General features: G+C 34.3%; 7 protein-coding genes across 8 annotated transcripts; 5 read left to right on the forward strand and 2 right to left on the reverse strand.

Moving 5' to 3' along the window:
* The first annotated feature begins 22,716 nt into the window (after positions 1–22,716).
* Positions 22,717–54,138, forward strand: LOC140449834 (uncharacterized). Of its 2 annotated transcripts, XM_072543198.1 has the most exons (7): positions 22,717–22,857; positions 33,507–33,569; positions 38,559–38,723; positions 44,450–44,497; positions 47,654–47,731; positions 47,790–47,876; positions 53,857–54,137. In XM_072543198.1, exons 1-7 carry the CDS (start codon positions 22,816–22,818, stop codon positions 53,950–53,952), a joined length of 579 nt encoding a protein of 192 aa, XP_072399299.1. In that variant the 5' UTR covers positions 22,717–22,815; the 3' UTR covers positions 53,953–54,137. The 2 variants fall into 2 exon arrangements, with proteins under 2 accessions (XP_072399299.1, XP_072399300.1); XM_072543199.1 differs by lacking the exon at positions 33,507–33,569 and having other exon boundaries at positions 22,745–22,857; positions 53,857–54,138.
* Positions 54,139–57,332: 3,194 nt separating this feature from the next.
* LOC140451272 (uncharacterized) lies at positions 57,333–60,184 on the forward strand. The gene is made up of 4 exons (XM_072545014.1): positions 57,333–57,924; positions 58,165–58,501; positions 58,561–59,043; positions 59,473–60,184. Exons 1-4 carry the CDS (start codon positions 57,333–57,335, stop codon positions 60,182–60,184), a joined length of 2,124 nt encoding a protein of 707 aa, XP_072401115.1.
* A 473-nt stretch (positions 60,185–60,657) lies between these two features.
* Positions 60,658–68,027, forward strand: wrm1 (wurmchen 1 transmembrane protein). The gene is made up of 3 exons (XM_072543951.1): positions 60,658–60,725; positions 61,017–61,245; positions 67,825–68,027. The coding sequence occupies exons 2-3, from the start codon at positions 61,053–61,055 to the stop codon at positions 68,025–68,027; spliced, it is 396 nt and encodes a 131-aa protein (XP_072400052.1). The 5' UTR covers positions 60,658–60,725; positions 61,017–61,052.
* A 39-nt stretch (positions 68,028–68,066) lies between these two features.
* On the forward strand, positions 68,067–69,423 carry wrm2 (wurmchen 2 transmembrane micropeptide). Its single transcript, XM_072543952.1, has one exon. It carries the CDS (start codon positions 68,067–68,069, stop codon positions 68,238–68,240), a length of 174 nt encoding a protein of 57 aa, XP_072400053.1. The 3' UTR covers positions 68,241–69,423.
* Positions 69,424–71,334: 1,911 nt separating this feature from the next.
* On the reverse strand, positions 71,335–72,135 carry LOC140451273 (uncharacterized). The gene has a single exon (XM_072545015.1). The coding sequence runs from the start codon at positions 72,133–72,135 to the stop codon at positions 71,335–71,337; it is 801 nt and encodes a 266-aa protein (XP_072401116.1).
* Positions 72,136–86,548: 14,413 nt separating this feature from the next.
* On the reverse strand, positions 86,549–93,830 carry LOC140450361 (cold shock domain-containing protein CG9705). The gene is made up of 3 exons (XM_072543953.1): positions 93,636–93,830; positions 93,459–93,581; positions 86,549–87,036 (listed from the first exon to the last, which is right to left on the reverse strand). The coding sequence occupies exons 1-3, from the start codon at positions 93,716–93,718 to the stop codon at positions 86,889–86,891; spliced, it is 354 nt and encodes a 117-aa protein (XP_072400054.1). The 5' UTR covers positions 93,719–93,830; the 3' UTR covers positions 86,549–86,888.
* A 291-nt stretch (positions 93,831–94,121) lies between these two features.
* Positions 94,122–116,818, forward strand: eIF2beta (eukaryotic translation initiation factor 2 subunit beta). Its single transcript, XM_072543954.1, has 5 exons — positions 94,122–94,281; positions 100,837–101,260; positions 106,610–106,949; positions 110,362–110,500; positions 116,533–116,818. Exons 1-5 carry the CDS (start codon positions 94,264–94,266, stop codon positions 116,575–116,577), a joined length of 966 nt encoding a protein of 321 aa, XP_072400055.1. The 5' UTR covers positions 94,122–94,263; the 3' UTR covers positions 116,578–116,818.
* The last annotated feature ends 5,078 nt before the right edge of the window (positions 116,819–121,896 follow it).

Here is a 121,896-nt window from a genome sequence, read left to right on the forward strand (position 1 = left end):
GTCTCTAGTAGCATACTCTGGTAATTATTTTTTCTATAATTGCCAGAGTAGTCGGTGCGTTTTGGTTTAGTTTAAGTTTTCTTACAAGCTCTCTCTGATGACGGGAAGACCCAGAAACACGTGTCAGGGAGTGGTAAGAAGCTCAAATTAAATCGAAACGCAACCATTTTCGTATATTTATCGTCCTTACTCGACGCAATGAGTACAAGAAAGATAGTAATTTATATGGGTAAATTGTTGATGCATAGTGGAATATAAATATTCCCAGCATCGCTCTTAATGGCTTGATTAAGCGTGAGTATACAATTTACTTTAATTGCTATCGACACATTTAACTTCGTAAAGTTATTTATCGTGGTTATTTTGAAATAAATTTGACTCCCTCATAATATGTTAAAATTAATGGTAAATATTTTCTTTTTCTTTTTTTTTTAATTAAATAATGTTCTAATCTGTTTTAGGTTTTAAAACTAGCGTTCTCTCTGTTTACTGTTTTAAATACAGTTTTGAAGTAGTAAAAAACATGGATTGGACTTTTCAAACCACTCAAACAAATGAATTAATGACCGACATTACTGTTTTGTGCTATATTAAATATCAAAATCATTTAAACTTCTCATTTATTTTCTTCCAAAGTAAGTTGCTAATATCCCGGCAATGAAAACAAAAAAAATAGAACTGGCAATAAATATAAATAAAACCAAATAAGTAAAAGAAACCCCTTGCCTTTGTCAAGATTCTAAAATGTATAAGATTAGGAACAAAACGTAATATAGCTAAATAACATATTTTTCGAGTATTTTACCTTAACATAAAGAAACTACTCAATCACCTATAAGATTTTTAGGTAGATCTTAGCCATCCTAGTAAGCTGCTTTAAACTGCAGTGAAATATATCGCAGTAAGCACATAAGGAATTATAATAGTTGCACATAAGAAATAGAGGAGAATTTAACATAAAATTAGTTCTAGCTTATGTATTTCTGAACGTAATCGAATTTCTTACTGGATAAGATGGAACGTTAAAATTTATTTCTCGAAGAATATCAGGGCAGTCAATGAGATTATATAGTAGCTTGTACAGGAATATTAGGGAAGCATTAATTCGTCTAGAGTCTAATAATACTACGTCCAAACCGCTACACAACTCACTATTGCTGATGCCCCTCTTGGGATATATGCCGTTAATTTTGAAAGAAAAATTTTAAAAATTTACGCTGCACCTGCTCTTTAATTTGGATATGTACATCATAAAAAGGTGACAGAGGCATATTCCAGTTTACAGCGTACAAAAGTGTAATAAAGTAATTTAATTGCCTTAGTATTAGTGAGATTTCGACTATTTCTAATTATGAATCCATAAGATTTAAGTGCTTCTTTAACCTTTAAATTAACATGTTCAACAAAGGTGAGTTTATAATCAAATGTAACTCCAAGGTTTTTAATTTTATTCAAAAGTTCAAGTTCATTGCCGTCGATAATATAAGGATGGTATATATTAGACTGTTTCCTAGAATAACTAACTACTTTGCACTTATTTAGCATTAAGATTCAAATGATTTGCATTACACCATTCATGTACACGATTCAGTTCACTCTGCAGAAAATGACAATCATTAAGGTCGCTTATCAATGAATAAATCTTTAAATCATCGGCATAACATAAACATGGTGCAGAAATTGATTCACACAGATTATTAATAAATAACAAGAACAATAATGGATCTAGATTAGAACCTTGTGGAACCCCTGAAGAAGCTAGGTACTTTTCCGATTTGTAACCATTATAAGCAATAAACTGCGTTCTATTTGACAAGTAAGACCTCATAAAAGTCTCGGCATCCTCAGAAAGACCAAAGAGACACAATTTAGAAAGTAATTCGCGGTGGTGAATTATGTCGAACGCCTTAGTAAAGTCAGTATATATGACGTCAACTTGACTTCTATTATCTAGGGCCGCTGAGATATATTGTGTGACCATTAATAAGTTTGTCACAGTGGACCGATTGGAGACAAAACCATGTTGATATTAAGACAGCTGATTACGAGTGCGTGAGTAAATACGATTATACAAAACTATTTCAAAGACTTTCGATAGATTCCAAATAATGGAAATTGGTCTGTAGTTTTCTACCTGACCCTTTCCACCAGTTTTGAATATTGGGCACACTTTTGACTCCTTCCAGAGACTCGGATATTCCTTGTTAAGAAGACATAAATTAAAAATTTTTAATAGTGGCACAGTTAACGCACCTATGCAATCCTTAACCAAAAAGGATGGAATATTATCAGGTCCACACGTCATTTTGTCTTTCAATTTCGTACTAGCCAAAATTATCTCAGACTCTAAAATAGGATAAAAATTTAAGTAATCTGCGTTAACTGAGGAAGAGTTAGCCTTGAAATTAATATCTGATGACAGAAAAACACTCTTGAAAAATTCTGCAAACACATTCACAATATTTTGTAGGTAGAAGGTAGTAATGCCATTAAATTTCATCACACCAGGAATTCTTGAACTATTATTTTTCGAATTTACGTACGACCAAAACTTATTGGGGTTGATGGATAAAGCAATTTGGATATTCTCGACATATACATTGTATGCCAAACTGATTTTTGATTTGACAAGGTATCTTAACCGTTGAAACTCAAGCAAATCACAATGTTTTTTGAATCGTTTAAACTTTTTTCTAAACTTTGCTTTTAATTTGATGTTGTGAATGATATCAGCATCGAACCAGGGTGGGTATTTATGGCTAAAGTTTTTATAAACTGGAATATACTTATTAAATACAGAAAAAATCTTATGATAAAAGTTATTTAAAGTTTCACTAACGTCATTAGAAGTATCCAGAGAATTGTTTAATGTTGTAAGTTAATTGCTCCAAACCATACCTAAATTTAGGCTCTTTTACAAATTTATCCGTAAATGTTATTAGAAGAGCTGGGCGATGAGAGTCTTCATAGACTAAAGGTGGGTCATCATGCTTCACTTCACAACTGAAATGCGATAAGACCAAATCTAGCAGTCTACCCAAATGATTAACAACATTGTTAAATTGTCTAAGGCCAGTAGTAATGACCACTTACAAATCACATCAGATTAAGTGTAAAAAGCAATATCCAATCATAGCAATAATTAAATGTAAAAGCAATAAGATGTTGAAGCCGGAATTCGAATTAACGGAGAATGTATCCCTCAAGGAGTTAATGAATAGAATCACAGAAGTGAGTCAGAGATATGGACTTTCACTGAACATTAAGAAAACAAAATGTATAGTGATCTCTAAGAAGGAACAGCAAATTGAAAGAAACGGTGTGAATGGTCAACCAATAGAAAGAGTAAAAACATACACCTTCCTTGGTACGAACGTCAATGAAAATTGGAATCATTCCCTAGAAATAAAATCTAGGATAGAGAAAGCAAGAGCTGCATTTCAAAAAATGGCTAAGCTATTTAAATGTTACGATTTATCAGTACCCATAAAAATCAGATTACTACGACGTTATATCTTTCCAATAGTGTTGTACGGAGTAGAGTCGTGGACTCTCACAGACGCTACCTGCAAGAAAATTGAGGCTTTCGAAATTTGGCTTTATCGTAGAATCCTGAAGATATCCTATACCGACCATGTTACTAACCAGTACGTTTTATTAAGAATGCAAAAAAAGGAAGTTATGAGAATGGAATGAATGGAAGAAATGAGTTGTTAACTAAAATAAAAACACCCAAAATAGAATACCTCGGTCACATCATGAGGCCCAGCGAAAGATAGGGGTTGGTGCAATTAATTATTTACGGAAAAGTAGAAGGAAATTTGATAGATGTGTAGAAGTAATAAACTAAACAGACAAAAATTAGAATCAGAAAACGTCAAAGAAAAACTGGAACAAGAAATTAATGCAAACCTAGAATCCACACCGAAATCAATTGATGGTGATGTAGAACAATAGTGGCAATTCTTTAAAAATGCAGTTATCGAATCAAGTTGTAGAGAACTCACAACTACCAGATTCAAGAAAGGAGATTGGATGACAGAAGAAATCTTGAAAATGATAGAGGACAGAAGAAGGCAAAAGAAAATCAACATAACTCAGTATCAACAGCTGCATAATCAAATAAGAAGAAAAATAAGAAAAGCTAAAGAGACTTATTTCGCTGAAAAATGCCAAGAAATAGAAGACTTGCAAAACAAATATGATAACTTCAATCTCCATAAGAAAGTTAAAGAATTAGCTGTGGTAGCAAAACAAAAAACCTCAAGCATACTATTGGACAAACAAGGAAACATTTTAGTAGAGACAGAACAAAAATTAAGAAGGTGGAAAGAATATGTAGAGGAATTATTCCATGACCAGAGACAGGAAAATATATATGAAGATAATCAGAGTAAAAACAAGGGACCCGAAATAACAAAGTCAGAAGTTATGCATGCAGTAAAGTCCATGAAAAATAATAAAGCTGCTGGTCCAGATGAAATACCAAGTGAATTGCTAAAACTGGTCAATGAAAAAACATAGATCTTTTAGTCCAACTACTGAACACAATCTATTCCACAGGAATCATTTCACGTGAAATGCTGACATCAACATTTATTTGTCTACCAAAGAAAGTAAATGTCAAAGAATGTAGTGATTATCGAACGATCAGTCTAATGTCACATACCTTAAAAACCCTGCTAAAAATCATCCATAATAGAATAGACGCTAAGCTGGAGATGGTTATTAGTGATTCCCAGTTTGGATTTCAGAATGGAGTGGGCACAAGAGAGGCACTATTTTCTGTTAACGTGCTGACCCAAAGATGTTTGGATGTTAATCGAGATCTTTACATATGCTTTATATACTACAACAAGGCATTCGATAAGGTAAAACATGACCGACTTATAGAAGTACTCAAAAACAAGAATCTGGATGTGAGGGATGTAACATTGATATCAAATTTATACTACAGCCAACGGTCATGTGAAAATTGGAAGAGAATAATGAACAAAATATTAAGATATAGTGGAGAATACGGACTCTCTCTTAACGTCAAAAAAAACAAATTCATGAAAATTAGCAAGAACAACAATACAAACGAAATATTAACGGTAGGCGGCCAGCAGATGGAGAGAGTAAAAGATATACTTACTTTTTAACGATAATCATAGAAAATAACGATTATAATGCAGAAATAAGGGCCAGAATTGAAAAAGCACGTGCCAACTTCATGAAAATGAAAAAGATTTTATGCAGCAAAGATCTGACATTGGCCCTCAGAATAAGGCCAAGTAAATGCTGTGTACACAGTGTACTCTACTATGGAGCTGAATCATGTACATTAAACCGGAATACAATAAATCGACTTAACGCGTTTGAAATGTGGACATTTAGAAGATTGTTAATGATTCTATGGGTAGATAGAGTCACGAATACAGAAGTGTTAAGGAGAATAGGCAGAGCAGGGGAAATGGAAAATACAATAAAAGAAAGGAAATTGAGAGATTGGTTTGGTTGCAGCTCAAGGCAATTGTTCAGAACAGCTGCCTCGAAGGTCAGAATAGCCATGATGATTGCCAACCTTCGTCGCGGAGATGGCACTTAAAGAAGAAGTAGGAAAACGAGGACCAGGAAGGAGAAGAATTTCCTGGCTGAAAAATCTACGTACGTGGTTTAACACAACAACCACAACTCTTTTCAGATCCGCATTTTGCAAAATACAGATTGCTATGATGGTTGCCAACGTCCGAAACGGATAGGCACTACAAGAAGAAGTTCTAAATAAAATTATAATATTCTCGCGTCTTATTATCGTTTATACTACTTTGGCATCGTAATTAACTCTACCCGAAGTCCATAGAATAGAAAACACAAGTTTACATTTTTTGTTACTTAAGTTAGTTTGTCGCCGAACGCCTCAATTATAATGGATGATTACAGAAAAAAGTAAATAAAATCATTGAAAATATTCAATATTTTAATGTAAAAAAATGGCAATCAGGAAAAAAACCTAAAATTGATGATTATTTTTGTAAATTTAAGTTTGTCGCAGAGCCATATTTTTTCTGTAAGTTATAACATCAGTTTAATATATTTGAAGGATTTCAACAGTAAATATATATAATTACTAATGTCATCTTGCCCAACACTTAATACACGAAATTTGATTTGTTTTTATTAAAAAAGGTAATACCAATTTGGAAAGGTTATAATCAATTGCCCGATTATATTGTTAAACAATTAATAAACCAAAATTATAATAGAATATTTAATAAGTAACAATTTTGAAAATTGTTGACAATATTGTAATTTATCTAGTATTTGATAATGTTTGTTTGCAATTTTTAATTATGACTGTGATGCTATGAGCTGATAAATTAAATCAAATTTTAGTTCACGATTGTGGTTGCATTAGCAATTGGTAGTCGTATTAATTTGCACAAACAAAGTTTTTTATTTTAAAATACTTACTTTACTTTTTCGTGTCTGGATCCGACTACAGTTTTTCTGCCCAATATCGGGCTACGTCTACACCCTTTGTATTTGCGAGCCATAAATCATCGAGGGTGCACTGTGATGGGCAAAGTCTACATACTCTCAGGTGCTCCACGTTCTGTATTTCCCCACATTCACAAAGTGCGTCGCTGTCTGTCTTGATGCCCCATTTAATGAGGTTCTGTTTTACAGGGGCAACACCTGTGCGTATGCGATTCAGTGTCCGCCAGGTTTTCCAGTCCAGGTTCATTCCATTAGGTCGTTCTGGATGTAGGGGGAACAGTTCGGGTGGTTCGACGCTGACATTTCTCATAAACCTTTTCCTTGATTTAAGTCGGCTGATTCCTGGCGGTTCGTCAAACCCGTATAATTGGTGCCTTTCATCGAAAGTTTGCCTGAACTTCTCCACATATTGTGAGGCGCATCTACGGTCATCTGGTGATGAGAATCCAGCTACCCGGTACAGTAGGGGTATGGGGGTAGGCTTCATACAACCGGTAATTATTCTGCATGTTTCATTTAACGCCGTGGTGACTTGTTGGGCGTGTCTAGATCTACCCCAGACGGGACAAGCATATTCCCCTGTTGAGAAACATAAGGCCTCAGCTGTTGTCTTCAAGACCTGGGGGTTTGCACCCCACTTGCTTCCTACAAGTTTCCGGAGAAGGTTGTTTGTCGTAGAAACCTTTTGTCTTGTGCTCCGACAGTGGAATTTATACGTTAGTGACCGGTCTAGTACTACTTCAAGATGTTTGAGCCTATCAGTATGTTTCAAGCGTTGTCCCTCTCAAGAAACATTCAGCTTTACATGCGCCAATTGGTTGTTGAGATGGAATGCACATACTTGGGTTTTAGTAGGGTTTGGCTTTAATGAGTTTTGTTTGTAGTAAGTTGACATCATGTTTCACATTTTAAAATAAAATTAAAGCAATTATTTTACCGTTTACCTTAGAAGAATTAATACCTGTCCAACTCCTTTTCTGACTGTGAAGATCTCTGATAGTTCATTTTCGACTGTTGTCTTTTGTTGAAGATATAAGTTTGAGATTCGTCTTATATCCTTACCATCGCGTCCTGATGTTTTTAGGATATCGATTAGTTTCCCATGTCGAACTTTGTCAAATGCCTTCTCGAAAGCAATGATAACATGCATACACATCGCAGTTGACATCCCTGGCTGTCTGTATTAGAACCCTCAATCCAAGCCTTGCTCTGAATCCAAATTGAACTTTAGTTAGGTTTTTCCTAATTTGGTGTATATGCTCGAGTGAATGATAGTAGGAGTACATGCCTCATTAAAATAATTTAATATATATTCTTTACATTTCTCAGCGTTGGCTTCTTTAGGGAGTTGAATAAATATTGACAGTAGCCAGTCTTTTGGTAAGTAACCAGTCTCATATACATATGTTCCTGAATAGCTTCGTAAGAGCTGTGATTTAGCGTGCTTTTCAAAGCCATGTTTAATTTGCTCTTTTTATTTAACGTTGCTCTTAAATTTAACTTTTGGTTGATATTTCTACATTTTAATTTCTTGCGCTTCTTTCCATCATCTGCAATATTTTATGTATCATCCACTCTTGCTTTTTTTAATTTAAGATTTTCATGCGAAAGTATGGTAATGGATATCTTTATTTTGTTCCACTGTTCTTTTATATCCCTAGTAGTATTTTCAACTATTTGCTCTGTTTTTACTTTTTTCTGGATGTTGATTTCTTTCATTAGTTTTATATCTATTTTGGGCCACATTTTTTAAATTTTAGCTGAAGTCGAGAGTGGTATATACTATGTGCTTAGATATCTGTAAAAGGTTTATACAAAGTGAGGCCCTACAATTAATATACAAAAAATTAATGGGAAATGGGAACTAAAAAATCAACTGAAATCTTCAAATACTTGGGAGTCCAAATAACATCAATAGCAGGTAGCAACGAAGAAATACATTCAAGGATTGGCCAAGCAAGATCAGCCACTAGACAGCTACACGGACTACTTGGGATAATAAAATGGCGAAAGAAAATAAAAGAAGAATTTTTAAGACAATAATAGAAAATATTGGGTTGTAGGGCGTCAAACTCCGGCGCGGAAATAAATCAAAGAAACAAATCAAAAATTTAGGCCAGGGAAATGGACTATTGGAGGCTATGTTGCCGGCTTACTAGACTTGATAAAGTGGGTAACGTAGGTTGCAACAAAATATCATGCAAGAAAAAATAGGAAGCAAACGCAGTCCAGGACGAAGAAGAACCTCATGGTTAAAGAACTTGCGAGATTGGTATGGTGTTGATACAAGCATGATATTTAGGGTGGCAGTGAATAAAATTAAGATAGCTATGATGGTAACCAACGTTCTGAAAGGACGTGGTACATGAAGAGAACAGACGACTGTATACATTACGATCGCCAGCAGATACATCGAAGAAAGTAGTCAGGAACCAAATAGACTACATTATGATCAATGAAAGATACCGTAATGCTGTTAAAGCCGTAAAAGCATATCCTGGATCAGACGTAGCCTCAGATCACAATCTACTTATCGCCAAGATTACACTCGCTCTTAAGAATATTAAAAGACATCAAAGAATCCCTACAATAGACACAAGAAAACTTAGAAGGACCTAACGTAAAATAATGCCTTCAACGTGAACTGCATGTGAACTGCAGCAAAGTGAACACAAACACCAATGATATTGACGAGAACTGGGATCGACTTAAACATTGTCTACTGGAACCCTGTAAAGAAATACTGAAGACTTCCGCAAAGAGAAAAGAAGAATGGATGAATGACGAGATACTCAATATGATGGAACAACCAAGACAATTTAAAAACATGGACAACAATAAATACAGAGAAATAAACCACGAGATTAGGAAGATGATAAAGCAGGAAAAAGAAAAATACTTTGAAGAGAAATGCAAATATATCGAAGACCTTCAAAATAAATATAATCTGTTTAACCTACACAAGAAAGTTAAAGAACTGGCAGGATTAAGAAAATAAAATCTCACTGGTGCACATCTGGATAGACACGAGACTACTATAATACAGACGGACGAGAAAGTACAAAGATGGGCAGAATATATCGACGAACTGTTCGATGATGAAAGACTTGATCTGGAGCACATAGAACTTACGTCGAAAGAAATAGGTGCATATATTACAAAAAAAGAAATATTACACGCATTAAAAACAATGAAGAGTGGGAAAAGCCCTGGACCCGACATGCTTCCTATAGAAATCCCAAAAATTCTAGATGAGAAGCACATTGATGTTTAAGTAACACTCTTGAACCAAATTTATAGTTCAGGCATATTGCCCAAAGAGTGGTTAACGTCGATTTTTATTTGTCTCCCCAAAAAGAAAAACGCAAGAGAATGCAGCGATTTCAGCACCATTAGCTTGATGTCTCATGTGCTAAAGTTACTACTAAAAGTTATCCATAACCGAATATATCACAAACTGGACATAGACGTTAATGGTACACAATTTGGTTTTCGCAAAGGTCTAGGAACGCGTGAACCTCTTTTTTCACTTAGTATTCTGATACAAAGATGCCTGGACGTTAATCAATATATATATACGCATGTTTTATTGACCATAATAAAGCATTCGATAAAGTACGACATGAACAATTAATGAATGTCCTGAAATCAAAGAAGATTGACTACAACGACCTCAGGATCAGATCAAATTTATACTATAAACAGCGAGAAAAAGTACGTGTTAACGAACAGCTGTCAGAAGAAATTGAAATTAGACGTGGAGTGAGACAGAGATGAGTATTCTTTTTAATGCCTACTCCAAAGAGATCCTGAAAAAAGCTCTTGAGGGTAAGACAGCTGAAATAAAGGTAAATGGAATTCCCATTAACAACATTACATATGCGGACGACACTGTGATCTTAGCCGAAAATATTGAAGATCTACAGAGACTGGTGACCAGAATAGCGAAGTATGGAAAAGAGTACGGTCTAGCAATAAACGTCAAGAAGACGAAATTTATGAGAATATCGAAAACTCAAAGAAATAACGAGAATCTTCTAATAAACGGAACCAACGTCGAACAAGTGGACAAATATGCATATCTGAAAACAATGATTAACTCCACAAATGATTACATTCAGGAGATCAAAATCAGAATAGAAAAGGCTAGAGCAAATTTCAACAAAATGAGAAGAGTGGTATGTACAAGGGATTTAAAATTGGAACTAAGAGTTAGGTTGGCGAGATGCTATGTTTTTTCTACATTTTTTTATGGAATGGAATCTTGGATCTTGAATGCGACATCAATGAAAAAACTGGAATCATTCAAGGTTTGGGTGTACAGAAGAATTCTGAAAATATCGTGGATAGAACACGTCACAAACAAAGAGGTTCTGACAAGGATGAATAAAGAAATAGAAATGTTAAATGCAATTAAAACAAGAAAATTTGAATATCTCGGACATATTACACATGGAGAGAAATACACCTTGCTCCAACTGATTACGCAGTGAAAGATTCAAGGAAAGAGAACCATAGGAAGGCGTAGAATGTCATGACTGCGCAACTTGAGAGAGTGGTACGGATATACATCAACTAGGGAGCAGCCGTCTCAAAAGTTCGAATAGCTATGATGATTGCCGACCTCCGCCGCGGAGATGGCACTTAAAGAAGAAGATAATATTTTGTTTCTTAAATTAGATAATTTTGAAAACAACATGTTGCTGTTTTATTTTTATGAGCTATCATAAATAAAACTATCTGTAAAACTCTCCAAGGTAACATAAAAAGTTTGTATTATTTTCTTGCCAAATTTTAGTATCAAAACCGGCAATATACACCTTTTAGTAACCGGCGTTCTCCATTTTTTTTTATTAAAAAAAACTATTAATAATTTAGGTAAAGTTTCTTCACTATTTGCTGTCATTTAAATCATTGTCTTATAAATTAAAGTATATTTGTTTCGATATCACTTAAATTAATGGCATATCATTGTTTTGCGTTTTACTCAAAAGTCAAAATGATGGAGATTGCCGACTTTGTTACTAGGACCCTCAATTATGTTTGCAACTTTGTTTATTGTCAAATATAGAAGTGGTCTTTCCAAATATGTTTCATACAGAAATGTAACAGTGAAGAATCAGTAATAAAGAGCGGTTTGCAATCTCGTAACTCATCTCTAATATCACTAATAGGTGATCAAACCCAGCGTAGCGTACTTGGCCTTTGTGTATTTATTTTCACAGGGTATTTAGGCCAATCGTTGAGTTATTCTTTCTAATTCCAATAATTTTCTCTAATCGCCGTAGTTTTCGTAAAGCAAAATAACACAAACACGATTTATTGAGTTCTAAATTGTTCGATTAGCCTTGAACACAAAAATAAACATGCATTTAAGAATCGCATAACACAACCTTTGCCTTTAATTAATATTTTTTGATTTATTGTCTAATTCTTTCATTGTATACCATCCAGTGTGGGCAACTCTCAAAAACGCTTTGTCTTCCAAAGACATCGTATGTGCGCGGAGAATGAGAGGTGTGAGCGTAAGGTCATGAAATCGTGGTAATTAGTCTTCAGGAGACAATGTGTAATTAAATATGTCATGATTTAATTCTAGATATTAATTTTAAGTATTCTCACGCGTCTGCAAATATTTGTAAGCTGACGAGGAATGATTATATGGTAATAATCAGGATATTGAACAAAGGTAGATAACTGTTTATTCAAAATGTTATATAAATAACACATATTTTAAGGATAAATCTATGTTTTTGTTGTAGTATTTTAATTTCTATTGATTATTTTCATTGATTAGAATGGTAAAATTTTTACACTTTTATATCGCAATAAATTACTCGGTTGCTGAATTGTTCTTTTACAATAGTATTCCAGTCTTTCAAGCTTAAAATAAAGTATTATAACCTCCGATGTCTTTGAAGACGCATCGATTTTTATAAAATTTTGGAAATAAGCTCTACTTTGGAAATAACTATACTCTATATTATTATAACTCTATAAAACCAATTAGCAATTTTAACTTAACAAACTATAACAAATAAAACCAGTTGCACTGACTGCTGTTACCAGTATTCTTCTTCTTGTCAAATCAAAAATCAGTTTGGCATACAATGTATATGTCGAGAATATCCAAATTGCTTTATCCATCAACCCCAAGAAGTTTTGGTCGTACGTAAATTCGAAAAATAATAGTTCAAGAATTCCTGGTGTGATGAAATATAATGGCATTACTACCTCCTACCCACAAAATATTGTGAATGTGTTTGCAGAATTTTTCAAGTGTGTTTTTCTGTCATCAGATATTAGTTTCAAGGCTAACTCTTCCTCAGTTAACGCAGATTACTTAAATTTTTATCCTATTTTAGAGTCTGAGATAATTTTGGCTAGTAAGAAATTGAAATGACGTGTGAAGCTGATAATATTCCATCATTTTTGGTTAAGGATTGCATAGGTGCCTTAACTGTGCCACTATTAAAATTTTTTAATTTATGTCTTCTTAACAAGGAATATCCGAGTCTCTGGAAGGAGTCAAAAGTGTGCCCAATATTTAAAACTGGTGAAAAGGGTCAGGTAGAAAACTACAGACCAATTTCCATTATTTGCAATCTATCGAAAGTCTTTGAAATAGTTTTGTATAATTGTATTTACTCACGAACTCGTAATCAGCTGTCTCAATATCAACATGGTTTTGTCTCCAATCGGTCCACTCTGACAAACTTATTAATGGTCACACAATATATCTCAGCGGCCCTAGATAATAGAAGTCAAGTTGACGTCATATATACTGACTTTAAGAAGGCGTTCGACAGAATTCACCACGAGTATTACTTTCTAAATTGTGTCTCTTTGGTCTTTCTGAGGATGCCGAGACTTTTATGACGTCTTACTTGTCAAATAGAACGCAGTTTGTTGCTTATAATGGTTACAAATCGGAAAAGTACCTAGCTTCTTCAGGGGTTCCACAAGGTTCTAATCTAGGTCCATTATTGTTCTTGTTATTTATTAACGATTTGTGTGAATCAATTTCTGCACCATGTTTATGTTATGCCGATGATTTAAAGATTTATTAATTGATAAGCGATCTTAAGGATTGTCATTTTCTGCAGAGTGAACTGAATTGTGTACCTGAATGGTGTAATGCAAATCATTTGAATCTTAATGCCAATAAGTGCAAAGTAGTTAGTTATTCTAGGAAACCGTCTAATATATACCATTCTTATATTATAGACGGCAATGAACTTGAACGTTTGAATAAAATTAAAGACCTTGAAGTAACATTTGATTATAAACTCACCTTTGTTGAACATGTTAATTTAAAGGTTAAAGAAGCACTTAAATCTTATGGATTCATAATTAGAAATAGTCGAAATCTCACTAACACTACGGCAATTAAATTACTTTATTACATTTTTGTACGCTGTAAACTGGAATATGCCTCTGTCATTTGGTCACCTTTTTGTAATGTACATATCCAAATTATAGAGCAGGTGCAGCGTAAATTTTTAAAAATTTTGTCTTTCAAAATTAACGGCATATATCCCAAGAGGGGCATCAGCAATAGTGAGTTGTGTAGCGGTTTGGACATAGTATCAAAAGAATCTAGACGAATTAATGCCTCCCTAATATTCCTGTACAAGCTACTACATAATCTCATTGACTGCCCTGATATTCCTCGACAAATAAATTTTAACGTTCCATCTTATCCAGTGAGAAATTCGATTACGTTCAGAAATCCACAAGCTAGAACTAATCTTATGTTAAATTCTCCTCTATTTCTCATTTGCAACTATTATAATTCCTTAAGTGCTTACTGCGATATATTTCACTGCAGTTTAAAGCAGCTTACTAAGATGGCTGAGATCTACCTTGGTGATTGAGTAGTTTCTTTATGTTAAGGTAAAACACTCGAAAAATGTGTTATTTAGCTAGTACCTATGAATTATTAATATTTCATTTAACTTTAGTATTGTATTTTGTCCTATAAATGGATTCTGTTGGAAAATAAACGTTATTATTATTCTTCTTATTGCGCCATCTCCTTTCGAAGGTTGGCGATCCAAATAGCAATTGTAGCTTTGAATACTGTTGTAGGAAAGATTTCTATAGATGAGCGGTCAAACCATCTCCTCAGGTCTTTCAGCTACGAGATCCGGCGTCTTCCCTCTGATCTTTTGCCCTGAACTATACCTTCCAATATGATTTGGAGTAATTCATATCTTTCACCCCTCAACACATGACCCAAGTATTCTATTTTTCTCTCTTTAATTATGCTGAGTAATTCTTTTTGTTTACTCATGCGCCGAAGTACCTCACCATTGCTAACTTTTTGTATCCATGGAGTTCTCAGCATCCCTGCATATATACATTTCAAAGGCATCTATTCTTTTTTCTGTTTCAGGGTCCATTGTCCTACTTTCACAGCCATACAGCAAAACAGAGAAAATTTAACATCTGATCATTCGAATTCTGAGCTCTAGACTAAGGTCTGATCTTGTACAAAATGTTTTCATGTTTATGAGTGTTTTCCTCGCTTGTTTGATTCTTGATTGGAATTCTTTTTTTTTTTTTTGATTACACTGGCTGTTCATATTTGCTCTTAAATATTTTATGGAAGTTACCTTTTCTATTATTTGTCCCTTGGCATACAAATTTACGTTTGTTACTTTTGTTTTATTACGAACGTCTTCATTGATTTTATGGTCTTTGAGTGAGATAGCTCTCTGACTTTTTCTGATCTTCTTCATGTTAATTTTAGTGAATGGTCAGGTTTGAGCTCCATATGTAAGTACAGGTAGGATACACGAATTAAACACTTTGGTTCGCAGTCTTCGAGGTATATTTTTATTTTTAAGTACGTTTGAGAGTCTTCCGAATGCTTCCTATCCCATTTTTACACTTATACTTATTTCGGTAGTCTCTTTTTTTTTTGCTTACCTTGACATTTTAACCCAAATATGTATACTTATCTACGTGTTCTATCTCTGTCCCTTGGATGTTTATCATAAGTTTGTCATCTTTGTTTGACATTAGTTTAGTTTTGGTGAAATTCACTTTCAGTTCCTTTTTTTAGGGATTCTGTGTGTAGCTCCACAATCATCGTATTCAGTGCATTCCACGTGTCGGTTATTAGTAGTACATTATCTGCGTATCTAAGATGGTTCAAGTATCTTCCGTTCATAAGAATTCGCTTATTTTCCCAGTCTATTGACTTAAAGATATCTTCTAGGGCAGCTGTAAATAATTTTGGAGATATTGTGTCTGCTTATCTTACGCCTCGGTTGATTTTTACTGGTCTTGTTTCGATTCCATTACCCAACGTCACTATCATTTCAGCTTGTTCGTTAATATTATCTATTGAGTCGATCCGGTTGTTGACTAATGCTTTTTCTATTGCCCATAGTTCTACACTATCAAAAGCTTTTTCATAATCTATAAAAGCCAGACATAATGGGAGATTGTATTCGTCAGTCTTTTCTATTAGGATTTTTAAAGTATATAGATGATCACAGGTGCTGTACCCTTTTTTAAATCCGGCTTGTTTTACTGTAATTTTTCAGGTCTGTGGTGTCTCCCTTTTTGTGTATTAGTATTGTTTTAGCAGTATTCCATTCGGGTATGTTGCCTTCGAATAGACATTTATTAAATAGTACTTTTAGATATGTGATGACCTTTTCTCCGCCTTCCTTCAGCATTTCTATTAGGATTCCATCGCCTCCAGGAGCTTTATTCCTTTTTATTTCTTTTACTGCTCTTTCTATTTCTTCGTGGCTTATTTTAGGCATCACTTCTGAGATGTCATTTGTTATCTGCCTTTTCAAGTTCTGCTAGTTTCTGCCTGTTTCCTAGTTCTTTCCTGGTTTGGTGCATTTGAGTATTCGATTTTCTCTATGACTTGTTCTATACGTTCTTCTTGATGTTTTTTAATGTCCTCTTTTATCTGTTTTCTTATTACTCGATTAAGTTCCTTAAATTCTGCAGTGTCTCTTTCGTTTTGCCTCACAAGATCTTTTCTTTGTTTCAGCATATTTTGTGATTCTACACTTATTTTGGATTTTCGTTTTCTGTTAGCGATTGCCACTTCTACGCTTGCATTTAATAATTCTTTTTTTATAACTTCATTGATTTCATTTAAACAAAGTTTATCTAGATTTAATACTATCGCGGAGTTTAACTTGCTTTTATATTGTTCTGTATTCGATTTTAGTTTGTCTATGTCTATATTCCAAGTTTTTCTAAATTTATTTCTACTCGTATATTTATTATGTTTTATCTCTAATTTGGCTCTAACTCTGGTATGATATCTGTTTTGTTACACAGTATGTAATCTATATCGTTCCAAGTTTTTCCGTCTGGGGATAGCCACGTCCACTTTCTTTGAGGTTTTTTCTTATAGAATGTGTTCATTGCGTAGTATTTGTGGGCTTGTAGGAAGTTAACCAAGGTTTCTTCTCTCTCATGTTTAACTCCAGAGCCGAATTGTCCTATATAGTTTTCGGTTTTTTCAAGTGGTTGTCCGATCTTAGCGTTGAAGTCTCCTATTATTATCGCATACGTCTGTGATAATTCGTGCTAGTTTGTGCAAATTTCTCATAAAATTCGTCTATCTCTTCATCGGGATGTGCTGCGGTTGAAGCGTATACTTGAATAATTTTCAGGGAGAAGTTCTCGTTTACATTTAGCCTAATCATTGCAATTCTTTCAGATATTCCTACGAATTGCTCTACTTTATGTGCATATTTCTTGGATATTAGAAATCCTACGCCATCTAGGCTTTGTTCTTCTCGCCCTTTGTAATATAAGAACGACTCTAGTGTTATGCACTCTTCCCCTTTTTTTTACCTCTGCTAGTACAATTATGTCCCATTTTAAGTCCTTGATGTCTTCTTCGAGTTCGTAGACTTTTTCATCTTTGTTTAAGGACTTTATATTCAGAGTTGCGATGTTCAATCGTGTGGTTTTTAGCGATTTCTTGCTTCCCCCAGATTCTATGAAGCTGTCCTTTTTCCAAGCGGGATTTGCCATTATTGTATGGTTTACCCACATGGGGACACATTCCTTTTGTTTTACATATCGCTATATTCCTGTTGGGGGGTTTTTTAGCCTTTAAACACCATGCTGGTTAGACGGGTTGGTGAGTGATTTTATACAATCGCTAAAATCAAGGGATTGCCACTTTCGCCATCCACACCGTACCGAAGGTATTCTTCTCCGCCGTGGACTTTATCCGTAACCCTGGACAAGGGACCCTAAGCAGGTACTAGTTTTCCTGGTCAGGAAACACCTGGAATCTGAGGAGGGCAGGGATTGATTCATTTTTCCTGATAGGACTATCCAAAGGAGTTCCTACCCACTACCCTCGCGTTGCGCTTTAATAGGAATACATTACTTTTTATTGTCAGTAACGTACATTAAGTCCTCTTACATTATTTTAAGTTGTTTGATAGTTGTTTTCCAGGATAGGGTTCAGCAGCGAATTTAACGGTCGTACATTTTTTTCCATTCGAGTATTAAATTAGATTCATATTTCTTTTTAAAAAACTATAACTCTACAACATATCCTGCGTGATACAAAAACATATGGGACAAACCAAACCGCCCGATCAGATGAGCACAAACTAACTCTAACAAATAAGCAAATATCATGAGCCTCATACAAACACGAGTATACCTACAGTTTTTTCTAAAAATGACTTATTATCTCCAATTATTTTTAAATGTTTTGGAAACGACCATCATTTTGGTTGAGCTGATATTGATATGTAAACCGTGCGTCATACTAACCATAGATACTTTATTAAAGAGTCTCTACAGGTCTTCCAAATTGTTGGCTATTGTAGCTGTATCGTAACCATTTCTATTGTTGTTGACAATTTCACAAATCATAACATTTGACAATGTTGACAAATTCCATTTATCGCTATTCCCGCTGCCTCATCTTTCAATGCTTCGCGGAAAATATATTCAGAGTATAAATTAAAAAGCATTGCGAGACATTATATCCCTCTCGTTCACCCTTCTGAATACTTATGTAATCTAAAAGGAAGCCTTCGAGGTTTATTCTTCTTATTTGACCGCATAAGTCGACCATAATCAACAAATATTCACTCTTTAGGATTTAGTTTACTATGCTCTGGAGGTATTCGTAAAAACTGTCTCGTGTAATTGCAGCTCTGTTGTTCTCAGAATCATAAATTGTTGTCATATTTAAGGGCTTGACATCTACTTTAATCTTTCACCGAACCATTTTGTCTGAGACGTATTTACAGCCTTCTACTTAGTTTCCAAGTTTCTGGTGTACTAATAGGGTGACTCCTTCTTTGGCTATGGTTTCTTTTGCAACACCACTGTAGAACATTAGGTAGTTGTCTAACATAATTTGACCTTCTTTGTTTTCCTTTGGCTCTTGAAGTACACAGATATTAATATTCTTCTCTTTAAGCTCTTTGGTTATTTCTTATTCTCTTGTGATTAGTTGGTTTTACGTTTAACATACCGATTGGAAGAATATTTTTTGTTTTCCTTTTCCTCGCATTGGTTCTCATCGTTGAATTTGTCCTGTTCCGAGACATAACCCTGTTCCTATGAGAAAATAATTTATAGTCTGTCAGTAGGGCGCTAACCTTGCTAAAGAAGTAAATATAAAAAATATATTAATAGTAACAAATGGTAAGTATTTAAAACAGTTATAAATGACATATATTTCTAATAAAATTAACAATTTTTGGAAGTTATTAATCATTCATTATTATTTTTCATCGGATGCCTGACATCACCCATCTAGATAAAATCTAACCTACATTTCTGCGTCTGGTTTTTTTTTGTAAGGATCAATGAAAGTTGTTTACACATATATCATTAGTATTTGAGAAGGCTATGGGAATTCGTTAATTATGGCAATAATAATGTTGCTATTGCTTTATTTTATATTTCTTAAACAAACTAATTGAAGAACAATTTATAGGCGGCTCTCTCTAAGAATGGATTTTGTGTGAGAAAGGTATAATTAGTATACAAAAACATACCTAAATCATTGGTAATGAGTTATTTTTTAATATCGATTGTTTTCGCAAAGTTCAGAATCTGAATTTACCAATATTTTATTGGATAACTAAAAAACTTTTCACTCTAGTAATAAATGGATATGATTGGATCACATTTCAGTTACTCGAAACTGGCAATAATTCATACAACAAAGTCAATGCGCAAGTAACAAGTAACAATTAACTAAAAACAGCAACTTTAGTTATTTCTATATAAATATATTATGTATATATATACAGGGTAGCGAAAAAGTATGGAAACACGGTAATTTCTCTGAAACCAATAAATATTCTTCTTCTTGATGTGCCTATCCGTTACGAATGTTGGCGATCCTCGTGGCAATATTTATCTTATCTGCAGCAGCGCGAAAAAGCTGCACAGATGTTGTATTGAACCAGATTCTGAGGTTCTTTAACCAAGATGTTCTTCTTCTGCCTGTAACCTCGTTTTCCAAATATTTTTCCTTACAGGATGGCTTGAAGGAGAGCATATCAGGATTCATTTCGTATAATATATCCGAAGAACTGTAACTTTCGGGATTTGATGGTGGTCAGTACCTCTCGGTTCTTATTCATTCTTTTGAGAACCTCCTCATTTGTGACTCGGTCAGTCCACGGGATCTTAAGCATTCTCCGATATATCCACATCTCAAATGCTTCCAGTTTTCTGCACATATCTTCATTCAAGTTCCACGATTCAACACCATAAAAAAGGACAGAGAAGACGTAGCATCGCAGCATTCTTACTTTTGTATCAAGAGAGAGGTTGTGACTCTTGAAGAAGGCCCCCATCCGATTGAAGGTGGATCTAGCTTTTCCGATGCGTGCTCTAATCTCCTGGTTGTTGGTCCATTCTTCATTTAGTATGATGCCGAGTTGCCGTAGTTGTAGTGCGTCACTCTTTCTACAGGGGTTTGGTTGACGTAGAGTAACCTTCTGTTATACTTTTCTTGCTAATTATCATAAGTTTTGTCTTCTTAACGTTTGCATTGAGTCCATATTCTTGACTGTAATACGTGATTTTGTTCATAAGAACTTGTAGGTCTAGGACTAAGTTGTCCGCAAATACTTTTGTGTCATCTGCATATCTGATGTTGTTTAGCCGGTAACCATTTAGTAGAATACCTTTTTCAGTTTGCTGTCTGATTCCAGTAAAGATTTCTAATTATTTTCAGAACTTGGGTGTTAATTCCTGTTTCTTTTAGTATTTGCATCATCTTGGCGTTCTGTAATCGATCAATCGCTTTCTCGTAAACAACCAGACATGCGCATACGTCGCAGTTGACGTCTCTGCATCTCTGGAATAAGACTTGTACTGAGAACAAAGTCTCTCTAGTACCAACAGCATTTATGAACTCGAACTGGTTGGGGGAAATTTGACTTTCACACAGCTTGTAGATTCTCTCATGAATTATCTTTAGGAACAATTTTAGGAGATGATTCATGAGGCTTATAGTACGGTAATCTTCGCATTTTTTGGCTCCTGGTTTTTTTGGAAATGCAATAAACTCAGATTTCAGCAATTCTGTTGGTATTTCTCCAGAGTTGTATATGTTGTTGAATATCTTTGCGATTATTGCTATTGATTCGTTGTCCATTAGTTTGAGTAGTTCTGCTTGTATATTATCAGGGCCTGCCGCTTTGCCATCTTTTAACTGTATTATTGCGGAGTAAACTTCCTGCTGTTGAATGAATGCATATTTATGAAATTTTAGTATCATGAATGAGATGATATTTTGCAATTTCTAAAGAATATTTTAAATGTTTATGTCGTCAGCGTTTAGTGTATCACCGCTACCTTCATTTTTTTTTTTATGGAAACCTAGGTCGAGTGATATATCACAGAAAAGCTTATTTTTCCTTTTTAATAATACCAAAAAAGTACCATATTAGTAATGTAATATACCATATCACTAATATAATACTAGAAAAATTTCCAAATTCATAATACATATAATTGTGGAACAATTTATATTAACTTTAAAAAGTAGCAATTAAAATAAAAAAAATGCATTTTTCTTACAAAATGTACTCAAAGTGTTGACTGTCTGTTTTTTGTCAATAATATCTATCTTGAAAGTTTCGAATATAATCATTGATCATTTCTGGAGAGACTGCCTGCATTTCAAGACGTATGCGATCTTTTAAATCATTTAAATTAGTCGCTCTGTTTACATAGACCCGTTCCTTAAGATAGCCCTATAAAAAATTAAGTGGAATCAAGTCATCGAAATATTAGAAAGCTATAAGTCCAAAGTGTTACGCATGATTACCAACGCTCCATGGTACATCCCAAATTGTAATATTAATATTGCGAAAGATCTCAAAATGATGACGAATAAAGCTGAAATTAGTGGTTATTCCAAAAACTATGCCCTTACACAGACACCCAAATGTCTTAACAGCGGAATTAATGACCGATCCAATTGCCAGACGCAGGCTGAAACTCTTCGTTCCTAACGAAATACCGAAGATACTAGAGTGAAGTGAAGCGTAATAAATACCAATAACCTAGATAAAATAACAGTTTAATTTAATAAGATTGTTTAGAATAAAAAGAAACATATCAGTGGATTGTTCCTTAATTGTTTGTTAGTCAGTTGTCAAATCATTTACTTATTTTATCGTTGATACAGTTTGTAAATTTATTGGGAAAAGAAAAGTTTTGTTTCGCTAAAATAAGATTAAACTGTTTGCTAATTGCTTAATATTATTAGCATACTTTTGGAGATTAAAAACATATTCCTTTCTTCTAAATAACTGTTTAATTACCCCGAACCGAAGCACCGATTACGGAGCAGGAAGCCATCTCCCGACTCAGGAAAGTGATTTCCAACTTTTTGAATGGACGTTGTTCGAACAAGTAAATACCAAAACTGCACCGTTGTTTGGTATTTACTTGTGCGTTTACTTTAAATTAATATATTGTCTATTTGATTAGTAATATTGCCATCTAGATATATCCTTGATGTTTTATAAATCTCTTATCTATTAAAGCTGGAGCTCATAATTTTCATATTGTTCTCGATGGCAAAATTAATAAGTAGTCAACCATTTTCGTTTCAATTTAAATTCGAGAGAATTACCGATCTTATATGACTATTAAATCACTCGATGACTATAAAAACAAAAGCTCTACGATTTGACTGGCCTAATTTAACACACTATTTTTGTTATATACAAAAAATTTAAAAAACATTCTTTACCAAACCTATTAGGTCTTTAGTATAAAATTTTTAGCAACTTATATTAGGTACACGTATCAAGAATCACTCCGGTATTACAGAGGACTATGAGTTTGCAATCAAAATGTGGATGTCCATTAACCCCAACAGTAAGTTTCTATACAAACTACATTCATATTGCATGATATATGATCTAAATATATAATTATAATATTATAACTAACTTTTAGTAGATACGTCGAGTTACCTTATTTGATACTATTATTTCTTATACTTAGTAATTTTCACAATTATAGAAACTAGTAAACCGGTAAAGTGTTGTGAGTTATAAATAAGTTCTCTCCATAACTCTTTTTTTTTAATTAGTATTCCATCGTGTCAGCTATTTCGTCGTCTGTTTATGCTCCTCGCCTTCACGCCGTCCCACGTTTTTCTGGGTTGTTCTCTGGATCTCTTTTTATTATTACATAGTCTGCCAAACTTTGTTTACTTGTATGCTGTCTATCATTCTTACTAAATGTTGGACCCATTTTAATAGCTGCTTTCAGAGAAATAAGAATTTAGTTGCAAACGACAAAATGAAATTTGTCAGAAAATAACAAAAAACTACTTAATATTATTTACCAAATTTTGTGAATTTAAGTGTTACTTATGTGTATTCCTAATAAGCTAATAACTTTGAATATAAATAACACAGAACAAAAGACTAATGTGCGTCGAAAACCAAAAAGTAATTTTTTGTAGAAGAAAAACGTTGCATGTGCACCTAGTGTTAACGCACATGCAATGTTTTTCCGCTAATAAGTTGTACTTATAAACGATATTCCTTGCAATGTTGTAAACCTAGGAAAATGTGAGCATTACTAAAATGTCCTAAAATTACAGTTAATTGAAAATATGAAAACTACTATATTACTAAAAAGTAAAAAAAAATGTATTCTCATTAAAACTTACATGGTAGATAAACAAAATCAGAAGTTGCATGTGCAGACAATTTACAATAAAATGAAAACTAAACTAAAAACTAAAATACTGTTCTTCTAAACTTTCAGTCATTTTCAGCAAGGCTGTTTTTTTCTTGTCAGAAATAGTTAAAGGTTCTCTGTATAATGAAGGCAAGGCTTCTGGTTCAATAAGATTGTAAACTGTATTTCGGACTGCAGCTCGTCCTCTTGCAGAATATTATACGTTTGTCTTATCCGCAGAACAGTCGGTCGGTTCGTTAGCTGTGACCTGTATCAAACATGCTTATGTTATTTTATTGTTGTCTTTCTTAATTTGACTCTCAACTGAAGTCAACTCAACAAAATTCTCCTGATTTATTCCAAAAACTTGTAAAGGTTTTCTTGATCTTGCTGATTTGATTAGCTCAAGTACATCTTGAGTGGAATATAGCTGACTGCTTTTTTATCTTTTCGATGAGCGCAATATCCCTATCACAGGATAAAAAGCTGTGTCCGGATAGAAAAAATTTTTGAATTACTTTGGTAAAAAACTTTGCTGACATTAGATAGTGACACAATGATATCATATTCCAATTATTATTTTGGCCCACACATCGATCAGACCACAGTATAAGTTTTCGTGTTCTGCTCCAACCTCTACTTTGTTAAAATTCTTAAGAACATACCTTAAAATACAAGTGTTCATCTCAGCTGTTTCTTACATCCTTTTTGTCCTCTATATGTCAGGTCTTGTTTCTGCCGCGTACGTCATTATTGGTCTGATGACTGTTTGTAAATTCTGCCTTTCGTTTCATTCCTGATTTTTTTATTTCTCCATATTGTTTTATTTAATCAGCCTGCAGCTCTGATTGCTCTATTTACTTGATCTTTCGCTTCAGTTTCGAGCTTTCCGGAGCTAGATAATGTGATACCTAGATATTTAAACTCCATCACTTATTCTATTCTTCCAGCTCTAATTTACATCTTAGTAAATTTGCTGTTGTAACCACGCATTATGTCTTTTTTTGAGAAATTAAGATGTTAAATTTTCTGGCGGTTATATTAAATTGGTGCAGCGTACGTTGTAAATCATCTTCACTTTGAGAGAGTAGTATTGCGTCGTCTGCATAGCAGATTATTTAAAGTTGTTTTTCTCCCATTTGGTATCCTTTTTTTAGTTCTTACTTTTTTTATTATTTCATCCATAATCAGGTTCAACAGCTTCAATAGCTGAATCAACTTCAATAGGGTCTGTTAGTTCTTCTTCTACTTTTACTTTTATTGTGTTGTTTTGGTAGATATTTTCGATCGTTTTGATTATTCCTAGAGGTAACTCTCTTGCGTACAGTAAGTGGATAACGTCTTTTAATTTGGCCCGGTCAAATGCCTTCTTAAGGTCCACGAAACGTAGATATGCCGGTTCTCATATTGTGGATAGCAAAATTGTAATTTGCGTATTGACGCTGGTAATAAACATTGAAATGTGATAAGTTAGGTATAAAAATGACTTGTTGCAAATCCACACTTAAAATTATCACATTAGAATTGAACTTGCTACTTCTTCATCAGCTTTCAAAGATGAATATGCACTTTCTGCTTTTCGGTGATCTAGCACGGATTCAGTTTAAATCTTCATTCATTCTTCCTCGCTCTCCGCAGCGCTCAATTTTATAAAAATTTTATTTATACTTTGCAAGTATCGGAGCGAGGAACTCCAAAACGCAAATTAAAATCTTCTGTGAATATTTCTCTGTAAGTATGGAATTTTACTTCAACTTCTGGATACAATATACATATATACAGCTCAAACATTTTGTTAATGTTTAGGTCAGGGTTAAGGCAGTGTTTTTTGTTAGTTTCAAGAATAGGTGGCTTCATCTGCCCTTCTTCTCTTTGGCTCCTCTACTTCCATACATTACCCCAAATATTGTAACTGTTCATTGTATGTTTTCTTATAGAAATCAATAAATAAGTTGTGTCTCATTTCAAGGGTAATTAACTGACATTCGTGGAACGAATATGCACGAAAAACGAAAATAAGAGTATACAGATTTTCAACACATGTAACGTTTTTCCACTTACACATAAGGAGGCAATTTTTTGAAATAGGAACATTTTTGTTTTCAAAATTTATTTGTCGTTTTTTAACTTTATTTAGATGATTTAAGACACGTGTTGTAGATGATAACTCTCTACACTCCGCGATGTTTAATGTAGAAGTAGTTTTTCCAAGCAAGCAAGCAATCAAGCAATTTAATTAAACCCAGCCTGTGAGACATATTCACTCCTAAGAATTACGTTAGGGTGTAACAATTCATTGAAGCGAGGTGTATTAACTCGAGTAAAAACAGGAGTCACTCCACCGCGCTCCAATGCTCCAGACCATCCCTTTCCAACTATAGCACTCCGATGCGCGATAGGGGCACAACTATCAGCTAAATGCTCTTCATGTAGGAGTTCTGCGTAATAGAACTCCAACATGGTTTCTTAACCGAATTCAAAACTAAGGACAGCGCTTTGTCGCTATAATCCTGTTATCTTACTGTGGCTTATCCGCAAACAAAAATTGCTTACTTGAACCTCAAGTCTCCGCTCTGAGCTAGGCTCAGTTCGGCGACTTAGTGCTCAAGGGGTTGGGGCCTACGTGCCCGGGTTTTTGGGGGTTTTTTGTTAGTTTTTTTTGTTGTCTTGCGCCAGTTTTTGTTCGTGTTTTTTAATTTTTTTTTGTGGCCGAGGCCGTTTTTTGTGTTTTTTTGATTTTTTGTAGGTAGCCCTGAAACAAAAAGTCATAATTAGTATAAAATCTATATTATAACATTGAAAAATATATGCAAATATGTGACAATATGACAATATAGAGTTTGTCCACTTAAGGCAACTGGGCCCACGTTGTATTTTGTGATTGTCCACGAGTGTTATGAGCTACGAACTATCTTCTTTGTGCGTTGTTGTTGTTGTTTTTTGAGTGTTTTCCCTCTGGTGTTTTGTTTTATCTCTAGTGTGTTTGTTGATTTTCTCTCTAGTATTTTGATTTTATTCTACTATTTGTTGTTTGGGTCTTTTTTGCTTCCATTTGTGGAAAACGTCGTACCTCATGATCTCTCGCAATATGTGACCACTATCTCCACGAACTTTGTCCTTGCTTTTTCCTTCATTATATCAGTCACACTAATTTGTTGTAGTTCTCTGTAGAGGAATCTTTCTGCAACGTATCTCGGTACGTTGACTGCTTCTATTAGGCTATTGTTATGTGCCGCTTGTATTTTCTTTTTTGTTTTATTACACATGTGTTCCCATGCGAGAGATGCATATGTTAGTATAGGAAGAATTATACTATTTATTAATCTTATTTTAGTTTGCATTTTCTTCCTGCTAGGCCTCTTATTGATGCTCTTGCCATGTTGGCTTTTTAAGCCAAACGTTAAGCCTTTGTCCATGATTACTCTGAGGTATTTTGCTTCGATTTTCCACTCGATGAGATTGTCTTGCACAGTCACCTGTTCTTCTGTGTCTTTTCGGAGTTAATAGCGATTTTCCATTTTAAACTATATTCTTCTATGTCATCTATCGCTGTTTGTAAGTTGTTTACCGCTATGTCCACATTTCTGTGTTTGGCCGCTATCGCTGTGTCGTCGGCATAGAGGCTTAGTACTGTACCTGGTGTTCTGGGTATGTCTGCTGTGTATATTGTGTACAGTAGAGGTGACAGTACCGCTCCCTGTGGCACTCCAGCCTCCGGGTTCCCGAGTTTGGATAGGACTTGTCCTATTCGAACTCTGAAACTACGATTGCTCAAGTACGAAGAGATTAGTCTTGTCATTGCTCCGCTGTATCCGTATCTTCTTGGTAACGTTTTTCCTCTCGCGCCGTGTTTTGTAGTTCTGTAAGGAGGGCATTTAATTGAAACTCATTCTAATAGATGGTGTCACTAGTTTGCTTAACCCTTAAAGAACGTTTTTCTACTGAAACATCACTTTATCAAAATTTGTCGCTTACAACGTTTTTCCAGGCAGGTCTTCAATTACTGTTCAACAATTGTTTTATTAGTCATTAAGTCATTAATTTTTTTTCGCATATTTTGAAATATGGCTGATTGTTAGAATTTTCTTCTATAAGTTAAAACCATTATAATTTATCAAAAAACTGAAAAAAAATTAGTTTATTGAAAACCATTAAAAATGTGCTATTTTAAAAGTTTTTTGATGCATTTATTTATCAATAAACGTTAAAACGAGATAAAGATTTTAAAATGGAATGAACTGTTAATAATTTTAGCAAAAATCCTGATTTCCCTTCGCATTTCTATAAATAAAAAATATTTCACGTATGTGTTAAATAAAAATTGTAGCTGAGATAATTTTGAACAAATGTCTATTAACACTTTTTTGTAGAACAAACCGTTCTCTTAGAAACAACACTTGAAGCTACCGGTGATTTTCAACGTCAGTTACGAGCGCGAAATCAATTTTAAAAAAATTCGATATCTTTTGATCAGAGTGTCCTATCGACAAAAATCAAAATGCATTTAAATCGTGAAAAGTGCAGTTTTTGTACACATTTGTAGTTTTTCTCTCTACGAGAGAAGTTTTAGGGGAAAGCCGGGGGGTAGAAGTGGTAAATTTTTTTGCATCTTTTTTGGGGTCTCAAAATTGACATTATTAGCAATTCAGCCAAACAAAATTTCTTACTTCTGTACTATAGAGTAATTAAACAAAAGCAGTAATTCAATTTTTGCTTAAAAATATATTTCTGTCTGTATCTGTAAAAAAAATCTTATATTATTATATGAGTATTCTTAAAAGTATCACCTAGTCTTTAGATGGCATGAAACATATGGTTTTTGAAGTTATACTTCTATACGCGCATTCGACGTTGGAAATTTGTACGGGAGTGAATCGGCAAAATCATTACATATGTAAGATATAGGTAAGAGGGAGACAGAAGATATATTTTCTCTCTCTTTCTCTCTCGAGAATAAAAATGTTCCTTTTGTAAATATATTTAATATTTATCAATATTATTATTATTATTATTATTATTATTATTATTATTATCAATATTAACTCAACAAACACGCCATTATCTTAGAAATCTAGACAATCATAATCATTTCCTTTGCATTTATCCTTATGCGGGGTCGGTGTTTCTAATTACATTTCTCCATAAGTGTCTATCTTGGGTCATATTAATATTAATTCAATTGATCGACATGTACTGCCTTAGCGTAACCCCCAGAACTTTTTTGGTCTTCCTCTCCTACTACTTCTAGGAACATGCAGAATAGCAATTATTCGTATTGAGTGATTATCCTCTCTACGTTGAACATGATCAAACCATCTTATCCTATGCTCTCTCATATTGGCACTAATTGGAGCCACCCCTAGACTTCCCCTAATATACTTATTCCTAATTGTATCCTTTTTTGTCACTCCACTCATCTATCTTCTTCTTTTGGTGCCTATTTCGAATATTGGCGATCATTCTGGCTATAATTATTTTATTAACTGATGCTTTAAATAGATTAGTTGTTGTTGTGGAGAACCATTTCCTCAGATTTTTTAACCATGATATTCTTCTTCTTCCAATTCCTCGCTTTCCGAATACTTTGCCTTGAAGGATTATTTTCAGTAATCTGTATTTAGTGTCGTTTCTCATTATGTGTCCGAGATATTCTAACTTTCTCCTTTTTATCGTATACATCACTTCTCTTTCTTTCCCCATTCTTTGTAGTACAGTCTCGTTGGTTATCTTGTCCGTCAATAATATCCTTAGGATTCTTCTGTATAGCCACATCTCGAAGGCTTCTCCATCGCTTCAGTGAGTGTCCAAGATTCACAATAAAACGAAGAGTACGTCAGGGCTGCATTTTATCACCGACGTTGTTCAATACTTACTCGGAAATGCTGTTCAGGGAAGCTATTGATGGTTTAAGAGAAGGTATCAAAATCAATGGTGAAATCATAAACAATTTAAGATATATGGACGATACGGTTTTGATTGCTGATAATGCGAACAATCTGCAAACATTAATAGACCGTGTAGTGGAAGCCTGTGACAAATACGGCATGAAATTAAACTGTAAGAAGACCAAAATTCTTGTAGTAAGTAAAAACGACGTAATACAGCACCAATTCATAGCTAATAATGAACCCTTGAAAATAATCGACAAAATTACATAACTTGGGCGCAGCCTAAATAAGGAATGGGACCACTTACAGGAAAAAAGATGTCGTATAGAAAAGGCGAAAGCTGTCTTCAGAAGATTTTATGTAATATGCACCTGTACATTGATATAAGAACACGAGTCCTATACCTTGGCGGAGGCAACATCCAAACGATTAGAAGCCTTCGAAATGTGGTTCTACCGCCGCATGCTTAAAATTTCCTATATCCATCATGTTACAAACAACACCGTGATCCAACGTATGAATAAAGATCTGGAAATTATGCGTATCGTTAAAATCAGAAAGATGACATACTTAGGGCATGTGATGCGCAATGAGAAGTACAACTAATTCAACTAATTTTACAAGGCAAAATAGAAAGTAAAAGATCTCAAGGGCGCAGAAGGACATCGTGGTTGAAGAACATCGGACAGTGGGCAGGAATGACTACCATACATCTATTTAGAGCAGCTGTCAACAAAGATGTATGGACCAACGTGATTGTCAACATCCACAGAGGATAGGCACCATAAGAAGAAGAACCATAATAGACAAAAACATTATTTAAAATGTTATTGTTAAATTACTAAAAATTAAAAAGGAAAAGAGGGTAGGTAGTATGATCTCAAAAGTAACGCAATTTTGATTAAATGAGTACAAATTTTAGTTAACCCTGTAGAAATAAACATTCGAATAATACATCGTTGCAAAGGCGATTAGGAGACCTTTCAAATGAGGTGTTCCGTGACTTCGGTTTGTATTTAAAAAAATCTTCGATTACATCATTACGCCGACACTGATGACGTAATGTCCAACACATATTATAGGAGTTGATGGTCATTCAAAAATTAAAATTGACTGGTTTTAAAATTTTTTTAAAAGTCATCTGTGTCTGAAATAATCAATTTATTTCATACTTTTGCATCGTACTGTATATTAATACAAACTAACTAAATTCAAACAAATAATGATATAAATAATATAAAATATTTAGAAAACAATTCTGATAAACCATAATAAATAAATACGTTCGTACGAATTTTATATTATAGGGGAACGACGGGTAATTACGAACACTTAAGGAAAATAATTTAATAAGTTTATTTGAAATATAAAAATGTTGAAAACTCGGAAACCACTACAGAGTGGCTAACAGTAATACAGCTATTAATTTTTGTTATTGGATAATAAAAAATAAAAATTTTAATAATAAAAAAACTCAATTAAAAATTTTCACGAAATGTTTGCTGTTACCCGAAATGTCGGGTAATAATAAACATGAGAAGGGTAATGGCGAACAGTATTACCTATTAACAAAAATCACATTTATAGTTGTCCGGTGTGTCCGAGCCGCTGCATAATTTATGCACCCATCCACCACATATAATGCAACGGAACCAAAGTTCGCTTTTCCCGAACTCACCACAAATTAAACAAGATTCTCCTTCATTACAATAGTCGGTATTAATATCGTCATTGTCATCAGATTCATCATCTTTATATGATGTCGAATCTTTCTTTTCGCTTGAAGATTGTAGTACTTTTCTCTTTGCAGTTTTATTTTTCTTTTTTAAAAATTTTTGTTGTTCAATTTCTTTTTTCTTTTTTTGTTTCCTTCCAAGCTCCTTTTGTTCGAGTTCTAATTTCAAAGGCGTTGAAGTTCATATTTCGGATCTTTGTTTTTTTCTTCCACCATTCTTCGGAACAGATATCTTTTGTTTTTCTTTCGGTAAAGGCAAGATATCGCTGAATGAAACATTTTCGGTATTTTCACATATCTGGTTTTCTTTGGAAGGGCCTGGTTGGGGTTCCAGTAAATGAATAGTTTGTGAAAGACCTTCTTGGCTATTATTTTGTTGAGTTTGATTATCGTTTGAACTGTAAAAGTCTTCTTCATTAAATGTATTTCGGTTGAATGGAAAAATTCCGGTCTTCTCAAAACCGTTTGCAGCTTTGTCTATGCTTGCAACTCTAGTATACGCCTTTGAGAATAAAGTGCTTATATGGCATATTTCAATTTTCTCATAGGGTTGAGATTTTAAAAAACGAATCACATTCAACGTCATATGCTCGCTTCAATGATGAGAAAAAGCTAACGTCTAGTGGTTGCAGACGATGCGAGGTATGTGGAGGTATTGACAGCATAATGATACCATTTTCTTTGCAAAAATTATAAATTGCAATAGAGCAATGACTGGAGTGATTGTCCAGCACCAGTAAAATGGGATCATCTCTTGTAGGTATATTCATCCAACCGCTTTTTGAACAGGAGTACAAAGACTGAGAAGCAGGATTTCTTCTCAGTCTTGGATAAATGAATAGTGAAGGTGTAAAAGATCCGCTGGCACTCATACAACAGCATACCGTCACGTTCTTGCCTCTTTTTCCACTTGTAACGGCTCCAACTTGTTTTTGGCCTTTAGGTCCATTGATCCGATTAGGCCTATTTACGTTTGTAATGCCAGTCTCATCGACATTAAATATTCGAGTAGGTGGAAACTTGTATTCATCGTACAGCTTACCCAAATTGTCATAAAACCTTGAGACTTGATCCTTATTGAAACCTTGAATGCGATTAAGACTTGTTGCTTCAGGTTTACGGAAACTTAACTCAGGATGCCTTGACATGAATCCATATAACCAGTCTTTACCTGCTTCTTGTTTTTCTCTGTTTTTTTGTTCTCTGTATAAGCGAAGGCCTCTTTTCGCAACTGAATTGGGGTTAATCCATAAAATATTTTAGATAACGTTAGTAAATGACGACTCATTTCTTCTTCCTGTTCATTTGAAAAGAGAGTGTTTGCACCCAGCCTGCCTTTGTAAAAGCCTCTAGAGACTCTGTTTTGTAATGCTGTAACAGGTATATTAAATTGGCGTGCAGCTTCCCTTAGGCCATAACGTCTTTCTACAATTGCCTTTAGAGCAGCTTTCATTTGATCATCAGTCCATGAAAATTTGTTGGTACTTCGTTTCCGTTTAAAAGGCATCTGAAAAAGATACAAATTGTTAAATAAGCAAAAGAAAAGCAAAAATGTAAAGAATCTAAGCCAAATTATTAAAAGAGTAAACGCGAACACTTGGCGGGTAATCGCGAACATCTGTTCGTGATTACCCGATTTGGAAATGAATATGAAGAAACGAAACAATCATAATATAAATACATTTAACTTCTCCGTAATAGGACAATTTTATAGGTTAAATAATAGTAAGTTAACTAACTCTAACAATTTAAATGAAACCATCAAGTGTTTAGGTACATACCTTATTTTCTGAATTGCTAAAATTGTAGTGCAAGCACCAAAAACAAATAAATCGCAGTAAAAAATCCCACAAATACGGGGCAACTGTGTATCTATGCCACCACGTGCAGACTAGTAGGCAGCACGAAATGAAGTTTAAAACGGAATGATACAGATGACGTACGCATGTATTCTGTGATGTTCGCAATCACCCGCTGTTCGCTATTACCCGTCGTTCCCCTATTCCCATACAAACATGCTTTATTATTCATGTACATTCTTTAAAATTAAAAAGCAGTCATTAACATTTCATGCACAACAATAAAACATATTACTTAGGTAATTACTCAAGTAATTCCATTAATCCGCTGCGAGGGTCATCTTTGTTATAGTCAAATCTAGTATGCACAATCAATGGTGCAGCCTTAATATATTTTTTTTTATTTTGTAGATAGAATCAAAACAAGATTTTCCTACAAATGATACTCAGAAGACATTCAGTAAAAGTCCTGGGGTAAGTTAAATACTACTACTACTACTTGTCGGTTTATAACGTTCTCCGCCGTTTTCCGACTTTCAATCGCCACTTAGACCGGTTGTTCCATAGATCTTCTTCTATGGCCCTCTCTCTCAGTTCTTTATTTATTCCTTCGCTCCAACTTTTTCTCGGTCTACCTCGTTTTCTCTTTCCTTCTGGTTGCCACTTTAGTATTTCTTTTGGCATTCGTTGTTCGTCCATTCTTTGTATGTGTCTGAACCAGATAAGTTGTTTTGTTGTTAGGTCATCTGTGATTGTTCGTTTGATTCCCATTATTTCTCTAATGCGTTCGTTGGTAATCCTTTCTCGTCTAGATCTTCCTGCGGCTCTTCTCCAAAAATCCATTTCCGTCGCTTTCAGCGTTGACAGTGTTTTTTCTTTCAGTGGCCATGTCTCACAGCTGTATAAAGTGATACTTTTTACTATAGTCTCATATATCCTCTTTTTATTTTCTTTGCTGATGTATTGGTCCCATAAAATGGTGTTTAACATTGTGATGGCTTTTCTCCCTGACGTATTTCTCTCTCTTATGGCTTTGTCTAATGTTCCATCTTGTGAAATAGTGATACCTAGGTATTTGTAGTCACAGCAGTGCTTTATCGTAGTGTTATCGTCTAATATGAGATATTTTTGTTCTGCTCCAATGCACAGCTATTCGGTTTTCTTTTGATTTACTTCTAGACCCCATATATCATACTCTTCAATTAATTTTCGTGCCATATAGTTTAAATCGTCATAATCTTGAGCCATTATTAAGGGTAAGTTAAATACGAATATAAAATGGATACGAAGTTTTGATCGGCATCAATTCGTCCCCGAGCTACTATCCTATAGTAGGTACTATACTAATACTACCCGAAAACGAAAGTCTACAATTATTTGCTGACTATATGATAGACAATTCTATTTCCGTAGATGCCGTATTTCCGCCTTGTTTATGGGCTGAACTTAGCAAGAGTGTAGAAAGGAGCACAAATGCATGTGAACCTTTCTATGCTAAATTTAATGCCAGTTTCTATTCGGCGCATCCGTCAATTTTTCGTTTTCTTGAAGTTTTAGAACCATTCAAACAGGCACTTACTTAAATAAAAATTCCAAAGTTTTTTTTATTTATTTTGCTTCAACCACTTAGGGTTATTAGCATAAGAAAATACAAAAAGTGATAAAGACATACATAGGCATATACAAAATATCAATTACATAATAATGTATACAATATATATTTTAATTATTGATGTATTGTGTTGAATTTTATATAGATTTTAAGAATTCTATCAAGTCAGCTACGTATTTAGATTCTCTTAGAAGTTGTTTTAAAGTTTTTGGAATGTGGTAATATAGTCTTTCAACTGAGTATATTGGACAGTCAATCAAAATGTGCTTCACTGTCACTTTACATTCACAAACAAAACACACTGGTTCCTCTTCTCTCTTCGACAAGTATTCATGTGTTGTAGAAGTGTGTCCTAATCTGAGACGTGTTATTAGGACTTGATATTGTCGCTTTGAAGGCCAGAAGTTCCATAAAAGAACGGAAGATTTTATTTCTATCAATTTAGCGGTGCTTCTATTCCATTGGTTTTGCCAAACATCGTGCAATTTTGCTTTAAGGTAAGGTTTTAAATCTAAATGCACCGTTAGATTTTCCACTGATGCGGATGTACTGGTTTTTGCGGACCTAGCTAGACTATCTGCCTTTTCGTTACTATCTATTCCAACGTGTGACGGTACCCAAATTGATGTCAGACACCTAAGTGAATCAGGTATTATGAGATTTGGGATTCCCAAAGAGATTTGGGAAGTTTTTGTCTACAATAAAGGTTAGGACCTTAATTATGGCAAATAGTTCTGCTGTAAAAATACTTGTTTCATGAGACAATTTATAGATGGAATGTTCATGTGATATCACAAAGCATGCTCCTACTCCATTTATGGTCTTAGATACGTCCGTGTATATAACATGGTAATTTTTGTACTGTGTGAGAACATGGAGAAGGTGAGTTTTAAAAAAATTGGTTATCACGATATTTTTTTATATGCTGTAAGTTAAAGGTTAAAAAGCGGAGAGGCAACAACCCAAGGAAAACATAAATTTATTTCGCAAGTAGGATAAATGAAAGGTAGTTCAATATTAAAATCTAATAAGTATCTATTAGCTAGTTCATAGAAAGGTACAGGACTCCTATTTATTTTTTGATAGACTTCCTGGAACCTGTTAGCAACAGCGTGACGGAGTACTGGATTGTTTAGGATAGATTTTATATTCGAGACACACGATAGAGTTAAGTATTTTCTTCTTAGGTTTAAGGGTGGCTCTCCAGCTTCACAGAGTAGACTGTTCACAGGACTGGTGCTATATGCTCCAAGAATAACTCTAACAACTCTGAAGAGTATCCAAAGTTTTGAGCAATATCCTTAGTCTAGTTTTGATCTAATTAAAGCTCTATATAAATTTATTAGAGTTGGAAAATCTGCTCCCCAATTTTTATGTGATACAGATTTCATAAAATTTAGTCCAGCTTGGCACGATAGTCTTAGCGAGTGTATATGACTTGTTCAGCTTAATTTTGAGTCCGGTTGCATCCCTAGGAATTTTATTTCTTTTTTTTTGTATATTGCATTCGTGAGAGAGATTGGTCTATAGAAGTCTGCTTCAAATTTCGGTTTTTCTTGTTTGTATATTGGAACTATGATTGACGAGTGCCATATTTGTGGGAATACCTTATTGATCCATATAAAATTGAAAAGTTGCCATAATAGTTTTTGGTCTACTAGTAGTAGGTTCTCTAGAAAAAGCACAGGTATGTTATTTGGTCCTGGACTAGTATTTCTAATGGAGTTAAGAGTTTCAATAACTTCAGTAAAGCTTATAGGATTGTTTATTAATAAAGTGTCATTAATTAATGATATTCCTTTATTTTCTTCGAATCGTTTCTTATTTAAGCATTCTATTGAATAGCTTTCATCACTAAAAGCGGTGCAATATTGATTTGCCATTTTTTCAGATATATTGCATTCGGACGCAAATGTCTGATTGTCTTTTATTAAGTACTTTGTAGAGTGATGTAAATTTTTTCCAAATATATTGATTTCTGAAACAAACTGTTTCCATGACTCTTGCTTGCTTTTTTTAATAATAAATCTTAGCTCTTATTCTTTTAAATTCCAAATGATTTTCAGCAGTTTTATATCGTTTATATCTATTAAAAGCCGATTTAGTACATTTTTTAGTTTTATCCTGATTTTTTTGTTTTATGGATACATGCCGATTTAGTACATTTTTTAGTTTTATCCTCATTTTTTTGTTTTATTGATACATATTAGTTCTTTTCTAATATTTCGTTCTATTTTTGCTTATATTCGTAATCTATATATATACGTATTTATGTAATTCTCAGTCGAATTACTCTAATTAAACTAAAACACTTTTGCTTTGAAATTTTTCTACTTTTTTTTCCTCTTGGAGACCTTTCTTCTAGATATAGTTTTGTTTCTGTTTTATCCAGAGTCTCGTAGCATTGCATCAAGTTAGAATCCCGCACCAGAGACACATTTTTTAGTTTTATTCCGATTTTTTTGTATTCTTCGTACATATTAGTTCTTTTCTAATATCTCGTTCTATTTTTGCTTATATTCGTAACTTGTATATACGTCTATATGTAATTTTCTCAGTCGAATTACTCTAATTAAACTAAAAGACTTACTTTTGCTTTAAAATTTTGCGGCCTTTTTTCTCTTGAAGACCTTCTTTTTAGATATATTTTTTGTATCTGTTTTATCCACTATCTCGTAGTATAAACCGTTAAATTTTAGTTTTCTTGTGATTATTTACAATATTGGGAAAGTTTTCTGTTTTGTAGATAATATGAAATAATAAATATATATGTCTGCAATATACATACAATATAAATATGGTGTGATTTTTGAATTTAGTTTATTTAGTTTTGTTATAAAAAAATGTTTTCATCATGGGTGTCACCAATCCTGTATTAATACATACCAAACAACAGCTTATTTCAGCATATCTGGACTTTGCAGCATCTAAATATGTACGGTATCCACAAGGAATCTACGTTCCTGTATTTGGCTGTATACCATATATTAAAAAATTAATTAAAATCCTTTGTAAAAGGTATATATTTAAAAACCCTAACGGGCTGTGTTAGACAAAACGTTTTCGGAATACATCATTCCATCATCGGTGTCTAGGAGTACATGAATGTAGCCACTAAATATATGGGTAAAAACCCGTTAACAAATAATTAGTTACATTTGTTCGACATTATATCTTATAAATACTTATGATGTTAAAGTTACCGTTGGATTAGGTAACATGGCGACATATGACTCCACGTTGAAGTTGCAAGTCCTGAGACGGTGTGTCTACGAGGACTTTATGGAAGCAACTATTACAGTTACATTTAATAATGGTATCGTGGTTACGTTCTTTACATAGTTCAAGCTGGCAGATTATCTATTCAGGGTAAATTGTTTCTGCCTAGTTTTTACCTGCATCTTTAACTTCAAGAATCGTTGGTGTTTCCTTTTTCCTCTGGTCTGTTTCAGTTCTCTTATCTCTTTCGTCTTTTATTCTTAAAAATCTTAAAACCTTAAAAAATCAGACAGTTTTCATTGGAAATGACAAAAGTAATGTAACAGACAATCAAAATAACTAAGAAAGAGAAAAATAAACTTAACAATACTTAGAGATACCAAAAAAAAAGAAATGAAACAGAAACAGCAGAAGAATGCATACAGATATAAAGTAGAGTTAAAAAGATAAATGTACCAAGAAAAACTTGGGGCATGAAAGTTGGTTAGACATAGGGAAATAGAGAATATGTACCGGCAGACAAATCACGCTACAAATCCGGCTATATACATAGCTGTTAGTTAAAATAAACTTTATCACATAGACTTTTTTATTTTCACGTAATTTACAGCTTATCTCGTTTTGTTTTTTAGCTAAGAAGAAGAAATGTTACAGCCTCTAGCTACGCGACTGTCAATGATCAAACAGCTGGCACTACTCGATTATCGACATTTTCTCAAACAAATCTTTCCAGAAGTCCAGGTTTTTCAATTAAATCACACTCGTCCAGGAGATCTCCATACTCATCCCCAATAAAGGTATGATGTTTTAACTTTTGTTAATAACTTTTTATTTAGTTGTTTTCCACAACTGATAGAGATATTTTTGTAACAATACATTGTTTTCTGGGTTTATAGGAGGCGGTAGTGAATTATTTTTTTTGGCGTTTCGTCTGAAACTTCGGCAGGTATTATTAAAAGCTTTATTTTGCTCGTAACTGTAATGTTTTTATTTACAGTCTAATTTATTAAGTCTTTATTATTTAATTTATTTACACTTATTCTAACACCTATTTAATAACACTAAAAACTAGAATGCAATTACTTAATTTATATGATTTATGTACAACTTGCTTGATATATTTATTTTAGATTTAACAATATAAATTTAATACACCAACTAATCAAAATGTAATTCGTTCTATGTTTTTATATATAATATTTTTCGGTCCTGAAATTTCTCGATTTATTCCTCTTCACGGTATGTTTTCAAAACCAAACTATGCGGTGTCTCTGGATTATTCAAAGTGTTGCCGAGAGGGGGCATTTGGGCCTGTAGGACCCATCGCCGGCTCTTCGGGCTTCTTCCTATCCCCGGAATTGGATCGGGTATTCACCATCTTTGGTTTGTCGCTGGTAGAAAGGTTAAATACCACCGCTGTTATAAATAACAGTTCCAGTGACAAATATCTGTTAAAGGTAACGGTTCCAAGGAACAGTTACAAAGTAACAGAGCAAAAATGGAAAACAGATAGGTAAAAATGATCTAAGTATTCCTTGACTTACGGAAGGAATAACTTAGTAAACAAGTAAATTAAATGGTATAAAAATATAATGCAAAGGAAAAAAATGTTTCTAAGTGTTTCTTGGCTTACGGAAGAAACGACTTAGAGTGGAAAAATAAAATACTCAAAATATAAAACGAGAAATGCAAAAATGAAACAGATTATAGAAATATGTCTAAGTGTTTCTTGACTTACGGAAGAAACAACTTAGAACAGAAAATAAACAAGAGAATCAAATATAGTAAAATATGTGGAAATATTGCTAAGTGTTTCTTGACTTACGGAAGAAACAACTTAGCATAAAATAGAAAATGAAAGAGACAAATGTATTAAGTATTTTCTTAACTTAAGGAAGAAAATATCTTAGATAAAATATCGGAAATAATAATGCAACAATGATTATGAAAATATTTCTAAGTGTTCTTTTGACTTACCGGAAAAGAACGGCTTAGACAAACAATTAAAATAACAAGTCAAATATTCAGAGAAATATTTCTAAGAGTTCTTTGACTTACCGGAAAGAACTACTTAGACAAAGTACAAATTAAAATATAAAATAGAACAAGCAAGATAAATATTTCTAAGTGTTCTTAACTTACGGAAGAACAACTTAGACACAAAATACAAGAAAAATGAACAATCAAAATAATCAAATAAAATATCAAACAATCAGTACATGAACAAATATAGATCAATGTAATATTCTAACCTGAAAAGGTCTGAATATACAATAATGCTAAAATAAAAATGGTATATAGGAAACCAGAAATAAAACAATAACTTAGTTGGAACAATAATAGCACCGACTAGGTCTACAGTAGAAGAGGCAAGCTCGACTGATCGATGAGAGAAAATCTACCTGCTTTTATGTAAAACAAATCCTTTGTTTTACGTAGCAAAAGTGGAATTTCCCTGCATCGAATCAATTAGAAATTTGGATTTGGCCAAACTTGGAATTTCCAAGTATTTTGACCGATATCCAAATTCCTTGATGCGTCCGGCACGGCTGTCAGCTCCCGGCTGACACGCCTCCGGAGGACAAAAGTAACTCCACACGCTTCGGGAAAGGTTGATCCCCAGGGCCGGCTTCGCATAACTTTTGTCGTCCGCTAACTAATTAGTCATGAGGGGACTTTCGATTATATGCATATTATATGTGCATATACATTATAAAATTATTCTTCTTTTTTCACTATTTTCAGTTGTAACATAGGTTACTAATGGATTGCTTGAAAAAAATTGTTGTTAATGCTGTTTCGATAAGCGTTTGAGATAAAAAAGAATCCCTTACGAGAAAAAAATTTGTACGCACTACTATTCATTCTTTTTTTTTAATAAAGCGCTAACTCTCGACTCCATTAGAACACAGGTAATGGAGAATGATCTCATTCAAAAAATGAGCAAAGAGACGTTAACAATAATAATAAAAGAAGATTTAAAAGTTATATATGCCAAACAATCCCGTAAATATGTCTTAATAGAAAGAGAAAATTTAGTCTAATGGTGACGAAGATACCTTCGCTCTATTAGAGAGGTTCGTTCTGCCCACAAAAAGATTTATTATCTGGACGAAATGTGGGTAAATGCTGGTCACACTATCTAAGATCTGACAAGATAATACTGTAAAGAGTTATCGTCAAGCATTTGTAGACGGTTTATCAACAGGGTTACGAGGACTAATGGGTAAAGGGCAACGACTGATTGTCGCCTATATAGGTAGTGAGAGTGGCTTTTTAGACGATAGTGCTCAATTGTGTTATCCCAAAAAACGGGGGATTATCACGAGGACATGGATGCCCAATGCATTGAAAAATGGTTTGAATCCTTTCTTTCATAAGTCGAGCCAAATTCGGTAATTGTGATGGATAACGCTTCTAATTACAGCCGATTAGTAGAACATCTGCCAACTAAGGCCACCAGAAAAACAGACATACAGAGTTGGTTAGGACAAAAAGGAATTCAATTTTTCGAGGACATGGTTAAGGCTAAGTGTAATTAGACAGCGTCGTGACAGATATCACCAGCATGTTGTAAACACAATTTCTCGTGCTAAAGGCATTACCATTTTGAGACTTACTCCTTGCCATTGCAAGTTAAATCCGATAGAATTAATTTGGGCTAAAGTAGCTCGTGAAAACGTGACATATAAAATTTCTGATGTCCAACGTTTGTTAGAACTAGCAATGGAACGGATACGGAAAGAAGATTGGGCTAATGCCGTAGCCCATGTAATCAAGAAAGAAAAATAAATGTGGAGATTGGACAGGATGGTAGACACTGTATTTGACAAAATAATAATAATGGACTTAAGTGTAACTGGGGATTCCTCTTCCGACGAGTCGCTGGATTCCGAAACTTCATAAGCTTATTTTAGGCCATTATCACTTTAGTTGGTAGTTCTCCTTCTATATATTAAATCCAATATAATAATTATTATGCAAAGTTTTCTATTTTTGAAGTACTGTATTAGGCACTCTATAATATGTAACAATAAAATGTTACTTTATGTTGTTAGACAACTATAAGATACCTGTCAAAATACACATGATAATTTAATAATTATATCGATCTTAGATTTAATTTTTAGTAATTACTTATGTGTTTAAATAAATAATTAAAATATTATTTTGGTACGCCTATGCAAAGTTGATAAAGGGAATATCGTTTGGTCGCTTGAAGTGCGATGTTGCCAATTAATTACCTTCAATTGAAAATTGTTTTGGTATAGGATTTTTCCAATGTGTTTGTGAAAAAGTGATTCTATTTACAGAGAAGTTTCAAGTGCAACCTCATGTAAAGATAAGCATTTGCCAATCAAGACAAAATTGTGAAGAATCATGTAAACGTCTTCTAACAGAACGTCAATAATCTGGTAGTGAGTTCTATATGGACTTTCTTTATGGACTAAAGTTTTAGTTGCAAGTAATATATCTTTTAACAAACTAAACAATGAGGCATTAAAAAACTTCCTTAAGAAATACTATGTTGATAAAAACATTTCTAACGAACCTACACTACGGAAAATGGTATGCCTATTTTGTATGAAAACATGCTTGAAAACATGCTTCTGATTTCTTTGCCTTGATGGTTCAACTCCTCCTTTCTCTTAACAATCTTTGGTCTGATGGTGATCTGTCCAAATCCGAAGAAAGGCCTAAAGTTTAATTTCTCGAAAGCTTTTATAGATGGATATTGTATTAAGATAATGCAAGTATTTCTTGAACTAGATTTCTCACAGTAGAGTACTTTTTAGTCTTACGTTTTGCAGTCAGATTAAGAATTTTTCAACAGCCATTGAGGTACCTTTATACTCAACAGATGTGTATGCAGTACATATCTAATTTTTACGCAGATCGGCTTAAGTTTTGCTCCTTCCCATAGATTCAGTAGTTCAGTCAACTCAATTAGCCATTTGGAGCTTGTGTCGTCAACAAATGTTACCTGAAGCCATCCCATAGAATTTAACCTCTAGCCGTCCTCTGGTAGATCTTCTAGCCAACGGCTTGTAAGGACGGCTAAGCTGTACTGGTTATGTAGGGTGCTTTGTAATTCATCTTCTTAATTCTAGAACCCCAAGAAAGGTGGCCAAGTTCAGATATCTCGGTAGTTGGATAATTGAAGATCTAGATCAAGACATAGAGATACGTAGCAGGATTGAGCAAGCCAGAACAGCATTTACTAATATGGGAACCTTGCTAAGCAACAGCAGCCTTAACTTAACGCTTCGATATCGCTTTGTAAAATGTTACATCTACTCCTTACTGCTATATGGTGTAGAAACCTGGACCATAAAGACCAATGTGATGAACCGATTTGAGGCTTTTGAAATGTGGGTATTTAGAAGACTACTTAAAATTCCCTGGACAGATCACACAAAAAATGTCGAAGTATTAAATCGAATGGGCAGAGAACGAGAAATGCTGCGAATAATAAAATGAAGAAAAACTACTTGTCTGGGTCATATATTTCGAAATTCCAAGTACCAGTTCTTAAAGCTTATTATGGAAGGGGAGATAGACGGAAAACCGTGCATCAGAAGAAAGGAATACTCATGGCTTAAAAACAAGGGATTGGACAAACCTCGATGCCCATGCACTCTTTAGGCCACACAAGACCGAGAGGAGTATGCCAGAATTGTCGCCAACATCCACTAATTGGATGGGGCACCAGAAGAAGAATTCGAGAACATTTTAACAGCGCACCCTCAGAGATGCTTGCATCTGACCTGATTCTTTTCCCATGGGTTTTGGCAGAAGAGAGTGTATCCCCTTCTTTCTCTTTCGTAGGTTTTCTTATTTGTAGAACCTCTTCTAAGTTTTCTCATATGGTGTTCCTATTTTCAAAAGATGTAACTGTTTCCGTGTCGCCCACTGAGTGTTTTCCTTTTTCCCTCGAGTTTAGCTTGAGGGGATTCCAGGACTTTTAATACTTTGGAGATGTATTTTTCGAGAATACGTTTATTAACCTGGTGCAGATCCATTTTTTCTTCCATTTGTTTTACTGTTGGTTTCATACTGTTCCCACGAGCAGCTAAAGGAGAAATGTCCACTCGCTGAGAGCCCTGCTTCTACAAGTAAGACTTTTTACAACCGGTGGTCACCTGGTATCCGAAGGAGCAAGTTAGGTTATGTATTATGTAGTTGTATTATATGTATCTACAAAAATTATTAAAATATAAAACCACGTTATTTGTATTGCAGACTGAATTTTACTCATTTTCTTGGCTCTTGGCTCTTGGCTAAAAATCCGCTAACTATGCAAGTAGTAATGGAAGTCTAAAACTTGATAGAATAGTTTAGCCCAAAAAATATCATTATAAAAGTTGTTTGTTAACAAGAAATATTTTTGAAACTTTAAAATAGCTATTTACATAAAAATTCTCTAAATGAACTGATCTGATTTGAGGCTAATATGAGGTTATCCATAGACTTCTTAAATTAATATATCCCACAAATATATATCATGTAATTATTGTTTTAGATTATCTCAGGAAATATAACTAATTCAAAATCGTCTACAAATATAAACGTAAGTATAATCTTAATGTAGGGACTATTTTGCATAAAACAAATAAAAAACGGGTGTGGCAGTCCAGTGGGACTGCCGGTAGAAGTTATACTTCTATACACGCGTTCGCCGTTACAAATTTATGTGGGAGTCAATCTGCACAATCATTACATATTTAATGCTATAGGTAAGAGAGAGCAGAAAGAGAAAAAGAATTAGGTATATAGGTATAAAAACATTTGACCTGTAATAGGAGTATAGTAAATGAAGGATTGTATCAATATTTTAATGAAAATATATATTTTTATTTTCATATATGTATAAAAGGAGTTGAATGCAAAAAAATTGTTTACACATACTCTGCAGTAAAATTCATTGTTTATTTTGTTATTAATATAAAAATTACAATACAATACACTGCAACATAATTCAATATAATAATACAATACAAATTAAACTGTAATATTCATAAGTATTTAAAACTGCCAATATATATATATATATATATATATATATATATATATATATATATATATATATATATATATATAACTTACGAAGATAAAAATAAAAAACCAACAACTCGGATTATGTTGTAAATTTTCATTTTATTTTAAAATTTAGCATATTTGCGTATATTACATATATTTAATAACATTAATGTGAGGTTTTTAAATATTTCAAAAATAAACGTATGAACGTATGAACCATACACGTAAAAGATTTGCCAATTAGACATGATACTAACGGATTTCAAAATTGACAGTTGTCTATCATACAGTGATTATTTTGAAATACAAAAGTCTAAAATAATTATGAACATTTAATAAATAATACAAAACATATCACATAAATAATAATATTAATATATATTATATTATATAAGTATGTAATATTATATATAATATATTTATAATATTAAATATATATACAAAAGGAACATTTTTATTCTCGAGAGAGGAAGAGAGAGAAAATATATCTTATGTCTCTCTCTTACCCATTATCTTACATATGTAATGGTTTCACAGATTCACTCTCGTGCAAATTTCCAACGCCGACCGTGCGTATAGAAGTATAACTTCAATAAGTATTATTATTTATTGAGCAACCACTTAAAAGGCAATTGGCCGAAGTCATTCAGCTCATTTGCATAAAAATACTGTAATTTTAACATAAAGAATTACCAAACTGTCCTAAAAACTAATACCCTTAAATATGACAATCATAGCCGAAATTAATTTTCCTAGGCTGTAAATAGTTAGAGGAACAGTAATGGATAGTGCATAAGAACTATTAGGGAAAAGTAAAAAAGTCAAAAAGAAGAATGTAAAAAAGTATGCCAGGAAAAAAATTAAGCTAGGTTAAATCTTTTGACCTGGAGTATTTTTCCATTGAGCCGCACTTTTTAGTTTCTTATATCATTTTCCGACATCTTCTGGTGGTTTTTTAGTTTTTTAGAATATCGTAAAATAGTTCTGGTTTAGTCAGTTGAGCTCTAGATAAGCATTGCTCTAATACTTCAATGTTGTCGGTGTCTTCTGTAAGAGTATCCAAGTCATCCTCTAATGTAGGTTTCTGTCCCGATGCAACGGTCTGATGACTTTTCCCTAATCCGTTTGACTTTGCAACGATTCAAAAAACATATAGAGTTTTAGAAAAAAAAAAACACTTTAGTTCTATTGGAGTAGGATAAACATCCACTTGCTGTTTACACAAAGTTATATTGGAATTTTCAATTAAGAACGACGTGAGAATTAAAAGTGCATCTATATATTTGCCACATTCCTCTGTCAGAAGCCTCTGAGCTCAACCAATCGCTCGCTAGGTAAGAATCATGAGAGCGGGGGGCTGTTCGAGATCCAAGGTTGTGTGAATCAGATCCTGGAGATGATTTTTTTTAAATCATTCCCGAATGAAATCTTAAGAAATCAGGTTGAATTCAACGGCGTACCGCCGTTACCAGCTTTTCGATTTATAGGCGATTGTTTATTGTTTCAGTGTTTGAAAGCATCTTTATCTTTGGATATCAATTATCAATATTAAAAAGTAAAGAATAATTTAGTGCAGAATGGTACATCTTTAATTGCAGTAGATATAGTTAAACAAACCCACACGTTAATGATCGGTTATTAGAATATATCCCGGTTATAGGAATATTATTTCTTGGCACGAAAGCTATTCCAAAAAGCGGGTTCGACTGTATTACTTCGTATTTAATTTAACTTTAATTTATTGAGAATCGACTAACTCGTTTTTCTGTTTTTGTTATCGGTATTTCCTAGATAATAATTTTAATTTTTTATTAATTTTGTGAAATGATAAATTTTTAGTTATTTTGTATACAATCACACTTAATTAGGTCGTTTAACAAGAGAAGGTTAGACGAAAATTGTTTATTTTAATTGTGTTGTAAATTTATTATGTTTAACCCTCCATCACTCGCACCGCTAGAAAAAACATTTTTAAATATTTCTCCATAATTTTAGAAATATTGCTTCTTTTGGGTTCTGCAACCAGGAGTACTCCTATGAAGACTAGTATAAGACTAAGTTAAATAATGGTGGGAGTATTATCTTATCTTATTATCCTATTATCTTATAGCCGACAGCAGTTGTTGTTAGTTCAAATCTAACACGCGACTGATGGCGTAATTTTTTGAGGTGCGAGTGATAGAGGGTTAATAACCAAAAAATGTTTGTTTAACTTGTGTTCTAAATTTGTTACGTATAATGACCAAAGAAAAATTTAGCAATTTGCTTCTAGATAATGTAAAATTTTATCTAAAATAATGTAAAGTTTTATTACTGTTAGACTGCTATTAATTTTTGTCCTCTATACATTTTTGTTGTTAAAGGTTGAATTCGACATATACTTGTAGATATTGTTCGTTCTTCAGATTAAAATATTTTATTTGTGTTCTGGCTTTATCAAATCAAGTTGACATTATATTCGTCTTTTTCTTTTTTGGTTTTCGTTAATCTTTTATTGTTAATGTTACGATTCTGAGCAACGCGGCCTCGTTCATTTTGTGTACCTCAAACACTGTCCCGTTTGATGTGCTACAACTTAAACCCATTACCATGTCAAGGTGAAACACCACGATTGAGTAATTATAGTAACTATAGTTGTGAAAAAAGAAAAAATTATAAAGTTAATATCATGATATCAAATTTTTAGCACCCACCTAATAGCTCTACTGCAGTTAGTGGAGTTTCTAAGTTATCTTCCATAGCAAGATCCACACCCGATTTAAGGGTAAGTGTTTTAAATAAACAAATGCATTGTCACCAATATTTTTATTTTTAATTTTTAGTCGATTAGTAGGTCTTCAAGTAAAATTGTTTCACCCAGTATTAAATCGAGTGCTAGATATGAGCCTGCTAGAAAATTGACCCCAACTGTGAGTATAAATGTTAAATGATTTTGAATATCCGGTAGGGTTGTCTGTATTTCAAATAAAGCTGGATTTATAGTTTGACGGACTGTAGACGTAAACGCACTGGAGACGTAACAAACGGACTGTAAATATTATTTCAATTTATAAATCGACGTAGTGGAATTTTTGCGCATGAGTAGAACCAGTAGCTAGAGTTGGTGACCAATGATATCCTTTTATTATTATTATTTTATAAATTCTTGTCCATTGTAACAAATAATTAACAAAATCAAAATTCGAATATGTTGATAAACAACTTTACAAAATGGAGGGCGGGCCACACAGTTCACTTTGGTTGACAGCACAAAATTCTTCCTTTTGATTAATCAGACGCAAGTAACCCACTGTAAAAGATGAAAGTTGGTCAACTCTTAAATTTCAGTCCGTTTCACTCACGTTTGGTCATGCGTTTACGCTCATTTATAAATAAGAGTATACAAAATTCTATGTTGATCTTTTTCCAGTGCGTCTACGTTTACAGTCCGTCAAACTATAAATCCAGCTTAACTACAAAACACCATCTCCTCACACAAAAAAATCCTTTTTTATCCTTCGGTTTAAAGTTTACAGCAATTTTTGGAGAATTTATTAATTCTATAGGCGATTTGTCATCAGTAGCCATTTTGTAACGAAAAAGCTGACAAAAAGTAAAAAAGACAATAGGTAAAGCGCTTCTCGTTTTCACTACTTAAAGAAGACCACGTTGCTCACTTTGGGAGCTTCATTGGGCGTGGGTAAGGATATAGATGATAGAAAAGTACAGATTATAGACAAATTGATAAATGATAGATAATAATTAGATAACAAAATATAACGTTTTGCCAAAGGAAAACAAGAAACACGAAATACAGCTAACCAGTAAAACAAAATGGGTGCCAATGAGTTTTAACCTGAAACCCATGAAGCAACTCAAGATTAAATAAATTTAACAAACATTTCTCTCAGACATCAGGAAAACATAAGTCAGAAAACATATCAGCAAATATCAACAAAAATCATGAAAATTGATATACCCATAAGCCGTAAAAAAAGGTTAAAACTGCTTCTTCTGCTGATTGAAAATGGAATGTATGTAGGTCATCTCCATTCTTGTTGAGAAGATCCTTTAGTCGTTCTTGAAGGATATTCTTGGACCTGCTGCAGTCTTCATCCAGTTCTTCTAGTTGTCCACGTAACTGTTTTATGGATAGTTCTGCAAGCCGCATCTTTGGTCAGGCACACACGTACTTTTTTAAATGTTCTTTCTTACAAAGATCACTACCGAATTACGCGGATGTTGCCGACGAATAATACTTTTAAAAAATTCAAAAGCCTTTTACAAAAGTCACTGCTGAATTTATTTTTAAATTACTTCACACCGTAACACCAACTGTAGCGTTTTTAAATAAAACGAGCGGTTCTAATTTATATAAATATATTTATTTATAAGTTTGCAGCACGATAATATTTGATCAACTAATCTAAACTAATATCAGCGCAGCTTATATATACTATTTTATATTATAGTATATACTATTAAAAGTTATTATGTACTAGAATATTCTGGAATAGTCCACATCTTTTTTGCTTGTATCAGCGCCTCGATCTGTCCGCCGGTCGATAGATCATGAACATTCTCGAACACAGAGCATCGTCTCGAGATGCAACCGGTTGGGATACGTCGAAATAAGCATGTTCATTACAATATGCTATACAGAAGGTGGGATAAGACTACCCCCTGTGGTAATCCAGCTTAAAGGATGCCGTATTCAGATAAAACTGTTCCCATAGGTATACTGAATCTCCGGTCGCTTAGGAACAAGGAGATGAGTTTCGTAATGGCCCTGCTGTATTCATGAACTCATCACCATCATCATCATTCTTGCTTTACAACAATACGTGGGTCCTAGCCTGTTCAAGAATTTTTCTCCAGTCGTCCCTATCCATCGCCTGTCTCCGCCAAGTACGTATTCCCATATTTCTCATATCTTCATCGATTTTATCACGGAACCTTGTTCTAAGTCTTTCTCTTCTTCTCTGACCAATGGGTCTATCAAGGAGCGTTTTTCTAGCTGGGTAATTTTGTTCCATCCGCATTACATGCCCTACCCATCTCAGACGTTTTATCTTAATATATTTTACAATATCAGGTTCCTCATATATTCTATAAAGTTTGAAGTAGTATCGTCTTCTCCACACTCCATTGTCATTCACTGCTCCATAAATTCGTCTTAGTACTTTTCTTTCGAAATATCCTAACATGTTTTTATTATTTTTTGTTAAAGTCCAGGTCTCTGAACCATATGTTAGGACTGGGCGTATTATTGTTTTATAGAGTTTTATTTTTGTATTTCTCAAAATATTTTGGAATGAAGGAGAAGATTGGGCCCAAAATACCGGTTGACCGTGCAAATTCTGTGGTTTATCTCTGCGGTAGTATTATTTTCAGTGTTAAAGAGCGCTCCCAGGTATACAAATTCGTTCACTGCTTCGATGACGTCGTTTTCTATAACAAGTGGCCGTAGTATTTGTGGTTGCATGCTTATTTTCATATACTTTGTTTTGTTGGTATTTACTATTAAACCCATTTTTGTAGTTGATTATTTTAATGCTACATACACCTCTCGTACAGTGTTTTCCGTTCTCCCAACAATATTGATATCATCAGCATAGGTCGGGATTTGCACTGATTTATTATATATTGAACCAGTGGTTGTGATTTGTGACATACGTATTACTTTTTCCAGAGCCAGATTGAACAGTATACAGGAGAGAGGGTCTCCCTGGCGCAGCCCGTTATTTGTTTTAAAATGTTCAGACAGTTCCCCCTGAACTCTACATTTAATTTTTCAAGAGTGAGTTTTGTTAAATTTACCAACTGATTTGGTATTCCTAGCTCTTTCATTGCTTTGAACATTTCTCTTCTATTCAGAGAGTCGTAGGCTGCTTTGTAGTCTATAAATATGTGATGAGAACCAATGCTATATTCCAGTGTTTTTTCCAAAATTTGTTTCAGGGTTGCAATCTGATGAATTGTCGATTTGCCACCTCTGAAACCAGCCTGGTATTTTTTTACTATCCGTTCTGCATATGGTGCCATACGATGACATAGAACAGTGGAAAATATTTTATACGCTGCATTTAGAAGCGTAATTCCTCTGTGGTTAGAGCATTCAAAGATATCTCATTTTTTGTGTATGGTGCAAAGTATTCCAATATTCCAATCATTGGAGAGGAATTTCTGTGTCCATATTTTTTTTATAAGCTGTTGTAATGTCATTATGGTATCATGGCCACCTTGTTTATATAGTTTTGCTGGGAGATTATCTATTCCGGGAGATTTGTTTCTGGCTAGTTTTTTAACTGCATCTTTAACTTTAAGAATCGTTGGTGGTTCCTCTGCCCTCTCGTCTGTTCCCTTTACCTCATCTCTTTCGTCTTCCAGGTTTTCCTCTTCTTCCTCTAATATTAAGTGCCTGGTTAAAGTATTCCACCCATCTATTCAATACATCTTTCCTTGTTTCCAGTAATAGGTTCCACCTATTAACAGGTCGCCATTCTGACTTCTGCATTGTCTTGTGGTTGCCTTGAATTATTTTCTGTTGATGTTAACTTTCTTATAGAATGCTCTGAATTCTTTCTCTCTGTTGAGGTTTTCTATATATTTAAGTTCCTCATTTAGGTGGTTTCGTTTTTTTCTTTTGTGTATCCCCTTTTCTTCTCTTCTCTTTGTCTGGTAGTTATCTACAGTTGTTCTAATTCGTCGGGTCATCTTTCTGTAGGCTTCATTTTTTTTTTCTTTTGTTGCTTTCTTGCATTCATCTTCAAACCAATGATTTCTACGGGCACAAATTTCTGTTCCTATCTCTTTTTTTCGCTGCTGCTTCAATGTGTTCCTTTATTCTGTTCCATTAGGAGTCTATATTTGTCTGGCATTCTTCATTTACATTCATAATCTCTCATTTTGTATATCAGTCCTTCAAGCTACACTCTGTCGAAGGATCTGCTTACATCCAGGAAGACTGCTCCTGTATATTGCTTGTCGTGGCTAACGACAATAATCCAGCTGTTATGTATTCTGTAAGTCTGAGTACTTGAGTACTTGTAGTTTGCTAGAATGTTGAGCTTGGAATCCGAATTGTGCTTCTCGGATTAGTCCTAAGCTGTCTGTCTCTAGTTGTAGTCTGGTATTGGTGACTCGCTCTACTATCTTACTGACTGCTGGAAGTAAGCTAATCGGCCTGAAATTTTGCCGATATATATGGTTCTTTCCTGGCTTTTGGTATCATGATTACATGGGCTTCCTTCCATCGGTTTGGGAAGAGCCTGTATCTTAGTATTGTATTTATTATGTTTGTCAAATATACAATTGCTTTCGAAGGAAGGTACTTCAGAGCTTTGTTAGTAATTTCATCTGAACCAGGTGCTTTTTTGGTGATTTTTTTCTGATCAGGTCACTTATTTCACTTGGTGATGTGGGATATATTATTTCTTTGTTTGTCTCGTCGAATTCTTCAATAAAAGCTATGTCCTCGTCTTGGTGATCTCGAACAGGTTGCATGCTATATACACTGCGCGTCACGAAAAATAGGCCACCAAAAATGTTTGCCATTTTTTAATTTTTACGAATCGTACCACAAAGTGATTGTCATTAGATGTTTGTGTAATGTTTAAGAATATGTTCTAAAGCAGTATGCAATCATTTTTTAAATAACAAATGCCAAAAAATAACTTCTTCCAAAATAATGATTTTATTGGAAAATAAAAAAAATAACATTGTACATTTTTTCGGTTTTCTTTATAAAATTACAATTAAGTCGTGATTATTAATACTATGTATTACCACCTCTATTGTGAATTACTGAATTCTGAATAGATCTGGATCTAGAATTTCGGTAATATATCTGTGTGTATTCAACGCTCCTCTATCAATAAATATGAGATCAGTACGGCCGTCGAATGAAATGTCTGCCCAAAACATTACCGAACCTCCTTTAAAAGCAACACGTACGTCGAACACAAGCAGTATATCGTTCCCCACGTCTTCTGTATGTTTTGATGCGACCATCTGAGCCATAAAGAGCCATCCTGGACTCATCACTAAACAAAACATTTTTCCAATCTTCTATCGTCCAATGCTCGTGGTCTCTAGCAAACTATAGTCGGCGTTGTCAATGTGCTGCTGTTAACAAAAGTCCTGTTGCTAGACAGCGAGCCCTTAGACCAAATTCCCTCAACCTTCTTCTCACAGTAGAAGTGCTTAAAGTCCACCCGTGAGCGGTAGACTTTAAGCACTTTTTGAAAATGATTTTGGATTGATCTAGCCGTAAAGAACCGATATTGCAAAGAAGTGCGTTGTAAAGAACGGTCTTCTCTGGCCGTCGTGATTCTTCTCGGGCCTGATCCTGGTCGTCGTTCGTGAGATCCAGTCTCTACGAATCGTTGGTAAATTTTTTGGACCATACAACGACTGACTCCAAGCTGTCTGGCCACTTCTCTTTGACTCATTCCATTATTAATCAAAGTAACAATTTGAACAGATCTAACGAATCTCTCAGCCCTAGTTTTAAATTTAAAAATTGCACAAGTTTATTCTTCAAACAACTGTACACTAGTGAAAGGTTTTTGAAAAACAGAATAGCCATATTCCATGAAAAATAAGGTACAAACAACACGTGCATTTTGTCGACACCGTTTGTCGGTGCCTAAAAGACGCTTAAAGTGTTTCTGCATTGTGGAAATTTAGTTACAATAGAATGAATTGTATAAACTTAAAGTTATTGAAAAATTCTTACAAAATTCTAGGTAGCCTCTTTTTCGTGACGCGCAGTGTATAAAAAGGTATTGGAATTTGTTTATTAGCTATTCTTTAACATTGAGCTTACCGCAAAGTTGGCGTTGAATTAAATTTCAATTTTTTCGGTGAAAAATATATTATGTTTGCTTTAATAATGTTTCTTTTCAGTCAAAAGTTGAATACGAATGTCCTCCGTCTAACAAAATGGCAATACCTCAGATAAGATTGAACTTCGATTTGGATGCAGAGTCTACCAGATTTTAAGTAAAGAAACATGGAAGAAGATAAAAGATTTATTTTTATGCTATTTATGCTATTTTAGAAATGATTATAAATGTTTTCGCTTTTTTACTTACTCTTCATACGACTATATAGAACTATTTGTAATTTTTTTTATTTCAATATTTTATACACTTTTATAAAATACCCAACAGGTTAGAATTTTTATTATGTATTGTAATTTTTTAATAATAAATATTTCAAATTTAAAATGTCATTTAGTATTTTATGTATTATTTTTAATTATTTATTTGTTCATACTATGGACTTCTTTCTCTTATTGCACCATCTCCTTTCGAAGGTTGGCGATCCAAAAGGAAATTGTAACTTTGAAAACTGCTGCACGAAAGATTTCTGCGGACGAGCGGTCAAATCATCTCCACAGGTCTTTCAGCTACGAGTTATGGCGTCTTCCTACTAATCTTTTGCCCTGTACTTTACCTTCCAATATGATTCGGAGTAATCAATATATTGCACCTCTCAACACATGATCTGATGATGATTTTTTTACCCATGCGCTAAAGTATCTTATTGTTCGTAATTTTTTGTACCCAATGAATCCTCGGCATACATCTGTATAGAAACATCTCAACGGCATTTTCTGTTTTTAGAATCCATTGTTCAATTTTCACAGAGAAAACGTCACATCTGATCATTCGGATTCTAAACTCTATACCACAGCTATATTGCTAAAGAATGCTTTAGCAATATATTCAGTGGCGGCTTTTGGGGGTAGGCAGGATAGGCCGGGCCTACCCAATAATTTTAAGAGCTTTAAAATTGAAAAACATATATTCAAAAATTATGTTAATGCATGTAAATAACTTTTAAATGTACTAAATCACTCAATACGTTAGCGTCCGTTAAAACAACTATGTTATTATATTACCACAGAAAGCATCGAATCGTATTCAGGCATTTTAAATATCATTAATAGGCCCGATCGGAACTGGCCGACCCAGCTCACATAACATTCCCGTACAAAAAGCGTTTGAAGTTAAGCAGCTTGCCGGACAACGATTTTATATTGTCGTGTTTATGCTTGCTGTTTAGGTACCAGACGATCGGGCCTACAACGACCATCGTTGTCACTTGTAACGTAATTATCGAATTGTAATATAAATTCTCTATTAAATTATGATAAAAAAATATGTAACATAATCTATAATTGTAACATATTTTTAAACAAACAACACAATTGCAAACAAGTGCACGGTTGCCCAAATAAATTTTAAAAAATTCGTAAAATTCGAAGAAAAAAAATCTCATTTGCATGATTTCTATATCGCCTGATTGTATGCAACTTATATATGTGAGATTGTTTTATAACTGATATATAAAAATGATAGAAAATAAAATCCTATTATGAATGTAAGCCCTACTCCAACATTGCGTATTGACCAAAAAGATGGGAAAAAGGTGCGTACTTTTAATTGCTCTTAGTATGATGTCTACAAATGGTTTTCTGGAAGTATTACGAAAAACAGACTATATTGTTGGCCGTGTTTGTTATTTTCTAATAAGAAATGTGTATGGAATTGTGAAGGATACTCTGATTTAAAAAATATGCCTGCATCCTTAAAAAAACATTCCAGTTGCAAGGAACATTTAAGTAATTTCCTGTCCTTTAATTAAGGATATACAGAAGAGGGTGTTTTCTATTCGCGATTTGCTAGATGAAAAATCAAAAATCGCAAAAATTAGATACAACGCAGAAGTTAAAATGAACAGAGAAATCATTAAAAAATTAGTTAGGGGGGGTCATGACCTCGTGACCCCTCCCTCTGGATCCGTCACTGATTACACATAGCTATTATGTAATTTGCTGGCTTGGCCTACTCAAAATTTTACCACACCAGCCGCCACTGAATATATTGTGTCTGTACTACAGTCTGATCTTAAAAAAATGTTTTTATGTTCATAAGTGTTTTCCTCGCTTGTTAGATTCTTGATGAAAATTTCTTTGTTTGGGTTACACTGGCTGTTGATATTTGCTCCCATATATTTTCTGAAAGTTACCATAGTATTCTATTATTAATGTCCCTTGGCATTCAAATGTATGTTTATTGGTATCTTTGAAAATACTAGAATTTAAGTTTCGAAAACATTTAAATTTAAACCGAATATTTCACTTTGGCCGAATACCGAATTACAATATAAGTGAAGTCAGGGGCGGATGGGCCCACCGGGATACCGGGAATTTTCCCGGTGGGCCGTCGTTTGTGGGCTGCCACGCGCGGACCTAAACCCTTAATTTTTCAACTGCATGAATTCTGGCATAGTCTTTACAGAAGATATGGTTAGAGCCGAATTATTAGCATTAGTAAAGGCCAATAAACCATTATTCTTTATTTTATTTTCTTCATTATTATGTACATAACATATTTTTATAAATTAATCGTTTATTTCAATTTTTGTCTGTAGAAAAACTTTTTATTTTATTTTTCTGGTACGCCAATGGTTTAAATCACAAAGTATGTAGGTGGTATTTATTATAGGGTTTGTTCCAGCCGACGAACCGTCAGAAACTCTCAGCGAAAGTCGATCAGCACGAGTAAAGAGGATAATACTGATGACTGTATTATTGTTCTCTCACTGACCAACTGTTTGCCACGAATTCTGACTGTTTCACTGAAGTTATTCCGGTTCCAAAAGACACGAATTATTATGTGACGTGCGCTTTTACTTCGGGATTAGTTGAATAGTGGCGTAGAAGGATAATAATAAACATTTACCTACTTCTAAATTAACCAATAACGTTATATATTACTTAAGCCGATTTATTAGAGTGGAAGTTTAAGGTAGGAAATAATTATTTAAAATAATTTTTACTATACAGGGTGTTTCAACACTATACACCGTGTCCAGAAAGTCGCGGATAAACAGTACAAGGTGTTATTCTGTACTAAAAGTTCGTATTTTTTTTAAATAAACACATTAATAAATTAGGCAGGTGCAAGCTTTCTGTTTAAATCATTCGATTAAAATAAATTCTCGTACATCCTGTTTCATCTTCTTTCCCAAACAAAAAATTTACTTACTTTTAGTGTTTTGTAGTATTGTTAAGTTCTGTAAAAAACTATAAAATTTTGTAAAAATCTATTGCTTTCAAGTGTTTTTTTACGTCTAATTCGCAAACAAATCGTTTTTGGGCGTTTGTTTATAAAGCAAGAATGTTGGTTGTGATGTCTCCTACCACGTTTAAAGGTTTGTAGGTATAGTTATGAAATACTCTGTATAAACATGCTCAAAAAGCGCCTATTCTAGCTGTTCAATAATTATGAAATTTGTTACGTTAGGACGAAAACTGCTTGTATGATAGCCGTCAGAACCAATATACTAAGTGAATAAAAAATCAAATACCAATGCCACCAAAACGAAAAGGAGGACAAGAAAAAAAACTAGAAAGGGAGAAGAAAAAAAGATGTGAAATAGCAAAAAAATGTCACTCTTTGGATAATTTGCTCAACAGTTATTCTGTTCCTTCAACTTCAGGGGTAGAAAGTGATATTAACACGGAAAAACAAGAGCAAGAGCAAAAATCCGAAGAAAATTTACCGGTTTCAGAAACTAAATTTGAAACTGAGTTAAAGCTGTCAGAGGACTCGGACGACGACATAGAGACAAGTGATGAAAGCGATAGTGAAGCTAATGTAAAAAAGGCACTTAAAGACGAAGAGGCGCTACTAAAGCTGGGACAGCCGGAAGAGACAGAATCTGGCAATTTCTTCGACCGTCCGGATCCCAATAAATTACAGCTATTTTTTGAATTCCATCCAAAGGTACCTGTCGCCCAAAAAGATATACCTTTCAATGTGGAAAAAGCGTTTACACGTAATAATAAAACAAAAAGGAAATGGTTGAGCTATAGTGAAGAAAGAAAGGCACTTTTCTGCACAATTTGTCTTGCTTATTCAGTTGAGAGTAATAAAGATCAAAGTTCTGCTTTTGCAAGGGGTATGTCTGATTGGAAACATGTATATCAGCGAATAAATGAGCATGAAAGTTCAATCAGTCATGGAAAAAACTGCGAAACATATTTCATGTATATTAAAAATCAAACAATTGAAAAAATACTTTTTGGAAACGTTGTTGAAATGAGAAATAAAAAAGTTGCAAGCAATCGGCACGTTTTGGATGTTATTATTGATGTTATAAAACTAATTGGCAAACGAGGACTTTCTTATCGGGGCACAGCAAATGAAGCTGCATACAATCTAGAAAATGAAAACCTAGATCATGGTAATTTTTTGGAAATAATCTTACTTTTATCGAAATTTGATGTTATTTTGAAGAAACATTTGGACGCCATTGTTAAAAAAAGCAAAAGTTATCACAATAGAAAAATCAAACGTCGAGCTGGAAATTTCTACACATTTTTGTCAAAAACTACTGTAAATTCAATCATTGTCATAATCACAGAAATTATTCAAAAGAAGATTTCTTCAGAGATACAGACTGCCACTATGTTCTCTATAGAAATAGACAGCACTCAAGATATTTCAGTAACAGACCAATGTTCAGTTGTAACAAGGTATGTTAAATTGTAAGTATAATAAAATCTTCACCTTTGCTTATTTTATTTTATTTCAGGTATGTTTACAACGGAACAATTCACGAACGCCTTCTTGCAGTTGTTCCTTGTCACAATTCAACAGGGAAGGGATTCCATACCATGATTCATGACATACTGGTAAAAAATGGTTTGGATGAAAAAAATTGTATTGCTGACTCTACTGATGGGGCGGCTAATATGCAAGGGAGATATTCGGGATTCTCCAGTTTCATGGTCCAGGAAAATTCAAATCATGTTCATGTTTGGTGTTATGCGCATATTTTAAATCTTGTTCTGACAGACATTTTTAAATCCCACATTAAGGCCGCATCATTTTTTTCATTACTGAATTGTATAGCAGCATTTTTTAAAGAATCTCATCAACGCATGGGTTACTGGTTGGACATTGGCAACAATGCTAGATCACAGAAACTTCAGTTGATAGGAGAAACTCGTTGGTGGTCAAAGGAAGCAGCGCTCAGTAAAATTTTTGGTAATTTTAATGAACCTAATAAAGCACTGTACGTTGATTTAATTGACATTCTTAATACAATTGAAAATTCACAAAAAATTAAGCCAGATGCAAGAGCGACTGCTGCAAATTACAAAGCACAATTACTGAAATACGAAAATATTTTAATTGGGCACATATTCTTAAAACTGTTCTCTATAACAGGCCCTTTATCAAGATATATTCAGACAACAGGGTTAGATTTATTAAAATGTAACTTTATGGTTAATGATTCTATACTGAGTTTAAAAAAAATGCAACGAAATTTTCCAGACATTGAAGCATCTGCAGATAAATTTGTAGGGTGGGCTAAACTCTCTTTTGAAAGGAGAGACTTCGAATTTTTTATTGAAGAACAATTGCCCGAGTTTCGATCAAAAAAGAAAAAGAAATTCTTTGATGAGAAAACTTCTGAATTTTAAGAATTTAAGAATTTTAGAATTGTTTTTTTTAACGTTATTGCGGATACTGCAGTAGAATCAATCAGTAGAAGATTTGCAAACAACGCTGAATTATGTAGGGATCTGAGCATTTTAGATCCAAATAATTTTGAAGAAATCGCCAAAGGTGAGCTACCTGAGAATTCTCTAAAAATATTGTCAGAAAAATTAATACAGTTTGATTCTTCTGCAACTCCTGCAAAGTTGAAAGAAGAGTTAGCAAGCTTTGCAAGCAACTGGAAACATATTAAATTAACAATTGAAGATTCATATGAAGTAAATTATGCTAGACTTGATGTGGGGTTAGACGACTCTTCTTCTGCACAGTCAGATGTAGACGAAGATGACTGTATAACAAAACAGAGTACAAAATCAAGGGTGTGCATCGAATCTAACAAATGTCAGAACTGTGTCATTTGTTGCTACGGTTCAATTTTAAAATATAATTTGTTTAAGGGGGCTTATTCCACGCTGGTATTGGCTTATCAATATATACTTTCATTGCCCATCTCGCAAGTGGCATGTGAACGATCGTTTTCAACTTTAAAATTTATCAAAAATAGATTAAGAAACTCCTTGTCTGATAATAGACTCGAGTCGTTCATGCTGATGAATATTGAAAATGATATACTGAGCGATATCAACAATGATGAAATTATTAATCGTTTGGGTCAAACAACCAAATTAATGAAGGACGCTTTAATGTATTAATATAATAAATAATAGGTTACCATTTAGTGATAGCTATATATGTAAAACGATATTTCATTCACCTATAGCTTATAACACATTAATTTGTTATTTATATATCTTAAATATCTTAATATAGAATTTTCTAGAGCAAACTTTGTATTTTATATTCCAAGTTTCAAGTTTCTATAGTTTAAAAAAATCAAAAAAACTCCCATGTGTATATATTATATATATATATATATATATATATATATATATATATATATATATATATATATATATATATATATATATATATATATATATATATATATATATATAAATTTTGGGCCGCCGTCGTTTATTCTCCCGGTAGAATTTTACTTGCCCATCCGCCCCTGAGTGAAGTTAAATATTGCAAAAAAGAAAAATCGAGGGAAAAGATACACTCTGGTGAGACAATGAGCTAAACAAATTTTCTAAATGTGCCAGGTGGCATATTTGACAGGTTGTTAACAGTGTTGACGTTGACATTTGGTAAAAGCTTGTTTATTTTGTTGGAAGGTGTAGGTTTCTAAACGTAAGTATAAATATTTGTTTTTAAATAAAAAAAATAGATTATGTGAAGTAAATAAAACATAGTAATATTACTAGACTTGTTTATTATAGTATCTAATACGTAAAATTCTTATAGTTTAAATTTCTAATTAATAATTCTATGATTCACGTAAAAACCGCACCCACTTTTAATAAACTGTGTATTAAACCTAATTAAAAATTCGGTCATTAGTCATTACAACTTACAGTTTAAAAGAAAAACTTTAATTTTAAAAATAATATATTATTTCCAACCATATTCAAATATTTTTAGGAAAACTGAAAATTAAGACTTCATAGATGATCGGCAATGTCTTCTATTCTCGATCACAGATACGAATATTTAAACAATAAATACTTCAGGAAACACGAATACAGTGACTTCACCCCATTCTACATTACCATTACTATCTGCTCCATTCTTGCACTCACAATATTTTTGCTCAACTTGTTTTTGGGCTGCTGCTCCAGACATTCTGAATATTGGCAAGATAGATACACAGGTAAATATTGTATATTATTTGTAGTTAATGTGTGCACTTAAGTTAAAGTGTGTTTTACTTGTATTTAATTATAATTTAGGTACTAGTGTACTGGTTTTAAAGCCCACTTTTTTTTATGAGTGTGGCTTCCATGAACAAAGTTAGGGGTCGTTTAAGTAATATGTATCACAATTTGGGGGAGTGGGATCTTATAAAATGTTACAATGCATTACAAGGGCGAGAGGGCAGTTCACACAATGGGTTATGCAGCATTGTTTTTTACTTAAATAATAAACGATGGAATTAAAATCTCCCAATTTCTTCCTAAAAGTTGGCAATTCTTTTCGTTTATGTTTTACAGGGAATCCCTCAACTGTATTGTATGTCCTTTTTATTTTGTTTTTGTTGAGAAAATCTAATATAGTCAGCATCAGAACGAATTAACGTAAATATAGTGAGCATGTTTTTCCCTAGAGTCAGTCTTTTAAGATTTTTATTTATTTATTAACGGATATACCATTTACATTGGAACAAAATATAATATATAAAATTTTTCAAAGTAAGCATAACATTGAAAAATAATTAGTAAAGTTTAACAAAAACTAATAATTAACTTAAATACAAACTAATATCACACAAATAGCAGTCTCTTTATCACATTTTTAAATTGTTCTAAGGACTGGAAAAATAAGTCCAGATCACTTTGGTACCTATTACATAGTCTCACCATATGAGTAAAAGGCTTGAAGTATTCATAATTAAATTGATGAAATGGTAGATGAAAGAACGAAGTAAGCCTAGTTCCATGAAGAGTGTTAAGACCTAATCGATTTAAAAGTTCATGGCAATTTATCAAATTATTAGAAATTTTGTAAAGGAATATTAGGCAAAAATAATCTTTTCGCCGATTCATAGAAACCATTTTCAAGTGATCAGCTATCATACTATAACTGTATGGAACAGAGAGGTCATGAAAAGCACTACAGTAATGATAGTGTTTACCAAATTTATGCTGAACATGATGCTTGTACATAGATGTTTGATAGTAAGATCCCCATACAACTATTGCATATTCTAGTCTGGAACAAATAAGACTATTAAAAAGAATTGGTGACACAAAACATGAAATTTGAGAAGTGTTTCTAGTTATAAACCCTAATTGTTTAAATGCAGTTTACTGTGACCTCTAGATGCTTACGAAAGTTAAATTACAATCAAAATAAACACCTAAATCCTTAACACAGACCTGCCTAGACAGCTGAGTATTATCAATGCTATAATCATAATTTAAAATTGTTTGCTTACTGTGAAAAGTAATAACACAACACTTATCAAGGTTCAATTTTAATTCATTTAGTTTGCACCATCGCTAAATCTGCTAAGATCCTCTTGTAGCTGAATTTGATCATACTGACAAGTAATGACTTTATAAATTTCTTTATCATCAGCAAAGTTGAGAAATTTTGAATACTTAATGACTTTCTCAACATTGTTAACAAAGAGGACCACAATGTGACCCCTGTGGTACCCCACAGAGAATGTCAAAATATTGAGACAACACACCATTTATCTTAATGCTCTGGGTGTTACCCACAAGAAAACTCATACCAATCAAGCCATTTGCCAGCTATACCAATGGCTCCTAATGTACTGATTAAATAACGATGATTTACTTTATTGAATGCCTTTGAGAAGTCAGTATAGATGCTGTCCACAAGTACTTCCTCTCAAAGGCACCCAATATATCATCTTGGTAGACCAACAAGTTTGACACTGTGCTCCTCCCCCTTTGAAAGCCATGCTGTTGGGGTATTATTATATTATTTGTTAGTTTTGATAAGTGAGAAGTCACTAGCTTGTCGAGAAGTTTTGGGATTGCTGACTGTATACAAATTCCTCGGTATTTTTCAATATCTTCCCTTTTACCTGACTTAAAAATGGGTACAATATAACTGTTCTTCCAGAAAGAAGGGAACTCACCAGTCATAAGAGATAAATTATAAAGATATTTTAGAGGCATAGTAAGAGAGTATAGACAGTGCTTTAATAATACCGGTGAGATTCCATCAGGCCCGAGGAGAATTTGTTTGGAAGTTCAAAATCAGCAGAGAATCACTTGGGAAAAGAAGTTCTATATTTCTTCAATGGCGCGAAGTAAGCAATTCCTATAGAAAAAACTTTATAGAATAATTTTGTTGCAACATCAATATCATCAACCATACATACCTGCCAGTCGATAGAAGTAAGGAAGTTGTTGCGTGGTATGTAATCGCCAGTCCGAAAATCATAAACCAACTTATTTCTATTGCTTCCTTCACATCAACGTTTAAGCTACTAGGATCTACAAGGGGATCGCTTGCTTGCTTTTAAAATATTTAGCTCCCTAACATTAGAAAAAACTAAATCTAAAAAATCATTATGATTATTGGGAATATTATTATGTTAATGCAATTTTAAAAACCAAAAGCTTGAGCAATATTCACAGCTGGATTGCCTGCAGGACAATGCACCATCACACCAAACTCATCATTCTCCCATGATGCATTGGGAAGATTTTAATCACCAAAAACATAGATATCCTGTGCAGTGTATTGAGAACAACATTTGCCACAGTTTGACAATGCCAGTTATATACTTCGCAGGGTGATTGTGGAGGTATGTAGACTGTAAACACCACCTACCAAAAACTTGACTTCATTAGTTGAAATAAGATATATATTTGGTTTGTGATTTTAGCTTGTTGTTAACAAACACTAATACACTACCACCACTCAACTTTGCACTGGTTCTCTGGGATCTATCACATCTGTAGATACTAAAACCATCACATTTAATTTCACAATCAGTTATGTTATCATTTAAGGCTGTTTTATCGGTTCACCAAAACCTAGGGACAGTGTTTTCTCTGTTATTTACCGACAAAATGTCTCGAAATTTGGACACGTTATTCGAAATTATGTTGCCTTTAAAATGATGGTTTTACTTTTTTTATTTTTTTGAAACTTCTGTTGAAAAATTGGATTATACTGTTTAACGTTCTATTATAACGAAACTTTTTACGCCCATCACTTGAAAGAGTTTTTTTTTTCTGTAATCGTTGATTTTTGTTTCACCTTTCTGTGTCTAGTACTAATCGAGAAAAGCGTGTTCCAACTTTGAAGAAAATTGCTAAAAAATACTAAAATCTAATAGTGAAACGTATTACTCATCATTAGCGCTTAGTTTCATGTTTATCGCCTTCGTGACGTCAAATCTCATGAACGTACGGTCAGTTAGTTCGTGTTAAAACTAATTTGAATGGAGAATAATGTATTTGTTGTCATTAAACTACCCGTCGGCCGGCGGCACTGAGTAAAGATGGTCTGGCGTAAGCAGTGTAGAAAAGTAAGTGATACGTCCATTTCAACTCACAGTGAGCTTGAACTGCTAAAACAGCCTTAAGTTACTCTCCACTAAAATAATTATATTATACAAGTGGCAGGAAATACTTTTCAGGATCTCGAAAATCTTTGTACAAATTAAAAAACTGTTAATGGGAAGGATACTAGTTTTGTGTTGTTTAACTTCATGTTCCATCTTTGTTTGGTCCTTAGAGATTCTATAAACAGTATTTCGAAGTTTATTACTAGACTTAAGAACCAGTTTTGCAGTGTTACATATGACTTTGGTCTAGCATCTGACCCTTTGCTGATTTGGACAACATAATGTGATATGGTGGGTTCCTCCTGCTGAAAGCCAAGTAACTGAAAGACCTCACAGACCTGAGATTAGTCATAGCTAATGCGATCAGCTAATACATTAGAGTTATATTCAGGAACTCATGCTGTAATGTTGTAACAAAAAAAATGAAAATTGACAACTACAATGTTTTTGGCGGAATATAGAGGAGCTTGCAGGATCCAGTAGAACCTAATCTGGGATGTTATAGCAATCACATCCCTGATTCACAATATTTCTTGCAAGTGATTAAATGTGTGGACTAATGTTGCTGTTGCTGCTCGAGGAGTGCATTGAAATCTGTCTTTTCGGATTTCCTGGATCCAGCCTGTCCAATCTTACAAACCCCATGCAAGATCATGGTACCTAGTAAGTTAAATAAAGGATCATGTATGTTTTTACCACTTCTGATAAGGTTGTTCATTGATTTGTCACCTCCACTGAAAGAATTTAAGCAGACACATTATGATTTCTTTTGTCCATGACCACACTAGTGGCCAAAATTCTGGAAACTTTTCAAAACTTAGTTTTGTTATCAGCATTCCTCTTTTTCACAAGACTTATGTTATTTATAAGTTTATCTATAATTTTATTACATTGTTTATGCTTCTACTTAATATTTAACATCTATTTTAAGGGGGAAAATCCTCTATAAATTTTTAAAAAATGGTACAATGATTATTATCAACAACAGTGGCGCACCCAAGGGGGGGTTTTGGGGGTTAAAACCCTCCCAGGACTCTATTCCGACACTGTTACTCACACATTTTAAGGACTCATAATGGAGGTAACATCATAAAAAAAATTTCGGTGACCAACCAAAACCCTTCCTTTCCCCCAGAGGCAAATTCTAGGTGCGCTACTGATCAACAAAATTAGTATTTGGTAGGATAACCTTTGTTTTTTAGGACAGACTTAATTCTGCTAGGCATGGAGTTGACGAAACGAGCCAAATCTTCTGGTGTAATAACTCTAAACCAGTTTTGAATAATGGCTTCTATCAGTTCTCTCTTGTTGCTTGGGTTTCGGCGTGATACTAAGACTTTCAGCCTTGACCATAAATTTTCTATTGGATTTAGATCGGGACTATTTCCAGGCCAAGGCAGAACAGTAACATCATGGTTTCTCAACCATTCCATGAAAGTCTTAGCCGTATAAAAAGGCGCTCCATCCTGCTGGAAGATGCATTGTTGGGCATCCCCTTCGAACAAATCTCTGATAGTCGGCAGCAGTTTGGCTTGCAGCATCTCTTCCTGATATTTTTTTGAATTAATATTGCCCTCTATTACTGCTAAACGTCCAACTCCATTAGTGGTCATGCAAGCCCATACCATGACACTCACAGGATGCTTCATAGTGACCGTAGTATACTGGGGCAAAAGGTCTTCTCCCGGTCGGCGGCAAACAAACTTCACTCGGTCACTCCCAAAGATCGAGATTTTGGTTTCATCACTCCAAATTACTTTACTCCATTGTTCTTCTGTCCACCCTCTGTGTGCCAAAGCCCAATCAATGCGTTTTTGCCTGTTTTTTGTTCAGGAACGGCTTCTTTCTAGGAATTCGTGCTCGCAATCCATTTTCACACAACTTTCTTCTGATAGTGCGGTCCGATATTTGTAATCCAGTTGATTTGACAATACCGTTAATATCTTTTGCGGATCTGCGACGATCTTCTAAAGAAAGTCGGCATATTCTACGCACATCGTAGTGTCTAACTTTGGGTTTTCTGCCAGATCTTTTTGCTGATTTTGTCGTTCCACGTTTGCAAACTTTCATTACACCTGATTTTGTGGCGCCACCACCAAATTTGTTTGCTATTTCTTGATAAGTGTAACCTTCTTCTCGAAGGATAATTGCTTTGGCTCTCTTTCCTGGCGACCAGTCAACACCTTTTGGGTTTCTGGTTACCTTTTTCGTTGAATCGACGCTGATGAATTCCTCTCCGACAATTAAACAATATCACCTTAGTAACAACTACCTGATGTCACTAATAAACACTGGAAGCCGCATGAAACTGTACTAAAGGCCTCCTAACCGCTTCCAGTTGGGTTGTTGACTGACTAGCAAAACCCTGACGCAATACAGTATTGCCAATGTTGCCATTCACAAATCTCGGATTTTCGGCGTTTCGCTTGAATCTGGTTCCATATTTTATTAAATAATGATGTTAATAAAAAAAGAGTGAGAAATACATAAAATATGCAGGAATATAAAACAATAAAATAAAAATGTAATTGTAATGGTAAACTATATAAATCATGATCATGAGACGAGTCTTGCTAAAAAAACGATAATTTTTGTAAAGTTTCCAGAATTTTGGCCACTAGTGTAGAATGTAACCTCAAGGACAGAATATATGCAATCAGTAGGATCTATTTTACATCCCACAGCGACTTGCTGCCAAAAGAGCAAATGAGCTTATCTGCATTGTACACTACAATGAGACGAAGTTGGCTGACAAACCGATGGACAGAGGAGTAGTAACTTCTTGAGTTGTTTTTTATATACCTACTTCTTCCATTATTATCAACAAAAGATTTAGGAACTCCACGGTTTTACTTATAACCTCAAATGCCATTAAAACAAAGTTAGTTTACTGACTGCCTGGTACTTTTCGGTACATAATTGTTGGTTTTAGGTAAAAATGGTCACTTAAGTTATATGTAACGTTTAGGTAGGGGGAGGGGGTACAGAAAAACGTTACGGTGCATTACATGGGGTGAGGGGTCAACAATTGTGTTATGTAATACTTGAATGCCCCCTTACTGCGATTTTGATTATTTGTTTTATTGCTGATTCCAAGTAAGCATTGAGTCTAATATTACCCCAAATTATGAAGTATGTAATATGTGGAACAAAATTAATAAATATTTCTTATTTTAGGTAATCGCTGGATTATCTCGTTGTGGACCTCAACTCCTCATCAACAACCTTCCTTAGATTACACAGAACTTCAAAACGTCCAAATAGACCATCAAGGACCCAAAGTAGTCTACTACCCTCCAGTACAGCCACAACCAGCATCTACATCTCAAAAACAACCACCCCAATACCTAGAGTTGCAGAAACGAGAAAGTGATATATAAGTTTTGTTCACGTAAAAAGGCAGCTAAAAATTTTCCAAAATGTTTCATATGTACTGGCCCGCAACTTGTGCCATTACACTGTTTCTTATAGTTGGTGTTATCATGGTTATGCTAAAGTGGGGCCCAAAATTATGTAAGCTCCGCCATACTGCATTGCCAGATAGAGGTACTTGGCAGCATGCTACTTATGAGCAGCCTATATCTTATGCCTAAAGTATAATACCTATAAAGTTTCATATATGAATTTTAATTTCTCAATTCTGATATTTAAAAAGTTAATAACATAACTATGAGTAAAGATCTTATCTTTATTTCACTTTTTTACTGATTGTTTATTTCACATAACTCCATCAAATATTAGGTTATTAGCAGGTTAGCATTTATTATACAGCAAAGAAAACTATTAAGTCAGTAACTTAGTGTCAGAAATGTTTTTAGTGGAATGTTTCACCTCTGTAATTGCTATAGAGAATTATGAAAGAATTGTGAAAAACTCATAATAAAAATTTAAAAGAAATTTCTCTTCCAAATGAAGATAGACATATTTATCTGCTATAAATAGTTTAGCAGTTTATTTTTGATATTTAGTAATGAATGGGAGTTAATAATACTGAAGTACCCTGTCATTATATGTACGATTAATTAAAGAAACTGCTACCTGCTTGGCTTCTCACTAAATTTTCACTATTTTCTGTTAATATGAGGTTTTCTGGTTAAATGCCTTCCTTTTTAAAAGCTTTTGGTGACTCCAAAGTCTGACTTTTTAAAGACTTCCCTAAAACCTCATTGTGTGGTTCCAGAGGGCAACAAATATATCAACTTTTACTAAAAGCCTAAATTTATATACCATCGTAGTTCCTTGTCTCCCAAAAAATTATGCCGTCGATATTTAAAACAAGGTAAAAAATATATTTTAACTACTTTCTTTAAAGGGTTTTATAAAGTAATGAACATTGATGAACTTTATAGGTAAAAAGTATTTTATATTATTATTTTGATAGATGTAATATTTTACTCAGTGCCTTAATAAGGCTATGTTGTTATTCAACAGTGCTTATATATGTGCACAAATATAGTTTATAGGTAAATTTAAAGTATTAGTTACCTTTTAAAGGATTATGCTTAAATAGTTCAAAAATAATTATTAGTTCAATCTCAAAAAGGTGGCATTACCTCATTTTTAGAAATATTTATCTGCATTTGTAATTCAAGTAATTACAGAAAGTCCATGATGGAATAACTTAATTTTAGAATAAGATAATGCAATCTATTATGAGATATTGATATTTTTAATCAAAATTTACATGACTTATGAATCTCTAGTTTACAATCCGTCCATTTTTTACATTTTATATTACACTTTTCTAATATTTAATAATAAAGATGTTAAATTTTACTCATTTCTTTTATTACATTAACTCTATCATGGAACAGACTCTGGCTACTAGAGAAAGAAGAGGTCGAAAGAGACAAGAGTTAAGAAGTTGGGGGTGAGAGGATAATGAATAGTCAGACCATTTCAAGACAGTCAGTAGTAATTGTTTTACTACCAATCAACTTTTTCCTCTTTCTTTATAGTTGTCTAACAAAATAAAGTAAAATTTAATTATTATAGAGTGTCTAATGCAGTACAGTAATCCCTCTGCAACCGCGGGGGTTACGTTCCGAAGAGAAAGGTGCGGTTGATGAAACCGTTGTTGGCGAGGGATCCACGATCCAAAGAAGAATATGACATATAATCCCAATTTGGATACGTATATTACTACATAGAAAGAAATATGATGAAATTATCTACGTTATATATAAATGAAACAATCAAATAAGCAGTTAGATAGTCATATTTATTAAATGTAGGGGAGACTTGATCCCACCGTTACATTTTTTCAGATAACTTTTTTTATAACCGATCTAGAACCTTGATAATTTAGTGGAACATTACAAATTTATCAAAGTTTTGGGTGCTATACACCCGAAAAATATTCTGCTAAAATAAATAACGAGTTTTTGTAGAAACTAGTAATAGAGAAAAACTAATCATGTCTCCCCGTACTTCGGGAGACTTGATCCTTGTGTATGGGTGACTTGATTACACCTTCCCATATTTACAATATTAAAATAAAACCAAAAATTGGATGCTGAAAACCATCTTTACTCAGTTATGACATAACAAATATTATTAAAAATAGAAACACTTTCTGACAGAAAATTATATTCAAAAAGTTATAAAAGTGAAAAAAACATTATTGTTGAATATTGAACATTCTCAGTGATTTAGGAAAGACAAAACATCCTATGCGCTTACTGTAGCTCCTAACAGTCGGGCTTGGTAACTTTTTTAAAATTTAGTCACGTACGACTTCACCCATGTCTTCTTTTTCTGGCCACTTAAAGGTTTTGTCATATTTTTTTTTGGGCAAATTTGATTTTTTAAAATCCTCGTTCTTTTTTCCCGTTATCTATCCTATGTAACGATGGACTAAGTTTCTTTCGGAGATAAAGCTTACAATTATCCAATATTGCACACTTAATTTAAACTCATCACCTTCTGCTTCTGATTCACATTCAGTATCTGTCTCTACTTGCATTTCATCATTAGGACCATATTCAGATTCTGACGATGGTAGCATAATGTCACTGCCCCCCGAACTTGAAGATTCCCTCAAATCCTTAAGTTTTTGTTTAGTCATTTTTTTAAGTGCTCTTACTTTGACCTTTTGCTCTTTTTCTAATTTTTTTTCTTCTTTAGCTCTGACTTCAGCTTCAAGCGCAAGTTTTTCTGGTGTAGCTGTGAGAATTTTCGTAGTTGCTCGCTTTCTACCCTTTTTTGAAGTCCTGGGCCCGGCTTTAGGATGAGGTCTGATCATTTCTGGGCTACTAAAAGTGGCCTAAGTTCCATTGATGTTTGTTGTAGCTGATCATTTTGTGAAGTATCTCCATTTACAGGATCTGATCTGTGAGGTGTGGTAAAAAAGTACCAATAGAAGTAGAAGGCTGCTTTTTGTCCTGTATTAGTGTTCGTCGTAGTTGTTGATTATGTGAAATCGATCCAGTTGAGGAAGATGGTCTAATTATTTCAGGGGTGGTGAAAGTGCCAGTAGAAGTGGAGGGTTCGTTATTGTTATCTATTGCTGATGTTGTACATCAAACTGAGATAAAGTGGAATTATTTTCCGGATCTTCGCGATTAGTAACATACGCCGACATAAAATCTTCATCGGTAAAAATATTGGAATTGAAAGGCCATATACCCGTAATTCTGAATCCGCTTTCAATATTACGTGGAGTAAATTCTAACGGGAAAGCGTAAGCTAAGCATCCTCCGACTTCGTATATTCAAATACAAATACACTCCTGTCTAATGCCTGGAGCTTTTGCGACGTGTGTGGTGGTATGGTAAGAAGAATTATTCCGTATTCTTTGGCATACGTTATGGCTTCGAGAGTAACGTGGCTATCATGATTGTCCATTTTGATTAAACATTTATTGTCGGTAGTCGCCTTTACATGTTTTTGAAAATGTTCCAAAAATTTGATAAAATTAGAAGCGGTTATCCATCCACTTTCATAAACTACGCCGGTGGTCCCTGGTGGGCTATTATCAATCATGCGATCTTGCCAAAGTTTTCGAGGGAAAACCATAAAAGGCGGTATATGGTTTTCAATTGCATTGATTGCACAACAAACAGTTACTGTTGCTCCACGTTCCCCTGACGTAATTTTACCAACCTGCTTTTTACCTTTGCACGCAATGATCTTCTTTGGCTTATTTACAGTGGAAAGTCCAGTTTCATCCACGCTCCAAATTGCTTCTGGTCCAATTCCATGGTTATCAAGAACTGTCTTTAAATAACCGAAAAATGTTGATACATTATTTCTGTTGAAACTAGTTGCTCTAGAGAGACTAGTTGCTTCCGGAGAGCGTAGTGATAAGGTCTTCATCCTCTTCAGAAATCTGTATAACCAGTCGTAACTGGCTTGCTTATGTTTATTCCAGGAAGCAGGTATTTTTTTACTATTTCTTACGGCAAACTCGTACGCCAGTTCTTTTGCTTGTTTTCTTGTAAGGCCATGGTGTAATTTGCTGGTAACATCTAAATAATTTTTAAACATAATTTCCTTTGAATTTGTAAATATTTGAGCCCTCTTGTAATCAGGAGAGAAGGATATTTCAACATTTTCGGATCGTTGTCTGCGAACGTATCTTTTTAATGTCATAATATTTATTTGAAAATGACTTGCCGTTCTTGGTGTTCTTTTCTTGGCTCCTTCCCTCCTTTTGTATTGACGTGGCATATCTATAAAATAAAAAACATTCATCTATAAGGAGTTTCTGGGAGACTTGTTCCCGGGATCATATCTCCCAGATAAGAAGGAATCAAGTCTCCCCCAAGAGGTCATTTTAATATTTTAGTCTATAAAAATATGACAACAAACTAGAACTCACTGCAAACTATGCAAAACGTAAACTAAATGATTATGGTGTTAAATAAAAATTATACGAAACACTCACCTAAACAAATAGTAAAGAAAATCAACTTGAAATCATTCTGAAAACACTTCTCGATAGGGACAAAATAATTGTAATAAACACTTGCTCTTCGTTGTGTATTCTAACGAAAACTACCAAATTACATGGGATCTACTTCCATGCTAACAGCTACGCTATGTTGCCGGTTTTATAATTCTAGGCTGCTTATTTACTGAAATTTTAAAGAGTGATTAAGTCTCCCATATGATCAAGTCTCCCTCTTCTCCCCTATACATATCTACATTGTATTAAGAGTATAAAATGCTTTAAAAACTTTATTTTTTAAAATATGACAGGATGGTCACATTTTAAAACAGTCCTCACTCGCTTCATTTTCTTCCTAATTTCCTTTTGCGCTTCTTTGTAAGGTGCCAATAAGCCTTCTAAGCCATTTTTGAATTTCAAGCTCCTTTCCATAGTTCTCAACAGTATGTTTACAACGTTTTGTCCTCCTGCTCCTTTTTCTTCATCGCCCCAGAAATCAGACAGTGTACTTCTCTCCATTCTTTCTCTCCTCTCAAGATTATGTTTACAACGTTTCTTTCATCCAGCCCAAAACCCATTCGCATCTTCAAATCTCCCCTCTCATTTGCCCATCTCTGGCAGTTAAAAATGTGAGCGGAAGCGTCCGGTACCCCACAAACAGTACAGTCTGTCAAGGCAGATTTGCGTATTCTATTTGTGAATGTGCCAAAACTACTATGTCCGGTCAGAAACTGTGTCAGGAAGTAGTCTAGTTTCCTGAACTTACATTCCCACCACGGCCTCAGATCGGGAATAAACTTTGGGAGTCAGTGCTTGCATAATATGCGTTGGAGGTACTTTTTTGGGATTGGTGGTTATTATTCAACTGAGTGGATTTGGTTTATTAAACTTGTCCAAAAATCACTACTAATCACGTACACTTTAATAGTGTAATCTAAATTACACTATTAAAACGAAGTAAAATACATTTATTACTACCGATAAGGCAAATTGGATTTTAATTTTATTTTGTACACTTCTTACTCGTTCAATTGCTAAACAGGAATCCCGTTATTAAGTTTGCTATTCTATATTTAGCTGTTCTTTTACCAGTTTATTATTTCTGTCTAAATTTATGGTTCGTGGAGCCCTATTTGTTCTTTATTGTATTTTACTGTTATTATTGGGATTATCCTATTAATAAATAAATATCCTTCTGTGCCTCCCTCTCACCCTTCACCACTCAAACATTAGTATCAGTCTCTCTAATTCTTATTAACGATGGAACTATATATACTTGGCATAATATAAAACAATTATTTTTTGAAAATATATTTGAACAAAATATTACAACTGTGATTGTCAAAAATATAAAGTGGTCAAAAAAACGTATTTTAAATATTTCAAAATAAATCGTATTGCAATATTAATATTGTGTCTTGTAAATTATTTAATTCCTGAAAACACCTGAGAGTATTATTGTGAGTCTGTCTCTAGATCCGGAAATATTAAATAGTGGAACATATACATCAAAAACTCCATAAGCTAAGTTCAAAAACTTTTAATCTAAAGGCAAATTTATATTTACTCCAACAAGGGATGCAGAAAATTAAAGAATGTGGAAATTGTGCTACTTTAAATCACAAATAAGTAGTCGTATTTGTATTAATTCAATAAGGACTGATTTAAATGGAAATAAAGGCTGTTACACAAAAATCAAAACTTAATGGCAACTATCATTATGACAATTTAAATAATGGTATCACAACTTATTGTGTTTAATATGATTAGTGAGTGATGTTGTTGAGAAAATCACAACATAACTCAACTTTCTATTCCCTTCCGAGATCTTGTAATAGTGAAGAGATGAAGCTAAGGAGAGTTCAACTCGGGGTATCGAACGATACCCAGATTTCACGATTTCCCTAGCCTGTTCCTGATATCCTGGGCTCTATCGGTAGTTAGTAGTGGCCGTACTTCTTCTTCTTATGGTGCCGTGCACCTATAGTGCGTTGGCGAATTATCTTAAGGTCAGACGACTGTCTTTTGCGGCATGTGGCCGTACATTCCCTGGTTTTTCATGAGATAAGACTAAACCAGAATCAAGCGAAATCGTAAGCTACAAACATAGATGTAGTGTCTACACAATAAATCTTTCAAGTCGCAGTCTGGAAAGACGACAAACGACCTTTTATCCATGTATATAAAACAAAGTCGTAAATCGTGTTTGGTATATACCATTTATAACACTCAAGAACGGCTGTACTGATTTTAATCATATTTGGTACATCGAGAATTGAATAAGAATATGATCGAGATGCATTGAACCAATTAGTTCGAACGAATGTACGAATGTTGAATCCATAATAGAATATCGTGCGAAACTGACTGACGACAAACAAATAAGTTACATTACTAAAAGATCTTTCTGCCGAAGAGTTCTCCAGGCTATCTGTAATAACGGTATTCCTGTCGACGATTCGATGGTTTGATTTTGTTTCCGCCGAATTTTTAACATTTCGTCTCAACGAAGACGGGCTTATTATTAAAGTGTTCCGAACATGATTGCTAACCACAAAAATCCCAACTAGTTGATTGAACTAACAATTTTAGCAGCACAAAAAATCCCAACTAGTTGATTGAACGAACAATTTTACCAGCAAAGAACAAGGATACAGATGACTTAAACCAAGACGTGTGCTTGGCTTACCACCGCACAAGTTACAACTAAAGGTACGCTGGGTCGTCATCATAATTAGAAATCTATACCAACTAAGACTATGTAATGGAACGCGTTTGGTAGTGTGCAAACTCAGGCAATATAATACACGCAATGATACTTAAAGAATTCCGATGATACCAACCGATATGCCATTCGAATTTACTATCCACTTCGTCTTGTATTCGTAATGACAATAAACAAATTACAAGGCTAATCTTTGAATATTTGTGGACTGGATATATAATTATTTCTCTCATGGTCAACTTTACCATTGATTATAAACCACCCACTAGATAGCTCACCTCGTGGTAACCGAAAGACGTATCAACAACTAGATGGCGTTACTCGAAAACCGTATTGAGATTTCTCATTCTCTCTCTGACTTGTGAGGAGGTAGGAGTAATGTCGGGGCCGAACTTACCCTATAGGTGTATTATCTGTGACAAGTTATAGCGGAATTTTATAAAAAAAGGACATTTTAGATAAAATGACCTCTGTAACTCATAAGTGTGTTTACGCGGGATGTTTTGAAAGAAACGATGAAACAAATAGTAATATATCTTTCGTTAAATTTGGCAAAAAAACTGCGGGAATATTGATATTATATTGATGGATATCAGTGACCTGAAACAGAGGGTAATTTGCCAGCATCATTTTGCAGTGGAACATATTTACCAAAGTGGCCAAAGAAAGTTATTAAGGAAAAATGCTGTTCCTCTAAAATTTACACAGTTAGCAACTTATTTAGGTGGTTTATAATCAATGACTTTACGTAGTATGTTGACGTGTGGGCAAATCATCCTCTTTTCTCATTCTCGCACCTGACAACACAACGAAAAATATAGTACATCACAAGATACTTCAATGTACTTTATTGATCTTAACATAAAAAAGTTAATATAACATAACTCAGTTAATAATTTAACAGAACATTTATTAATTCTAATATATAACCCTTCTGTTGAATATTTCATTGGTAAACAGTAATTGTGCTATGTTCATTGTACTATTTCTTACATCATCACAGATAGTTGGAATAAAGTATAAATAAGTTACCTTAGATTCTAAGTAGTTGATTATATTTCTCTACACAGTGAAATAAATACATATTTATTGGTGTTACATTTTTTATATCACTACAGTAAATATTCGACGACGTTCTTCTTTAACATGTATGATATATGGCTTAATTAAGGGAAGAATGGAGTAATGGCGGCCAATCTATAATACTGCTGGTATCTATTTCTTCAAAAACAAACGAGATCTTGATAAAAGTTTAGTTCAAGTGTCCTACACTGTTACTTTTATTCTATAGCCTGCTTAAAATAAATTGAAATATTTTTAGAATTGTCATAGAGATTTATAAAAAGTTCCTTTTAAGATGATTAGATGCGAGTTGCAAATCCAATTGACATAGAAAGTTTTGTTGGGCAAAGTATTGTTATCTAATCTGTTCAGAAGCTTTTTGCCTGTTCTATGAGCATTACAACATAGTTTTTTTTATTGCGAATAGATTGTTAGATCCACCCTAAACACTCGTCCTTTATAAAAGCTTGAGACACGTAATCCACCATTTGAAGTTGCTCGATCCACCCCAGACAGTGACTTACAAGGACCACAAAGTAATTTCTAGGATAGAAAAGTAAAAAACGACGACGACTCTGTAAACGAAAAATGAAATATGCAATACTCGAACCCTTTACTGAACTGGAGCACTCACATCTTTACTAGACATAGTGAACACGTACAAAGTAGATGTTCTAGCACTGCAGGAAATGCGGTGGACGGGAACTGGCACTCTGGCATTCTTCTTAAATCCACAATTATATTGAGAAATACAAAAATAAAACTCTACAAAACAATAATACGCCCAGTCCTAACATATAGTTCAGATACCTGGACTCTAACAAAAAATAATGAAAACATGTTAGGATGTTTTGAAAGAAAAGTATTAAGGCGAATCTATGGAGCAGTGAACGACAATGGAGTGTGGAGAAGACGATACAACTTCGAACTTTATTGAATATACCAGGAACCTGATATCGTAAAACATATTAAGATGGACGTCTGAGGTGGATAGGACATATAATGCAGATGGAACACAATTACCCATCTAAAAAAAAACGCTTCTTGATAGACTCATTGGTCAGAAAAGAAGAGGAAGACCCAGAACAATGTTCCTTGATAACATCGATGAAGACCTGAGAAATATGGGAATACGCTTGGCGGAGAAAGGCAATGGATAGGGACGACTGGAGAGAAATTCTTGAAGAGGCTAGGACCCACGCAGGGTTGTAAAGCCAGAGTGATGATGATGATGATGATGATGATGATGAAAAGTAAAAAAAGCGAGGGTAGAGAATAGGAACTAAACTGAAAATTATTTGCTATGTCGATGATGCAATAATTGTATTGTAGATTGACCTGCAGATAGCTCTACACCAATTTTGTACCATTGCTCAAAAGCGGATGATAATTTTAATAAAAAAAACAACAAGAGCCTAATGATCCAAACTGATAATTGAAAAAAAGCGACGAAAAAATAGAAACAGATAAAGCAACAAATTATTTCAGTGAACAAAATATTAGGATCACTAAACGATTCTATTTGGAAATATAAGGTTTTAGCAAGAGAAGTAAAAAACAAGAAAACATAAAATAGTGGTTAGACTAGTAACCGTTGAGACTTCAAAATAAAAAAATTCAGAAAATTTCAGAACACTGAAATAAAATATAAGACACATATATAAAATTCATTCATTAACGATTGATCGATAGAAACAAATAATTTGAATCAGCACATAAACCTCATGATAACAAACCGAGTAAATCCAAGAAACCGTAGCGGTATTAGACTGTGAACCTGAGGGACACATGACAGACTGTGGAGAATTTCTCATCCCCGACACGGCACGTCCCAATTGATAATAGGGAACGCCCTATCAATGAAACCGAGGAATGGCCCGAAGGATACAAAAAAACAAAATCCAAAACAGACAAATATACTTATACAAATAAAGATGGATAATGCATGGACGTAGAAAAGAGTGTTTATCTCTCTCCAGAATCTCTATATATCCACCAGAGTTTTTTCTTCTTGACTCCTATTTGGGAAAAGTCCTAAACTCGTTCCAAATACTTAGACCAGATATGCTTGGGGAAGAAATTGTTGTTAAATTAATTTAGATGAGAGATCTAAATCACACAATACAATATCCTGTTTCGTTCAGTTTTTAGTTTAACAAATCTAATTTGTTTTTGGAAACAGAAATCTTGAAAAAACTAATTTTTAAACCATTTCTTCAACTGTTCGCCATTACTCCCTTACCCAGCATGTTAAATATTAACAAAAACCTTTACACTTTCATCTACAAATTATTAAAATATTTATTAACCTTCAGAAGGTTGAAAACATTTTACTTCCCACGCATTTAAGTTTAACAAACAATTTCACCCCAATTGGCCTAGAGAACATTTAAAACACTTAATGTAATGGAAACTAACCGCTAAAGTAAATAAGAATTAAGGCGGTTTACATATTATTCATCTTAAATATTAACAAAAACCCTTACACTTTCTTGTATAAATTATCGAAATATTTATTAACCTTTAGAAGGTTGAAAACATCTTACTTCCCACGCATTTGAGTTTTACAAACAATTTCACTCCAATTACCCTAGCGATAAAATAAATACAAATTAAGGCGGTTTACTTAATATTAGTTAAGTTCATATAAGTTACTTAAAATAAACCTTAGACATGAACTAAAAAGACTTGCCTTCTATAGGTGTTTCTTATTTTAGCATCGTCACGCTGGAGGGCAAAGTAAATAGGTGGAGAGTTCAAAAGTACAGTCTCCCACAGGGACATGTTTTAGCACCAATATATATATATATATATATATATATATATATATATATATATATATATATATATATATATATATATATATATATATATACAAACGACCAACCCACGCCGACACGGAAACCAAGCACTTCCTCTATGCCGACGATCTTGCAATAAGTGCTCAAGGAAAAAGTTTTAAAAACGTAGGAGAGAGACTTAAAATCACCTTAAACACAATGGCTGCGTACTACTTGCAGAATTCCGTGAGTCCCAATCCTTTTAAAACATGTAATTCCCACCTTTGCGCAAAGCAAGCTAAGCGAAAACTCCAAATTGCGATGAATGGTAATACATTAGAACACACAGACCAAAGTAGGTGCACGTTCTGGCGTCTTAAAAACAACGGCAAAAGCACTATGTTTTTTAACTTCTGAATATGCGTGACCCGTTTGGAACAGATCTGCCCACACCAAACAACTGGACACTGCGCTAAATGAGACATACAGGATGCATGAAGCAGATGTCATTCTTAGATATATATAAAGCAACAGGTTTTGCAGATACCATAACACACATAAATTTAGCAAAGAATATAAAGTTAGACAAATCAGAGCTCGAACACCACGAAAGCTACTGAAATCCAGGAAAATCTTTCTTGGAACAGCGCAGGATGAACCGACCAAATATTTTCCTCTTCCACAGGTTCAATGGCCCGGCCAATCTCTGGACTTTAAAAACGTGGAAAACTATGAACAGTATAAGAACGAGGGTAGCTCTAGTAAAACGAGGGTCGCTCTGGTAAAATCAAGCATAGCCAAATTGGGGGGAAATCGACCAACGTTATGTAAACTGTAACTGTAGGAAAATACAAAATATGGAACATCTTTTTACATGCAGAAACTGTCCCTATCGGTGTACCCTCGAAGATTTGTGGCTCGCCAGCAAAAATAGAACCGACGTAGCCCGATAATGGGCCAAAATTATATGAATGACATGTCCGGATGCGATAAATTAAGTAAGTAACTTTGATATGAGCTTTAGAGGAACTTTTGCCAAAGCAACGAGCTTATAGTACTCTTTTAAACGGACTAAAATCATTCTGCGGTATTCCAATAAGCTGTATCGTGGAAGATGTCCGAAAATGTAATGCTTCATTTGTAAAAATGTAATTAGAACTTCAGAAAACTGGACTGTGTAATCACGCATGTTCTCACTCGTCACTGCTCACTTCATCACACAACATCATATCGGTAACATGGGCAAAGTGAATAGAGTAACATATGAGAAGGTGCAGAGGAAATAGCCGAACATACTGTCAGTAATTGCAGTGATAACGCCGTAAATACTTGAAAAAGATCTATTAAGACCTTAATACGTAACAAACGTAGCTACGAAATGGATAATAAGCTTTCGTAGACGTCCAGATCTTTGGAAACAAAACATTAATGGCATAATCCTCACTGGCTCAACAACCCTATTTGAGTGTTGACCTGTTCCAGGATTCTTCTCCATTCTGATCTGTTTCGTGCTTTATTTTTTTCCAATTTTTTATTTTTAAGGTTATACCATTTTCTATTTGTTCTATGTGTCTCAGCATCGGTCTTCCTCTTGTTCTTTTTCCTACTGGCACTAACTTCCTTATTTTGTTTGGTATTTCGCCTTCTTCCATTATTTCCACATGTCCCGTCAAACGATATACAAAATATATCCGGATCCTAATATATATTCTCTTGTGCCTTTGTATATGTGTCGCAAGATTTTTCAGAGTGTCCAGGTTTCTCAACCATTTGTGAGTACCGGTCTTATTAAGGTATTATATATTTGAAATTTTGCTTTTCTTGCGACGTTACCTGATCTTAATTATCTAATTAAGTCATAGTATTATTTATTGGAAATGAATATTCGTTTCTTCACTTCTTTTGTAACGTTGTTATCAGACGTAACTAAATATCCTAAATATGTTAAGTTTTTTACCCCTTCAATGTTGTGTAACACGTGTGAAAATAGACGCTTCTGACTTGAGCCAACTAGGAGAAAACGCATCGCAACCAATTCTTAAAAGTTTTCCACAAACTATGTTTGGTAATAAAAAAAGGTCATTCAGCGCAAACTATTATAAAGATTTTGATTATTTGGAATACAGTTAGAATACAGGAATATGCTTGTCGTCATTTTGGAGCTGCTATGGATGAAGATGTCTTCTTATTCAACTATCCGGAAAGCCAGTAAATATTAACATAATTCAAACTTATGCCCCTACGGCCGACAAACCCATAGAAGAGCTAGAAGCGTGGTATGCTGACGTAGAAAAACTTATAAAGATGACCAAAAAACGAGACCTAACATTTATCTTAGGTGACTTTAATGCTAAGTTAGGTAGAGGAAAAGTTTCTGGATTGATTGGAGACTTCGGACTTGGAACAAGGAACGACAGGGGAGAGAGAATGACAGAATTCTGCCAACAACACAACATGGTAGCGACAAATACATGGTTTAAATTACACCCTCGCAGATTGTACACTTGGACTTCACCACAACACAATGAAAACAGAGTAATCCGTAACCAAATAGATTACATATTGGTCAACAAAAGATATCACAATGCAATCATCAGTGCAAAAACATATCCTGGAACTGACATCAATTCCGATCATAATCCTGTTGTTGCAAAAGTTCGCGCAAGATGGAAACTAATAAAGAAACAAAAACCTCAACACCAACTATTAGACATCCAATTATTGAAAAACGACACCATAAATCAGACAGTAAATAAAGAATTAAACAAAAATTTAGGAAATATCGACCACAATAGAATTAGCGAGTACGATGACATAAACGTTCTGTGGAAAACTATTAAAGAACAAATGAACAATGTAACGGAAAAACATCTAAAAGTAACACCTAGAAATAACAAACAGGAATGGATGACAGAAGAGATTTTACAATTAATGAACAAACGAAGAGAATCCAAAGGAAAAAATGACAAGGACGGAGAATACAAAAGACTAAATAGAATAATTCGAAAAAAAATAACCGAAGCAAAAGAGAAATGGCTGGAAACAAAATGCGTGGAAATAGAAGAACTACAACAAAGGCACGATTTTTTTAATTTACATAAAAAGGTAAAAGAGTTTACATCGACTACCAAGAGAACGACTTTTCACACCATGCTGAACACGGATGGCAAACTGCTAGAATCAACGGAAGACAAACTGAAAGAATGGGAAAACTATATTAAAATTCTTTTTCACGACATACGAGAAGAACCAAGATTGGAAAATAACAACGAAGGGCCAACAATTCTGAAATCTGAAATCATAAATGCAATTAATCATCTTAAAACAAATAAAAGCCCAGGTCCAGACGGAATATACCCAGAAACGTTAAAATTAATCAGCGAAGAAAATATCGAAATATTTGTCCTTTTATTCAATCGCATTTATGATACAGGTAAAATACCCCAAGATTGGCTGGAGTCAATATTCATCCCACTACCAAAAAAGCCAAACCCACAACACTGCAATGAGTTCCGTCTGATAAGCCTTATGAGTCATGAAGTAAAAGTCCTACTAAAAATCGTACATAATCGTATCTATAGAAAGTGCGAAACAATCATCGGAGACGATCAGTTTGGATTCAGAGCCGGCATGGGAACGAGAGAAGCCATGTTCAGTTTACTAGTTCTCGCCCAAAAATGCTACGACCAACAGAAAGATATATTTATATGCTTTATAGACTTCGAAAAAGCATTTGATAGAGTAAGACACGACCTACTATTAGAACGTTTGCAAGAAGTCGGTTTAGATGGAAAAGACATCAAATTCTTAAAAAACTTGTACTGGAACCAAAACGCCAGAGTTAGGATCGAAGGTTCCACATCCGCAGAAGTAGAAATTAGGAGGGGAGTTAGACAAGGATGTGTTCTGTCGCCTCTGCTGTTTAATCTTTACTCCGAGTTTCTATTTAAAGAAGCATTGGAGGATTCCAAGGATGGAGTCAAGGTGAATGGCGTAAATATCAACAGTATCAGATACGCCGATGATACAGTGTTAATTGCGGATTCCGACGTAGGTCTACAACGACTCATCGACAAGACCAACTCGACCTGTGAGCAATTTGGTATGAAAATAAACATTAAAAAAACCAAAGTGATGTCAATCCGAAAAAGTCAAAACGTACCTCAACCTTGCACAATAAATGGGCACATTTTAGAACAGGTCAATAGATTTAAGTACCTGGGATGTTGGATCGATAGCAGCCTAAATCCTGATCTAGAAATAAGATCGAGAATAGAACAGGCCAGAAAATCTTTCGAAAAAATAAAAAAACTGCTTTGTGATTCTCGAATAAAACTCGAAATTCGACTACGTTTATCAAAATGCTACGTCTGGTCGACTCTTCTATATGCAGTTGAAACTTGGACCCTAAAAACATCAACCGTAAATAAATTGGAGGCCTTTGAAATGTGGATCTACCGGAGAATGCTCAAAATTTCATGGACATCGCATACCTCAAACGAAGAAGTGCTGCATAGAATAGGCAAGGAAAGAGAACTTTTTAACACAGTAAAAGTTAGAAAAACATCATACCTAGGCCACATACTGAGAAATAATAAGTACCAATATGCCCAACTTATAGTGAAAGGAAAAATCGAGGGAAAGAGAGGCCTAGGAAGGAAAAGACTATCGTGGCTCAGAAACATCCGACAATGGACAGGGCTAAATTTTGAACAGCTAATAAGAACAGCTGAAGATAGAGAAGATTTTAAAATTGTAGTAGCCAACCTCCATTGAGGAGAGGGCACTTTAAGAAGAAGATGGATGAAGAAGCTTTTAGAATGGTGGGATTCCGTAACTGGAAAAAACTGACGAAAAATTAAAAAAACATGGTGCATGTTTTTATATGTAAAATGTTTTACCTCATCGTTCACAAGCATTAGCACCCAGATAGAGAAAAATAGGAATTACTTGAGAATGTTGGCAGATATAAGCTTAACAATGGCTCGTCAAGGCATGGCTTTCAGAGGTCATGACGAAAGTGAAAGTTCATTAAATAAAGGACACTTTAAGGAAATATGTGGCCTAATAGCAAAGTATAACAAGGACTTTGACATTCTACATAATTCGCATAAAAACTATACAAGTCTCCAAATACAAAAGGAAATTATTGCCCTCTTGTCGCGGGCGTCTTTAAGAAATATAACAATATCGAAAAATTTGAAATATCAACACTTTTGCCTTAAGAGCAGAAATGACCGTTTTAAGAAATTGTATTTTACAATCTAACGGAACTGTTTGTCATAAATATATAAAAAAAACTTAATTGACCCAGAAAAAACATATCCCAACCTATATCAACTCTAAAGTATTTTGCCTAATTTCAAGCGCAACGTGCGAGAGGTCTTCTGCCATGAGGCTGATTTTTAACTGGTTGAGAACGACAATGACTCAAGATAGGCATTCAGATTTAGCTTTGTTGTATATAGAAAAAGATATAGACATAGACTTGGAGAGTGTTGTAAATTATTTTAGTGAACAGAGTAGGAAGTTTCTCTTGTAAGTAATATTTTGTTTTTGTAAATATTTATCGCAATGTATATTATAAGTATTAGGTATATTAAAAAAATAAAACCAGTATACTATTATAACGCATTTTTTCCATTGCACGGCAAATAAAAAAAAATTAATCCACCGTACATTGGGGCCCAGGCCACCCCACTGAAAACTGAGGCTAGCTACGCCGATGGTTGTGTGCTCCTATTGTTAGATTTGATTTGATTGATTTTGTGCAGCTCGTTCTATTTGTTTGAGTGCCTCTTATTTCTCTTCTTGACTTTGCGATTACGTCAACATCATCTTCAAACTCTAGTATTTGCACTCTTTTATTAATTATTGTTCCTCGAGTATTGTCTTATGCGTCCACATTGGTATTTGCCAACTATTTTTTAGCGTGTGGTCTAAGCCTTTAATAAAAGGCGTTGGACATTATTTTGTATGCTGCGTTCAACTGCGTGATTCCAAGATAGTTTTCAAATTCTAACTTGTCTCCTTTTTATGTAATGGTATAATAGTACCCCTATTCCACTCTGTTGGTAACGTCTTATTCAACGATATCTTTTTATCATCTCATATATTGTTTTTAGTAATATGTCTCCTCTTTTCTTCAGTAGCTCCGATGCTATTTGATTCGATCCCGGTGATTTATTGCTCTTTAATTTGGCTACTGCTGTTCTAATCTCGGCTATTGTTGGTGGACTCTTTTCTCTGTTGTCTGATTGGTCTAATGGTACATCAGGGTTCGCGTCCCTTCCATCTTCCTCAAGCTTTTCCCTAAAATGTTCTGTCCTGTCTATCTTCTTAGTATTTCTTGCTGTTCTGTCAAAACATTGACGTAGGTGTAGGGTATACATAAAGGATCTTTCAGATCACAGTGTTGACGTCTACGATGCCAAATGAGCTCGTATCTACAATCTAAAGACATAGTTTTTTGTCGTAGTTGACACCAGATGGTTAGCTAGTTGTCAGTCTGAAAAATAGCATGGTCAAACGCAGTGAATATGTTAAGTAAGCAATGGTATTTTAATTGAATGAAAAATGGCGCAAAGATCACCAAAGTGAAATATTGATAACCAAAGATGGTCTGAAACGAACCTAGGTCTAAACTGAGAAGATAATTTTCATTTGGCTGTTATATACACATCTGAATGTTATAAAATACCTAATACGTAATAAACAATACGTTGCTCCTATGATGACTGTATGGCCACGTGTCAAAAATTCGACTATGCTAATATGGCACTTTAGTTGTTTCTAATCTCATCTCAGAAAAAAAGCTTTTTCAGAGATTTTCATTTTTTAGATCTTCTTCATCGTTGAATTGCAATTTATAGAAGGCACAGATTAAAGCAAAAATCTGAAGTTTGGTTTCGTCAACCGAGAAATCTTCGCATTTCTATTTTGGTCGCAGATGTCGCTATAGCGTCCATATTGAAGCCACTTTATTATTCCTTCTTTTGACAGAAAAGATTTGATTTAACTTTTAGAGCTTCTGTAGCAGTCGCTCTGATGAATCCTGGTAGGATAAAATACGTGTAAGCGAATATACAGAGGCACTATACGTAAAATCAAATCTTAACTGTCTTTCTTTTAAATCAATTTATTTTGATTAACACTATTTATTTTATAGTTATTTTAGAATAAATTCAGACATGTTTCATCAGGTGACCAATCGCTAAAGGTATATTATTATTGTGTTTTGTTATTGTTAAGGTGAATTTAAATGCAGCATCGAAATTCGAAAGAACTGAAGCACACATTTTACATTTTTTAACATTTCATACACTGTCTGAACTTGAAGCTATTATATTCCAAATATCAAAGATCTTTTCCCGCTTTTTTTATGTATCTCCATTCATTTTTGAGTGTTGTGTTATTTTATAAAACTTTTAAAAATTTGGAAACAAGAGTTTTTGGTTTCAGTGTTTTATTTACAAAAATTTTCGTAAAGTATGAATTGACCTAAATCAACAACCTATTTAAAATTGACAGAACCAAAAAATTGTTCAAGTATAATACATTTACTGCGTTTCAAATAGTTTACTGACCGAATCTACAGTTTTACCTCATACAAAAAAGTGAAAAAAGATAGTATAACTTAAAAATAATATTTGCGAGCTGGGAAGGTATAGACATCAAATTAGTGTTACATATATACATACATTAATTAATAGAACCAAATATACATTCAATAACAGTAAGAACAGAGAATCAAAGATCTTTTTATATTTTCTGGCAAGGACATTTATAAGTTCTCCCATTTCCTGTGCACTTCTGGCTTCAAATCAACTATATGTACGTGGACTGCTTGAAACTTCTCGAACTTGGGAGGGATAGGACACATTTGATATTTAACACGATCTCCTGGTATTGGGACGTACTCATCTTCAACACTAAAACATTAAATAATGTTAGTTGTAACCAGCAAAAGCTGGTTTGTTCAGATATCTCTATCTGAAAGGTAGATAATAAATTTCAAAAAAGGCAAAATAAAGAAAATTAAGAAAGTGAACTTTTGAACATAATGTATTACATTTCACTGTATACTACAAACCCAATATTAGGCTAAGCTAATTAGTTAAATTCAGGGGAATTATCAGAGGAGCGTGAGGTGAAGGTTGAAGAAGGGTAGGAGGTTACTGATTGAGCGACAAAATGGCGAACAAGTGTGAAAGAGAACGTGTGGTAGGAGAGCTGCAAACAAATGTGGGGACTGCTAGTCTAGCTCACGACCTCGCTGTGGCCTCCGCGACCGAAAGACCTATTTATTTATTTATTTAGCGTATGGCATTTCGACACATCTACAATATTACAATAAACATTAAAATTGACTCGATATGAAAATACTTAAATCATGCCCAGTTTATAGGCAAACGTCGATTTTGTTTATATAGTTAATCGACTCGATCGTCGCAAACAGGAAGTCTTGTGAACTGCCCTCGTAGGCTCGCTGGTGGCACTCCTCCGTTATGTGCTTGATAGATTGGACCTCGCCGCAGCTGCATGACGGTGATGGTAGCTTGCCCCATTTGTGCAACATATCTGCACATCGACCATGTTGAGTTCTGATGCGGTTAAGTGTGCACCAGGTCTTACGTGGTAGGTCAAATCCACGAGGTGTCTCTGTGATGCAAGGTATGGCTGTATTTGGTTGAGCTGCCGACCATTCATAGATCCATTTGGTGATCATGTTGAACCCTGTGGCTACGGTTGATTCTGCAGTTTGTATTGGAGATTTTCTGGAGCGCAGTCGACTTTTGGTTGCATATTCTATATAGTTATGAATCGGCAGCGCCGTGTTGCTAAGGATCTTGTTATATTCTTTGGTAAGCAGATTGAGTCGGCGAAGATGTGGTGGTGGACTGTCGCTCAGCACTGGTAGCCAATGTGCTGGTGTAGATTTGATTACTCCAGCGATCATTCTCATGGTGTTATTTAGCTGGATATCTATCTTTTTAACGTGAACACTGTTGATCTAAAGACCGAAAGAGAAATTGACTTCCTGATAGAGGGGATCCAAACCCCACATTAGAGCGCAATAGGGAATTGTTCGTGGATACAACGGGCGTTGTAGGAATGCGGATACTAAATAGAAGACTGAGGGTATATGGTATTGATACGCATGAGGGATTTGCTCGAAACTAACGTTCGTGAGGGTAAATTCGCGTTCATATATCGATGTCACCTGTGCAACACAGAAATCGGCGGGAAAAATTAGAGACTGGGCCGTGCTGCCTGATGATACTGCTACAGAACACCGCTACATTGGCTTTTCGATGGTCGGAGTAGGGACTATCAACGTAGAGTCATCAGCAAACCAAACAGGAAGCAGAGGTGGAGATAGAACGGACTGGCTAGCGTTTGATGTTTACTCTAGATAGATGATAGAGAGAAGATGCCAACCGCCATCGACAGGACTCGAATCAATGATAAGAGAAACTATGAGGAATTGCATGAACAGATCGCCAATAAGAGGAAGGAATGCATTACCATCAGAAGACAGGTTACGAGGACAAGAAGTAGAGAAGAAGTAATCGAAGCTAGCAGACTGTTCAGTTACTGGAGAGAACTGTGTGACAAATCAGAGGAGGTTTGGGATGAGGGGTACAAAATAGTAATAAACCGGTTCAAGCTGTACCCACTGTATGAGATGTCACTCCGTTCGGCTCGCGGAGATAAGAATACGGCCGAGGTCAGAAGGCCCCGCCTGTCGTAAGAGGCGACTAATGAGTAGGAATTGAGAGGTGGAGAGCCGTCGCTTGAGGTGTCGGGTCTGTAGAAACGCACTCGAGACGTTTAGGCGTCACGGTCACTGGTCTACATTCCTAGTATCCGAGACGAGACTCTCGGGGACCACTCTACTCTCATTCCAAGAGAACCAGGCGAGGTTGAACGAGCTGGGCCCGTACACACCTCTTTTGGCCTTACACCACCAATCGTGGTGTCGGTGTCTCGGCACGTACCAGCCTGGAGATTTAAGAGTGGTAGAGGAGAGATCCTCGGCGGCGACATGTCTACGTGCGAGGGGGAAATTCCTCCGCTTGCGTCACCTGTCCGCCCGTGGGAGGGAATAACGGATAGGTGAGGTAATCGCAACACAGGTACTACGGAGGAGGTGGAGCCCCGCGATGCGAATGCATCGCGCCACCTTCATTTTGGTGTTGGACTCGTAGGGGCAGTGGAGTCGCTAACGGTCGTATGCCGAAAGGCCAGGTAGACAGGGTCCTGCCAATTTATTTGGAAGGCACAAAGCACCGCTATGTATGAGATGCCACTGCACAGGAAGCTTGAGGTTACTCGAGAGCTGTTTTCAACCGGTCATTGACATGGAGTGCAGTGGGAAGCCGAAGCTGAACGATCTGTACCTTTTACCATAGACGAACTCAACAAAGCGTTGAGTGACCTAAAGACACGAAAGGCTCCGGGACGCGGTGGGATACCACCGAAACAGTGAAACGCATTGGCAGTCTGGAGCCGACGTGGCTTTTGGAACAGGACGAATGCACTGCTTGAAACTCAGCAATTTCCTACAAATTGGAAGTCACTGGAGTCATTGGAGTCACTGGAGAGTCAGGCGGGCTGTCACCCAGGCAGTACGGTTTCAGAAAGAACACGAGCACGTTGGATACGGTGATGGAAGTCTTCCGGAAGTTGCGCGGGGTGGGGGTTAATCAGAGGTAGGCGATCCTACTGTTGTTTGACGTCCGGAATGCTTTTAACACATTGAAATGGAAAGAGGTAATGAAGGCTGTCAAAGAGAGAAGGTGTCCGAGTTACTTGACAAATTTGGTCTCGGACTATCTGTCAGGGAGGAAAATACTGGTAGAAAAAGGAGTTGTAGTTGACGTGTCGGCTGGAATGCCGCAAGGGTCGGTCCTAGGACCCACGCTGTGGAACCTAGCATGTGACGGGGTTATGAGCCAAAAATACAGACAGGGTGTAGCTCCTTTCGCATTTGCCTGAGGACAACCTCGCTATGCTGGTAGTGGCGCGTGACAGGGAGAACTTATCTTCGGTGCACAGCATACATGTGACCAAGTCAAGGAATGGATGAAAATGCATGGCCTAGAACTGACTGCGGATAAGATCGAGGTTATGGTTGTCAAGGGACCAAAGAAAAGGGACAGGATAACATTCGAATGTGCAGGAAAGAGAGTGGTTCCTTCTTCTTCTTCAAGTGCCGTCTCCATCAATGGAGGTTAGCGGTTATGGTGGCAAACGTTTGTCTATCTTCAGCTGTTCTTAAGTGAATGGCTAACGATAGACCTCTGGGATCACATGTCTTACCGGAAGGTATGTGGTAATAAAACCTGGATGAGTAGTTAAACATTACGTCTGTTAGCAAGTCCGATTCCCACCTCCACGTGGTACTTCCTGGGTAACGCTAACGGGAAAGGGCGAAAGGCGAGCTTCCGGCGCCTTAAAACTGGAACACTCCGGATAAGGGAGAAAACCCCGACAGAAAACATGAGGAAGGCAATGGGAAACCACCTCATTAATTTTCCCAAGAAAGTTATGATGGTAAAAAAGGACTTGGATTTGAGGAACTCTTAAGAACAGCTGAAGAGTGATTCCAAATAAATACAAAAAAACGAGATATTTAGGTGTGACTCTGAGTCAAAACGGAAAGTGGGGGGAGCACGTAAAGACGGTGACTCAAAGAGCTGCGGTGAGATCCGTCGCGTTGGTGAGATCATGCATACCATCGGAGGGCTCAAAACTGAGAGGAGAAACCTTGATTTTGTTGTGCAATCGATGATCCTCTACACGGCGCCTGTCTAGGGTACTGCAGTTCTAACAAAGGCGTACAAAAGGCAGATCACCCGAGCAGATAGGAAGAGTATTTTGAGGGTGGCATGTGCACACAGAACAGTCCCTGCCGAGGCGCTGGGAAATGTCCATTATGGTGTTGCAAGAGATGAGATGTCTCTGATGACATAGTTGTTTCAGGGCATACCTTTACAGATTTGGAAAGGCAGAAAATGACAAATGCCTGTACCGTAAAATATCAGCCACTGTCTCACACACTATTGGTATGTGATTGATGGATAGCTGAGAAGAGTCGGCTTGAGAGAGAGCTTCGAAGTAGGGTGCAATCAGTCACGGAACTGGTGGTGGAGATGCTTAAGTCGTAAGATCGGTGGGGAACAGTTCCGAGACTTGTGAAGAGAATGTTGAAAAGAAAGGAACAGGCAGAAAGGCGACCCGATGCAAGGCAGAGTGCCCAGGAGCAAGCAAGAAGATAAGGCAAAATGAGAAGGGGGCGAGATGAACATGAAAGAGAGGAACAGAGGGAGAGAGGATTAAATCATAGTGAGAAAGTGCGAGAATGCGTGAGAATTGTGCGTGAATTAGAGATAGGATGAATGATGTGCCGATCTGATTGAGTACCAATCAAGCAATCCGGCCGGTTTTTCATGATTGAGGAGGGTGTTTTTTTAGCAGGTAGGTCTCTGGCATTGACACGATGGTGTCCGAACAACCCCTGTGTACGGTGCAGTTATGTTAATCATATAGAGAGGGGTGAAAGGGGCGTCTTTTGTATTTTCTGGGTAAACATGTCGACCAAAAATTAGATTTTGAAATACAGGTTGATTTACAAATAAAAGGCAGATATTGAGCATAGTTTTTTATTAAATCTTAACTCTTGGTCACTTGGGCGGTTTTGTTACTTCAGAAGCACTCACGCCCTCGATAAAAATTACCAACGGTAAAAAATGGTAACACAGAAAAGGTACAAGGAGCCTCCTTGCTGAAAGTCTGTGTAGAAGTGAAGATAGAGCTTATAGAGTGTTGCTCGGCCTTATAGCAACGATTCCGCTCCCAGAATCGTCCAAGATGTCTTTTGAAGTTTTCACACCTAATAGATGAAAAAGTGTAACAGTAAGCGGTACTGTAGACTAGCATGGAGCTTCATACTGTTTTCTGTATTTTTAAAATTGAAATAATTTTGTATTTTGAACACCATTTCGGAAGTGAAAATGGAAACATCAAAATAAATATATTTTCAACTGAAATTGCGGTTAATCAGGACCACATTAATACAAATATATAATTCAAAAATACAATATCAAAGATAATTTTACAAATAAAAGGCAGATATTGAGCATAGTTTTTTATTAAATCTTGCCCAAGACATTAGCTCTCAGAGTATCTTCAGGGGCATTTTGTCAAAAATATTAGATATCCAGCATGGCAATGAATGTTACAAGCATTAAATACATTTGCACAAAACACACTAGACAAAGGATAAACAGTTTAAAATTGTTTTGATGCTACATTGTGAACAATGGAAAATCTATCCTGTCATAGTTATGGTCCTTTAATACTGTCTTAATACTACAACTTACTACTACAACTTTTACAAATAGGTACTACATAACTGTGTTTACAACTACATGGACAATATGAATGCTAAATGTCAAATTAAAATGTATTTGCAAAGCTTTAGTTAGTGTAAATATGCATCTTTTTATGAAGTATGAGAAAATACTATGAAGACCATATAGTGTTTAGCAAATAGTCTGACAATGTTCGCATTAGTAACACCTCATATATTATTAAAAGTTATATTGGGAAGCTCAGAATATTTTCTTAGTCAAATATCGAGCATGTCTGTAAACTCTATCATCCATCAAAGACAAATACTTGCATAACATTTAAGCCAAAAAAATTAGGCTGTACTTAGGCTAAATTATTAAAATGTTATTTTCAATATATCACCTGTAGATTTAAATGGGACATGAGTTTTTTACTATTCAATAATAAATTTCCTAAGATCAGATAATATCCAACTTGGAAAACTACTACTTTTGACTTAAGGTAGAAAACAACTAATTGCATTCCTAATGATTTGATAAAAAGTATCCACAGGTGTTGTGAATATTGTTTAAGTTTAGAAAATTGTTCCAATCAATGTTAGCTAAAGAGTTTTTAAGTTTTTAAAGCCATAGGACTTCTAAAACAGTAGTTGTTTTACTCAGTCTGTCAATAAAGGTGAAATTTTCATAAAATTATGACAAAATTTTTTTAACATTCAATCAATGATGCATTTAGGAATGAGTACAGTTGGTATTAGTATTTTTATTTTTGTAATGATGGAATAATTAGTCTTTACTTATTAAAAACATCAGATGAGTCATATTAGCACAAATGTAGAACCTAATTAACTAAAATTGTTATGTTCACTTAATTGACTAATTTTCTATCTGCTATTAGTATATATTATTGTTCATACTGATCTTGATGACTATAAATCGCTAATTAGTCCAAAGACTTGAAATATATGAATTATGATATTGATTTAGGGACTTACTCTGAAACATGTACAAATATATCCTCACTACCATCTTCTGGAGTGATAAAACCATGTCCTTTCTGACGGCAAAATTCCTTGATTACCCCATAAATATTCTTGCTCTTAACGATACGTTCACAACTAAAAGAAATAGCGATATTAATTCATGTTTGTTGTAAGTTTATTTTCACTTACACCGATGGTGTTCTTGTTCTTTTTGTAATTATCGGACTTGGAATCAAGTACGACTTTGGTGGTAATCCGTCACCTGAAGACATATTATTTAAAATGTTTAAAAACAAAAAGTAGAAATTTCGAGTTTAAAAGAAAATTGTAAATTAAAAATTAAAATAACCTCAGGGCTGAGAATGAAAGTCACTGTCAGGCTGTCAGTATACTGTCAGTGTCAAGCTGTCAGGTGATATAATTTTTGACAGCTGTCGTTATCTTGAAATGATTATCAAAAAGATTATTGCAACAATATATTTCTAGATTTTTGTAAGAGAATTAGAATAAGCATACGCATATTGAAACTTATGTATAAATAACAAAATATTGAAAATAAAAATAAATTCTTTATCTACTTCGGAACCTATTAATGAAAATGTATGTTTCATTAATCTAAGTTCGGAACATACTATTTAAATCTTTGATGACAGATGAAAACTGAATTTGATGTTTCTTTATACCCATGTGGTTTTTTGACAACCTGGCTGATGCAATAGATTTGGTTCTATATAAAGGGGTTTTCTATAAATTTACAATATATAAATAGACTAAACTCATCTATACAAAAAGTTTAAGCATATCGGTTACTTCTACAATGGCCGAAGACGATGCAGTAAGTATAATTTCAATAAAATATCATGTTTTTAACCTCCCACTGTATGTCTGCATATGCTGGGTTCATTTCCAAAATAGCTGTATTTTTGGGTTTGGCTAAAATAATTTGTATAATTCCAAGTGCAGTGAATAGTAGGTGTAAGGTTCTGAAGAATATTTTAATTCCTATAGATATTGATCAAATATAATTTTAGATTCTCTACCTCAGATGTGGTTTAGATTTCAAATTTCGAATTTTAAAATGGGCATTTTATGTATTAAAGTACAAATCCTAACTGCGTAGACATTTTATTTAGAAATTAACTAAATATATGAGTATAAATGGGTTTGTAAATATGTGTCATAATCTGCACTATTTGTTCTTTTATCTGTTGTTATTAACCTTTAGCTCCTAATTTTTAGCTAAAGCTGGAGTATGAAAAACAGAACACTGAATATGTTAAATATTAATGTAAATTTATGGGGATAGTCTTTTAGTAACCAGGTTTGCTATATGGTCAAATAATGTTGTGATGTTCAGAGTACAAAATAACTGATTAATTGTATAATTGTTGTCCAATGTTGTTTTATAGTTTTCTTTATTTGACAGTAGTTTTGTAAATGGCCTATGAAATAGTAGTGATAAGTATGTATAATGATTATACATACTTTTATTGAAATCATATAGTTATAAACTTGCCCTATGGTTATGTTGCACAATTTTCTGATAAAATACATGTCAACACTTAGAATGGCACTTTTTATTATTATCGTAGGAAGCTTTCATATGTTTTTTTTTTATTTTTAGGTAGGTAAATACTATTACCCTTGTGTAGTAGGACATTTTCTCATTTTATAAGTGATTCTTGTAGCATGTGCAAATCATTTTCACAACCACATATGAGTTATGAGTGTATTGTGTGTTGAGTGTATAAGTCCTCGAAGAATATTGTAGTAATTTTTAAAAAGTTAAGTACATATCTCCTTTTTATTTGGTTTGGTTAAAATAATAATTAGAGGTACTTTTAGTAGTACTCTTTGTAGAGATTTTTTTAAGAAACAAACTATTAAAAATGACTTAAAATGTGAAAACTAATAGTAATAGGAAAATTAGTAATAATAATTTTTTCAGTTTACTCATATTCATCAGAATTGCATCGCTTGTATTTATTATTGGTTGGCAAAGATATGTACAACTTATGGTGTAGATTTGTAGTGGCATAATTATCAGATAAAGATACTGAACCATTTTTCTTAACTGAAGGAATATCAGGTGGTGGCACAAAGGCAATAACTAGTGTTATGGTTGCTGAATCTTTATGATCAGCCTCTCCCTAGTCTGTTTATTTCAATTGTTGAAAATTTTTCATCCTGCTTTTGGTTTTATAGATATAGTTGTTATATTCCTTTTCTAATAACTCATATGTTATTTCATGGAACTATCTCCATCAATGTTTTTCTTGCAGTTCTTTCCAAAAGCTGTAGAAAGTTTCTTGGAATCATAGAGTTCATTATAGTTTATTTCTTTTACAACATAGTTTTTCTATTTTTTTGCCCATTGAATAACTGTTGTCTACTGAGATGGGCAAAATAGGGCAGCTTCGTTGTGTTCTTTTCTTTTGTGTTTTGATTACTGACTGCATTAAATTACCAGCATTTTGAGTGTAGTCAACTCCCAGGTAATTATGTATATTTTTTTCTGGCACAGTTTTCCAGAAAAAATATTTCACAAAAAACAAAAAATAAAAAACATTTAGGTGCAAAAGTTTTAACAAAACTGCACCTTAAAAACAATAAATTTTTAAAATATCAAACATCCCAGAATAATAAACTATAACAAAATTTAATTAACAGCCAAAGAAATCACAGTAATGTTTTAATATCCCTTTTGATTATACAATTTGTGGTGGCAGGAATAAAATCAAATAATACATGTATATTGAACTGAGTTTATTAGTCTAATTTATTAACTTTATTTATACAATATTACACTAATTTATTTCACACTATAATTATATAATTTATTTACAACATTTATTACAATTTATATTCCCGACAATATGAGTGTTACATTTCAAAACTCGACTCGATATTATTATTCAGACTAACTCACACAATGGAAATTCCTCTATATATATATATATATATATATATATATATATATATATATATATATATATATATATATATATATATATATATATATATATATATCAAATAACCGTTAGTCAGGAATCCCCTCGACTGGATGTTGAACTTTCTCGAATGGAAGGGAACGCCTGACAGGTTTCTAGCGGGTCAGAGAATCTACAAGAAAATTCTTGTTTAGAATAATAACATGTTTACAGGTTAAATATGAGTCATATTTATCGTAACAATATTAATGTCTCTTCTAAGGTTTCTCCATACACTAAAATATTATATATGGTTAGCCCAACCATCTTTAACTTCAGAAAGTTCAGTAATGTCTTCATTTAGTAATTCATCTTCAAAATTGTCTTCATTTTGATATGTCGCTAGGTTATAGAATATTGCTGTAGATTAGAATGGTTGAATCTTTTCAACTTTACAGCCACTTCAATTGGATAAAATAGTACCTTAAACCTTCTCTTCCATTCATAAAAAGTTCCATTACATATCTGGTTTTAATATGCCATTCATTATAGAAATTTTCTTCATGGATTGTTTAGGGGACTCCTTAAAAATGGGTTCACTTTATGATCAGAATCTCCAAGTAACAACCCATTGGGAAAAAATTAATTGTATTATTAATTATATTCATATGTAATCAATATCATTAGTATTATTGGAGAAGAAGTTTATTTATACAAAAATAGGGAAAGCCCTAATACATACAAAATTAATCAATTTATAACATTAATGCATAAGATAAAAATAACAATTACACTTAAAATATAATACCTTTTTTTTTTTTTTGGAGGTGGAATCTTCTAAAGACCGTCTGGGATCGGGTGTTAGCCCTTTACCCAGGTGTGTCGGATTCAATCTCTTACGCTTCACCGCGTGACGAGACCGCCTACCGACTAAACCACCCCCTCTTTCTCCGACCGACGGGCCCGGAACCGCTCTTTGCGAGCATATCTGGCCCATCAGCCTTACTCTTAACTTCCCTCTGGCACTTTTCGCGTGCATTACATGGATTTGACGGCCTCCCGGCCTCCCTCACCAGCACAAGGCTCGGGCGAGACTGGTCGGTGAAGCTACCGTCCTGCTCAATCCTCATTCTGGCGAGACAGCCTGGTTGCCACCCCTTCCACATTGAAACTAACGAGTAGAACCAGTTGGCAATTAACAGTAACACCATTCATTCATACTTTCATCAATTCAGTTCCGCATTCATACCCTCATTCACTAATTTTCGGGGTATCGGGACATCCGACGGGATTGGATGTAAAAAGTCTTTTCCCGTCCCATGTCCCGCGGCCCCGACAATGAAATAAAATAAATAAATTAATAAATAAAAATAGATAAAAAATAAGTTAAAAGTAATGTAGATAAAATAAAAATAAAAACAACAGCTAAAATTGGTATAGATAAGATATAGTAAAAACGAAAGTAACTTGAATAAATAAAATGCAATAAAATAAGTAAATAAATAACACATTTTTTAAAACAGTAAATAAATATAGCGGTCAATCCATCTGCAGCCGCCTCTCTTTCTCTTCCTTGTGCTTTATGGTTTTTGTAACAAAGGCAATGATCAGTTCGAAATCGTGCTTGCTGTCGATGGCTTTATCGATCAGCTCGTGAGGCTCGCCTAGTGGAGATCCCAGGCTCAGCTGCAGTTCGTTTCGCCCCGTGTGGTATGCAGGGCAGTCGAAAACAACATGCTGCGCATCGTCCACCACTCCACACTCAGGACATAGATCGTCTCCGGACCTACCGATTCTGTGGGTGTATTTCCGAAACGATCCGTGTCCCGTCAGAAAAAAAAATATAATACCTACACTCATTCAAAAATATAAAAATAATATATAACATAAAACATGACTACAAAACAACTACATAACTATTGGTGATTTTAATATGGTCCATTAATTTGCTTTTAAACATTTGTATAGATGAACAACTTTTAACTGTTTGAGGAAGCTTATTAAAAAGATCAAAACCCTTAAACAACAAAGAGTTTCTTGAAGCTGTCCCTCTTGTTTTCACAATGTGTGAATTGCATTTACCTCGAGTAGGGTAATTGTGAATATCACAATTCCGTGTAATAAACTCACAAAAGTAAGCAGGGGCCAAATTATTTAGAATTTTATAAATAAACACCATTGTAAGGTAAAAGACCCTTTGTTGAACTAAAATCCACTGCAGCATGCTAAGCATTGTTGCTATAGGTGTATATCTACTTCCACCAAGAATGATTCTCATTCCACGATTTTGTAATTTTTGCAACTGGGCCGATTGATTTAAATTGAAGAGAAAAATAACTGACGAGCAAAAATCGAAGTGAGGTTGAATAATTGCATTAAAAACTGTAATTTTAGTTGAAGTTGACAAATTTTTAGATATTCTTGAAAAAAAGTATAATTTTTTAGAAATCTTTTTTAATATATACATACATTTTGATTAAGATTCAATTTTGAGAGATTACATAAGGAAACCAAGGGAAAAAAATGGTAATTTGTCTCAAGTCTGTTGCGTTAATTTTTGGTCACATTTTCTTTTGCGTAAAGTTTTTGTTGCAGTTTATTATTTTCATACTCTACCTACACTTTATCTGATCACAAAAAAACATACTGACATCAATATTTTTGGGGCCTTTAGGGAACAGTATGCTACCACCTGGATGGTGGTCGGAAAAATTAATAATGATGGCTCAGTGCTAAGATTAGATAACAAAATCCTGGAAAGGGTGGAACACTTTAGATATCTGGGTAGCTGGATTGACTGCAGGGTTGAAAGTGACGAAGAAATTTCGACCAGAATAGAACTCGCACGGAAACACTTTATTAACTGGCTTTCTGTATTATGCAGTAGAAGTCTGTCGTTGACCACACATCTAAGAGTATTCAAGTGCTACGTCTGGTCCACTTTGTTCTATGGATGTGAAACCTGGACAACAAAAATAAAAAATCTCAACAAGTTAGAAGCGTTTGAGTTATGGTGTTACCATCGCATGCTCAGAATCCCGTGGACAGCACACATATCTAACGAACGCGTGCTAGAGACCGTACACAAAGAGCGAGAATTGATCAACATCATCAAAATGAGAAGGGTCCAATACTTCGGTCATATAATGAGAGGACCTAAATTTCGCTTACTCCGGTTAATCATTCAGGGCAAAATCGAAAGAAAACGTTGGGTCGGAGGAAAACAACTGTCCTGGCTGCGTAACATCAGACAATGGACAGGTCGAACGGTCGAGGAACTGTTTCATCTAGCTGCCGACCGAGAATCATTCCATCAGCTTGTCAATATGACGATAGCCAACTCTTGAATACAAGCACGGCACACAAAGAAGAAGATGCTACCATTTCATTATGAAAATTAGCACTGGAATCATTTAGCCTTTTTTGCTAGTGAATCAACAGCTACAAATATTTTACATTTTTATCAATTTTATTTTGGGTAATTGCAAAACAAAGTGACAAGTAGCAATGAATAGTGTCAGTAATAGTTTCAAAATTTACTCCTTCTTTGGAGGAATAAAAAAATTGGGCAGGCTTTTGCCCGAATTACAGTAAACTCAACTGAGTGAACGGAAAGTAGAAAAAATAAGTTTTAGTTTTCAGTTTTTTAAAAGGTATATTATAAAAATTTAATTGATATCTGGATGTGAGGGTACCAATTTATTCTACTGTTCTACAAGGAGGGGAAACAATAGTCTCCTTGAAAAGATGAGAAAGAATGACTGAGTAAGGATACATTAATTCTGGCACAGCATTTGTAAAACAAATAAAGCAAAATATAGTCAAATTTTACAGTGTTTTTGAATTAGTACTTACAGATCACAATGAGATTAAAGGTTCTTTAAATTTAGAAATATTTAGGAAATTGTTTTATTTCAAAAGTATTCAAATTGATATTTTAGATAGTGTACTGAAGAAGACATTTTGTACCAGATTAAAAATACAGATTTCATATCAATTCAATGTAATGAAACCACTAACATATCAAACTAATGCGACTAGATAATTCAATGAAAGTGGCAGTAGGTTTAAAAACAAATAGAGAATTAAACTTATCTGTCTGTCATTACTCATATCTAGTACATTTATAATTAATTTGTTTATTTTTGGCAAATATTTAATGATTTCATTTTTCTATTCCAATTACATGGCTTATTACATTTTTCTTGTCACTGTAATTTTTGTTACTTCTTTTTTAATTAACTGGAGAAATGGTGAAGGAAATTTAGGAGCCACAACTCTTCTTATATTTCCTTTTAGTTGTGTCCAGATTAATTCAATTAGCTTTAAGATGCCCAAATGTACAAGACTTTATTTACACACAAGAAGCAGTTTACTCATCACTAAAAAGTGCTGGACTTTATCTAATACTTAGGTTGTAAGATATAGTCAATCACTAACTTTTTAAATTCTGTTTACAGATCTTTGATCCAACCCTCAAAAAGAAGAAAAAGAAGAAGAAGACCACTTTCGACATTGATGCTGCTCTAGCTGAAGGCAACATTGAAAATGATTCAGGCAATGCTCCAGCTGCAGACGCTGATAATCTTGAATCAAAACCTGATGATGATCAGGATGATGGAAACGTGGATATTGATTTAGATTTCACTAAAAAGAAGAAGAAAAAGAAAAAGCCTTTCTCAGCTGATGATTTAGATTCTTCTCCAGCTGATAATAAAACTGAAGCTACTCAAGATGGAGCTGGGGACAATGATGGGGGTATGGATGATAACTTTGATTTAGATATGGACTTTAGTAAAAAGAAAAAGAAAAAAACCAAGAAGCCCAAGAATTTAGATGAACTTATTGCAGAAACTGAGGAGAAGGATGATGATCAGGAGAATGGTAAGTTGTACAATGTTGTTATTCGTACTGAAATGAATCGAAACATCTTTTATATAGAGAGTATAATTTTTTATATCTTTGTCTTACATGCTGCCCACCTGTGGAGTCAGTATCAGAAACAGGTAACATTAAACAAGTTAGATTATTTGGACAAGAATTTATTAGTATTTGTTAATTACCTTTAAAGGGTATAAAATCATCATGAAAAATTAACTAAAACTGTAGTATTGATCGCAATTTTCAAGATTTTCATCATCATATGACCCACCAGATTGCGTTTCAGATTGTGTTATAAAAGATAATGTAACATTTTATTAAAATATGTACATGGATTTTTTATGTACACTATTTATTTACAACTTATTTTTTTTTCTGCCGCTGTTGTGAGCATGTTTCACTCGCTTATAACATTTGAAGGCCTTATGGACATATGTTAAATTCCCCTCCCTGCATCAAATGACCTGATCATAAATTATTGGTATTTGTTCTTGGTGGCGAAAGTGACAGGTATTCCCAGTTGCTGTGTACCCGTCAATAACCCAAAATTTTTGCTCTTCCTTATCAGTAAGGTTACAATAGTTTTTCCAGTTTTCCACTGTTACTACACCAAATGCATTTCTTATTAATTGGTCCATAGCGGCGGTCTTAAACTCTGTGTTGTGTGAGGCAATTTGTCTTTTGATTTGACTCCATACCATTTCAATTGGATTTAACTCACAATGGTATGGAGGTAGTCTCAGAATGGCAACATTTTTCTCTTTGCACATCTCATCAATTTTATATTTTATGTATTTTTCTTTGTATGTGTTTACGACTTCCATGAACTCTGATTTTAAATAATCTTCTTCAAGAAAGATATCTTTCTCCAGCAACTATGTCTTAATTTGATCTTTATTGAAGGTTTGTGTCGGAATCACTTCTCTCCTCGAATGGTACGAAGCGTTATCCATCACCACAACAGTTTTCTGTGGAAGATTGGGAAGCAGCTTTTCCCTAAACCATTGTTAAATATAGGATCACCCATCTCATCATGATAGTCTGCTGTGTCAACACAATACATCTTTGCATATTTTAGAAATAGTACTTAAACTTACTCCCGTCATAGCACTTACACTCCCGTGATAGCACTTACTTTATCAGTTAAACTTCTAAATTTAGATGATAATTAAATACATTAAAACAATTTGTTTTGTGCGGATGCCAAGATATTCTCATGGCTTAATTTTTGAATTTCCATTTTCAATTAGCATTTAACTGTAAAGTCAGAATAACTACTAAAGAACCATGTAGTCAGAGAACTACATAAAATCGCTGACATACGTACACCATATTATTTTAAGTTGCAATTGGTAATTAGATATATGCATTCCAACGGATAGTTGGACAGCCGCGCTACACAAAGCGGTCCGTTTAATTGCTCATCTTTCAAAATGCATGATTTAGTTAAGCAATATATTCTACTGATTTCCATGATTCATGTCATATGGTATTCTCACCGAAAAACAAATAAACTGTCGCTACTATAATTAAAATCATTTTCCCTACTTTTCAGCTCTTGTTTCAAATGAGCACTTTCGGTCAATTACGTTAAAAAACATTAATGTTAATTCATGTCTGTAGAAACAAAAATACAAATAATACAACCCTGAATCGTGCTTGTGTTGGTCGTGGCATCGCCGCGCTTCTATCGTCCATACATGGCTCTATCTCCGCAATGATATTTTCTTAACATGGAACGCTCTATAGAAAAAGCACTTTAATCACGCTTCCCACCATCTTCTAATCCAGATTGTTTAGTCCATGTTCTATCTGTGGTAAAGCTAATTTTCTTATATTGTTCACAGCGGCGGCCGGCCAGGTGAAGTAGGTGAAGGTGAGGTTCACCAAAAAAATATAATTAAATTGAGACAAATAAATAAAAAATGAAAACAACGTTATTATATCTAAATTCTGAAATCAATTATTTATTCTCTTTTAATTAATCTAAAAATTAAAAAAGACAACTAGCTTTATTAGCGGTACGTACTTGACGGCCAAGTCCTGACCTGTGTCACTAGCCGTGTATTCGCTCCGTGCGTGACTGACGCGACACCTACCGCCTTCATCTGACAGTTTTGGACCTACCAATTTTCAGGTTAAACATATGACATATGTTTGACATTATTAAATACATGCGAAATTGACAATTATTAATAATTAACTTTTTAATTATATTTTTTTAGTTTATATACAAAATAAATGTAGTATTAAAAACTGGGTTTCTCAAAATTCATCATAATATATCTTTTCAATCATAAACGGAGAAGAAAGGGAAAAATCTAGTACTGGCAAATCAAGTTTTACACGTGAAAGAGCATATATTTAAAAACAGTAATAGTAAAAGTTATGATATAAAAGCTAAAGTCATCAGGCACTCTGCAGTTAGCTTGAAGCCTTATAAAATATCATTTAAGGTAAATTATTTAAATTTTTCCTATTTCAATTGCATAAAAATGAAGTTATGTGATATTTACTTTTTCTAATTAATAGCACGGATCCTTTTTTTTTCTTTTCTTTAATTTATATGTTATCTTTGGGAACCTATAAAAACTACACTTACTATTTTTGCTATTATTAGCACAATTAAATACGCAATATGTATTTGCACACATTTTTGATAAAATTGATGAGTAAAAAGGTAGGTCCAATTTTGTTATATTTCGCCGCTACGCACGCTGGCATCGTTTCAAAGTATCCCTACCATGGTCACGCACGGAGCGAATAATAGGATTCAGGAAGAGGTGAATATAATTTTTGAAATGCAAAATCCATCTGCATCAGCGTTCAAGGTTGCCATGGCAACGTGACGTCAGCCTATCCTTAGTGATAGCTGAGAAAACTGGTACGTGCAGTTCCGCTTAAAAATATATTATTCGTCTTCACCCACTGTTGGATGTGTATTTGGTATTCCTATTTTTTGGAAATTTCTCTAAGCGACAATATTTTGAAATTTAGTCCATTATATAGATATTTTTATATAGTATAGTGTATGGTATAGTATTTATTAGTTTAGTTTAGTCACAATATTAATTTTATTTGTTTAGTGCACTTTATTAATACATTTCTCTGTGGTTTGTTTCGGATTTCGGATATAAAGTGTTCTCATGGATTTCGTTTGGACAAAAATATTTTTAGACTTCTTCTTCTTCCTATGCCGTCTCCATTAACGGAGATTGGCGACCACATTTCTAAAAATTTCTCTGTCTTTTGCAACGTGGAATAAATCGTCTACAGTCATGTTTGTCCGGTCTCAAATATTTCGCAGCCATGATTTCCTCTTTCTACCTATTCCCTTTTTGCCATCGACTCTACCCTGCATGATTACCTGCAGAAGACTATATTAAATGGTGGCTAAATTAATGACTTGGTGTGTAATGTATTAGAGACTCCATTTAGGCATTGGAAAAATGCAGATAAAAGGGATGTCCTTTTACATTGTCGACCAACCAGTATTTTAAACAGCTGCGTCTGATAAAGGGTGGTCGGCTGCAATCAGCATCTGACTTAGAGTGGGCGGCTGAATCGAAACTCACCAACCCCAGGCGTGGTGTTTTAATCGCCAAAAAAACCTCAATGAAATGTCGAGGTTCAGAACTAAAATACCCCAGGCAAGCAGAACTGAACAAGAAAATCTGTTTTCAAGTTATTAGGGCCATAAACTCTAAACATTTTTTTAACGAATTTTTTATGAGATTTGGGCGCGAAGTAGGTACCAAAACTCCTTTTGGCTCCGGCAAGCTTTCCTCATCTTCACTACTTTTTTAGGGCAGGAGCCGCCGCTGATTGTTCACAATTTGTCTTTAATCAGTCAACAGCTTTAACATCTTCATCAACAGCACTTTACAAACTCTTTATTTTTTATTTTTCAACATACTTATTGCAAGTGACCTAACTGTTTGGTAAATACAGAGTCGATTTCTTTGGTTATATTGAGGTGTAGGGCGACACCTTGAGTTGTATAAATATCTTCTGGATGGGTAAAATGATCTTTATGTACTTCGATGGTCATGCCAAATTAGTTCTTATGTCTTCATAAATTGGCATAAACTCATTGAAACTTGACTTTACTCAACAGGAGGATGAAAAATCGAAATATTTCCCAGTTCACAAACGCAATGAAGCTTCAAAAGTATGTAATTTTGTCTGCTTTTATAATGAACAACGACCTTAGTCGAGCTCCCTTCAAAACTGTTTATTTTTAACATTTAATATTCGTGTCCTGTCATATTTCGTCCTATCCTCCTCCTCAGTCCTAATCCCCTTTGGGATGTGGTGACACCATCAGGCCTTTACAGATTTTTCACGATTTCTCTCCATCCTTCTCTGTCCTGGGCTAGTTGTTCGGCTTCATGTAACCCTTGGTTAATCAGTATTTTTGTTTGGTCTACCCAGCGGCTTGGAGATCTTCCCCTAGGTCTCTTTCCTTCAACTCTACCCTTGACTATCAGTTTTCCCATCGTACCTGTTCTTCTAGCAATGTGTCCAAAATACTGCAAATATCTCTGTTGTATTTGTTTAAGCAATCTATCCCTTACTTTAAGTTGTTCTAATATCGATACGTTAGTGCGATGATCAATCCAGGATATTCTCAACATGCGGCGGTATACTCACATTTCAAAAGCGTCCATTTTATTTTTATCCGCTTTCTTTAAGGTCCACGTTTTGGATGCATATGTCGCTATGGGAAAAATGAGCGCCCTTACCAGCCTTAGTTTTGTGTGTATTGTTATGCTAGAATTTTTCCAAATTGCTACTGGTTTCATCATAGCTGTTCTAGCAATAGTCAGCCTTCTATGTATCTCTCTGTCACACCCTCCGTAATTTGTTATTAGGGACCCCAGGTATATGAAACTATTTACTACTTCAAAGCCAAGAATTTCTTTAATGTTTTGAAGATTATTCCGAGCTCTGTCTACTATCATGATCTTTGTCTTACTCCTATTTAGCTGTAGTCCATATGTTTTGCTTTTTTCCTCCAGACGTCTCATTATGTCTTCTATTTCTTCTTGATTTGCCGTGTCATCTGCATATCTCAAGTTATTGATTTTTTGACCTCCTACTGATATTCCGCCCTTCCATCCGTCTGGTAACTTTCGCATAATGTGTTCGCTGTAGATATTAAACAGAGTTGGCGAGATTATGCATCCCTGCTTGACACCTGCCTCTGTTCTGAAATGATCGGAATGGGTGTTGTTTATTTTTACCGCCCAATCAGTATACACAAATTCTGCTCTATTATTATATTATTTACTGATATTTATCTATAAAATTATTGTTAAATAATATTAATCGATTTTTTTAACTCAACAGTAGATGAAAATTCAACACAATGGGTCAATTCCGATCGGGACTACACATATGACGAATTACTAAACCGTGCCTTTGAAATAATGAGAGATAAAAATCCAGATATGGCTGCCGGTAAGAAACAGAAGTTCGTCATGAGACCTCCTCAAGTAGTCAAAATCGGCGCCAAAAAGACGTCATTTGCGAATTTCACCGAGATCTGCAAAATGCTTCATCGTCAACCCAAACATCTTTTAGACTTTTTACTAGCTGAATTGGGTACCAGCGGGTCTGTGGACGGTAATAATCAGCTCATCATTAAAGGAAGGTTCCAACAGAAACAAATTGAAAATGTACTCAGGAGGTAAGATAATTGTTTTATGTATATTAAAATGCAAAAAATCTATTTTATTTGATCATTATCTTTATACTCCAATAGGTAGAGAAATATTATTAGATATTTCATCTCTCAGTTTAGTAATCGAGAGCGAAATTATGATAGGAAAATTCCTATTGAAACGTTTATTTTACTCCCTCTCAAACTAAAACGACAGCTATGGAGTAGAAAATTCTTGATAAAAATTATTTTTAAGAAATCATCTTACCTAAGTAGAATATTATGTATTCTGCTAGGAGAATATACCACTGGCATACATAGATAGATTTAGAGAGGTGGCCTTTTGGCCTATTCCACTGCGACCTTTTCAGATCTATTGTGGTCCTCTAGTCCTAGATAATATTCTCTAGCCTGGTCCTTTTTAAAAATTCTAATAGCGTCGAGACTGTACCTTCCATGTAGCTATTGTCCAGTGGATTTTCTTCTCCTAATGCAAAGAACCGCACATTTGCCAGACCGTCAAACTGACATAGAATGTGCTCTGGTATTTCTTCTTCGAGGTGACAGAATCTGCACAGTTCATCATCTGATAATCCCATCAGCTTCAAGTGCCTATTCAGCTTATGGTGCCCTGTTAAAAGGCCTACTATGGCTTTGACTGTTTTCCTGTCTTTGCTTAATAGGTTTGCTGTAAATTTTGGCGAATGTTCTGTAATGAACTGTTTCGCCTGTCTTTGTCCTGGTGAATTCCTCCACCATTCTAAAGATTTTTGAGTTACCCACTTCCTTGTAGCCGTTCTTGTTACTGTCTTTGTAACGCCGCAGAAGGGTTCCGGTCCAATGAATGGCATTGATGAGCCTTGTTTGGCCATTTCATATGCTTTTTCATTGCCCTTATGACCCTCGTGTCCCGACACCCAGGCTACCGTAACCTTGCTACGGTGTCCTAGTTTATTTAGGACACACACACAATTTCATACTAGCTTAGAATTGATCCCTACAGAATTGAGTGCTGTAAGCGCTGCCTGATTATCTGTGAAGATAGCAACTGAACGGAACGTTCTTTCCTGCCTTTCTATTTCTTCCACGCAGTGATGGATTGCCGTTGTTTCCGCCTGGAAAACTGTCACATCCTTAGATAGACTTACCGGAAAATGTATCCCTTGATTTGTCCCTACTGTGCCGGCTCCGACACCCTCCGATGTTTTTGAGTCATCCGTGTACCAGGTAGCAGCAGCTTGTATGGGTACACCTTCATTCTAGTCTTCCCTGCCTGGTATCTTAATTGTGAACTTATTGTTAAAGCCATGTCTCGTAGCTGTTGCATCGATAAGTTGCCCCATCTCAATATCGGCTTTTAGCTCCTCGATTAGCTTTCTGTTGTCAACACCATGCATCTGGCTTATATGTCGCTGACTATGGATTAATCTGCGCATCACTGATCTGACTCCGCTCTGTATAAAGATATAAAGTGGTAGATTCAACAGGAATTCCAACACTGCTGTAGGAGTTGTTTTTATAGCCCCCGTAATACACAGGCATGCTAGCCTTTGTGTATTACCTAGCGGCCTTATTACTCCCACTTGCTGCGTCTTTGTCCACCAAGTCACCGAGCCATAGGTTATCATTGGTCTAATAACCCTTGTGTATAACCATAGAGTCATTTTGGGGTTAAGTCTCCCATTTCTTACCACACATTCTTCTACATCTGCCCAGGGACATAGTAGCTTTCTGTGTGGTTTTCAGAATGTGAGTATTTCATGTAAGCCTGTTTTTTGGTGAAGTTGACGATTTGTGTTTTCTGAGCATTGACTATCAGTCTCTCTTTTTTACACCAGTCGACAACTATATGTAGGCCTGCTTGCATTCTCTCAGACACCACCTGGGCAAACCTGACCCTGACAACGATTGCTATATCGTCAGCATATCCTAGACAGTAAAAGCCTTCTGTAGACCTTGTCCTAGTCATCCTTTGGTCTGTGTTGGTTTGCCTATCTGCATAATCCAGAATTGTTGAACCCGGAAAGTGCGTGTTTATCAGTTCTCTAAGACGTTTCTCTTTGGTGTCCATAAATTTGCCATTAGCTTTCTTTAGGAAACCTACCTCTTTAGTTGTAGCACCATCCTTTGTCATGACTTTATGGATTCGAGAACATGCCGGTATATCTGTGATCTCGCAAAACTCTTTATTGTATACGTTAGCTTATACCTGCAGGCATCCCAGTCTTGGTTACTTTTGGGCTGTTAAATAGGCACTATAATTCTTTACCAACTTGCATCATAGTAAATAGTGAATTTACCCATGGAATTTACGTTGAACCTTATATATCATTTAAGTTAAGTCTAAGTCAAGGGACTTAGAGATAAAGGTTTAGAAGAAGACATGAAGAGTGACATCGAAGAGTAAAGAACAACGACGCTTGAAAAGAGAAAAGCTGAGATAGTTTCAAATTGATCCAATTCAATGTGCATATATGCATTTAACTCACAATTTAACGAACTAAACAAATACATTCATCACTAATGTTTATTTATAATTACACATAATAACTATATTTACTTATTTGATCTATTTGAATTTTATTTTATATTTTTATAATTACAGTAGACTCCCTCTATAACGAGAACTGAAATGGCAGACTAATTACCTCGTTATAAGCGGATCTCGTTATATCCAACAACAATAATATTGTGCATACATATGAATATGTAGTTTTCTAAAACATTAACTTTCTATAGTGAAGCCATTCGGAGCAATATAATATGCTAATAAATATTGTTTGAATGGCGTTTTTAAAACAAAGTTGTTTACTTTTATTGTCAATGAAATGCATTAAAACAAAAAAGAGTTGTTTACTTTTACTGTCAATGATATATGTTAAAACAAAAAATCTGTATTCTGTAAATATGTATAAAGCGTATAAAGTTATTTTGTCATTTTTGACTGCTTTAAATTGTCCAGTATTCTATCTATCATATTTTCTAAAGATGTGAAACAGTTTTATGCTTCTTCATTTGCGTTTTGTCCTTGGATAAAGTTTCTGACAACCTTTAAAACACTTTCCACATCTTGTCTATTAGGACCCATATTATTAGGTGTGAATGGTCAACCCAATACAATGACACTTGTGAATCACAAATTTTACATTTCCGACTAAGAATCATAAATTGTAAGAAGTTTATTGCGGGCGGCCCGCAGTTAAAAAGGGTATTTATTTATAGCTACGCCCGGACCAAAACGTAAAAAACACGTTTTGCAATCTTATTTTCTCTCGTTATAAGCAAATTTACCTCGCTATAAAGGGTTATAGTTCAATAGAAGTTTCACGGGACATCTAATGTACCTCGTTATAAGCGAAATCTCGTAATAACCGTGTTCGTTATAAAGGGAGTATACTGTATTATTGTAAATGTTTACCATATACTTGTTTATTTTTAGATACATTAAGGAATATGTCACTTGTCATACATGTAGATCCCCAGATACAATTCTTCAAAAAGACACTAGATTGTTCTTCTTACAATGTGAAACGTGTGGGTCTAGGTGTTCTGTTGCTAGTATTAAATCAGGTTTCCAGGTATGTATAGTAAACTATTTTATTATATCAGTACTGTGGTTTCTTATGGTAGTTTGAAGGTAGTGAGTGAACATAATTTTTGTAAAATATGTTTTATAAAAAACGTAAAGTAAAATGTTTACGATGAATTTCACAGGAAAAAGATTTACCAAGGTGACTAAAACTCAAAAATAGTAACAGTTGGTACACATGTACCTTATATATTGGATTTTACTACATTTTCCTAATAATCCTAATAACACATTACTTTAATACGTAAATATGTAACTTCTCTCCAACATGTGATGGTGGTTGAGTTTTTATATGAGCTATCTGTGATCCAATAGAAACATTACAAAGGTATTATAATGCAATATTACTTTTTTACATAAGGCAGGCCTCTGGTTGATATTTAGATCTTGAATTACATCACTAGGAACGTATACAGCTCATGCTTGGGTTTGAAATCTTTCAAAGAAATTAAATATTCGAGTTATTTGTATTTGCAACCTATTGTTGGATACTATATTTCCAAAACTCTTGATTTTTTTTACATGGGATGAGAAAAATCTTCAAAAATCACTATCTGGGTGGGAATGTAGTGTAAAAATCCTCCTACTAAGAGAACTTCATCACTTCGTCTCCAATCCCCCATTTATTCTCTTAAGTACTGCCATTCTCACAACCAGTTCTTCACTACAAACAATTTACATTATCTCATCACATACAAACAATATATTCTCCACAGATATCTACTCTGTCTTCCCAATCTGCTTGAGGTAGGATCCAAACACAATGTCCCTTGTTTACGAACAACAATTGCTTTTGTTGGATATGAGGAATAAGCCACAATGTCCAATTATCCCTCTTCACTCATTCAGTCTACCTTCGTTACCATCATTCAATAACTTCTCTATTTTAGGTTTTCTATGTTTCCATTATTTTTTGTAAAAATATCATCATCATCACTGGTACTACAGCCCTAAAGTAGAGCTTCTCAAGTCTTCTTCGTCATTCAATCATTTTCATTGATAATCGTTCAATTTTCCTTGTATCATCATTCACATCATCCTTTCATCTAGTTTTTGGCCTACCTATACATATACTTCACTTGTATGACATTTTTTCTTATAGGCTTGTTCTGTGATGACTATGGTAGATATTATTCCATCTGTCTTTCAATTTTTATAAGAGATATCATGTCTGTTCCATCTAATATGTGATTGGATTTGTTATACAGAGTGAACCAAAAATCTTAAAACCATATGTTACTTTCGATTATATGTAGTCAGGAATATCTTAAAAATAAAAAATAAAACTAGCCTAGAAATGCCTAATCATTTAAACTATGTAAAACTAAATTTGAATGTGAAAAACAATTGTTACTTAAAGTAAAAGGTTACTTACATACCGTTTATCATCAAAATAAATCTGCATCAATTAAAGTAAAGATTTAAATTTTTATTTTTGAAATTTTTTGATAGTTTTTAATCAAAATTCATGATTATACACTACCATTATTCATAAATATTCCTTTTTCAATTAAGGAAGTGTTCAACAGTAAGTTAAATTCAGCTATTAATAAGGTGTCGTAGGAATTTTTGTGTAGTATGTTTCCTACAATGACTGTTGAAATTTTGTCAAGCTGAGTGAACCGACTATAGAAATAATTTGCTTTATTAAGTCCTCTGTATATCTGCCCATGTAACGAAAAAGCTAACAAAAGTAAATAGTAAAAAGCTGATCGTTCACCATGACTTAACGAAGGCCACGTTGCTCAGTATGAGAGCTTCCTCGGGGGTGGGTAAGGATATAAATTAATAGAAAAGTAACTGATATATAAATGACAGATAGATAAACGATAGATAGATAATAATTAGATAACGTTTGTCAAAAGAAAAACAGGAAACACTGAATACAGCTAAACTGTAAAATAAAATGGGCGCCAGTAAGTTTTAACCTGAAACTTATGAAGGAACTCAAGATTAAATAAACTAAACATTAGATCGACTTTTCGCTCGTGTTTTTCTGATGCGAGGGCATCAGAATATCAGGTCCTACTGCCTTGCTGTTCTTCGTCCTATTTAACGCCTCGACAACTTCATCTCTAGCTGTCCCTGGTATTACATTCTCATTTGATATCCTGCATCCTCTTTTTCTCCTCTGGCGTTCTTCATTTAGCAACTTACTAAAGTGCTCATACCATCTTTGCTTAATTTAAACATCGGTTCTTAACACTTTTCCATCCGCACTCTTAATCTGCCGCACGTGGGTCAAGTCCTCTGATGACTTGTCCCTTTCTTTAGCAATGCTGTATAACTTTTTCATCCCCTCGGGTGTTTCCAACTCTTCATAAAGCTGTTCTAAGGATCTTTTCTTAGCAGTAGCTACAGCGCGATTTGATTCTCTCTTTACCATCTTGTATAATATCCTTATCTTCCTCTCTTTTAGACCTGTCATACCTGTTTCTTCTCTCTTACCTTCTGATGCACCTCATTGTTCCACCATCAAGTTTCGTTGTTTCCTATCGCTTCCTCTCCCACTCGCACCACAACTTTACTGTTGGCTTCCCACCAGTCATTTACCGTATTTTTTTCTTCAAGCTCTTTCAACACTCTACTCTTAAAGTCTATTGCCAAATCCTTATCCTTTAACTTCCACCACTTTACTTTCTGGTGTCCTACTTGCTTTGCTTTCCGCCTCGCCTTTATCTCTGTATCCACTATCAACGGTTGGTTTAGTCCTAAAACATTATATTCTTAAAAAAAATTTTGCTTATTCGCTGTAAAAATATGCAAATTTACTAATAAAATCGAATGTGTCTAATTAACGCAAAAAAACAAAGTGTCAGTATAAAATATTGCACTCACAGTTCGTTGACTTCTGGGGAGCGCATCTGTCAAAGCCAAGGGAAGAAACGGGTAAATACCCAGATGAATCAACAAAGAGGATAAGGGTTTGATGTCCTCAAATACCTTTATATCTCGTCAGCAGAAATCAGATGGTAAAACGGACAGCACAAAGAGATTGTCGGCCGTTATCCGTTAAGAAAAATACTTCTTTATACCGAATTTATATAGATTAACAAAGAATAATTCTTAAGCTTACCGCAGAAAATACGGGTTTCTTTTAACATGCATCGCCAACCATGGCCGGTAATTAGGAACTAACTGGAATCAAGTTGTACGACTATTTTTATAACTTTTGGCCAAAGCTTATTAATTTTTGGGGAGGGACATACAGTTATATGGTAAAAGTGGCGATTTTTGTTCACAGGGGAAAATCTTAACACCTTTAGTTTTAATTATAGCCAAAGCTAGTAAATCCTGAGAGATTATGTAGGATCGCTCTAAAGTGGACTAGAGTAAGAAAAAAAACGTGCAAGTGTTCATGGGAACTATGCATATTCTAAACCAGACACAATTTATTATAGGGGAGGCTAAAAATACTGTATTCGAAGACTCCATCAGGGGTATAAAAAACTGTCTACGAAATATTATAATACAGAACTGTCAAAGGTTTTAAAATCCAAGAAAATTTAAACGTTTTACCATTAACGAAAAGATTCAAGAAAAAATACCTACCAACTTAAGTTAAAAACACATGTTAGTCAACACAAGAAAGTGGCAAAAATAATAAATACAGCTTATTTCAAATTGAGTGACGAGCCCTTCCACGAAATAGTTAATCGCGCAGACAATAGAGGCGTTGTAATATTAAACAAATTAAATTATTTGAAATCGCACTAATTACAAAATTATTACTCACTTAAATAATAAATGGAGTTTGATTGTACACAGATTGTTTTATCGATACCAAACTTTTTGTTTGTTATAATACCATCTTTAATAATTGATACTCTATAAAGTTTGGTAAAAGTTAATTTCTAATTTAGTATCAGTTACCTTAAAACTGTAATTATAAAGTTCATTATTAATGACTCCTCAGCGACACTTTAAGGACATACAAAGAACTGATAAGAATTATTTCCGAGAATTTCTAGTCACTGGATTTCAAACGAGTTCGTAATTTAGTCTCATTATGTTGTCGAGTCTCAACAAGAAAGGTCATACCACGCGTATTAGAACTATTTTGTAGAACGGAGATGGTTAAGTGTAGTACGAGTAAACAGATTAGATTGACACCAGAATCCAAAGGCATAGTATGCAATTTATTTAAATATATGCAAATACTATTTCCTGAAGATAATCGAACCAGTATTAAACAACGTGTGGGTGAAGCTACTGGAGTATCTTTACGTACAGTAGAAAGGATCAATCACCAAGCGAGTATGTTAACAAACGCAGAGTCAAATAATACACTAAAATTTCCAGCTGCAACACTTGCTAAAAGGAAAGCAACCGTGACAGACTTGGGGGAGTATGACAAACAGTTCATTAGAAATACCATTAATCGTTTTCAAGAGACTGAACGTTATCGTTTATCATTGAAGCTTTTGCACAACAGGTTTGAAGAGGTGTACGAGTGGACTGGCAGTGTGAGTTCTCTCTACAGAATTGTGAAAGATTTGGAATTTAAATGGAAGAAAACGAAAGATAATCGACGTTTATTAATTGAACGGAGTGATATTCGTGCTCTGCGCATTAAATATTTGGACAAAATTTAATATTACAGAAGCGAAGGTGAGTCAATTGTATCTGTTGATGAAACCTATGTACATGCAGGATACACTATGTCAAATAGCTGGACAGATGACAGTGGCAAAGGATTGTTCAAAAACATTTCAAAAGGAAGTAGGTTGGTTATCGTACATGGTGGTGGGGAGATGGGTTTCATACAGAATGCCCTTTTGATTTTTAAGTCAGGAACTAAGACAGGAGATTATCATGATGATGTGAATACAGAAAATTATGAAAACTGGATGAAAGAACAGTTAATCCCCAATTTGTCCGTTGGATCTGTTGTTTTTACTGATAATGATCATATTTAATATAAATTTGGCAAAGTGCTGCAAGAACGTGGACATGTTTCTTTAAAACTTCCGCCATATCATCCAGACTTGAAGTCTATAGAAAATTTGTTTGGACGCAAATAAAAAATGAAGTTGCAAAACAAAACATTTATTTTAAGTTAGAAGAGTAAAAGTGTGGGTGGAACAGGAATTTGCTAGAGTAACTGTAGATAACTGGAAGAAAGTGTATGAATATGTTGTCAAGGTTGAAGATAAGTATTTGGAAAGTGAACGTCGCATAGATGTAATTACTGAAGGATTAAGGATTGATTTAAAAAATGATTCTAGTGACGAGGACAGTGCATCTGATTATGAAAGTGAATAATATAATTTAACATTACGTTGTACCCATGTAACCTATGCCAATCTAAGTTTTCCAAACTGTCCTGTATGTATGTATTATTTTTTTACTTTATTAAAATCATTTCGTATATTCTTCTATTTAATTTTGTGACGTATAAGTGAGTAATAATATAAATAATAAAGGTTTTTTTTTTTAATTTTTATTTTATTTTTTTTTTGTTGGCTTTATGGTAAATACCCACACAGCCAGACACAAATTTTTAAAAACAGATACAATACAAGGATTACACTCTTCTCGCCCAGTGGCACAATAATAAAGGTTCTAAAGTTAAAACAATCTTTGTAATTAATACTGTATCTGTAATACGTATCTATGGTTTCACATACAGACAATATATGTATGTGATATAATATGTATTAAAATGTATGTATGTTTGGCAATATTGTACATATTGCCAAACATATCTAATATCATTGTTTAATAAATTATGTGTACCTATCTATAACAATTTGATTTAAATCGAACGCCAATTCAAAGCAGTGGCGTTCGAAATTTTTTCGAACGCCACTGCTTTGTTTGGTGAGACTTTACTGTTCCTAGAAATTTCCGCCACTACAGTTGAAACATACTGTACCAACTAAAATTAAAAAGATATGTCGGTCAACAGAGCATGGCAACAGAAACATAAGCTTTTAAAAACTTAACCAATAGACTTACAAAACGTTTATGGGAATACAAAATCAATTGTTTTATTTATTTTTCTTTTCTATTTTTCAGGCTGTCACTTCCAAACGTGCTGCAATTCGAGCCAAAACAGCATAGGGACCTTAGATATTGCAATACAATAATAACCAATTTAAGAAATAGGCACTGTTACAGAAGACATTACAAAGTGCTAAAGAATAGGTGTTGTATGTGTTATATAATTTGTACTATAAATCTAGCTGAATTGTTAAATGGAATTAACAATCATATTAATATCAACAATTTTAATTATATAACTTTTTTATTGATTATTAAATTTTAATAAACAGTAAATAATTATTTATATTTTTCGTCCATACTATTGACGTTTCTTTTACACCCTCAAAAACTCCCGATGCAATATTATCATCGTCAAATGTGTGGAAAATAAATTTTGAAGAAAACTGCCCAAAACTTTGTAAATTATTTTTATTAATATGTGAAATTGTTGTGACCGCCTGCGCCTTAAGCAAAGAGTGCAAATAATAATAGAGAGACACAAATAGATCACAGGAATAGGACTTTTGGGAGCAGAAGATAAACTTGCATCCTCAAGACTAATCTAGAAAAATAGAAGAAACCATTCGGAGACTACAAAGTTACTTTACAGTCTGAAACTAAGTGTAAATAAAATGTGTCTAACTTATTAAACTGTTAAAATTACAAATGTGTCATCAACGTATCTAAGGGTTTCCCTTGGCTTATAAGGTGACTCTATTGCCCTCTTCTCTAGGTGCTCCATGAAAAGGTTGGCTACGACCGGGCTTAGTGGGCTTTCCATTGCTATTCCATCTACCTGTTCATATATCTGGTCTTGCCATGAAAAGTAGGTGGTAGTGAGGCAAATACGGTATAATTTCACCATATCCTTGGAAACCAGTCCCTCAATTAAAGTCAGAACGTCTTCTAGGGGAACTCTGTAAATAGTGAAACAACGTCAAAGCTAACAAGAATGTCAGGTTCCTGTAAAGTTATTCCTTTGATCTTCTCGATAAAATGGGCGGAGTCTTTTATAAAGGCATCGTTTTTTCCGATGTATGGTTGTAAAATATTGGTCAGATATTTAGCAAGGCTGTAAGAGGAAGACCCTATGGAGCTCACGATTGGGCGTAGAGGTACGTCGTCTTTGTGTATCTTCGGTAAACCATACAAGCGTGATGGAACTGCTTCGCTGTTGCATATTCTCGGCTTTGTATCCTCTGGTAGGAACGAAGATTTTAAAAGTCTATTCCGCCTATTTCATCGAGAAGATCAAAAGAATAACTTTACAGGAACCTGACATTCTTGTTAGCTTTGATGTTGTTTCCCTATTTACGAGAGTTCCTCTAGAAGAAGTTCTGAATTTAATTGAGGGACTGGTTTCCAAGGATCTGGTGGAATTATACCGCATTTGCCTCACTACCACCTACTTTTCATGGGAAGCCAGGTTGTAGCCAACCTTTTCATTAATTACTATTTAAATGGGAATAAGCCACAATTAAAGGTTAAAATACGTTTATTGACATTTCAATTTCCACTTCGGAAATCGTTCTCAAAATACAAACATTAGTAAATTAATTAATTAATTTACTAATGTTTGTATTGAAACGTCAATAAACGTATTTTAACGTTTTATTGTGGCTTATTCCCATTTAAATAGTAACTAATTTAAAATGCCACAAGAAAATAGCTTCAGAACAACCTTTTCATGGAGCATCTAGAGAAGAGGGTAATGGAGTCACCGTATAAGCCAAGGGTGTGGCTTAGATACGTCTATGAAACTTTTGTAATTTGGAGTCACGGAGTAGAAAAACTTAACGATTTCCTGTCTTATATAAACACTATATCCAAATATTCATTACCTAAATAGGAACTCCAATCATCATCCAGGCCAAAAACAAGGTGTCCAATATCAAATCTTCAGAATTCATATCCGAAATTGGACAGTATAATTTTATCACCCAGTAGACCGAATGAATCTATTTGTTATTAAATACACACACGTAGTTAATTAGGTTACATACAAATTTGGTCAATTATCAATAATATAATTTGGACATCAGTCAAAAGTGCTGACAAAGTTAAACAATTTACACAAATTAAATACACATGTCACGCGAGGTCCGCGAAAATATTGACCCAATTAAAGTTTATATAAAACTAATATCTCTTGCCTAGAGAAGCATTCAATCAATATTCACTCAACGAACTTGATAGTCTTCAACGATCAACTTCATCAGTCTCTACTCAAAGTAATCCCGGGTCAACACCCATAGTGTCCGTCTCTACAATAAACTCTGCTACTATTATTTGGTGTTTCCATTACAACTGAACGAACATCTTCACTGAGCCAACGAAGGGGATTTGTTCACAAGGTATCATCAAAACTGGCGGAGAGGGCGAAGAGAATTTATGAACCACAACATCTGCGAAATGAACTTCTTCATATTGAAAAAGCGCTCACCTCCAATGGTTATACCAGAAGGGAAATACATAAAGCAATCAACAACGGTTCTAGAAGAAACAACATAGCAAAGTTGTACAAAACATGTAGGCAAAGCGTTCTTACCTTAGATATCGGGGGTAACAGACAGAATTGGACGAAAACTTAAAAAAGCCAATGTAAAGACAGTTTTCAAGCCAACACAGAAAATCAAGGATTGTTTAAGATCGGTGAATGACAAAGGCGACCCGTTAGGAACGGCCGGAGTGTACCGGATACCACGCACATGTGGAATGGTATATGTGCCAACCATAAAAAGACATATAAACAGGAGGATAAACGAACATAAAAGCCATTGTCGTTTAGGACATATATACAAATCAGCCGTTGCCGAACGCGCTTTGGGAAGCGGAGAACACCGGATATTGTTTGAAGAAACGCATATGCTAGATAATACATAACAGTACTACCCACGGTTATATCGAGAAGCGGTGGAAATATATAAACATTCAAATAATTTTAATCGAATAGAACAATGATTAAAAATTAACAAAATATGGATACCGATACTAAAATCCACAAACACCCTTCCCGCAAAGTACGAAAAAAGAAAAGCTACAAACGACGACACGACCCCTCCGGCCAAAACCAGTGGGGGGGAGGTGAGTAGAAAATATAAATATGACCTCCGCAGTACAACGCGGCGTCAGTTTCAGTTTACGAGCGAAGCAGCAGCATATCCAGAAGATGCCAACCCCTAGTGTTGGCGAAACGTCGAGAACTAATCTCAGAAGACAACGGTCCAATAACCCGAACAAACAGTTTAATAAGTAAGTGTAAATAGTTTCAGAGAATTCAAGAAAAGGCAGTTCGAGACATGAATTAGAGGCGGCGGTACTATTTACAGTAGATGATACAAATCCTAACGTATGCTGATGACATTGGCATAATAGGACGTAGCAAGCGAGATGAGCAATATTTTTTAGAATTGGAAACGGCAGCGAAACGAGGAACGAGAACTTTGAAATGAAAGAAAATTTTTTAGAAATATTCTACTGGAGAAATGCCACATAATGAAAATAACTATGAAGGCCAGAAGTATTTATTGATAGATATAACGTGCAAAGAGATTGAAATAGTGCAGATGGTGGTGACGTATTTGCAATTATTAACAAAAAGTCTAGTATAATTATAGAAATCAAAAATTTTGATATTTAATGTAAAGTTATGTTGTAGAAAAATATCTATTACGTATCTGTGCTGTTTTTAACATATAATATTAAGTATTTGACGTCCTATTTGGAAACATAATCAAAACTATCTAATAATTTTAGGGGGCGATAATTTGCCAACTTGTTTAAACTGTGATAATGTTAAGTCCATTTTATTTCACTAATTTATGAACTTTAATAAAAGTTTTTTAATCAAAATCGATGAACATAAATGAATTATGAAGGAAATTTAAAAAATAAATGAATTAATAATCAACTATACATAATGAAATATTCACTGTAAAACTCTGCAATCATTCATAGATCCTTGATTGATGATTGTCGCATAGACTAATTTAATATAAAACCTATTTAATAGTATTAAACAAATAATTATGGCATTTCGAATTTTATAAAGAAATTAAAATTTTACAAAAATGACAGTTACAATTTTGGTGAGAGCGTTTTTGACAGTTCAAATTTTGGCGAGAGCGTTAATTCCGTTTTCTTAAAATTGAGCAACACTTAACTAGATGTCGACACTAAGGTTAGCATATTACGAACTGCATAGATGTCTAACATTTCTATAAGAGTTAGAATACTGTCTAAGTGTCTTTGAATACTCCCAAATTTCAAAAAAATATATTATATATAATGAAACACTATATTAACATTGTATTCTAAAATATTTTCTAATTTATTTTACAGAATATTTTTCAACAATTTAATATTTTAGTTGTGACATCTATAAATCTATGGCTACACTAGTACATAACTAAATAATTTATTTTATAGTTTTTGACATTACTCGCAAGATGTCTCCCAGTAGGTACAAGAATAAAGCACATTACTGGTTGCATAATTAGTAGTATCAAAAATAGTATGAAAAATATGTGGAATTATGTTTAGTTTATATGTAATATAGAATACTTCAATCTAATCTAAAACGTTCTTCTAGATTAGTTCAGACATATATGTATAGATGGCACAAATAAATTATGGAGTTTATAATTTAAATAGAGCTAAAATAAAACTGTGTTTTATTAAATAAAATCGTACGCCTGTTGATTATGCAACCAGTAATATTTTTAGTTTCTTAGTTACGGCACAGAATACATCACCACACTGTATGCTGTGGTTACAGTGCCGAAATTGTAAAATTAAAGTTGGAATTCGCCAAAATTTAGACTGTCAAAAACGCTCTCGCCAAAATTTTAACTGTCATTTTTGTAAAACGGATAAAATTTACTTTGTACCATAATTTGAAGTCTTAATTATTCTCACAGGGACTATTTCAATTTGGCAATCTGTAAAAACACAATAATTTACAAATCGCTCATCGTTGTGTAGTGTCATATTTATACTATGTATATTCAGTGAACTTCCAACTGTTCAGTAAATTTAGTATACTATGTGCACATGGTGTAAAGTTAAAGTAAAGTAAAAAAATATTCGCTTTTATTTAAAAAATAGTGCATAAATTAAACAAAAGTATATTTTTTAAATTTTTTGTTTTTTATAGATTATTATTTACAAATAGAAAGTTTTTATTCAAAATTAATAAATAGACACTTCCATTATTCACCGTTATCCTTCTTATTTAATTGGAGAAGTCTGCAACAGTAAGTTTACTTCGGCTAGTAATAGAGTGTTAGGAATTTTTGTGTTGTTGTTTCCGACATGTCAACAAACGTATACCAGAACACAAAAGGACTTTCAATAATTGAAAAACAGATTCTATATACGCAGTTCACCTTCTTGATC

This window comes from Diabrotica undecimpunctata, chromosome 9 (assembly GCF_040954645.1).
Source record: "Diabrotica undecimpunctata isolate CICGRU chromosome 9, icDiaUnde3, whole genome shotgun sequence".
Lineage (NCBI taxonomy): Eukaryota > Metazoa > Arthropoda > Insecta > Coleoptera > Chrysomelidae > Diabrotica > Diabrotica undecimpunctata.

Coding starts and splice junctions, on each gene's coding strand:
- LOC140449834 (XM_072543198.1), top strand. CDS start 22,816: ATGAGTTTGCAATCAAAATGTGGATGTCCATTAACCCCAACA. Junction 38,724..44,449: donor CATACTCATCCCCAATAAAG/GTATGATGTTTT, acceptor TTATTGTTTTAG/ATTATCTCAGGAAATATAAC. Junction 47,732..47,789: donor GATCCACACCCGATTTAAGG/GTAAGTGTTTTA, acceptor TTTAATTTTTAG/TCGATTAGTAGGTCTTCAAG.
- LOC140451272 (XM_072545014.1), top strand. CDS start 57,333: ATGCCACCAAAACGAAAAGGAGGACAAGAAAAAAAACTAGAAAGGGAG. Junction 57,925..58,164: donor AAGTTCTGCTTTTGCAAGGG/GTATGTCTGATT, acceptor ATCGGGGCACAG/CAAATGAAGCTGCATACAAT. Junction 58,502..58,560: donor CAATGTTCAGTTGTAACAAG/GTATGTTAAATT, acceptor ATTTTATTTCAG/GTATGTTTACAACGGAACAA.
- wrm1 (XM_072543951.1), top strand. CDS start 61,053: ATGTCTTCTATTCTCGATCACAGATACGAATATTTAAACAATAAATAC. Junction 61,246..67,824: donor TTGGCAAGATAGATACACAG/GTAAATATTGTA, acceptor TTCTTATTTTAG/GTAATCGCTGGATTATCTCG.
- wrm2 (XM_072543952.1), top strand. CDS start 68,067: ATGTTTCATATGTACTGGCCCGCAACTTGTGCCATTACACTGTTTCTT.
- LOC140451273 (XM_072545015.1), bottom strand. CDS start 72,135: ATGTTTAAAAATTATTTAGATGTTACCAGCAAATTACACCATGGCCTT.
- LOC140450361 (XM_072543953.1), bottom strand. CDS start 93,718: ATGTCTTCAGGTGACGGATTACCACCAAAGTCGTACTTGATTCCAAGT. Junction 93,582..93,635: donor AGAACAAGAACACCATCGGT/GTAAGTGAAAAT, acceptor TATTTCTTTTAG/TTGTGAACGTATCGTTAAGA. Junction 87,037..93,458: donor ATATTTGTACATGTTTCAGA/GTAAGTCCCTAA, acceptor TTAATGTTTTAG/TGTTGAAGATGAGTACGTCC.
- eIF2beta (XM_072543954.1), top strand. Junction 101,261..106,609: donor GGATGATGATCAGGAGAATG/GTAAGTTGTACA, acceptor TTAACTCAACAG/TAGATGAAAATTCAACACAA. Junction 110,501..116,532: donor GTATTAAATCAGGTTTCCAG/GTATGTATAGTA, acceptor TCTATTTTTCAG/GCTGTCACTTCCAAACGTGC.